At 43.0% G+C, this 123,337-nt stretch overlaps 1 protein-coding gene across 1 annotated transcript; it reads right to left on the reverse strand.

The window, feature by feature from the left end:
* Window positions 1-7,129: 7,129 nt before the first annotated feature.
* On the reverse strand, window positions 7,130-101,833 carry MOXD1 (monooxygenase DBH like 1). Its single transcript, XM_045010462.1, has 12 exons — window positions 101,573-101,833; window positions 72,351-72,497; window positions 69,626-69,793; window positions 69,426-69,509; window positions 48,994-49,173; window positions 45,608-45,710; window positions 41,214-41,380; window positions 39,200-39,391; window positions 33,962-34,021; window positions 25,688-25,830; window positions 14,494-14,662; window positions 7,130-7,549 (listed from the first exon to the last, which is right to left on the reverse strand). Exons 1-12 carry the CDS (start codon window positions 101,831-101,833, stop codon window positions 7,385-7,387), a joined length of 1,839 nt encoding a protein of 612 aa, XP_044866397.1. The 3' UTR covers window positions 7,130-7,384.
* Window positions 101,834-123,337: the final 21,504 nt, after the last annotated feature.

Genomic DNA, 123,337 nt, shown 5'->3' on the forward strand with positions numbered 1-123,337 from the left:
AGCCCTAGCACCTTACCTACCCTTCCTCCAGGGCCTCAGTCTGACAGCAGTCAGCTATAAGCTCCTTCTTCTCTGCTTACCACCCCCCAACACTACAGAAGCCCTAGCACTCCTAGGCAACCAATCCTTCTCTCTACCCTGCCCTTTGCTCTGTTGAGCAGCCCTTTATATATGGCCCCTGCTGGCCTTGATTGGCTGCTGCAACAAGTCACCTCTTGATTGGCTCTCCTCTAATTAGTGAGCCCTCCTCTAATTGAAGGGTTCTGCACAGGCTACCTCTGGCCTGCTTTAACCTTCCTCTTCCTGGTGTAGAACAACTGCCCCACTCCACTCCCCCAAAATGGACTCATTCTTCATCTACAGTGAACTTTCTTTCTTCCTTCTGCAGGGGAAATGTGACAAAAGGGAAGAGATGTCTGTTAGGAGTGAGTGAGGTGAACACACCACATAAAGAGAAGGGGAGATTGGGGCCTTGGTATTGGGAGAAAGAATTAAAACAAAACAGGAAGAGGTGTAAAATAGGCAAGAGTATAAATAAATAAAATGAAAAGTTTAGACCAGGTTTCCTAAATAATGTTAAGAGCTATAAAAGTATGGGCTGAGAAAACATTAAAAACAACAGACATGGGATCAAACACATACAAACTGAAAAGGAGAAAACAGGCAGGATTAACATAAAACAAACATTAACTATGAGGAACAACATCAAAAAGGAGCCGCGCTTACTTCTCGCCAGCTACCCCGAGGAGGAGCCGCACCTACCCCTTGCCAGCTACCCCGAGGAGGAGCCGCACCTACCCCTTGCCAGCTACCCCGAGGAGGAGCTGCGCCTACCCCTTGCCAGCTACCCCGAGCAGCAGCCAAGCCTACCCTTCGCTAGTTACCCGGAGGAACCGATGGTGCTGAAAACCGCCGAGGACGCCAGCCAAACCCAGGTACCTTACGAGGGGGAGTCTGGAAGTAGCCCGGGGGCAGCCGACCCTGGCCTGGCCGCAGCAGGGCCAGAACCAATGTCAATGTGTTGCAGTCAGGATCCCCACTGACACAGCAGCGAGTCTTCTGCCGCTGTCAGGGCCCCGGGCTGGGAGGCAGTGGAGCGGGTGGGCCTGTGTCCCCCCTGCCACCCCACTCACGGGTGGCAATCTCCCCCTCGCACCAAACACTCAGAAGCCTGAGCTCCTGACTGTGTGTTTGCTGCCCTGTCATGACCTAGGGCCTGGGCTTGTACTGAACTATTGGCTCAGCCCCTGCTCAAGAGCCCGAGCTCCTGACTGTGTGTTTACCGGCCAGCCCAGACCCAGGGCTTGGGCCCAGAGCGAACTAGTGCGAGGCAGTGGGATACCCCACAGGCCAGAGGAGGGACGAGCCTCGGCTGAGCCCTTCTATACCATCTCCTATGTGCACCATTTATAAGTGAAAATTCAACCTTAAATGCATAAATTATGCACACCAAATTGCAGGTTCCTGATCCCCAGCCCCTCCCTACCTCACCTAGCATCCTCCACACTGGCAAGCTCCCACAGCCCCTTGTTCCCCCAGTAAGCCTGCCCATCCCCCAACTCATGGCTGTCTCTAGCCTACAGGAAATGGTCTTTCCCAGGGCTCCTATTATCTTCATTAATCCCTCTTTGTGCACTATGGGAGGATATGTGAATCCAGCTGCTGCTGCTGCCGAGCTTGGTGGGGAGGGGGCAGCTCTGCTGTTCTACACTTGCCTTTTCAGACCACACAAGGACTGCTGGGAGTCAGACCCCAGTACAGCAGGAAGCTGACACAGCTACCTGCAGTAAAAGGGGCCTCAAGGAGGAAAATTTCCTGAGCTGCCTGTGTGTTATTGCAGGAGGCCCCTCACCCAGAAATGGCCCCAAATCACAATCCAGTGAGATTCGGGCATAATAGACACCCATAGCACATTAAGGCACTATTATAATAATACTGACCTCCTTTGAGATCTGCTGATGGAAAATTCCACATAAGAGCTAGGGCTTATTAATCGTCAGATAGTCCCTGGTGTTCAGGCAGTCCTCCATCTTGACAGATGAGCAAGCCAGCAGGAACCTAGCCTATTCTTCCTGAGAGCCAACTCCAGCCTCTCTACTCTCTCTCTCAGCATTTCCTGCTCCCTCTTCATTAAAGAGCAACAACAAACACACAGTCCATCTGACAGGATTAGCATCCTGTCCCTTTCAAGCAATATATTAACCAGGGCTGGCTCTAGGGTTTTTGCTGCCCCAAGCAAAAAACAAAAAAACCCAAAAGAACTGCCGAAGCAAAAAAAAAAAAGATGTCCGGAATGCCACCCCTGGAATTGTGTCGCCTCAAGCACGTGCTTGGTTTGCTGGTGCTTAGAGCCGGTCCTGATACTAACATCAAAATGCTCTCATGTGGTGAGCATGGGAAGAGGAATGGAGATTTTCATATGTTCTGTAGTTAATGTCATCAGTCTCAAAGTATGTCTAGTCACATTCTAGGTTATAGGGGAGTGTGGGAGAAAGGAGTGAGGAAATGTTAAAATAAATATTGGCCTCGGATTCTGTTATTTCATAAATCTGTTCCCTTTTAGACTTTTGGACATTTTGATTATAATAGATAATCTCTATTTAAAAAAATGGAAATGTAAAACAGCCAGTCTGGTTAATTAAAAATGGACAACTCTCCCAAGGGAAGGGGGTTTAGGCCTACCGAACCATATCAGTTGGCTTCAACTATGACCATGCAGGGTTCTCACTCAACACAGGCAATTTGCATGGATGTCACTATGATTAAATCAAAAGCGAATTGCATCTGTATCACATAACAGGCCCTTGCAATGAAGAAGTAAGAATGGGGAATGACAGACTCCTTAATAGGGGTAAAAATTGAAGTGTTATATAAACACTGAATGCCACCTTTTGACATCTTTGATTCTGACAAAGTGAAAAACAATCTTTCAAGTAAGAATTCTAGACATCTGTGGATCTGAGTATCCCAGATGTTTAAGATGAGCCACATTTTCATTACTGGTAAGCTTTATTATGATTAAAAAGCATAACAGAAATGGATAATATTTCATTTTGCGGATGCAGGTGGAGTGCAGCTGATATATATTCCACATGGATTCTGATGAAAGATTGAGTTTTTATATTCTTTTCCAAAACATAAATGTTTGCACACTGAAGTATTAGATACAGAGCTGTTTATAGATACAGAGCTGGCAGAGATTTACAATCTGCTCCAGAAAGTTTCTGAAGTTCTCCAATCGTTAATTATCACACAGGATTGTTTTGATTGCAACTTTGTTTGAGTAAGAAATAGATTTAGCCAATAAGTTTTCTGTTCATTGTCTACATTCCACTTTTGTCAATCATTCAGTATATCCTCTTCACGCACTCCCCCCCCCACACACAGAGAATGTTTTAAGTACAATATTTACTGCATTTCTCATTTAACTACAACTACTGTAAAACTTCCGAGTAGCTGTATATTGCAAACATATATGCTGCAGTAGAAGGTAATAGTGCAGCAAACCATAGAAATTAAAACTGTACCTTCCTTTTTGAAAGCTGTTTGTGTACAAGGCCAAAACATCTTAGCCGCTGTTGCATATGCTTTTCCTACCTTTACCTTCTCAATGCCATAGTGTTCACTTCCGGTACTTTTCATCCATGTTTTTGTTTTGATTTTTGGCAGTCGCCATTCAGACACCCAGCTTTTTTTCTCCGTTGCAAATTTAGTTTGTAATAGAACATATGCATATTTGCTGCCATTTCTTTTTGCCAGAAGTATGCTGAATCTGTATTGCTCACCCATGTTTTATTTACCAGTAAGACAGATTTTCCATTGCTATCCCTTCTAGACATTTAAAAGCAAAGGCAGGCTAAGCAGAAACGACCCATTGGATCTTATGGAAGCTCTTACTGCCTGGTGTATTAACAGTTACTTCTCACAAACATCCCTTCCTAGCCTGCTTCATTTGACATCATAGCATAACATACTGGTTGGCAACAACACTTGTTAAGATATCATTAGGTGAAGTGCCCATGGAAAGAAAATCCTCTCAGATATGAAACTGCATCAAATCAGACAGCAGCCATTTATTTTGCGTGAATGGAAAATAACTATATGTTTGCTTTATTTATTTTTATTCCAAGCCAAGCCTGTATAGGCTTGAAGCCAGAAGCATACATCCACTAGCAAATGCGAGAGAGCACAGTGTTTAGCAAGACGCACCCAGCGTCCAATTTCTTTTCTCATTTTGTGCTGTATTCTCTTTTCCAAAAGAAAAGGTGAATAAACTATGTTCAACTTTCATGATTTATGTGACTGCATGGAAAGGGCAGGGCATTTATGGACTTCTTCCCATTTCCAGCATTAGAAATTCCTCAGGCATTTGATGAGGATTCTTTTCTCCTTCTGAGTGCAGGCTGTATCCTTGAGAAGAAGCATTAGAGAAGTTCCCTTTGGAACTCTCCCTAGAATGTCTTATTTTAAATGAGGCTGCCTTGTACATTACACCCGACAGGTCGGTCCCTAGACACATCCTAAACCCTAAATCTGGCTTTGGGTCATCTTCTAACCCATTCTTCAGTGCGTCTCTCCATTTGGAAGTGGTGTTCACACTGGCCATCATTTTGGCTCTTTACCCAGAAGACATAGCAGCTCTGCAATGCATTCCTCCTCATTGTATTATCTTCCTTGCAGAAAAGGTGGTGCTTAGGTCTGGTCCTAGTTTTCTCCCAGAAGAGATGTTATCTTTTCACAAGAGACAGGACATCATCCTTTTCAGTATCTGTTCTCATTTTAATGCAGAAAAAGAGAAGCTACTCTAACCCCTTTTGGAGTTTATCAGCTTCTGGAATGCTGGACTGAGCCACTGCAGTAGAACAGGTGGATCTGGCCCATGTCTGCTGACTTGGAATTGCAGGGCTTTGGCTGCAGGACTATAAAATTGCAGTGTAGGGATCCGGGCTCAGCCTGGATCCTGGACTTAGGGACCCTCCCCCCCTTGTGAGATCCCAGAGCCCAGGCTTCAGCCCAAGCCAGAACATCTACACTATGGTTTTATAGCCCCACATCCCACGCCCAAGTCAGCTGACATGGGCCAGTCACAGGTGTTTTATTGCTATGTGGACATATCCTAGGGGCCCTAGCCTATGGACCACAACAAAAATGGCTCCAGAGCCTCTGGACACCATTTTCCAGCATGCTTAGAATCCAGGGCAGGGACAGAGTAGACAGAAAGCTCCTGCATAAGGCAATAGGAAGGCTTTTGAACATGGGGTGATTTATACAGTTTTCTGGGCCAATGAGGAGCCAGGACTGCTCAACCCCCCAGTGGGAGGGGACAGCCTGGTTCATAGACAAAGGAACAAGGCTTTTTAGTAACAGGTTTGGCTTTTGACTTTGGAGCAGAGTGAGAAGCAGAACAGGTCAGGGAGTCTCTGCTTAGCTCCCAGTCCCCACAAAGGGTGCGAACTGCTGTGGGATCTAGTGCATGGCTCAGGCAGTTCCAGCCCTGTGGAGATCAGTTGCCAGAGAGGCAGTGAACCAACCTGGTGCCAGCTACCTAGAACCAGCTGGGATGTCCACAGGGCTCCAGACCAGAGAGAGAACCCTGCCCATTCAAGAGTGAAAATACTGGCAGAGGGCTCCTTTTGTTCTCTAAACTGGCCATTTGCAGTGTTGCTACACTCATCTCGGGACTCATCCTATGCATTCCGTCTGCCTGGGAAGATGTCAGGGGAGAGCTGGGGGCTGTGGTACAGCTGTGATGTTGGGAGGTGTGGAATTTGTTGTATTATTAATGTTTGAGTATATATTATTTAACCATAACACGTTCCCTCCCTAGAGCCTCTGTTTCCTGTCACCAATCAAGACCCCCACTTTGTTAACTGTTATTGTGGATGTGGCATTTTATTTGCTGGGATTTGTATGACCATATTTTGTTTCTTGTGTACCGTGTCATACTCCTTGTTAACAGTACAGTATTAACCCTGGTCTACGCTTAAAATTTAGATTGACCTAAGTATGCCATTCAGGAGTGTGAAAAAAAAGCCATAGTTAAGTTGAACTAACCCCCATTGTAGATGTATTTAGATCAAAGGAAGAATTCTTCTATCAACCTAGTTACTCCCGCTTGAGGAGGAGGACTAATTCTTTCAACGGAAAAACACCTTCTGTCTGTATACCATGGCTCCATGGGAACATAGCTATAGTGCTACAGTCGTGCCATTGTAGAATCCATAGTGTTTGTGGAAAATCCTTTCTGTGATCTTTGCCAGTCTTTTAGAGTACCGAGTATAGCAGCCGGGTCACGTTGGTCCATCCCAGGTTTTGGTATTGACTGGAGAGGGCAGTTAGCTACAAAGGGAGAAGCAGCATGCTGTGTTCTGAGTTGCAAGAGTAAACCAGTGGTCTGTGGACTCTTATTTTAAAATGATATACTGGGTCTTTGTGATTCATTTCAGAAGCTCCCAATCAGTTAGGATACAAGTTTAGTGCAGCTATCCCTTAGTTGTTTCCCTGAAACAGCACCCATTGTGTCCCAGGCACAGAGAAGAATCACCTTGGGTGGAGGCACCAGGCATTGCAACAAAGAACTCAGAACCCAATCCATGCTGGCAGGGAAAAGCCCCTCTGATTAGCAAGCTCAGAGAAGAGGATTGTGCTACACCTCAGGGGAGAAACTACACTCCATTGCCCAGAAGCTGGGAAGGAGGGTTCCTGGGGCCAGAGCCCATGCAAAGACAAAGTGTCTCTGCTTGGATAGTTCTGGCCTCTACAATGATCCCTGGGGTTCTGCCCTGCACCATTTTCCATGGAGGACAAACCCTGTACCCTACCTCCCCTCAAAGGGACTATGATGGAGAGAGTCTGCAAGGGATTTCCTGCCGAAATTCCTTCCCCCAAAGCCCTCTCTTGGGAATTTTACTGCACCCGGGGGAGAGCCATCCCAACATGTGTATAGTTACTCAGGTACATCAGCGTTTGCAGGATCAAGCCCTACATCAGTAGTCTTCATCACTTACATGTCTCAAGAACCAAGACAAAATAATACAGCACACTCCATGTTGATTAAGGTGAACTACTTAAATTTTAGTTTATTAATTTTATCTGGATACAGATCTGTTTCTAGAAACACTGTGTGAAAAGCCAGGATAAGCTGTAACAAAACTGTAGGGGAAACAATTTTGATAATGTAACGTAGCTTGGTACCTACTGTTCTTTACACATACTGTACATTAAAAAAACAAAATAAACTGAGTTTTCAGAAGACGTAAACACTTTATTTTGAACTAGTAAATTTACTTTATTAATATGTAAAAAAATAAATCTACAATAGCAACAGTGCAAACATATCTGGAGTTGCATGGCATAGAGAACATACATGAAAACAATTAAATTATTATACAAAGGGCCAACTGTTCCCGAGGGTACTGACTGTGACACATGCAATGAACAACAGATTAAGGAATAGACTGCAGTGTAAATAGGAAGATGAGATACATATTACTGGCTCTGTCCTGTATGGTCTCTCAATTTCAGGAGGTATAGCTGTCATGCCTTGGATCTACAATTAAAAAAATATTGAAAATGATCAGATTTTCTATCATGTAGGTAGTTTCTATTTTATTAAGCAGTCCAGTGTTTCCATCAGAACATTATTATTTAACACTTATACTATGGCAGTGCATCTGTAGTTGTCAAACTCAATCAACACATCAATATATTCTGGATCAGATTCTCAGCTGGTATAAATCAGCATAGCTCCTTTGCAGTCAGTCCATTAAGGGCAACTCCACACACAAGGGCTGGGGGTGGGGATACTCTGATGTAGGTCTTTCTCGATCACTCCTGTTGAAGTTGTTCCACTTTAATTACATATTAATTGGTCCAGAGAAAGAATGAGAGTCTCTCTATATAGCCCAATGGTTAAAGCACTCACCTGAGAGGTGGCAGATCCCAGTTTAAATCCCTTCTTCTCATTGGGCAGAGGGGGCACTTGAACTAGGCATCTCCCACATCCTAGGTGAGCACCCTAATCACTGGGCTAAAGGTGATGAGGGAGGGGCCTTCTCTACCACTACCCCTCCTCTGCCCCTGACTGTTCTGTATTGCGCTAGATAGCCTCTGAGCATGCCTACTGGATTGGGCCCTATAGGCAGAAGGATGTTGATCTTTCACTGATTCATGGATCGCATTGAGGATCAGGTGGAAGATAGGCATCCAGGTACCTTGAGTGAGGCAGCTGTGTGCGTGCCCAGAGGCAGAAACTTAGGTATCTTGGGAACTTCCACAGCAAAAAAAATTAGGCACAAAATGAGTTTAGGCACCTACAGAGTTAGGTGGCAGCTCAGTGGGGGCTTTGTAGATAGGCAGTGGTGCTTAAAACTGGGCTTTAGATGCCTAAGTCCCCTTGTGGATCTAGCATATGGTTTCTTCAGGAGCAGCTGCTTTCATGTTGTCCTCACTTGCAGTTTTCTCTGCACACCCCCTCAAAGAGTGAAATGGAAGGAACTATTGCACACCATAATGATGACGGAATATAACCTTCAGAGAGTCTTCCTTGTGACCTTAATGTCATTGTGATGCAGCTCCCACAACCCCGCATCTGCCCCTGCTTTGACATAAGAGGGGAATGGCGTACACTGTTTGGTTGTGTGTTTCCTGCAGTGGACTCCCCATTAAGATGAGCAACAACTTGAATTAAAAACAAACATGAATATGTTTGAGATAAATAAAGGAGTTCCATGAAAAAATGAGAATCCAGTAGCTTAGGACACACACTTTTTAGCCTTTGAAAATGCAGTAGCTGGGCTTGTAGCATGATGGGCTTTTTTTTGAAGTTGCTCTCCCCTTACAGTTCTGAAAATAAACAGTCACATAGAATCATAGAATATCAGGGTTGGAAGGGACCTCAGGAGGTCATCTAGTCCAACCCCCTGCTCAAAGCAGGACCAAACCCAACTAAATCATCCCAGCCAGGGCTTTGTCAAGACTGACCTTAAAAACCTCTAAGGAAGGAGATTCCACCAACTCCCAGGATAACCCATTCCAGTGCTTCACCACCCTACTAGTGAAAAAGTTTTTCCTAATATCCAACCTAAACCTCCCCCACTGCAACTTGAGACCATTACTTCTTGTTCTGTCATCTGCTACCACTGAGAACAGTATAGATCCGTCCTCTTTGGAACCCCCTTTCATGTAGTTGAAAGCAGCTATCAAATCCCCCTTCATTCTTCCCTTCTGCAGACTAAATAATCCCAGTTCCCTCAGCCTCTCCTCATAAGTCATGTGCTCCAGCCCCCTAATCATTTTTGTTGCCCTCCGCTGGACTCCTTCCAATTTTTCCACATCCTTCTTGTAGTGTGGGGCCCAAAACTGGACACAGTACTCCAGATGGGGCCTCACCAATGTCCAATAGAGGGGAATGATCACATCCCTCGATCTGCTGGCAATTCTCCAACTTATACAGCATAAAATGCCATTAGCCTTTTTGGCAAAAGGGTGCACTATTGACTCATATCCAGCTTCTCGTCCACTGTAACCCCTAGGTCCTTTTCTGCAGAACTGCTTCCTAGCCACTTGGTCCCTAGTCTGTAGCAGTGCATGGGATTCTTCCATCCTAAGTGCAGGACTCTGCACTTGTCCTTGTTAAAGCTCATCAGATTTCTTTTGGCCCAATCCTCTAATTTGTCTAGGTCCCTTTGTATCCTATCCCTTCCCTCCAGCATATCTACCACTCCTCCCAGTTTAGTGTCATCTACAAACTTGCTGAGAGTGCAGTCCACACCATCCTCCAGATCATTAATGAAGATATTGAACAAACCCAGCCCCAGGACCAACCCTTGGGGCACTCCACTTGATACCGGCTGCCAACTAGATATGAAGCCATATCCGTTGAGCCCGATGATCTAGCCAGCTTTCTATCCACCTTATAACCTATTCATCCAGCCAATGCTTCTTTAACTTGCTGGCAAGAATATTGTGGAGACCATATCAAAAACTTTGCTTACGTCAAGGAATAACACATCCACTGCTTTCCCCTCATCCACAGAGCCACAGAGCTTCCCGCAGCTCCCATTGGCCAAGAATGGCAAACCACGGCCACTGGGAGCTGCGAGCAGCCATACCTGTGGACGCTCAGGTAAACAAAGCGTCTCATGGCCCACCAGGAACTTACCCTGAACAAGCTGTGAATCAAGTTTGAGAACCCGTGCACTAAATGTATACCCCAAATCAGAGAAGACAATAAGACGACCAAACAAATATCATCATTGCTAAACAGGAGAGTAATGGAGATTGTTAGAGGAAAAAAAGGCATCATTTAAAATTTAGGACTCAAATCCTTCTAAATAAGGATAATAGGATAGGTGCACAAACTCTGGCAAGTGAAAAATAAAAGTAAAATAAGGCAGGCCAAGAAGGAATTTGAGAAGCAACTTGCTAAAGATGCAAAAACTAACCATAAGAATTTTTGTAAGTATATCAGAAGCATGAAGCCTGCCAAACAAACAGTGGGGCCTCTGGATGACCAGGGTGTTAAAGGTGCACTCAAGGAAGACAAGACCTTTGCAGGGAAGCTAAATGAATTCTTTTCATCAGTCTCCACATCAGAGCTACCCCGTTTGGGTGAGAAATCTGAAGTACTGTCCCATAGTGATGAGTCAATAGAAGAAGTTTTAGAACAAATTGCTAAATTAAACCATAAGAAGTCACCAGGAGCAGATGACATTCACCCAAGTGTTCTGAAGGAACTCAAATATGAAATTGCAGAACTACTAACTAGTACGTAATCTATTGCTGAAATGAGCCTCTGTACCAGAGGCTACTGGAAGGTAGCTAATGTAACACCATTTTTTATAAAGGGCTCCATACACAATCCTGGCAATAAGCCTAACTTCAGTACTGGGAAAACTGGTAGAAACTATAGTAAAGAACAGAATGATCAGGCACACAGATAACATGATTTGTGGGAAAGAGTCAACACTGCTTTTGCAAAGGGAAATCATGCTTCATCAATCTATTAGAATTCTTTGAGGGAGTCAACAAGCACGTGGATATGGGTGATCCAGTTGATACAGTGTACTTGAATTTTCAAAAAGTCTTTGACAAGGTCCCTTGCCAAAGGCTCTCAATGAAACTAAGTAGTCATGGAATAACAGGAAAGGTCCTCTCATGGATCAGTATCTGGATGAAAGATAGGAAACAATGGGCAGGAATAAATGGTCAGTTTTCACAATAGAGAGAGGTAAACAGTGGGGTCCCTCAAGGATCTGCACTAGGACCTGTGCTGTTCAATGTATTCTTTAATGATCTGGAAAAGGGAGCAAACAATGAAGTGACAAAGTTTGTAGATGATACAAAATTATTCAAGACAGTTAAATCCAGAGATGACTGCGAAGAGTTACAGGGGATCTCACAATACTGGGTGACTAGGCAATAAAAAGCAGATGAAATTCAACACTGATAAGTGCAAAGTAATGCACATTGGCAAACACAATCCCAACTATACATATATAATGATGGTTCTAAATTAGCTGTTACCACTCAAGAAAGAGATCTTGGAGTCATCATGGGTAGTTCTCTGAGAACTTCAGCTCAATGAGCAGCAGTGGTCAAAAAGCTAACAGAATGTTAGAAACTATCAGGCAGAGAATAGAAAATAAGACAGAAAATATCATAATGCAATTATATAAATCCATAATACACTAACACCTTGAATACTGTGTCCAGTTCTGGTCACTCCATCTCAAAAAGAATATAGTTAGGAAAGAAGTGGACAAACTGGAGAAAGTCCAGAGGAGAGCAACAAAAATGATTAAAGGTCTAGAAAACATGACCTATGAAGGAAGATTGAAAAAACTGGGTTTGTTTAGTCTGGAGAAGAGAAGTGTGTAGGTGGGGACATAACAGTTTTCAACTACATTAAAGGTTGTTATAAGGAGGAGGTAAAAAACTGTTCTCCTTAACCTCTGAGGATAGGATAAGAAGCAATGGGTTAAATTGCAGAAAGGGAGGTTTAGGTTTGGACATTAGGAAAAAACTTTATTTAACTTCCTAACTGTCAGGGTAGTTAAGCAGTGGAACAAATTGCTATGTAGGTTGTGGAGGTTTTTAAGAACAGGTTAGAAAAACACCAGTCAGGAATGGTCTAGTTATTACTTAGCCCCGCCTTGAATTCAGGAGACTGGATTAGATGACATATTGAGGTCCCTTCCAGTCTTACACTTCATGATTCTATGATTCTTTGATCAAGGGTATAGAACAGCTCCATATGAGGAGAGACTAAAAAGATTAGGGCTCTTCATCTTAGAAAATAGATGACTAAGGGGAGATGTGATCTAAAATCATGAATGGTGTGGAAAAAGTGAATAGAGAAGTGTTATTTACCCTTTCCCACAATAAAAAACCCAGGGGGTTACCCAATGAAATTAATATGCAGCATGTTTAATATAAACAAGAGGAAGTATTTTTTCACACACTTCACAATTAACCTGTGTAACTCCCTGCCATGCAATGTTGAGATGGCCAAAAGTATAACTGGATTCAAAACAAGAACTAGAGATGTTAAATGGCTATTAACCAAGATGGGCATGGCTGCAGCTCCATGCTTGGGGAGACCATAAACCTCTGACAACCAGAAGCCGGGAGAGGAAGAAAGGGATGTATTCCTCCAGTTGCCCTGTTCTGTACAGTCCCCATGAAGTTCAGGTATGGGTTACTGTCAGAGACAAGATACTGGGATAGATGGACCATTGGTCTGACCCTGTATGGAGCTCTTATCTTAATCTTGTTGAAGGATGGCTAACTGCAATACTGGTTATAAGAAAGAAAGAAAGAATCCTGCTCTTAGCTTTAATGGACATAGCTTGGTGGAAAAAGAAACTAATGATAAAAACATAGAGCCAATCACTCTCAGCTCCTACTGAGATCATACCTGTCTTGGGTCTGTAATGCTGCAAATATTGCTACGGTATTCTGCAATATAAAGGAACAGTGCTGTCCAATAAGTGAAGAGAACAGAAAATAGAAAATCCTCCCCATATCTGATATAATTTCCATATATGATTTCCAGCCATAATGAAATTATGTTGGCTGTGCATTTTGTGTTCACTATTGTTTTAAGTAGATGAAAGCAGCCAAGCTATTTAACCATGAGCAGTGAGCATTTTGCATGTAGTGTCTGTAATTACTTTTTCATAGAATTTCAGTAGTATAGCAAACACTAGAATGAAATCAGAACTATTTTACAGACCGCTCATAAAAATCTCTCACACACTATACAATTTCAGTGAAGGTGAGTATCATACTATGCGTAGTTAGAGCTGTACTGATGGTGAACCATGAATTAGTTCAGTTCCATCCCAAAGACATGCCAATCTGGTCAATGTTAGATTCTCTTATAATGTATGAATATGACAACTCTAAGAATTCTAGGGACATTGAAGGCCAGATTCTGCATTATACTCCTGCCCCTTTGAAACTCTCAGGAGGTATAAGGGGGCTGGATTTTAGTGAGTAGAGAATTTCCCTGGAGGATGGAAACTCCCCCAATGGCATACATCTCCTGTGCCAGTTGTCCCCACTCTTATTGGTGTGGGAGATGGAGAAGGCTATTCAGGGTTGGGGCGAGAGTGCTGCTTTTCCAGACCACCACTGATAGCTATGTGCTTACAGATCATATCACCAATGACATAGAGCAGCATTTAGGCTTCTCTAGCTCATGCCCATGCTGGGTAAGCACAAATCAAGCACATAACTGGGTCCATGATGCACTCCCCTCTCGTGCTCAGCAGAGGTCAGATACAGAGGAGAATTGATGCAGGAATCTGTTTATAATGGAGTCATATATGCAATAGAGTGTCAATGCACATTATTTTTTCAATGTCTCCTCCACTGATGTTACATTGGTGTTCTAATGGTGCTTTGTTAATGCAAGTTCAATAGCCATGCCATTCATTTTTTCCCAGAGGGACTGTCAATAGACATTTAGAGCTGCTGTTAACTCAGTGGAGGATTACTATTTACTTTACATTTCAAAGTGAAATTAGTGTTCAGGGAGACTGAAATCATGCAACCGGACACAGAGAAAATATGGCAAACAAAGTGAATTTTCCTTTCCTGGCCTACTAACACCTCATCACTGAGCTAGAAGACCAACTCCTAGGGTGAGAGATGTAGACTCCATGACCTATGGCCCAGAGGTGATGAAAGACTCCTTATTCTATTACTAATTCCATGTACTGGTTAGGGTACCGATTTTTCAGTTGTTTAATATCCTGTCAGTGCTCAAGGAAGGAAAATAGCGATAATATATTCCAACTTTTCCAAACTTTTTCAACTGTTTTTCAACAGCCATGAGAAGTTGAGGGAAAGGCATATAACTAACTATTTATTCCCCATCAATTCAAGCACAGTAACTCCCGTTTGCTTCAGAGACAACCCCATTGTATTCATAGTATTGTTACGTCTTCAATAGCACTTGGACAGCTAAAGCAGGATTAGACTTACCGACCATTCTGCATTGTCAGTCTTTGAGCATCTCACATTCACTGGCAGTCTAAGAACAAGCTCATTGTAGGAGACACCTGCTGATCTGGACCATTTAAACTTGTTCATCGCATCCATGAAAGAGAGATTTTTATATTGCTTTGGACTCTTGATAATGAAAGGCCATGTCCTGAATAAAAGAAAAATTCCCCACTAAGTTATTAACATTCATAAGCAAAGGTATATACAATACTCTTCTTACAAAGGCAAATCGATTAACCTTTTATGCTATCATTATTTTTATTTAATTTTGAATGTGACTAATACTCAATTTATACTCAATGGCAGAATACTACATTAGCACAGAGTTAAGGTTGCTTGCTGGTATGTCATCCCCCTGCAGAATGTTGAGTTCAGCAAAACTTAAAACTTTTGAAAACAGAAAACTCAGTTAAGGTTGCCCACACAACCTGAACTCTGCCCTCTTTCAGCAATGCCCCAGTACACACTGTTAACACACACACCTTTTACTCTACCAACCCCACAGTTGTTGAAATCATAAAATCATAGAAATGTAGGGATGGAAGGGACATCGAGAAGTCATCAAGTCCAGCTCCCTACACTGAGGCAGGACCAAGTAAACCTAGACCATCTGTGACAGGTATTTATCCATCCTATTCTTAAAAACCTCCAGTGCTGGATTTCCACAGCCTCCATTGGAAACCTATTTGAGAGCTTAACTAACCTTACAGTCAGAAAGTTTTTTCTTAATATCTAACCTAAATCTCCCATGCTGCAGATTAGGCCCATTATTCTTCTCCTACCTTCAGTGCACATAGAGATCAATTGATCAGCATCCTTTATATAAGAGCCCTTGACCTATCTGAAGACTGTTCTCAGGTTCCCTTCCCCTACTCTTCTTTTCTCAAGTCTAAACATGCCAGTTTTTTTAACCTTGCCTCATAGATTAGGTTTTCTAACCCTTTTATCATTTTTGCGCTCTCCATTGGACTCTTTCCAATTTGTCCATGTTCCCCAAAGTGTCCCAGAATTGGACAGGATATTCCAGCTGAAGCCTCAGTGGTGCTGAGTACAGTACAGGGGAAAATTACCTCCTGTGTCTTACATACAATACTCCTGTTAATACACTCCAGAACGATATTAGCTTTTTGGGAAACTGCATCACATTGTTGACTCATATTCAATTTGTGATCCACTATAGCCCTCCGATCCTTCTCAGAAGTACTACCATGCATCCAGTTATTCCCCTATTTTGTAGTTGTGCATTTGATTTTTCCTTCCTAAGTGAAGTACTTTTGCACTTGTCTTGACTGAATTTCATCTTGCTGAATTCAGACCAAGCAATCTTAAATCTGTGATAAAGTAGGTTTTTTGCCATTGAATTTCCTAGGTTTCTGAACAGGAAAAGATATGTTGTTGGTAGGAGTTAGTAGTCATTTAGGCAGTTGTACATATCATGTCCTGTAATTTGCACACAAAGTCAGCCCCTTCCCACCCCCAATTGTGCACTGCTTCAGCACACCTTCTCAGCCATGCCTTGGCTCAGTCACTGCCTACCACAGGGGTCGGCAACCTTTCAGCAGTGGTGTGCCGAGTCTTCATGTATACACTCTAATTTAAGGCTTCGCGTGCTGGTAATACATTTTAACGTTTTTTAGAAGATCTCTCTATAAGTCTATAATATATAACCAAACTACTGTTATATGTAAAGTAAACAAGGTTTTTAAAATGTTTCAGAAGCTTTATTTAAAATTAAATTAAAATGCAGATCTTATTAGTTTAGTGTGATCCTTGCCCTTGCTATTCCTTGCTGAGTTTTCCAATGTCTGGTGGCACCTATTTGGATACTTTAAGCTGCACACAGGCTTCTGAGTGATCAGTTGATAATCGGGAGGCAGGAGGTCAGCGGCTGCAACCCCAGATCAGCAGCAGAGCTGAGTGGAGCTGGCAGCTGGTAGGGCTGAGCAAGCCCGGAAGCCTGGACCCTGTCTGGCAGGGGGCCTGCGCTGGAACTCCAACTGGAAGCAAGGTGAGTGGGGCTGCAGTGGGGAACCCAGCTGGCAAGGGGCCAGCAGCCAGAACCCCAGAGTGGTGGTGGGCTGAGTGGCTCAGCCCGCCCCACGTGCCATCAAAAATCGGCTCGTGTGCCACCTTTGGCACGCGTGCTGTAGGTTGCCAACCCTTGGTGTACCACCTCTAACCTGGCCACTCCCTACTACTGTACCTAGGACCACCCCCCCATGACAAGCAGGGAATGCATTTTCCTGAAGTCTTCAATCCCTAATATACAAACATTTCCATTGCTGTCACTTCCCTCCCACTCCTATAACCTGACTCGCATAGTGTGCCGGGAGGGAAGGACCCAGTGGCGTAGCCAGGTTTTCAGTGTAGGGGGAGCAAAAAACATAAAAAAGGCACCCCCCATGGCTCCTCCTCTGACCACGCCCCCAGACCGAACCCCCCTCCCACCTTCCCTCCTGCGCTGCCAGCTGTCCCCAGCTCCTGTCCCAGTGCTTGGCTGCACCGGCCGGCAGGTGCCCCTTCCGCGCTGGCCTGCAGCCCCGCGGCTCCCTCCGGCCGTGCAGATAGCAGCACTGGCCGGCAGGCGCCGCTTCCGCGCTGGGCTTCCGCTGCCGCCCCACGGCTCTTCTGGCTGTGTGGGTGGCAGCACCGTCTGGCAGGCACCGCTTCTGCACCAGGCTTCCGCTGCCGCCCCGCGGCTCCTCCAGCCGTGTGGGTGGCAGCGCTGGCCGGCAGGCGCCGCTTCTGCGCTGGGCTTCCGCTGCTGCCCCGCGGCTCCTCTGGCTGTGTGGGTGGCAGCACCGTCCGGCAGGCACCGCTTCCGCTCCGGGCTGCCGCTGCCGCCCTGCGGCTCCTCCGGCCATGTGGCCAGCAGGCGCTGCTTCCGAGCCTGCCGGCCTGAGGGGAAGCAGCTGCTTCTGCTGAACCCCACCAGCTATGCTACTGGGAAGCACAATGATGTTACCGAGGAGTGATATTGCCAATTGTGTTTCAGAATGCTTTGAAGATGGAGTTTGTGGCAGAGCTAGGGAGAGAAATCCCAGACAGGGTTTCTGTTCCAAATTACTGACAGTTTTATGTCTGAGAGAAAGATGCTCTGAGCCCTGATGTACCCCATCTCCGAGAAACAGAGAGGTGTCAGAACTTGAAGTGTTTCTAAGCCATACAGGACACATTTTCTGGTCAGCCATGAACTCTCCAATTTCCCAATTATTGTTCTTCCAAAACACATTCATAGCTTTCACATTGTTACTGTAACCAATATTCAGATGCTTAGCCAAATCAGAGAGAAGTATCACAGCTCCTGGGCACAAATTGATGTGGCCCAATCCTGCTTTCAGACATTGTATGAGATATTCCACCCAAGTGAATAACTACAATGTCCAGCAGATAACAACCTCTTAAATCACTGGTTAGATCAGGGGTGGGCAAACTACGGCCCACAGGCCGGATCCGGCCCCTCAGGGCTTTGGATCCGGCCTGTGGGATGGCCCCCTGTGGCCCCGCACTGGTCTCAGAAGTGACCAACACCTCATCCCTGCGGCCACTGGGCGGGGGGGCAGAGGGCTCCGTGCATTGCCCTTGCCTCCAGGCACCGCCCCCCGCAACTCCCATTGGCCAGGAACGGGGAACCGCGGACAATGGGAGCTTCAGGGGAGGTACCTGGAGCTTCAGCACTTCCTGGAGCGGTGCGGGACTGGGGACAGGGAAGGCATGCAGGGAGCCTGCCCTGGCCCTGGTACGCGCTGCTACCACCCCAGAGATGCTTTAGGTAAGCAGTGCCCGGCCGGAGCCTGAACCCCTCCTGCACCCCGCCCCACCAACTCCCTGCCCTAAGCCCCCTGCCTGCACCTCGCACCCCTCCTGCACCCCAACTCCCTGCCCTGAGCCCCCTCGCACACTCCACACCCCTCTTGAACCCCAACCCCCTGCTCCTTTCCCTGAGCCCCCTTGTACACCCCACACCCCTCCTGCACCCCAACCTCCTGGCCTGAGCCCCCTCCTGCAGTCCGCACCCCTCCTCTGCCCCAATCCCTTGCCCTGAGCCCCTTCCTGCACACTGCACCCCCTCCCACACCCCGCACTCCCTCCTGCACCCCAACCCTCTGTCCTGGCCTCGCATACCATTTCTCCACCCAGATGTGGCCCTCGGCCCAAAAAGTTTGCCCACCCCTTGGTTAGATGCTGCAGAGTAGGCAAAACATTATGCCAACACAGGCCACCTCCGTACCCCAAATCAGCCACGTCACGGTGTTCTCCTTGCTCTAGAACTAACCCTCCAGCCATTTTTCTGTATTCGGCACATGCACCAGGAACAGATTTATCGTGAAACAAACTGTGCAGTGGCACAGGGCCCCCAAAATGCAGGGCAAATCTCATCTGACAACCTGCCCCCAAGTCCTGGCCAGTGGCGCAGCAGAGCTCAGGCAAGCAGGCTGCCTGCATGCCATGGCCAGTGGCCCCACGCTGCTCCTGGAAACGGCCAGCTGCTTGCACATCTCTGTATGCCCTGGGCAGCGCACAGAGACGCATTGCCCCCCTCCCCCCAAGGGGCATGCAGGGACGCATCAGCAGCAGGGCTAAGGTGGCTCCCTGCCCACTCTGCCTCCCTCCCTCTGTGCCACTCCCGGAAGTGGCCGGCATGTTCCTGCGGCCCCTGGGGTGGAGGGGTGTCTCCACGTGCTGCCCCCGCCCAAGCACCAACTCCATAGCTCCCATTGGCTGGGAACTGTGGCCAATGGGAACGGTAGGGGCAGTGCCTGCGGGCAGCGGCATGCAGAGACACCCTGCCCTCCTGCCTAGGAGCCACTGCCAGATGGGTGTGTGTGCGCCAGTCACTTTGGGAGCCGCACCACCCCAGGTAAGCACTGCCCCCCTGACTCCCTCCCGCATCCCAACTCACTGCCCCAGCCCAGAGCCTGACCCCCACAGCCCCTCCTGCACCCCAACCCCCTGCCCCAATCAAGGTACTTCACTTTATTTTCATTTATTCCCCATTACTTATAATATAGGAGGAGGATGAAGAAAAAAAGAATGAAAAACACAGAAGAGATAAGAGAGAATGTTCTTTTCCTTGGTTAGGTCCCGAGGGGAGGGGCGGGGGGGGGCTAAAGAGAAGCTGCGCACAGGGTCCCACTAACTCTAAATCCGCCCCTGACATGCACGCTGCAAAAATGTACGTTTTCTTAAATACCATTCTCAATTTGGGTCCCCCAAAGATTTAGTGGGTGCCATGCATTACATTGGTTAAACTCGACAGATAAGACTATGTTGACCTGCGGCACATCAACAGGTTTATCTCTAGCTCTAGGCAACAAAAAACACCTAGAAACTTTTTGAAGAATGGCTGTTTTTTCAGATCTTATATCTCTGCAGTCCCCTAGCTTTGACCCCTAATTTGGGTCATTAATCCTACTCTGCATCCCCCTCAGGCACACCACATTTCAAAGGAATCTGACTAAGAATGTGGCTTTTAGAGGACTTAGAAAGGTCAACTTTTAAACAGAAGTCATGATACAACCTTAACTATAGTAGTGCTACTGCACCACTGTATTATGTTACCTGTAGACATGTGGGAACAGATCCTCAGATAATGGAAATTCTCATAGCTGCATTGACTTCAAAAGAGCTATGACAGTTTATAGCAGTTGAGGATCTGCCCCATCGGGCTTTGGTAAAGGGAAGGAATTTTTCAAAAGTAAAAAACAAAAAGAAAATCACCACCGCTTCTAGATAAAATATCTGCAAACTGAAAAAAAGGAGAAAACAAATCCAGTGCAAAACTTTCCCCTCTAATTTCTCAAAAGACAATGGGTCACATTTTCTGCTGCATGGAGCAGACACTTGGCACAGAGAAGAGGATGTGTGCTGTCAAAAAGCTAGTTACAGCTCCCTGATTCTCATCCTATTCCCAGCCTCAGAGGAAGTTGGAGCTGCATGGGGGCTGATCTAACATGTGCCAAAGGGCCCAAATGAGGACAGTCAGAGCACTGCGTGTTCTAGACACTTTTCCCTTCTTGCTCCTGATATGTTCCAAGAAGACCCCCAGCAAACACTCTGCTCCAAGGACTGTGGGAAAGGATGGCACAGAAGTTTGCTACACTGGCTCTATGCCCTCCGAGGACTCTTCCATGCCAGGGGGATCCCCAACAGGAGAGAAGGGCCTGATTCTGTCCTCTGTGCACAGTCTGAGATATGCAAAGGGGATAGAGTGGGATAGAAAATTTGGCCCAGTCAAACTGGATCTTCTGTGATTCTTCTAAGGAAGAGAGAGACAGGGTATAAGGAACTAAGAAGTAGGCATAAGGAAAACATTTTCTATAACGTTACCCTTCTTTAAAGGGATACGATCCCTGGTGCTGAGACAGAATGAGGGGGATGGAAAGTCATATATGGTGTATGGTATACTTTTAAACAGAAATCTGAATTTTGTTAGTGGAGAACTGATTGTGATTAAACTTTATTTAACACAGATTTAAATCCTATTTGTTCTTTGGATGAAGGCATGATTTCATCTGTTTAAAATATTTTAATCAGACCTGTGCCTTCTATAATAAAGCTATATCCCATTTGTTATCAATACTGTACTGCCTCCTCTGCCATACTCGCATCCCACTGCCATAGATGGAAGGGCGTGATTCTGCTCTCACGCCAGTATTACAACAGTGTAACAGCTGATTTCACTGGAACCCCTCCTGATTTACACCTCATTAGGGAGAAAGAGTTCTAATCTGAGCCATCAGAGGCTTGATTCTGATCTGAATTTCATGGGTGTAAATCAGGAGTAACTTAACTTAGACCTGGTCTACACTAGGATCGACCTAAGATATGCATCTTCAGCTGCGAGAATAGCGTAGCTGAAGTTGAAGTATTTAGGTCTATTTACTGCAGCGTGTGCATGGCGCTGAGTCAACTGCTGCCGCTCCCCCGTCGACTCCGCTTGCGCCTCTTGCGGCGGTGGAGTACCGGAATTGACGGGAGAGCGCTCAGGGAGCGATTTTATCGCTTCTACACTAGACCCGATAAATCAATCCCCGATAGATCAATCACTACCGGGTAGACGTACCCCAAGTCAGTGGAGTTATACTAGTGTAATACTGGTTTAAGTGAGATCAGCATCAGGCCACATACTCTTAGGCTGGCAATGCTTAATGCAATATGAATTGTAGATTAGGTCATGAACACTAGGAGCATTAATAATCTCTTCTTTTAATGACTGTTCCATCTCAGGCAGACAGTCTGCCTACTTACTCTATTCAAAACATCTTTCTTTCCTCAGGCCAAATGCACATTTTCTTGTTAAGACTAGTGATTATGAATGAACACTCAAGATAACACTTCATTTATTAGAATATTTTGTTCATGAGATCAGAAAGCTGGTTGTGCTAGCACTAAATTAGAAAATGTGTTTGTTGTTGTTGCTCTTCAAGGGAGATTGTGAATATTGACAGCATAAGAGCAGCAGCAGGTATTGTACTGTTAGGGCTTGGCTACACTTGAAAGTTGCAGCGCTGGGAGTTACAGCGCTGGTCGTGCAGCTGTGCAGGAACAGCGCTGGTGTGTGACCACACTCACAGCTACCAGCGCTGGTGTGTGGCCACATTTGCAGCATTTGCAGCGCTGTTGGGAGTGATGCATTATGGGCAGCTATCCCAGCGTTCAAGTGGCAGCAACGTGCTTTTCAAAAGAGGGGGGTGGAGTGGGGTCTAGTATGACAGGGAGCGGGGGGAGAGAGCGAGAGTGGATTTTTGGAGCCAACACTGTGTGTTAGCTTCCTGCCTTGAAAAATCAGAAAATGTTTCCGACCCCTTAGTCTTAACTCTTAATTGCAAACAGCCTGCATCCAACACGACTCCCCGCTGTTTCACTCATTCCCTGCCTGCCTTTCATTTGTTTACAGCCAGGTACAGATTGATCACAGCAAACAGGAGCTCTGTTTGTTTTTTAGATAAGCAGCACCTGCAACGGAGCTCCGCGCAGAGCTCCGAGTTCACAACAAAACAAAGAGAGGCTGCATAATAAAACAAAGAGAGTAATTTAGTTAAAAGCATTCTGGGATATCTCCTAATACCCTGGAGGCCAATTAAAGCGCTGGTGTGTGGCCACACTTGACGAGCAGCGCTGGATCACCAGCGTTGCACTCGTTATACCCCAACCAGACCAGGTGTTCAGCCAGCGCTGCAGCCAGGGAGTTGCAGCGCTGGATGTGCCTTGCAGGTGTGGACAGTTACTAATTGCAGCGCTGGAAAGCCTCCACCAGCGCTGCAACTTTCAAGTGTAGCCAAGCCCTTAGGTTCTTCTTATTCCTGTGCATCTGACAGAGTTTAGAACTGGGATCAGTAATTTTGTACATCAAAGCTCTCTGGAATAATAGTCTTAAAAGTCTTTGTGAGCATTTACTGGATAATTTATATAGGGTGAGATCACAAATTTTAAAATTTAAAGTTAAAAGGACACTGTTAGGTTATTAATCATATTTTAAAATCCTTACCTGTATCTTAGGTTATTGAAACTATTTTTTAATAATGGTAATTTACTTTTCACCATTTCATTATTTGTTACTTTTCTGTAGTTCACTCAACTTGGGCAGTGTAACTAGACTGGACCATTGTCACTTTTGGTTTATAATCACTTTCAATTTCTGACCGTCAATTTTGCTTTTCGGATTCACACCACCACAAGGAACATTTAAATGTTAAAAAACCTGTTTATTAATTTTTTTAAAATCTATTCATAGTAATTCTAAGAAGCTTCCTTCCCTTTTCTTTTAATTACCAAAACCTAAATGTTGTACTGTGCTGGAAAACATATTATAATTTTAATTTCTGGAAGCCCAATTCTACCTTACTCCTAGAGAACAATGCTTTATCTTGCAAGTTGTCCCATTGAAATCAAAAGCTGTAGGAGTCAGGTCCAATGGGATTTTTAAAAATAGCTATTTTTATTTCAGTTTAAAAGTAAAGTAGAAGCTTAGTCATGATGATGAATGGCTGTTTATAGAGAATTTCTTCCCCAAACTAACAATATGTTGTGAAACTTTTGCTTTCTCTGCTACAGTCACAGTGAAGCCAGTAAGGGCCCTGCCATCTTAATGGCCAAACCACAATACATCACTTATCCTTATGACTGCCACACTCACTGCAAATTCATGGGACAGGTGGTTTACCACACACCCACATTCCAGCTGAGTATTCCGTGGAATGTCAGGATGTTTGACAGAGATCCTTAGTTGCTAAAAGGGTGACACTTTTATGAGGGTGTGCTAAACATCTGTAGAGCACCAAAGTGGTTAGAAACCACAATAAAACAAGGTTACTCCTTTTGACCTGAGCAGATAGCCAATATTTAGGGCCTCGCAGGTTGTTTCTGTTAGGAGGAGAGATTGATTTCAGTTTATGTCAGGTATTTCTTTGGTTCAATCCTTGTTTATTTACAAAAAATATATGCAGAGGCCTGTTTCCCTGAACACAGTAGGAATCAAACATTAGGAAACAGTTTCTTTGCTCACTGTTACAAGCCTCTTTCAGCCAACACTTTACCCAAAAAGCTCTCTCTCTCCCTTAGGCTTTGTCTCAGGGCTATATTCCCAGTGGTTGTTCTTGCTGTTTCCTCGGCTTTCTGCTATTTCTCTAGTGTTTCTTCTGCTTTTCACCCCAAACTCCCACCACACAATTCTAATCAAATCAATTCTCCATCCCTGCATTTGTTATCAGACACCCAGGAAACTCCCTGAGCCGCATGGCTCAGCCACTGCCCAGGCTTGCGTGTGGTCTAGATCTTGGGTGATGATTTTCCATTGTTTCAAATGTCACTAAACGAAGGGGCATTTAGTTGTTCCCTTAGTTAGCCTGAATTGAAGGCAGCTACTACTTCCAGCAGCTTCAGTGTGGTGGTGTACATAACAGCATAACAGTAACAAATTGTTTCTTAGGGAAAACATTATTGGCAACTTGACAAAAAATAACCTTTTTTTTTTAATCTCTATTTTTTTCCTACAAACATTTTTGCTTTGCAACTCTAAGTGTGCATTTTTACAAATCATGGCACAGTATATGCAGCGTACACCCAAGCAAGTTTCATTTCAGAAATAGTTTAAAGAGGAACAATGCACACCAGTGACAAAGGCAAGATTCTTGGAAGCAATATTTTGTGTTATGTCACTTGATTTGTCTCCTCCTTTTGCTCCTAAACTTCCTAATACCTGAGTTGGCTCTTCTAGAGACTGCCACTTGGCTGTCTATCTCAAGAGGCACTTTCTCTACTGGGATGAAAAAAAAATGTTTCTACCTCTCCTGTTTGCTGTTTTGTTTCATTTTCTTCCTGCTGTCTCTGATCTCTTTTTCTCTACCCTTTTCATCACTACTTCCCCTGCACGTCCTCTTACTACTTGCTATTCTCCTGCCCTCCTGAGTCTCTATCTTCTCTCCACATCTCTTTCCATATCCATTTTATCCCCTGCTATGCACCACTCTCCTGTTCTATCACCCTTTCTACCTTATTACCTTTTCTATCATCATCTTTTCTTGTCATTATTTCCAAATTGTTCTTAGCTTTTGGATGCTAGCAGCAGTTCTAGGGCCTGATTCTCCTCTGTACCTCAACTGACTTCAGTTTAACTTTACTTCTGATTTAATCAGAGGACAATCAGACCCCCCAACACTAGGGCCCCTAAAAAATGTGAAAATGACCTGTGCTTTAATGTTTGTCAGTAAAAGGTGACCCTCAACCCCTTCTCAGCTAGTGTTGAAAACATTTTACCTGCTAGTGATAACTGATCTTACCATTGAATTAAGTGTAACATGGTTCCATTAGGCTTTTTGTAATGACAGTGAAAATGATTTTCTTCTGTCTACACTACCCATCAAACCTTTTTCAATACCAGTGGAGGAGGTGCCTCATGACTGACAAGCATGGTCAGCAATGTGTCATTTTTTCTACTCTAAACATACCTTAGAAGAAGTGCAACAATTATGAGACATCAGATGCTGGAAACACTTAATAGCATTTCTTGTGTTTAATTCAAGTAGTGCCCATGATGCTAGATGAGACAACATACTATGTTATTACAAGAGGTTAAAAAATCATATGATGTGTGCGTGCAATAATCCCACAGACAAAAATGAATTAATGAATGAATACAAGGTGCACACCCTGTTATATTTCCCCTACTTACCTGACTGGTCTATATATTTCCTTCACTCCAATAAACTGGAGTTGCTCCATTATGTCTGGAATACTTGCGCATCGGGTAAGATTGATTCTCGGGTAGTACAGTAGGTAAGACAGGCACATTTCATTTCTGGTGCTCAGACCCCCCTAAAGATGAAGATGTTTTAGCAATATAAGTTTATGATTTCTCAGAAAAAGACAGTGATGATAATTAATATGTTAGCTAGTGACCCGTATACGAGAAAAGAAAAAAATGGACCAATATGGCAAGGTTATTCTGCATATTCAGTTATCAAGGAACAAAAGTCAGTAGTCCTTTTGTAACAAAATACATTAAAACCCCACTCATTACTCTTATCGAGTATAAAAATAAATGTCAGCAAAAGCAGCTATCAGTATGTTACTGATAGTGAAGTCAGAATAACCTTCCTGCTATTTTACACTTTTGTAGTCTTTCATGAACTCTTGTTTTGACACTATTTTCCAAAGTGAGATGGGGTAAATTCACACTGGGGTGCTGTGAACCCTGCTGCACCAGGAAGAAGCAGTTGGCAATGGGGATCATTCAAGTGCAGCTGTGGCTATTTTATTGTAACACTCGTCCATTAGTTGCTTTTCCCATTGTAGACCACTTCTAGCTCACTGACATGTAAGTCACACTTGTTATACTCAACCATTGAATGCCAAGTCAGTGGAACTACAGTTATAGCATAGCACTTGCTTCCTTTTCCTTCCCATACTATTTCTGTAACCAGGAAATCAAGAGAAGTAATCAAGATGTTGAAATAGAGAGTGCATATTGCCTGAATACAGGAGACAAAATGGAAGGGGTTGAAATCCATGAACATCAATGAGGGTTACAAGATAGTATATCATGAAGCAGTAGCTAAGAGGAATGGAGTCGGAATAATGGTAGCAGAAATATTACAGGATAGGGTACCTAGACATTCTAAAGAAGAGTGACCCACTGATGAAAGTTAGAATAGCAGTGAGCAGAGAACAAATATTTAATGTTATATGTGGATATGTACAACAGGTTGGTTGTACAATTCAGAGAAGGAAGAATTCCAGGTAGTGCTAGATCAAGCGGTAAGTGAAGTACCATAAGCTGAGTACTTGATTATTGGAGCGGATCTGAATGAACATGTGGGAAAATGCAGTGACGGCTACAATTGTAATGAAGGATGAGGCTTTGGAACCAGAACTGAAGCTGGAGAGGATATATTAAAGGTAGCCAGATTGTTATCAACACAGGCGCTGACTTTCCAATGTGTGTCGGGGTGCCCGACTCCCGGCTCTGCCCCAGGCCCCATCCTGACTCCATCCCTTCCCCCAAATCCCCAACCCTGTTCCACCTCTTCCCGCCCACACCCCGCCTCTTCCTGCCCCATTCTGCGCCCTCCCCCGAGAGCGTCGCGTCCTTGCTCCCCCTCTCTACCCCCCAGTCTTCTGCATGCCACGAAACAGCTGATCGTGGTGGAAGGGAGGTGCAGGAACGGAGGGGAAGGTGCTGATGGGTGGGGCCCACTGGTGGGAGGGAGGGGCTGGGAGTTGGAGAGGGGAGTTGATGGGGGGGCTGCCAGTGGGTGCTCAGCACCTCCCATTTTTCCCCCATGGGTGCTCCAGCTATGGAGCAACCACGGAGTCAGCACCTATGGTTTCCAATATATACTTTGTAAAGAGGAAGGGGCACTTAATTACATACAAGCTTGGTGCCAGCAGGTCCCAGATCGACTCTGGGTTGCGGTGCGCTTTGCCGATCAGGTGTCCTGTGCCACTAACAGCCTAGTCAGCGGGTGACTGAAGGACTAGCTAGAACAACACGAATGACATGTTGTGATCGGTGCTCTCTGTGAGGGCTGATGGACCTATGGATACCATGTGACACTTTCTCAGAGTGCCCAAGACGGTGAATCATCATGTTACCCCCACTGCCTCAGCTAGAGAGAGACTTGCTGGTGCTAAACTAGGTGTCAGCTCCCTGACATCCTTAGGCCTGGTCTACACTGGGGGGGCGGTTTGAACTAAGGCACGCAACTTCAGCTACGCGAATAGCGTAGCTGAAGTCGAACTACCTTAGTTCGAACTACTTACCCGTCCTCACGGCGCGGGATCGAAGTCCGCAGCTCCCCCGTCGACTCCGCTACCGCCGTTCGCAGTGGTGGAGTTCCGGAGTCGACGGGAGCGCGTTCGGAGTTCGATATATCGCGTCTAGATGAGACGCGATATATCGAACTCTGAGAAGTAGATTGCTACCGCCGACCCGGCAGGTAGTATGGATGTACCCTTAGTCTTTTAATCACACATACAATCTCCACAGGGCTCTGCCAGTCCTTACTTTGCCTTGCAGTTTAACACTTGGTGTATTCCAGTCCCTGAGCTCCTCTGAAGTGTACCCCACTAGTGTCCAGCCCCTGTCACTGAACATTCACAGTGATTAGCAGGTCTGCCATTCTCAAGAAAACAGTACACACACAGCTTCATTGATACAACTCAGGATCATATCCTTTATACCACCACAGCATGGAGATATAGTTACAGTGAAACAATCATAAGTTTATCATCAAAGATTAAGATGTAATAGATAGTGAGTAATGATAATGGAAACAGAAATGATTAGATATAAAACAAAAGTATAACATGCGTTTTAGAGGCTAAACTTAACTTTAACATTTTAAATTCCTTGTTTAAAGCAGTTTCCTTCCAGTATTTCCAACAGGGATCCCATTTTCATGAATATAAGTGTGCTGCCCAACAAATTCCTTAGAGTGTTATCCCTGTCCCCAGATTGTAGTCCAAGTAAACCTTGGGTGCATCCCCAGATAAATCTTTTCCTCCTACTGTTCTTTTCTTCTTGTTAAATCTGCATTTAGCTCAGGTTGGTGATTGTGAATGAAACAATGCTCAATTTGCAGTTCAATAGACAGATTGATTTCCTGCCAGACCAGAGATGTTTATCAGTTTCTCACCTCTGCTGGGGAATATCAACTTGATACAAAATATAAGGACATATTCAGTATATAGACATAACTTTTAAAATATGATCAGTATGTGCATTCCACAATTATATTAATGGCCAGCATGATCCTGGCTTTCATTTAAGATCTTACATGACACTCTATGGATAGATACTATGACAGCAATAGGTGTAGTGAGTTTGTCAACCTTGATAGGAGTTGCTGACACAGAATAGGGAACCCTTTGCCAGCTGAAACCAATGGGTCTCTGTCTCATATCTTGATGCGGGAGACATGGGGAGATGCTCCATGGAGCATGTTTTTCGCTAATAACATTATATTGCACCATTAAGATAAATATGAATTAGAAAAGAATCTAGAACTATAAGAGACTGCATTAGAAGAAAATGGCTTCTGAATCAGTTGACAAAAGATAGAATACATGTGATGCTTCATTAAGAGGCACAACAAGAAGACAATAAAATTAGATGGTAAAAAAATTAAAGGCTGTGACAGATTTATGTTACCAATTTGCTTGAGGCGTTAGGTGATTAGGCTGAGGCCGCAGGATTTTTAGGGGAGGAGATGACGGAGCACACCAAATGTTTAAGTTTTAAAACTTTATTAATAAAATAATAAAACAACAGCGGAGAGTTCTGGGGGGGTTACGTTATTTAGAAGAAGGAAGAAAGAGTTAGTGCCCCAAGCCCTAACCCACTTTTATATTTATACCCGCACTACCCGAGGCTGGCCAAGCCTGGGTGTAACATAAGAAGAAGGTTGTGGGCGGGGGGTGGACGGGAGTTTTTGTTTTGTGCACAGATTGTTTAGGGTTTGCTGTTGATTATTGACTCGCTTTGGCTTTTGGGAGGGTTTTTAAGTTTTGGGGGGGTTGGGTGGTGTTTTGTTTAGGGACCTTTGCTTTTGGTGCTTTTTGTACTAGTTTAAACCGTTTTTGGTGGCCTTTTTAGTTTTTTTAAAACACACCTGCTTTAGGGATGCAAAATTTTGTTGTTTTTTTGTTGGCTTTTGCTGTTTTGCTTGTTTTTGCACTTTTTGCAGTTTTGCTTAGGTTTTTTTTTAATGGCTGGCTAGGGTTGGATAAGACGTGAATGCAGCTGCAGACTTTTTGCCGTGACCTTGGACCAGGGCCAGCGTTTTATTTTTAGACTGAGCTAGCTGAAGTGTTGAGTTAACTTGTCTTTTGCCGTTTTTTTTTGTTTGTTTGTTTTTTGGCTTTTTGCAACCTGCAAAGGAATTTTTTATTTTACATTTATATTTTTACTCCTTTTTAAAATGCCTTGCAATGCTTGCAACAGCATTGGCAATATACAATTAAATACCTTGGTTCATTATTGAGCCCATGATGGGAATGTGGATGTAGATGTTGGGAGCTGCATGAGGAACACTTGATGTAAATGGAGGGAGTTGATGGGAATTCTCTGCGATAAGAATATGACACAAACTAAAAGCAATGTGTGTAAGATCATGATTAAGCCAGCTATGGCGCATAGGTCAGAATGCTGGCCAACAAGGAAGAGAGAAGAACACCTACTTCACACTGCTGAAATGAGACTGTGCGGATGGACACTGTGTAAGATGAGAGCTGATAGGCTACTTACTGAAACAGTATGAGCCAGGATGCAGGAAGTCACCCTTATGGAAAAGAAGAGGGAGTATCGACTAAGTTGGTTGGGTCACATGAGACAATGATATGGGGATATGTTCGCCAGAGAGTATAAGAGCTATAGAAATCACGGGACAAAGACCACAAGGAAGAACTAGCAGAAAAGTGGTTGAGATGCTAAAGTAGTTCATGAAGAAGGCTGGTGTCTGCTTGGAAGAGGCTCTCAACAAGAGTGCACAGAGGCAAAGAACAAAAGCCGCTGACCCTGATTGATGGGCGAAGACGAAGAAGACTATTTCTGTAACCTTTTTCATCACAGAGTTTGGCCCAGAGACTTACATGGAAGTTGCCAGCACTTAGTTTAGGCTTACTCCAACTTGAACTTGCTCCAAACTGCAAGTGCTCCCATGTGGCACTGTCATATCCAACCACTAACTTAAAATTATAAAGGACTCAATAGTACTTCCATTCTAAAAGACATTACTACATTTGAAAAGAATGATTGGAAGTCTCTCTCTCTCTATATATATATATGGTCCCCCTTACAGTAGTATCTGAGCACCTCCCAAGTATTTGAAGATCTATCCTGTGAGGTAGGACAATAGTATTATCCCCATTTTCAGACACAGACAGAATTGAGATACAGAGAGATCAGGAATTCAAGTGTGGCCTTTATCCCCAGCTTTGGCTTGGGAGCAGGGGCGGCTCCAGGCCCCAGCACGCCAAGCGCGTGCTTGGGGCGGCATACCACGGGGGGCGCTCTGCCCGGCGTGCCTGCGGGAGGCCCACCGAAGCCGCGGGACCAGCGGACCCTCCGCAGACACGCCTGCGGGAGGTCCACCGGAGCCACGGAACCGGCGACCGGCAGAGCACCCCCCGCGGCGCGCTGCCATGCTTGGGGCAGCGAAATGTCTAGAGCCACCCCTGCTTGGGATAGTTCAGAACTGTATCACACAGGAGGACCACCAGAAGGCATTCAGTCTCAGTTGCACTGAAGTGGCAGCCGGGAGCACAATAATAATATGTTACCCCTTTAATTTTTTTTTTTTTATTTCTTTAATTTTCTTCTCAGGAGGAGTACAAAACCAAACAAGCAACGCATCTTTAATGGCTGCAAAATACTCCCCTATAGCCTGGCTGGCCAGATCTGCTGTCCAGTGTATAAGGGGGGGCAAAGCCCCGGTTCCATCTACATTCCTCCTGTACTTTTTCTGCCAAGATCTACTGCAGGGACCATCTTGATAGTAGCCTCTGTGCATCCTAAGTTCATTCACTGAAATTCTGATCAGCCCTTACCCTGTCCATTCAAGGGAGGGCAGGGTGTGCCTTATTCCCTCCCACCCCACCATGCAGCCATGTAAGGGACACCACAATCTAACTTCAAATGACTTGTTGAACGTCACACAGGAAATCCCTATCAAAGCCAGAAGAGGAATTTTCTAAATCCATGATCTCCTAATCAGCAACAAGCAAAATCTACTTGGAATAACTAAATGTCAAATGCTGCTTGCAAGCACTCCCACTGATTTCATGGAATCACAGACGCTAGAGATGGAAAAGACTATCCAGACTTCAGTGAAAGTACACCTGGGACTGAGGTAAACAAGAACTGGTCCTAAAACTGGTACATGAAGACAAACATAAAAATATGTCCTAGGTGAATAATTTAATCCTGATTGGTTGCCTACAGCTGATAAACAACAACAAGATACTGACAGATTCAATTCTGTACAAAGATTAACAATGGTTTGGTAATTTTTCCATTTGACATTTTCTGTTTTTCCTAATCTTAAAGCCTTAAGCCATGTTTTGCTAAAACAAATTCAAGTTGCGTAATTCCATACTGGCATTCCATTTCATATAGCTCCAGGTATGAATTATTACTATCTTGCTCTATGACATAATAGGGTGGAAGAACAGAATGCAAAATAAAATTGCAGTGTTCAATCTAATGATATATTTTCTCACCACAAAAGGTACGTTAGTTCCAGAGAGCACAGTTTAATTATTAAACACCTTCTGAGTTAAGAGTGCATAACCAAGGAATAGGTAACAGAGTGACTTATTACTACTGTTAAAGTTTTCTAAGCTTGGATGGTAGATATGGCTCGACTAAGATATAGGCAATGCATCAAAAATTAAAGACATCTTTATAAAAGATGCAATTCTTATTTTTTTGTTTACTTATCTTTCTCCTGAAATATATATATTTCATTTGTAACGGTAAGCTATAATTCAATAGCCTAATATCTATGTACTGTCTGGAGTGTCCTAACTAGGTTCCTAATTATCCTGCTCTACACACAGACATGCAGCTCCTCAGGTTTCAACTTTAGGAATTTCTCACTTATTTTATCCTCAGAAGGAGGGGCCAGTGCCGGAGCAGAAAAAGTCAGAGGTTGGTACCTGAGGATCTGTGGGTAGTCTCAGTCCTAAGGCTGAAGATCTTAAGCCCCTCTAGCACAATTCCAGGCCCCACACTTCCTTCATCTTGCCAATGATTTCCCTGCCACCCTGTGTTCCGGGACCCTCCTCTGATGAGACTCACAAAGCACAGGGAGACCTTCACTGGTGGAAAATCTTCTAGATTTGGAAGGCAGCATGCCCTCTGGAGTAGCTGCTCTTTGAGCTCAACCTCCATGACCCAACATGTCTCAAAAATTAATCCCCCTCCCATCTGCACAATAGTCTCATGTAGGAGTTTCCACAGGCTCTGCAGGAAAAGGTTGCCTAGGTGGTGCTCCCCACTTTTACATGCATTGGCCACATTTGGACCCCAATCCTGCAAAGACTTACTCGGGTGCTTAGGTCAATAGGATTATTTACAATGTGTAAAATTAATCATGTGAGTGAGTCTTTGCAGAATTAGATCCTTGGCCAGTATTTGCATGCTTTCACTCCCCTCCATATAGTGCAAATTTGAGCCTAGGATGATACTTTAGGTTGAGCAGTAAACACAGACTCAAAATACAACAGTCTAACTACCAAGACTATGTAGTGCCTAAACATACATACACATTTAATTGTCTAATTACTATGAGTCAGACACTGGCTTTGGAGTCCCCATTCAATCTTTTTATTAGGCAAAACATCCAGATGAAATCAATGGGTTTTTTGTCTGAGGACAGATTAAGTAAGGATTCCAGAATTTGACACACATTAATTAGGCAGTTGTGAGCGCACATATTTTTAAGCACTAAATAGACTTGGTAGTTAGGATTGCATATTTTGATATATTTGATATATATATATTTACTGCTCAACCTAGTTATGAAATATTATGCCAATCCCCCAAATTTCCCACTTTTGTATTATATGGAGGAGACAAATGGATGTAAATATCATCCAATTGTGCTGATATATGGATGTTTTGCCTGGGGATAGATTTAATAAGAGCATTAATTGTTTCTTATTTTAATGAGGAATAAAAAAGAGCCAGAACAAGCATTGTCTCATGAAAGATCAAACTTCCAAAGGGAAGACTGGTGCCTTACTTGCATGCTATACAGTTACAATTAGAGAACGTTAAATGATATATAGTAATCTCTGCATAAATCCATAAGTAGCCTTGGTGCTATCACTTAATAATGCTTTACTCTTCACAATATCAAATTATTTTTGCTTCCAAATGAGAACATATCACTTATGTATTTATTTCAAAGAAATATGCCTTCGGTGTCAACCCATGCCTTACCCATGTCATATGTATTCGATCTACAGTGCTGTAGCGACATTCCGTGATTAAATTATCCCCCTGAAACACAAAATGTAAGAAGTTCATAGTTATGAAGTTTAATAACATTTGGTTCAGGTGATGATTTACTATTGCAAAAGTTTAACAAATAATGGTCAGAACACTGGAATCCAGAGATTTGAATTTTTGAAGGAGCAGAGGATGAGTATATTAGCCCAGACTAAAACTTTGGTGGTTTAATTAATTCATAATTCATTATCCTCAACAGGTGTAAATTAGTCTAGCTCCATTGACTTAAATGAAGGTATGAGAACCTAGTCCATTATTTGTACTTCAGTAGCACCCAAAAGTTCCAGTCACGACCAAGGCCCTCACACATAGAAAGATGTGGTTCTTGTTCCAAATTCCTTACAATCTATGAGTATGGATATTTTGTTTGTGGTACTACCTGTGTGAATAAGGAAAAGATTTTCCCTATTATAAAAGCACCATATTGTTTGCCATGATTGGCAGTCTCTCCTCAAGAGAACCCTGAGCTTGGTATGGCAGGAGGTGTGGTGAGCTCTGATTGAAATGAATTGACAGATTTATTTGGAGAAGGTTGCACATTTTCTGTCTTTAGTATGTTCAATTAATTCTTCATTTTCATGACAACTAAATTGTTGTACCGTGTTTTTAAATAATAAAAAGCAGTAGCTCACAGAATAACTAATCTTCTATACCAAATCAAATGCAGTCTACATGTCCCTATGCAAAGCAATATGGATCAGAAATTATAACACCGGACTTATGAGGAGTGCAGAAGTACTGGCTGGACACATTTGTATTAGCCTTGTGGGCAATTCTTGTCTAACCTTTAATTAGAGGAGTTCAGGGCTCTCACATGCTTGTTTATTCATTGACCGAGTTGTTAAATGATTACTAAAAAGAGGGAAGCCTGCTTTTTCTGATAAATATTTTCTATCCCTTAAAGAAGATGGCATTTTAGACAGAGTGGCTGCAGCCACTGCCCCTCGCAAAGTAGTCCTAAGATCTGAAGAATTCAGTGCCACAGGGCATAGGCCTGCTACTTAAAAAAGGAGTATTTTGTTAGCCGCCAATAACCTCTCCCCCCCAAAAAGGAGGGGAAACTGAAGGAGTTAGGTAATAGAATCATGGATTTAGAAAATTCCTCTTCTGGCCTTAGTGATTTAAAAAACAAAAACAACAAAAGCCTACAACTTTCCCTGTAAGTGGAAGTAGAGAACAGGATAGAACTAGAAATATGATACTTTGGGGAATATCAAAGCACACCAGTTCTGGGGATTTTTATGTTTATTTGCATATAGATAGCTGAATTATTTAGCCCTTATCTGCTGATTTAATCTCTCTTGAAATGGTCAGGAGATTACCTACCAGAAGGTCTGAATCCACCTCTGCCTATGTAGTTCTGATAGTGTGTACACCTTTACAGCTTTGTAATAAAATTATGTAATTAGTTGTGAAATGGATAAAGTGGATTTATTGGTTCTAGGAGCAGTCATCATCTTAACTATGCTCTGACTCTTTGAAGAAGATATATATATCTTCGTAGGTCCAGAAGGAGGTGGGAGACAGACCAGTAGAGGGTCTCTGAGTAAAGGGTAAAAAATAGGGGTGATGTCATGGTAGGGATTTGCTATAGACCATCAAATCAGGAAGAGGAGGTGGATGAGGCATTTCTAGAATAAACAACAGAAATATCCAAAACACAAGACCTGGTAGTAATGGGGGACTTTAACTACCCAGATATCTGCTGGAAAAGTAATAGGGCAAAACACAATATTTCCAATAAATTCTTGGACTGTATTGGGGAGAACTTTGCATTCCAGAAAATGGAGGAAGTAACAAGGATGACAGCCATTTTAGACTTGATTCTGACCAGCAAGGAGGAATTGGTAGCAAACCTGAAGGTGGAAGGCAATTTGGGTGAAAGTGATCAGGAAATGATAGATTTCATGGTTCTAAGGAAAGGAAAGAGTGAGAGTAGCAGAACAAGGACAACTGACTTCAAAAAAGCAGACTTTAACAAACTCAAGAGAACTGGTAGGTAAGGTCTCATGGGAAGAAAATCTAAGGGAAAAAGGAGTTCAGGAAAGCTGGTAGTTTCTCAAAAAGACAATAACTGCAATCTACCCTGATGTGAAGAAAAGACAGAAAGAATAGTAAGAGGCCAATATGGCTCCATCAGGAGCTCTTTAATAACCTGAAAATCAAAAAGAAATCCTACAAAAAAGTGGAAATATGGACAAATTGCTAAGAAGGAATACAAAAGAACAGCACAAGTATGTAGGAACAAAATCAGAAAGGCTAAGGCACAAAATGAGTTGTACACCTAGCAAGGGAAGTAAAAGCCAATAAGAAGAGGTTCTTTCAATACATTAGGAGCAAGAGAAAGATGAAGGAAAGTGTAAGTCTTCTACTTAGTGGGGAAGAAGAGTTAATAATTGATGACATAAAAAAGCTGAGATGTTAAATGCCTATTTTGCTTCAATCTTCACTAAAATATTAATATGATCAGATACTTATCACAATTAATATTAACAGCAAGGGGGAAGGAATGCAAGTCTAAACAGGGAAAGAACAGGTTAAAGAATATTTAGATGAGTTAGATGTATTCAAGTTTGCAGGATCTGATTAAATTCATTTTAGGGTACTTAAGGAACTAGCTGAAGCAATCTCAGAACCATTGACAATTATCATTGAGAACTGGAGGATAAGTGAGGTCCCAGAAAACTAAAAAAAGGCAAACATAGTACCTATCTTTAAAGAGGGGAACAAAGGGGACCCAGGGAATTATAGACCAGTCAGTCTAACTCCGATACTTGGAAAGATATTGGTACAAATTATTAAACAAACAATTTATGAGCTCCTAAAGGATAATAAGGTGATAAGGAATAGCCAAAATGGATTTGTCAAGAACAAAGCATACCAAACCAACCTAATTTCCTCCTTTGGCCTAGTGGATAAGGGGGAAGCAGTGGACATGACATATCTTGATTTTAGTAAGACTTTTGATACAGTGCCACATGACAGTCCCTTAAACAAACTAGGGAAATGTGGTCTACATGAAATTACTTTATAGTGGGTACACAACTGGTTAAAAAACCCTATTCAAAGAATAATTGTCTATGGTTTGTTGTTAAACTGGGAGGGTATATCTAGTGGGGTCCTGCAAGGGTCAGTCCTCGGTCCAGTACTATTCACCATTTTCATTAATGACTTGGATAATGGAAATTGGCAAAGCTCCATTGATGTCAGAGGAACTATGCTGATTTACACTTGCTGAGTACCTGGCCCTTTGAGTACAGGTAGTTATAGACTATCCAGCAAAGCTTTCTTTGTTTGGTGATTAGCTCTTCTAGTTTCAAATGCATCATAAGCTTCTAATACTTGCAGAGAACAAATAGTATGAACTCCACAACTCCAAAGAACAGCACATGCAGAAACAGACCGAGAGACTGATAGGAATGTCTGAGGAGAATACTTTGAATTAATTGTTCTACCATACTGCCAATAAGCAATATTATTAATTGTTATTATTATTTATATGTATTGTGGTAGCAGTAATATTGGAATTATTGGGTAGCAAATTATGATAATTTAGATGCTGGTGATTCATATATAGCAGGCATAGGCCAGGGCCACTTTAGAGAAGGTTGAATTCCATCTTCCATTCTAGCCCTCTCTTTTTGAGTTGCTCATAATATACTCAAGCAAATGTGCTTTTCAGTCTCTTTTCTATATATTTCTGTTTATTCTTTAAACTAAAAGGGACTTTTCTCTATAATTTGCATACAGGCTTTTTCTATAAAGGCATCCAAACTTCTAATCCTCTCCCAGCCCCCACTTTCTCCTTCCCAAACCCCTGCACCCCTTCTCTGGAGGTGGAAGCAGTGCTTTCTCTTTTGAAGTCCCACTGAACTGTTAGCAGTCAGACTTCAAAAGGAAAATACTGCTCTCCCCTGCAAGCACAGCTGCACCTGAGAAGTGGCCAGGCTTTGAATTGAAAGCTAGATAAAGGTTCCCATTTCAGTTTCTTACTTTAGAAGGACAAGTATCAAAGGAATGGGGGAGGAGGGAGAGAGAGAGATGAAGGGGATTGTGAGGGGAAGACTGACAGTTTTAAGCAAACATTCAGTCACTCTGGTGGCCTTTTCTTGTAACTTTCAACTCACTTTCTGTTATAGGCCCCAATTCTGAAAAAATTAACAGGTGCTTAACTTTACCCATATGTGTCATCCAATTGAAGTCAATGGGACTGCTCCCACTGCATGAAGATAAGCACATGATGAACTGCTTTGCTGGATCATGACTGCAATGCTCAGAGCCCTGCAAAATTGAGCCTCAGTTTATAGCCTCTCTGCCAAGACTGCCAAAAAAGGTGCCAGTCGGAGCTAACCAGAGCTGAGTGAATAATCTGTAATGAATTTAGACTCTTTCTTCTCATAGAATGTCTGCAAATAGATGGTGATTGAATTGAATTTATTTGTTAATAAAAAGTGTGGAAGATTTCTGTATTTTTTTAAATTGTGTATTATATTATTTATTTGTTTTACAATGCTCAGGAGTGTGCTAAGTGCCTCAGAGAAAATGAGACATCATGATTTCTTGCCCCAAGGAGATTCAGTTACTCAGTGAAGGTCAATGCAGAGCATGATGGAGTAATGAAGTTTTTCCCCTTTAGCAACAAATAAAAAATTTAAAATAAATGGAAGACTTAGTTGACTGATTTCCTGTCTGTGTGTGAGGTGGAACATAAACAGCTCTTTGCAAGTACTTGATAGTCAAGATGTGTTGTGTTAATTACAATTGGTCAGAAAAGCCATATGGTATTGTTTCCTTTCCCTGACTGGATGAATGCACAAAAAAATTGTCACACTCACATATGAGAGTTTAAAATGTGCTTTCCACAAACATTTGTGACAATAAAACTCAATTGCTCAAATGTTTGTAGAAACCAAACACAAAAGAGATCAGAACATGGTCAAAGAAAATTATTTAAAAATTTAGGTAAATATTCATGGGATACTGTTTAAGTATTTTCCCAACTCTAATGTGATGGTGGTTTTGTGAAAGGCAGGAAAGTGAATAAGATAGAAAAGTAATTTCACAAGCAAAATTAATCCTAACTATGGATTAATGAACTATCCTAATCCTAAAATATTAGTCACTGTGGCTCACAAACTATGGTAAGGGGAAGAATTAAGAGATTCATACAGGCAAGATAGTTCTTTCTTCCTTTAGATACTGAAACTCCTGAAAATTGAAGTCAAACTCATCATCATAAGCAAGCAGCTTCTGTTCTTCACCCTTGCGGAAGTGACGCATCCTGATGGCTCTGCCAGCAAGATGGGCATGGAGAAGAACAGCAAACACATGAATCCCACTTGGCCTCTCAGCATCCAAGGCCTGATAAAGGGAAACCAACAAAACTGTCAGTACATCACAAGCACAAAAAGAAAACAGATGAGTGAGAATGTTAAATATATAAATGCACCGTATGTTTCCTCAGTTTATAGTACAGTAACTCCTCACTTACCGTCCTCCCGCTTAACATTGTTTCAAAGTTCCATCGCCGCTCCATTAGGGAACATGCTCGTTTAAAGTTGTGCAATGCTCCCTTATAACGTCATCGTTTGGCTGACTTTACAAGGGAGCATTGCACGAGTTCCTCTTCTCTGCCTCCTCCCCCTCCCTTCTCCCTCCCTCCCAGCACTTCTCCCACTGCCAAATAGCTGTTTGGCAGCACTTAGGACTTTCTGGGAGGGAGGGAGCAAGCGGGGAAGCTGCCCCTCACCCCCGGCAAGCAGGGCCACCCGGAATGCAGGGGATTTAGTGGCTGCAGGGCCCTGGGCTAAGGGGGCCCCGGGGCCCTGGCCTGCAGCTCTAAAGCCCCTTTCGGAATGCAGCCCTGCGACCACAGGCCGGAGGACTCAGGAGGAGCAGGGGCAGCTGCGCAACCAGCGGCTGGAGAGAAGCTGCGCTTTCCCCTTCAAAGCCGACCAAAGAGAAGCTCCCAGAATCGAAGCTCCCAGAATCACGGCTCCCAGAATCACGTCCATGGGGGCGGTGCCGCGCTGCACAGAGCCACCTGCACACCCCCGGCACCAAGCAGGAGCTGCCCCAGATAAGTGCTCTGCACCTTCTGCCTGCCCCAGCCCTGAGCCTCCTCCCGCATCCCCACCCTGAGTGCCCTCCCACACCATAACTCCCTCCTAGACCCTGCACCCCCAGCCCTGAGCCCCAGGGGTAAGCCAGGGACACCTCCCAACCACTATACAGTATATAATGCCTTTTGTCTGCCCCCAAAAAATTTCCCTGGAACCTAACTCCCCACATTTACATTAAATCTTATGGGAAAATTGGATTTGTTTATCATTGTTTCACTTAAAGTTGCAGTTTTCAACCAGTTTACAGTTTACAACCACAAACACCCCCATCTCGGTACTGTCAGTTGCACACCCAAATCCTAGCTCTAGTTTGGCCTTAAACCCAAACCATAGCTTAAATTAACTATACATTCAAACTTGTCTCAACTCTAGATAGGACAAAATATCAATGAGAGTATTATTTAGTACCTTAATCACTGGTTTTATACCGTATCTCAATAACACAAAGTGGAACAGAATCCTCTCCTCAAAACTACATTAAAGATCTTTTAATGAAACTGAGACTGTACAATTTAATACTTTGGGACACAAAGCAAAACCTCAGTACCAGTATCTTAACCAGTCTTCATTGATCAATCTAACACCGTTTTTCAGACTGTGACTTCAATACATAGAACCTTTAGCTTTTGCATAGATCTTAGTTAACCTCTTTCCACAAGTCTTCGTGGTTAGCTTTCTATACTATAATGTCTTTGCTTTGCAGAGTGAAATGTTTTATCTAGTATTATATTAAAAAGTGTATAAAATAATTTAATATTTTATATAATACTTCATTATATGTATCAATATATACAACTGGAATATTGAATGTTACAGTGTCAACTTCACAGAATAATCTCAGCACAGAGAAAATCATAATTTAAAAAAATACTAAAAACTCTATTGTTTGACGGTATTTATATCCAGAAAGATCTGAAGTTTTGGTGTCTAGTAAGAGGGAAATGCCTTTGTTCAAGTGACTTTAACTAATATTTGTTATTCTTCCCAAGAAGTTAATTTAAAAATGCCATCACAAATTAATACGGAGACCAAAACCTAATAGTATTAGACAGGACACATACTTCTTCCAGACATTCCAGAGTGCAGTGACCTTCTGACATGAATTCAGGCATGCCCGGTGGGATATTGTGGAAGAGGCTAACCCAAAGACCAGCTTCAATAACCCCAGCATCATATTTCCGTAAATCTGTAGTATAAAATAGCCTCAGTCCAGAGTTATCTATCAAACCTGCAACAAAAGAGCATTGTCAACTGTGGCTATAAATCAGGATAAAAAAAATCCAATCACAGAGTTTCTCTCAGATTTGTTCATAAATTTTTACATGAAAATCATGCAAAGGAGGTTTTAAATTAGAAATGGGTTAAATATTTTACAGGAATTAGGGAAGCAATAAATAAAGGTAACTCACAAGAAAGTGGTTAAATAAGGTATGTTGATATCTGAATCACGTTAACCTGTATGAAAAATGTTTGTCATACTCCTCTTAGTAGTTTACATGGAAATTGAAGCATACAAAGGTATATTATGGGCAATCTTTGAAAGTGAATAATACAATCTCAAAAGGCAGAACGTGTGATTTTAAAATAAAATATTTGAAAAGCAGCTCAACGCATTTTGGGTTTTTTAGGTAATAGACATCTATTTTCATCCAGTTGTAAGTTTCTTTATCCCTTCATAACACCAGTGGTATATTTCCTCTCTGTTGGCTTGACTGTAAAGAAGCCTTTTAGATTGCAGCATGTCTCTGGAGACCAAGCAAGCCTCTTTTGCAACTTCTCTGATCCCTGTCAGCTCAGGAAGCCTTTAATGATGAATGTGATTATCCACTGTATAAATCTCAGAGAGGGAAGGGAGAACTAGATAAGGATTTTTTGGTGCTACAATCAGGGACATCTCTAGATTTTCGCTACACTCTGCACACCATTGTTTGTGGTAGTGAATGTACTATGTGTGTTGAGCTTCCTGTGGAAGTGCTAGGGACATGTCGTTTTTCTAGCCTGGAACATGTCTACATTAATATGAAGTCACTGAAGGAAGCTAAACCTTATGTATAAAGACTGACAATTTCTAAGAGTCAAATTGATATTTGTCCAAGACCATTTCATACATCAAAATGTATAGTCACGTTTATGTATTTATTTACCTTGTCGCAATTCATTCCAGTCAAAAGTCAATTTAGTGCCTCTGATTATGTCTCTTTGTATTAGGTATTCTTATCAGACAGGATATAATATAAAAGAATATGACCTTCCTTATGTGTTAATTTTTTTATGATAATTTCTGTCACTTCCTTCTTTGATTTCTCCCCTCTTTTAAAATATTTGCCTTAGAAAATTAAAAATGCAAGTAAATTAACAAGAATGTCAAAGAAGGCAAGAAACTGTCCAGTGACTTGTACAGTTCTAAGAAACATAACAAACATGATGCCTGCAACCATATATTATGTCAATACAATAGTATTAGCTTGATATGTTAAGACAGATCTTTCTCAGTCTACCAATAGTTTTTCTAAAGTGCTCATTCACCAAAGTATGCAAAATCTAAACTGTGTAATTATTTGTAATTATTTTTACATGTTTGAGTTGGCAAACTGAATGTAAGATATGTCCTGATTTCTCCATTTTTATGCTATACATGACCAGTTACTATTGTTGATCTACAGTACAGTGCATGACTTACAACCTCTTCAGAGGTGACAAGGGAGCCAGCAACATATTGATTTTTAATACTTGTAGTACTTGGGACTCTAAATTGACTTTTTTTTCTGAGCTCCTTGTAGGATATGATCTCATTGGAGCACCAATGTATTCTGGGTTTGGGTGGGTTTTGTCTTCTTCTGAAGCATCAGAAATGGCTATGGCTGGAAATGGGACACTGGATAGGGTGGCCCAATGCTCTGAGGTGGGTCTGAGCGTTCTCTCTCTCAGGGGCTTAGCTGGTTGGTTCTTGATCACACACTCAGGGTCTAACTGATTGCTATATGTGGGGACGGGAAGGAATTTTCTCTCCAAGTCAGATTGGCAGTGACCTGGACGGGGGGGGGGGGGGGGAAGTTGCCTTCCTCTGCAGCATGAAGTGCAAGTCACTTGCCAGGATTATCTGGGTATATCTCAGTTAATCATTTCCCTGTCACTGCTGGGGTCTCAGGCATTGATGTACCTTGTTCCCTCCTATTCTCCGCCTGTGGCAAATAACAGTCTCATGTGGACTGTAATACTTTGGACTAATTTTGGTTGTTTAGTTTAGCATGGAGGTGCTAGGTGGTGCTGATGACTTGTGGTAGCAGGAGATCAGAATAGATGATCTGGTGATCCCTTCTAGCTTTAACTTCTATGACCTCATTGCTCTAGAATACGGTATTTTGTACAGTCAAGCCTCTTTATTGTCAACGTCAAAATGATGTAACATTTTCTGGCAATATCTGAGAGTTTCCAATGAGATTTTCAAACAAAACCTTCCTCAACACAAAAATTAAATGTAAAATTTTCACAATTGCCAGTGACTTATTAGGTTTGCCAACCCTCCAGGATTGTCCTGGAGTCTCCAGGAATTAAAGACTAATCTTTCATTAAAGATAATATCATGTGATGAAAGCTCCAGGAATTCAGCCAACCAAAGTTGGCAACCCTACTTAGGAGTCCCATTTTTAAAAGTGGTTTGGGCACTTAGGAGTGTAAGTAAGTCAATTATTCTTAGGCTCCTACATCATTTTTGAAAATGTTACCTTCAATCACTCAGTGGAGGCATTGGCTAAGAGTCTGTTCTGCAACGCCAGCAAGAACCGCACAGAAGATATAGTATAGAAAGAGAGAGGACAGATGTGACTTTATGACAACTCTGTGGCCTCAAGATACTAGTCTGGTCCAGTAGCCAGGAGTTGTTCTAATAATTGACAGCATCCTTCCCATAGCATCGTGCACTATAGGTCCTCACCCCTTTGCTCTTTGCATGCCTCAAGCAGCAGGGCATGCAGTAGTGATGGAGAGTGGGGGGTGGCAGCAAAGGGCCACCTTTGGTGGTATCCATACTGTGCCCCCACTGGGCACATTTTCCTTTGTCCCTTGCTGGCTGTTTATGGCAACATATGGGGGCCAGAGCAGGAGGCAAAATCCTTCCCATGGCTTCCAAAGTTAAATCATCATTCCAGTCTGCCCATGTCCTTCATTATTATTATTATTATTATTATTTGTTAACAAGTCATTTAGAATAAAACCATAAAATTATACAATGTGGTTAATTAAAACAAAACAATGGTTCTGTGAGGATAATTAAGTGCTCTTCTTGGAGCCTGAAATCTCTGATTTTCAGCTGATATTTCATGGAAAATCATTAAATGTCAGTGATATTAATGGGGACTCTTGTATTCAATGCAAACTGGTTTTGACAATATCTGAGAAATTTATAGAGGTTTGCAGAATGGAGAAAGTGCTCAATTAAATAAATGTATTTTAGGTGGACTTGATTATATTAATACAAAAATAGGAGAGAGATAGGGTCTCTTAAGCTATGAGCAGAGGATTTAATGTGGACATGAGTTTACTAATGATGATAGATTCATCTTAAGTAAGAATTAAAAGGGCCTGTGGTACATTTTACCCAATAAGCATTTTGCCAGATAACAGTAAATTCTCAGGTAACTCAGCACATATTTGTTTAAGATCCAAAATGAATTACTACTCTGTTTTAAGAAGTTAGCTTTGAAATGCCTTAGATTATTCTGGGATGTCTCTGGTTTCACAGCAAAAATTCCCTTTGCTTCTATTTAACTTGAGTAACTTTCTTCAACTTGTTGATAAAAATACAAAAAATAATATTACAAAAGGGAAGTAAATCTTTCAAGATATGAATCCTTTAATCTGTGATTTGTCTAGCATCCTGAGTAAACAGTTTTCAGAAACTGCCCTCAATTGTGGTAGCTTACTTATTCTTTGTTTAATCTTGTTCCCTGATTCCTCTACTGAATTTTTTCCAGAGTGGTAGCCGTATTAAGCTTATGCTCAAATAAATTTATTAGTCTCTAAGGTGCCACAAGTACTCCTCGTTCTTTTTACTAAAATTTTGTTTGTTTTTACATTATGTATGCTTCAAGGTCACTTGATGCAAGCTAATTAATGCTAGTCATCTTTCAGCAAGGCTAAAACTTATCAATTGAAGGAACAGGATACAAACAGACACAATATGAAGTATTTAGTGATAAAACAGTTATTCATTGCTCATGATGGGCCTGATCTAGAATTCTTTGTGCATCCAAAACTTCCATTAATTTCGATCGAGTCTTCTGGTGTGCAAGGAATGAAGGATTGGATCTGATATTGAATAGGGACAATATCAGAGGAAAATGGACTTCTATTTTGCTGTTAATTTGGTTCACCTGTTCTGGTGAAAGGATGAGATACATCAGCATGCAGTACTTTCTGAAATCCTGAATATTATGGTTAGGATGAATGAACATACCTTCTAGATATGATGGATTGTCATAATGGACTTCCATAAGCACATACTGAGGGTCTGTTGGTGTGCCAATGGATAAACCAACATGAGGAGGATATGTAAAGGCCTGTAATTTGAAATATGCACATCTGGTTAATAGGGTTCCTGTCCTGACCACATGTCAGTTTTGTTTTGATCAATATACCTACTGATTTTAAAACAGTGATATAACAATGTAAATAAGAATTATGTGAACTATGGACAAACAACAATTCTTTTTAAAACTTACTGAACATGGCATCGTGGAATGATATATCCCATTAAATAACAATGAATGCATAAACCAAACCACTAAACCTATATAAAATATTCAACTCTGCTGCTCGCTAACAGGATATTCATCCTACATTTGTTGACTGAGCTGCAAAAGGAAATTAAATTTAAAAAGTGTCAGTATTGCATCATCAAGCGGGTTAGTTGGAAAATATTTTTTTTATGAACATTTGAATCTAAAGTAAAGATGTTCCTAATTTTTAAAAGCAACAATTTCCAGATAATATGCTGGTTATATGAGTTTAGACTTTTCTTAGACAAACTGTTGCATTCTCAGTAAAATTATTTGAGCCTCAAAAGTGATCCTATATCTACTAGAAGAGGTCATTTATCAAACTTCAGACCTGTCGGAAACCAAGTTACACTGTTTCCCATATACAAATAGTATTTTTGCACTTTGTATTCTAGGATCCCAGCACTCTAGTGGTTTACATAAATGAATTAAACCTCACAACACTTCTATATTATCATCCTTATGTTGCATATGAGGAAACTGAGGCACTAAGGGGTTCAGTGACAAAGCCAGAATAGAACCCAGATCTTCCCTTTCCTACTCCAGTGCATTAACAACAGGATTATCCTTGCAAAGACTGGGATAAACTTTGTTAAACCAGATTTTATTTATATGGGCTTCTTACTTTACTTGAAACAAGGTAGAGGAAAGTTACAAATATGAGGCTAGAGTGTAGAGTTATGGCCAAAATGCACAAAGTACATGTCAGGAGTGATGTGCAAAAGTGGCCTAAAGTTGTCCATTGAACTGCCCTGATTCCGATGCTAGACTGTGCTTGGAAGTTCCAGCTGCAGTGTGACAGTACCATTAGGACTGCCCTAACTTTAACATTTGCAAGGGGCTGAAAACATAGCCTAGGATTGGCATGCCATCAGGATTGTGTCCTCTTTCCCATAGTCATAAGAACAAATGAAAGACCATACTGGGTCAGACTAATGGTCCATCTAGCCCAGTATCCTATCTTCCAATAGTGGCCAATTCCAGGTGCCCCAGAGGGAATGAACAGAACAGGCAATCCTCAAGTAATCCATCCCCCATCATTCACTCCCAGCTTCTGGCCAACAGAGGCTAGGGACACTCAGAGTATGGTGTTGCATCTATACACATCCTGGCTAATAGCCATTGGTGAACGTATCCTCCATTAACTTATCTAGTTCTTTTCTGAATCCTGTTATAGTTTTGGCCTTCACAACATCCCCTGGCAAGCAGTTCCACAGGTTGTGCATTGTGTGAAGAAGTACTTCCTTATGTTTGTTTTAAACCTGCTGCCTATTAATTTCATTGGGTGACCCCTCGTTCTTGGGTTAGGTAAAGGAGTAAATTACATTTCCTCAGTCACTTTCTCCACACCAGTCAAGATTTTATAGACCTCTATCATATCCCCCCCTTAATCATATCTTTTCCAAGCTGAAAAGTCACAGCCAATTTCCACAGGTATTATAGGTCACCAAGTCCAGCCCCCTGCTCTGAGGCAGAACCAGGTAAACGTAGACTATTCCTGACAGGTGTTTGTCCAAAAACCTCCAATGACGGGGATTCCATAACCTTCTTTGGAAGCCTATGCCAGTACTTAACTAACCTTATAGTAAGAAAGTTTTTCCTAATATCTAACCTAAATCTTCCTTGCTGCAGATTAAGCCAATTACTTCTTGTCCTACCTTCAGTGGACATGGAGAACACCTGATCACTATCCTCTTTAGAACAGCCCTTAACATATCTGAAGAATGGTACAGGTGTCCCTTCCTTCTTTTTTCTCAAGACTAAACATGACCAGTGTGCTTGCAGCAGGAAAGGTGTGTGGCATATAATCCCCTCTCTTGGCTTTACACTAGTGCAGGATCACCCTCTCCTTGGGGGTGATACTCCCTGGTCTGGTTATACCAGAATTACTGCCAAATTACACCTGCCATCTGGTGCAAAGTAACCAGAGTGCCATCTGGTGCAAGGATCTGTGCCAGTGTGAAATCAATCTCTGTCTTTATTTGGAGAGAACCCTCCTGTCCTTACCTAGTTTTCATCACTAACTATAGTCTGTTTGGTTTTTTCCATCTTCTTCTGAAGCACCAGGTGGTGGCCATTGCTGGAGGCAGGATTCCAGATTAGATGGGGCAGTCTGATATGGCAAAGCCGACATTCCCAAGTCATTTTTTCCACAAGCGTCGGCACTTTCTACATTATTTTCACTACTTTTAACGTGGTGCTTAATATCCCTATAAGGTTTTATACAGAAAAGGTCCATAAAATTTAACATTGTATGGTGAGACACTTAGCTATTGTGGCTATATATGCTTTAAAGAAAAGAGCTTAAGGCTTGGATCCACACAGGGACTTAGGCCTTCTGACACTGAGCATTGCAACACCTAACTTTCTGAGTACCTAAAAAATCACTGGAATGCACTGCAATCCACAAAGCCTGAGTTAGGTGCTTATGCTCCCTATCCAATGCATGGGGAGAGATAGGCGAGTAAGAATGGACTCCACAAAAGCCAGCGCTCTAGGTGAGGAGGATCCTAAGTACCTTTGTAGTTTTAGGCCTAAGTGACCAGCTAAAATAATAAGTAACTTCTTCCTGAAAAACTGTATTTACATCTTGGCTATCAAAATAAGAACCCAGGGGCTCATGTTTTGTTGTGGAGGGTGTTGTTTACAACAATCACTTAATGACAATGACAGAGCCATGTTTCCGCCTGCTCCCCATCCCCACTCTCCCAACAGCTGCTCCCAAGAGAGAGCCATGACTCCACCTAATCCCCACTCTCTACCAGTTGCTTCCTGGAGGTGGCATTTAAGGCAAAGCCCCTGCACATCCTTGAGTGCCAAGGCTGCACTGCATGTAAGGGGAGAGCACAAGTTCTCACTCCCTATGACACCACTGTGCAGGTGTGTAATGGTAGAACACAATCTCACACAGTTTTCAAATATGGTAAAAGTCCTAGTGACCAAAATTCTGTAGCATGAAATCCAATTTACTAATTGGCAGTATGGAAAAATCTTCACTGTGTCTGTGACGCACATCCCTTTAAAGCTTTATTGATAAATCATCCCAGGTAACCATTCATCCTACCTCTCCTCCAATGGCCCAAGCAAAAATGACTGTCTCACATGTGAGAAAAGAATCTGGCATGTTGGGGTGGTAGCATTCATGGCCGTAGTCCAACACACTGTCATTCAAACTGCTGCTACACTGATAAAGTAGGATATGGTGCACCAGATTCCCATGGCCCTTCTGTATCAATGGTTCGACCTGTTAACACACACACACACAAAAGATGACATAGTGGATGGAATCATTTTAAGTCATAGAAAACAACTAATATAGATATGTAGACTGCATCCAAAAATATGGAGAGTTCTTATTTTAATGGAGAAGGCTTTGTCATAAAATATAGCCTGGTTATAGTGTTTGAAGAGCTACTTCAGTGCTGTGCAACTCCAAGAGGCACTGCTGGTAGGATAAAGAACATGATTGCTCAACAGTATCCATGGGACACTAGACCCATGTTTGGTCAGTTTTGATACAGAATCTTCCATAATTTGCATACTTCTAGAGTGAGAGTCTGAAAGCTGATTACCATGAAATAAACCCAACCTCTTTCAGTGTGTAAACAGACATTTTCCAGTTACCATGGCATTTGTAAGGAAACAGAATTAATTTGACAAACTATGTTACCCAGAATGTTTTACATGAAGTCACCCATCACAGAATAGATGCTGTAGTTTGTTTGCTGGAGTGATGTGCTAGAGGGTTCTCAGGAGTGCCTGGGAGCCCCTGGTTAAAATTCTGCCACTGAACTTAAAAGAAGGCTGGAGTGATTTCACTGCTGTCTAATGGAGCTCTTCCTCTATCTGGGTGCTACTAAATCATCCCTGTCAGAGATGACATCCTTGGGGCAAACATGAATGTTTCTGAAGAGCAAATTTTTTTGCTTTTTGAATAGATCAGATTCCACTAAAAGTCAGGCTATCCAAAAATATTCAAAGGGAGAGAACCTCCCCCTCACTACCCTTTCAAGGTCTGCACCCCACTCCATCCAAGCCTTTTTTCAAATTACACAAGAGAAGCCCTGTGCTATGCTATCAATATACTGCATATATATTTCAGGGGCAAAAATATAATCACTTCTGGCATGTAGTGCTTAATATGTTTGTTTGCCTAGTAGTATTGTCTCCTTTTACTTTTCTTTTTAAATAAGAAAACAAGTGAACACATTCCCAAGTCCTGCAATTTCACCTTGCAATCTCACCTTCCCTGTTACAGCTGGCTCATAACCAGGGGCGGCTCTAGTCATTTCGCCGCCCCAAGCACGGCAGCATGCCACGGGGGGCGCTCTGCCAGTCGCCGGTCCCGTGGCTCCAGTGGACCTCCTGCAGACGTGCCTGCGGAGGGACCGCTGGTCCCGCGACTCGGGTGGACCTCCCGCAGGCGTGCCTGCGGATGCTCCACCGAAGCCACGGGACCAGCGGACCCTCCGCAGGCACGCCTGAGGGAGGTCCACCGGAGCCGCCTGCCGCCCTCCCGGCGACCGGCAGAGCGTCCCCTCCGGCATGCCGCCCCAAGCACGCGCTTGGTATGCTGGGGCCTGGAGCCGCCCCTGCTCATAACTGGTGAGAACACTTTGTCAGAGCCTCTTGTTAAAATATTGGGAGTAAATTACCAGTCTCCAGAAATTTATGTCACTGGACCTTTTTCAAACTATTGAAATGAATGCATACAAACCAGGCCACACAGAGTCTGCACACACCCCAAGTCCCCAGTTGATGTAAATTAGCATAGTTCTATTGAAGTCAATGGCACTATACTGATTTACACCAGATCTTCAGGTAGTGTATCAGAGTTTACTACTGATGGCAAATCTTAAAGTCTTCCTGGCGTGGAAGCATCTTCTGCATTATTTTCCCCATTTTCCTCCACTTTGCCACTTCCCCAAACCACTATACAAATACAAAATGTATTTATTGGAAAAGGAGCTACAGTAATGCAAGCAGTTTTCCCACAGTGATGAGATTTCCACCATTATCTTTCCAGGACTAATGATGATTCCATTATGAGAATTCCATCTCAACCTGATGTTTCCCCAACCTAGCTCCATGCAGAGTACCTGCATATCTGTCAAGAAGAGCAAAACCCAGAAGTTACGTAGGAGTAGATGCCCCCAACATTCAGAATCTCTATGTAAATTATGAATGGATTCAGTGAAAAGGTTATGGGAAATGTTTTCTCTGTATATGCCATGGAAATAAGGGTACTTGTCCAAACATGTGATACGTCCGCCTGCTGCTGCAGGACCCCAGCACCAGCTGTGCTTACGCTCACTACTTCAAAAACTATTTCTCTTCAAAGCAATAGGACATCACTAAAGTTGGAAATCCACATCCTGTCATTGACATCTTGTTATCTAAACAATAACATTATTTCAAATAAATATTTTTGGTTCAGCTTTCTTTGAGCTTTATTTCAAGTCTTTTAAAAACAATTTACAAATCCTTCAGTTGTGTTTCTGCAGCACATTTTGTGAGAGGTTTTATACTCTTCAGACAGAATTGTGAATATACTGTACATTGTTAAAAGTGTCGGTGCAATGATAATTATATGCTTTTCTTACTACAATTTAGATAAATAAATGACATCCACCTCATGCTCATCCTTATTTTTTTAAAGTCAATGATGGAGACATAGGACACAAACACTGATGACCAAAATGTTCAAATTTGGGCCCCAAATCCAGCAAAGCATTTAAGCATGTAAATAATCCCACACGTTTAAAGTTTAAGCACCTTAAGTGCTTTGCTATAGTAGGTACATAAAGTTAGGCAGCTGAAGCCATAATTAGGCACCTAAATAAGAATGGCCTTTTGAGTACCTGCAGTTCCCATGAACATCAGTGTTAACTTTGGTGCTCAGCACCTTTGAAATTGGGGCCATATTTATTTAATGACTAAAAATGGACTATACTGCCTCATTTTAGGCACCCAAACTTGAATCTTTGGGCCAATTAATTTATAAATTCTGATTTCCCAATTATTTGAACTTTTTAAAGTGTAAAGTTAAAATTTGGTTCTATGCCTTTTAATCCAAAAGCCAAAGAACCTGAAACTAAGCTACTTAGGTTCAGTTCTACCTTTACAAAACACCAGTCACAGAAACAAACCAACTATTCCAGCAAAAGTGTTATGCTCATGAGTGTCGAAGGTTACTAATTCATTATGGTGAATAGGAGAAAGGAGGAAGCCAAACTTTGGAATAATTTAGGAAAAAAGGATTTTAATTTGTCATAGTAAATTTGGGTAGGAGAGTAAAGTCCTGGGAAAACTTATGAAAAGTCAGGCATATTCTGTGTTGACTAAACAATCTTTGCAGACCTATGTCACTAATTCATTTTAGATCTGATTTTCATTTACACAAAAGTCCCTTTACACTGCTCTCACAGTGTAATTGAGCCTTAAAATTGCATTTATTTCCCACTTCCTGGTACATATGTACTGCCAGAGCCACGTGAAGGGACTGTAGCAAAATGAGACTCCGGGCGTTTATTTGTAACATTTTAGGCACAACTCTTGACTTGGCTATTTGGTTCCTTCACCTTTCCTTGCTGATTTTTACCCAATTCTTGTAGCAAGATTTGGCCATCCATTAGTCACTATTATTGAAAGAGAAAGACAAGATGGAGGGGGAATTCATTTATAGTTACCAACAATGTTACCATCCCCACTTTGCCTAATTCTTCAGTTGTTTATCTGTGATATTTTAGCGGTTGCTGAAATGCAAGTGAGAAGCAGCTGTCAGAGTTGATCTGTAAACTGTGTCATGAATAAGCCCACAGGACATATTGTACTATCAGAGCATGTCAGTCAGTTCTCTCCCCCAAGGCAGAGGAATTTTCTGCTTCACATACCCTACCAGGCTACCACCAATAGACTGGGGAATGAGAGCCCCACATCTACCCCAAATCAAAATGCCTAAAACCCTTAGGAGTGTAAAAAGTATTTAAAAAGTCCCTAATTGCTCCTACTTTTCACAAGAACTAAAAAAAAAAAAAATCAACTGCCACTTCCTTATTGCTGCCACTAGTTCTTGCTCACTTCCTTTTTACACTACTCCCTCTGTAGCATGAAAGTTTGGGAATGAGATGAAATGGAAGGAATTCCTTTCACTGGAGGGATATGTAACCCCCCCCCCACACACACACACACGAAAGAAGGAGATTTTCAAAAAATCGTTAACTTTGTACAATAGTAAGTATATATACACAATTAAGTGCTTGTTTTTACCATCTATTACAATTATTATTTAATATTGCAGTGGTTTTTCAATTATTTTGATTTTTTTCTACAATAAACCATGGAGAGTTTAAGGCTCTGGAATGGATTTATGCCAGGTACTACTGTAAATCAATACATCTTCAGAAAAATATACAGTACATGTCAGTCTATTTACATTTATTAAGCTTCAAAAAGATGTTTTAGTGGTGATCTCTTTACATGCCACAAGGTATCTTTTATGAATCTCACATTTTCAACATTTCACTAAAACTTCCTGATAACTGTTTGTAGCAAATTTTGTTTTATATGGGGTGGGGGGGTGAGGCTTTTCTCTTCCTTTGTGGGATGATCAAGGCTTAAAGATTACAGTTTTTCAAGTGAATGTCCAGGGCAAAGCAAGAACATGACTTTTTTTTTTTATTCTAAATAGTTGGATTATGATGTTTGAACTGCATGACCTGCCTTGATTGGGTAAATTAAGGTTTTTTAAGTGTTCACACAGCCATACATCTGAACTTTGTGAAAGTCCATCTTTGTTACAGGATTTAATAATTCACTTCAAACCCCTTAGAAACCTCCTCTAGTAGCAAACTTCTTTAACTTGGGAGCCATTACACTTCTTTATACCATCTTTCATCATAATGTATCCTCTTAGCAATGGCCACAAGTCTAACTCCAAAGAACTGTCAGTGTAATATCAAACTAGAATTTTGGGCCAGATTCTGCCCTCAATCAGACCTGTGTAAATCCACAGTAACTTAATTAAAGTAAATGGAGTGACTCCATGTTTACAAAGGAATAAATGAAACCAGAATCTGGCCTTTGATTTTCCACTCATCAGTGCCCAATAATTATTCAGGTAAATTCTTGTTCTCTTTTGCATATTATTCATTCACCTCTTACACAAACACAACCATACTGTTTTTCTTTATATATCTTGATTTTTTTTTAACATAGCATTATTAACAAGGGTTTTGCATTCAACTCTGTTGCAAACCAGCTTCAAGGTACTGGGATGGGATTAACATTAAACAGGATGAAATTTCAAATTAATCTAATCTAATGTGCCAAGATGTCAGGACTCCTGCTAGGAAGAAATCTCATCAGAAAGCTTACTCTTGTTTATAACTATTTTCCATCTCTTTTTGTTTGCTTTGCTTCCTTGAAGTTACAGCTGTAGCTTGTTATTAATGGCTGTTTCTCCAAATGATCCAAGCCAGCAAACTGTATCCCAGCCTCCACCTCAGAAATATCTCACTAGCAAATCTGGTCAACCAAATTTAGCAAAACAATTTTTGGATTTCTTTGTTGTGTAAAGAAATGCCAATCAGTTTTTGTTCTTGTTCCAATGGTTTTTGTTCCACTAAAATGAAAACAACATCAACAAAAAACTAAAGCTAGTCTATTCATTTGTTCAGATTCAAAAGCCTGTTTCCATTTAATTTTTATGTTTTAAATCCTTCAAATAAAATGCAGTTGTGATTATTGCATATTTCTGTAGTCACTTCTGGCCCAATTCTGTACCTGTTTATAGATCAGAAATTCCTAAAATGTAGTAGTGCAGTAGTAGTGTTGCTAAAGCACCAGGCTTGCATGGGATGTCACATTCATTAGCCAGATACAAAAGCACCTCCACACTCCCTGCAGTGAAGCAAGTGATCTTCACAATGCAGGCTGCAAAAAGGGGCTTTTCTTGCTGTAACAAGGTGCATACTGCACCCCTGGGTAATCAACCCCTGCACCTCCCTCCTCAATGAGTCAGGAACACTTCAGTCTGGTGCAACACCCATGCTTTCTATTCTCTAAAAGTTTCCCACCACCAGTTCACACCGGTAACTCCCTCCTCCTTCTATGCCTGACCTTTCTCTTTACCTTCCCCTCTTTCGCTGACTTCCTCCCAGCCTTTATAGCTCTGGCTAATAAAACTGGCAGGTGTGGCCAGTTATCCGGCAGGCACCAGGCTATTCACCCAGCCCCAATCTATTTCCCTTAATTGGGGCTGGAGTGGCAGGAGCTGATGAAGGGCTTCTCAACCAGCACCCGGGGCGGCTCCAGGCACCAGCATGCCAAGTGCGTGCCTGAGGTGGCAATCTATGGGGGGGCGCTTTGCCGGTCGCCGTGAGGGCAGCAGGCAGGTTGCCTTCGGCGGCATGCCTGCGGAGGGTCTGCTGGTCCCGCGGCTTCAGCGGACCTCCCGCAGGTGTGCTGCTGAATCCGCGGGACTGGGGACCTCCCGCAGGCAAGCCGCCGAAGGCAGCCTGCCTGCCGTGCTTGGGGCAGCAAAATACCTAGAGCCGCCCCTAACCAGCACCCTGCCACACTTGCACAGAGTAGGTGTGTACTGTATCTTATGAACCAGGCACCATAGTGCAAGTGTGTACAGCAGTGCTTCAATGCAGAAAAATGAATCCAGGTCCTTCCCTGGAGTAACTGTCCCTCCACAGCATCAAGACTGACAAGAGACCCATTACTCCACGGAGTACATGGCTGTATAAGTCAGCCATATCTCATAAAACCATGTGGTACCCAGAACCTCCTGTGAGTGCTCCACTGCTAGCAAGTCACTATAGGAGGATGTACTCTCCATGGCAAATGCCACTTAGCAAGGCTATGGCCTTACACAAAAGCTATGCAGTGGATAGGTACAGTCATTTGAATGTGGTACCATCAGCTGCCCGTAGTGCTCAGCTCAGCGGTACAGAATACTATTCTACGGTCTGAAAAAATTGATTAGGAAAAGTGACATGAGATTTTGTGTACTGATGGTTGGTGTTCAGGATGGTTTAGGATAGTTATTTTATCTAATTAGGTTCACCAAACCTATGAATGCTTTTTGAAAATGAGCTCTGGCTAATTTTCACCAGACAGTTTCAATGACAGACATACAGATGTTTTGCTCTCCTCTTGCTTTTGACATGTAGTATTACCTTCTAGTTTACTTTTACCTTCCCATATATCAGCAATATTTTTTCCATTATCTGTTGATCTGCCTGTCCAATTTAGATGATAAGCTCTTCAAGGTAAGGTCCATGTTTTCTCATTAGAGTTGATTGAAGATATTTTTGTTGAAACTTTTTTCAACCAAAAATTGGGCTTTAACTAAACAATAATTTTGATGGAAAGTATCTGCTTCACTTAAAAGTTCTAGATTTTTCTTCAGAAAATTAAAAACTGAAAATATTCATCTGTAAACTGAAATGTTTTAGGAGGGTTTTGACAAAAAGTCGACATTTTCTGCTGAAAATTTAATGAAATTTATTTTGTCATTTTGGTGTGATTTTTTCTGCACAACACCCTCGTTCTCATTTTCTGATCAGCTCCACTTCTTATACACATATGTAAAGCACCATGCAAGCCAGGGCAGGTCAACTGAGCAGAAGCCCTATGTAGCTGGACCCGCAGAGCTGGGATGGAATCCTGACTCTACTGAAGTCAATGGGAGTTTTGCCATTGATTTCAATGGGAACAGGATTTCACCCCTGAAATCTATTTTCATAGGAATCCAAGGAGGTTGGGGACCACACTCCTGTCCCCATTGTAGCCCTGCAAACACCTCCACCCTGTGGAGAGCATTTGTAAGAAGCTGTGAAATTAAACTCACAGAATAGCCAGGGCATCTGTCCATCTCCCATGTGGTATGCTGAAAACATGCTTCAAATACTGAATTTTTACATAGGTCTGAATTGTGCATAAATTTGCAACACATGCTTAATTTTACACACTGTGAGTACTTCAATGGATTAATCACTGTGTGTAAAGTTAAGCATGTGCATATGTTTTGGTGACACTGTTATGCAGTCCACATTAAATTCAATCCTTATTTCTCACTAATCAGTTTTGAACTCTGCCCTCCAGAAAGAGTTCCAGAATTTATGCTGTACCAAATATATATGCATCTTTAAAAAGTGTGTGATTTTTGGAGTTTACTGTGCTAAGCATAACAAAGTCACTGTTGTAGTTCCATTCCCTATTTATATATGACACTGAGCACCGCTATGTATCTTGATATTTTTTCGGATTAAAACAAGGTTCCTCTAAAATATTTCCTTACATTAGCCATACCCTGGATGTGGGGAAAATATCAATTATGTTTTGTTGTTACTGAAATAAATTGCTTCTTACAACAAATTAATTCAAAGATCGCTTAAATAGGAAAAGGCCCAGGCTGCAAAAGAAAGAGCCAAATTATTAGATTAGGTAAATTTCCCTTGGAGGATGGGAAACTTTCCATACCAACCACGGAAGCTCCACACAACTGCAGACATTTAAACTTGGATGATTCCTTCTTAGTGAATGCGGAGTGTATTCTGTGACAGTTTCAAATGAAGAACATAATCTTGAATTGAAATAACAGTGTTGTTTTGTTTATTTATTTTATAAACTGTGTTGTTGGAGTCTGGGTTTAACTGCTTCTGAAGGTAATTTAAACCATCTAGCAAGGTTACTGAACACAAATTCTGTCATCAGTGTGGGGAACAATGTCCTTACCATCTGAATGGAAAATGTTATTCAGAGCATTGACATTTCCTGTGTATGGTTAAAAAAGGGGACATTTGTTTGCTGATTGACCATACTGCTTAATGTAATAAGAGACTCTTATTTAAATTTCACTATTATACATCATTAAGACTTGATTACTGTACTGTAGCTTGAAACTGTAGGATTTTCACTGGAAAAAATATGCAGTTGCAGCTAAATGCTGCTCTGTTTTTTGCATTTCTAAATTCATGCTGTTTTCCCCCCATTTCCTCAAAGGTTATCATAATTAAATTAAATGATTCTAAATTCATGCAATCCCCCCCAAATCATCATAATTAAAGGACAAAATCCTAATAACTGTTATGCCGCCATATACCCAATAAACAGCCATGCAACCATAAACTAAATGACTTTAATAGGGTAAGAAGAAACAAACAAAATAGTAACAGCAAAAATTTCAAAATGAGCACAGGTGGACAACAATTACAACCATCACCCAGTCCACCCCTAAATTCCTGCTTTTATTTCCAACTAACCAATTTGAATTTATTACCTAGAAAGAGTTCCAGAACTTAAAAGTCATCTCAATCCAAAAGAAACATACATCACAATGAGCATTCACAAAGACTTGTTTCCCCCTCAGGTATGTCCTCAGCCTGTTAAGATAACAGATTACAGTAACAGAGTAAAAAATGCAACCCTGAGGAGTAAACTGATAATATGTTTGGGTCAAGAAAATACATGTTTCATTCAGTTATCTTACACTGCCGTCCTGTCATTTCTCTCTCAAGCATGAGGCATATTGGCATAGTAGCTGTGATACACACACAGCATGACCACAGAATCTCAGTTCTCAGTGCAGCTCACACACACCACACAAAATTAATCTGAAGTAATCAGGAACACTATTACTACTCTGTGAAAATAATGAAGCAATAAAGTCATATTTAACTTCTTATGTTTCAGATCCAAAAAAACCAGTACTGTACTGGTAGTTGGTAAGGGATGCTTTGCTGGAAATGAGCAAATAATTTGCCATGAAAAAAAATGTGTTCAATTCATGTACTCCCTTTTTTGCTCATGAAAGACCCATGAATAAACTACAATTTCCTTTTATTTGTTTGCTACTAAACAATATTTGACTTTTTTGTGGGGGGAAGCTTTTTTAAAAAAATAACTTTCTGGAATGACTGCTAATAGTTCTCTGTGATCAATCTGTTTAGGCACATGGTATTTTTTCTGTTCTCTAAGCCAAAACTATTTCCAAAATCAAAGTGAATTCATGAACCATTTCAGTTGTCCTGAAACTGAAAAAGTTTCACCCATCTCTACTCTTTCTGTAACACCAAACATTTACTGGATACTGTTGCAAATAAAAAATAAAGACATGGGATACAATTTTCAAAAAGCATTTAGGCCTGGTCTACATTGGGGGGATGGATCTAAGTTATGCAACTTCAGCTACGTGAATAACGTCGCTGAAGTCGACATACTTAGATCGACTTATCATGGTGTCTTCACCGTGGTGAGTCGACTGCTGCTGCTCCCCCGTTGACTCTGCCTGCACCTCTCACAGCGGTGAAGTACAGGAGTTGACAGGAGAGTGCTCAGGGATCGATTTATCGCATCTAGATTAGATGCGATAAATCGACCCCCTCTGGATTGATCGCAGCCCGCCGATCTGGTGGGTAGTGTAGACATACCCTTAGATTCTATCCTCGGTCACTCAAACACTTTTGAAAATCTTATGCATGGTCCCTGCCCTCCAAAGGCGTAAAGAGATAACATATAGAAAAGAAAAATTATGCAAACTGTATGTGGCTCAGTAGTGTGGTAAAGCATGCTAATGTTAATTAATTCCATGAAATTCACATTCTCTAATATTGGGCCAGATTCTGATATCCTTGCATTGGGTAGCTCCTTGCTCCATAAGTAGTCCCATTGACTTCAGTGGAATAAAGTACTATTCAGCATCAGTGGAAACATAAGGGTCAGCTTCAGATACTACCACTCTTTCAAAGTAATTAGTGCTATTTGAATATTCTTATTATCATTCATATCTTTTCCAGCACCCAAAAAAGTGGTAGGTACCTCATAAAACAAAGAGAAAGACACAGCCCAGGCCTAAATATCTTAAAATCTAAAATTAGTCATAGAATCATATGAATGTTAATACGAATATTCAAATAGCACTGTGCATCTCTCTATCAGTGTTATAGAGGGTGAACAATTTATGAGGGTAAAATGGATTTATTTGGGGTTTGGACCCCACTGGGAGCTGGGTATCTGAGTGCTGGGGACAGGAGCACTTCTTAAGCTATTTTCAGTTAAGCCTGCAGCTTGTGGGGGATGTGGCTCAGACTTGGATCTGTGTTTGCAGCAGACAAGTGTGTCTGGGTCAAACAAGGCAAGGTACTGGAGACCCAAGCTAGCAGGGAAAACAGGCTCAGAGGTAGTTCCAGCACATCAGGTGGGTGGCAGTCCCAAAGGGGTTTCTGTGACCCAACTTGTCACACTCCCGCCAGTTCAGTGGAGTGATTTTTGACATTGCATAATCTAATGTGCCTGTTCAGGCTTGCAACGAAGTGAGAGCCCACCAGATCAAAGGCCAGACAGCTTGCAAGCTTTGTGGCACACGATGAACACATTGCAGACAATCTAATTTTATAGGGTTGAAATTGTTCTGCACATGCAATGTACATGTAAAATACAGAACTTTTTTTGTTTCAGACTGTCTGATGCAATTTGCCAGAGTTATGACATTAAGCAAAACGTAAAAGTTCAGGCCTACGAACAACAAGAAGTTACTGTCTGGTATCATTGAACATAAAAATCAGTGCCCCCATTTAGGTACCAAAGGCTACAAGCCGCCTCTCTGACTTTTAATCAATCAGTCTCTTAAACTGGAGTCCCTTTGTGTTTTTCACACTAGAGCCTTTGGTATTACTAAAGCATTCCCATGTCCAAAAGCTGAGTCTCCTTTAGCAACAAGATTTTTGAGGGATTCTGCTTTCTAATAAGAGATTACTATGAATCTGAAAATGAAGTTTAACCAGCAGCTGCTAGCCTGCTCCAATGCAGATAAATCTTAGTTTAAAAGGCACTCCCTTCTTGTTGCAAGACCAGTATTGGAAAAATGGTTATGCACAAGTGGAAAAATATGTTATGCACAAGTGTACTTCAACATTTTTCAATGTTCGATAACTAGGCTTTTCCTGGTGAAATATATGGCCTGATTTGATTATTCTCTCACTCATCTTTTGATGATTAAAAGCAAAAATAATTGCCTACACAAAAAATTCCAAAACTCCTCAAAGCAGACTTAAAAAACATCTGTTTTTTTTTCTTTTGAAGTAGGATAAATCAATGGGACTCAAAGTGATTTACTTCCCTAATAAATTTGAGTTAAAAATACTTTATCACTACCTTCTCTGTCACCCAACGTATTAATAATGATGAAAAAAGTTTATTTGTGTCAAAATGCTATTTGTTTTATTGTACATGAGACACTCAGATATTTATATTATACACATATCAAGTATATATTTACCAATATATATGGTACTTGATATTTGACCAACCAGATGTATTTTTGACTGTGTCTTCTGTGTCCACCCATATAAACCCTAAACATTGTATATTCTCCCATTCCATCATTGGTCAACATGTTTGGTCCATTCTCACAAGTGATACTGCACAATGAATGGAGATACATGAAAGGGATGGTTTGAGTACGTATCCAAACATCATAGATACTCTCTGAACCTCTGCAGAGTCTGCAAAATTGTGCTGCAAATCTCATAAAGACAGGCTCTCTCATGGGATCTGCAGTACTTCCTGGTTCCATTTGGTCATGGAAATAGTGAAGCCTTTCTTCCAGTATTTTGGCTATTCTGCTTCTGGTCCCAGAACCTCCAAGCAGCATGAAAATTAAAAATAATGGCGTGGGGGACGGCAAAGAAACACAACGGCTGATTTCTTTGTATCTTCAGCAAGGCTGGTTCAAAGTTCTGGGTGAAGGTACCAAATTCTGGGTAAGTTTGTTCTTATTTTATACAACCTGCTTTGACTATCCTTAATACTAGAAAGACAAGGTGGGTGAGGTAATATCTTTTATTGGACCAACTTTGTAAGCTTGAAAGTTTGTCTCTTTTACCAACTAAAGTTGGTCCAATAAAAGATATTACCTCACCCACCTTGTCTCTCTAATATCCAGGTACCAACATGACTACAACACTGCAAACCATGGAAGATATCCTTAATACCAATATTCAGTCTCAAACAACATTTTTCTGCCTATTCCTACTATTCATGTAGAGATGATTATTATTAGGGATTGCAAGATTCATTCCACAGTTTGTTTTTTTTTTAAAAAGATACTTTAAAGAGGTTAAGAGAATAAGAAAGAAAAATGGATTGGGTGTTGAAACTAGTATGGTCATGTTACACTTAGTGCTGAAAAACCTTCAAGCAAAGTGATTATGGAGTTCCTGGCTTCTAAAACATACATTCTTTCATCAATAGACGTTATAAATTCTCAGAAGTGTGTACACACCACTCAAGTATGTGAAGGGAAACAGAGGTGTGCCAGGTGTGGTGGGAGAACATGCGAATAAAGCAGATAATACTGTATTTAAGTTTTTAATTGCAGTGGGAAATATAGTGCTGCATTTGGGACATCTGAGGTCAGCATTTATACCTAAGACGCACAGGGCCAAAGTAATAAATAATATAATTTTGGCTGATGCAGTTAAAGTAGTAAGTAATCCAATTAAAATAAGTCTTAGGGAGAAAGAAAGCACTGAGGCCTACGCTAAAAACAGTAAAAAAAAATGTTACCGAAGAATCATGAACAGAAAGAGATAAAAGGACTAAAACAAGCTTCAAGCTTCAAACTAAAATATAGTTTCTGTGGAAGTGTTTCTAATGAATCTGAAACTGTCATTTTCATGACATCTGTATGGCAAACATCTGTATGGTGCAAGCTCAGAAAAAATGAAGAAATAAGGTCACCAGATAGATTGAAAAATAAGACAAAACAAATTAATAGATATGTGAAGCATTAATAGTGAAAGCGATCTGGTGCCATTTTATATATTGTGACAAAGTCAGACCTGGCAGTTCTGGAAGGGTGGTTGAAGGTAGGTATATTAGTCTTAAAATGATTAAAGCACTTTTTCCTATGAACTGAAAGAGGTTACCCTCAAGTTAATTATCGCCACCTGAGTTTAATGAAGGGCAGCCAGTAACCTTTAAAAATCTCTTCCAGTGAGAGGGATAAGAGAGGATGGATGAGAAACAAGCTGCAGAAGGGTTGTTTGCAGTGAGGGGGAAAGATTTCTCGCAGGTGAAGAGCTGTTTTTCCCTATAAGTGGAAATCTTTTGTTTATTTTTGTTTGGGGGGCCTTGGTTCTCAACATAGCTGGACCCAGAGAGGGTGGCTGGCAATTGATAGTGACATAAAAAGAGGCAGTACTCCAGCTGATGTTAGGAAATGTAATTTTTTTGTTTTTGTTTAAAGATGCTTTGGGGCCAACCCTATAAATATTGTAAATAAACAGATGTGAAGTATTAAACCTCCAGTGTCAGCCTGTTTTACCCCAGGCCTCCTCAACACCACAGGGAGAAATGCTGAGACCTGACATGACAAAAGAGATATGTTGTCACATGATGTAGAAAAGCAATGGAAATCAGAGTACATGATGGTATTTAAATGGATTTCAGAAGTTTTAATGTGCCTCCAGGGGAGAACTCTTACATAAAATGAGAAATAATAAAAATATTTTTTTTAAAATGTAATCCTTGACCAAATAAAATAGCATAATCTAAACTAATCCTTTCATTACCTGCAGAAAACCTGAGTATTCAGGCTCCAGGCAGGTGGTGTACAGAGCAAGTGGGGGGTGGAGCTGCTAACTCTCTCTTACTGACATAGCTCCTATGCCAACCTAAGTGTTGGCATAGCACCAGTGGCCTCTCTATGACAATTATCCATGCACACAAAATCCATGCTCAATGTGGCTTATACAAGACCAATGCAGAGATCTTTTCATGGGGGTTAGGAGTGCATAGGCACCCCTCTGTGACTACCATGTCAGCAGACCCTCCACTCATTCCCTGTGAGACGCTTACATGGTGCAGAGGACTTCGCCTTATGCATATGGGGGGGAAGGATTGCTCATTGGCCTGCTAAACCCAGGGTTTTGAGTTCAATCCTTGAGGGGACCATTTAGCAATATGGGGCAAAAATCTGTCTGAGGATTGCTCCTCCTTTGAGCAGGGGGTTGGACTAGATAACCTCCTGAGGTCCCTTCCAATCCTGATATTCTATATGATACATTTTGTATACTCATTTCAATAAAAGCACATTTAGAAAAAGTAGTGAGACAAACTTTCATTTTCAAGACTGGCTAGTTAATAATTGTATAGAGCAGTGCAAGAATCTGAATAATCAATAGACTTAAACTTATATTTTAGGAAGTCTTGAGTAACAAATACAACACAGAGCCTGAGCCCCTACATTTGAGAAAACTCAGGGCTAACTTCTATGTATAGGAAAAATAAAAACATACTGCATGGTAGCAAGCCCCAGGCATATTCCACATCCTGGAGCTGCAAGCAGCAAGACAGGCAAATGCACATCTAGCTGTGGGAGGTTTTTGCACGCAGGAGGTGATGTACACCGCTCCAATATACAAAGCCAGTTTCATCTTGGGGTTTCAGAGCTACTGTACAGCCCTCTTGCAGGTCTAGCATGTGGATTAGATGATGCCTGACATACTCTATTCCCAACATGCCCCCTTCTTCAATTCTACCTATTGCTATTTTTAAAATTGGCCTGTCGCACACTCACACTGGTATTTGGTTCTGCAGACAGAAAGCTCATAATGGGACTGAGAGGGTGTAGATGAAGGCTGAACAAACCCTTAGAAGTGTAGTGAAACAAGAGGAGGAGATACTGTTCTACTGTTTGAAGCTGTATACAAAAACAGTTCAGTGACCGGTACTGACTCTGGTTCAAAATACGGAAGTTTCCTCTCTATGTTGTTGAAAGTATACTTTGTATTTATGACAGGTAAAGTGATAATATTATTATAATAATAAATAATAATAAATTTGTATTGCAGTAGCTCCTACAGCCCTCAAACAGGAGGGTTTAGCAGAGCCTGCACAAATATATAGGCAGACACTGTCCCTATCCCAAGGAACTTAAAGTTCTAAGAAACATGAAATAAAGGAAAATTAAAATGAGAAATCATAACCCAGATTCAGTGTCCCATTATTGTACTTATGCTCTGTTCTCTGTTAGTGGATATGGTGTAAGGCATAGTTACTTGCTCCTGTCCTCATTGTAGCTATGGGTTGAATACAGAAGTAGTCTCATCTGTTACATAATTTACCTGATGTATGCAGAGTAATTGTAGCTATGTCGATTCCCAAGAGCTTAAATTCATAAGTCTGCTAGACACTAAAAATCAAGGACTGAAACTGGATTTATGGCTTATTACAACAATCCGTAACCCACTAACTCCCTCTTTTTGTCCTATGACTGCAGAGGTGTTAACAGGTCACTCTACCTTGAATGGTCCCTTAAGATATGTGCTAGCTACTTATGCTAAATCTGTTCCACCTTGCATTTAGCTGTGACATTCAGAGTACCTTTCCCAGACCTCAAGAAATGTTCTGTGTAGCTCAAAAGCTTGTCTTTCTCACCAACAGAAGATGGTCCAATAAAAGATATTACCTCACCAACCTTGTCTCTCATGTCATTTACCTGTCACTTGGTGCATCTTGTTCTAGGATATAGAGGCAGTGGAGAAATGCTGATTTACACCAGGTGAGGATCTGGCCCATGGAAAACAAAGTGAATGTTATGGGGGTTTTTTTCCTACAAATGGCAAGGTACCAGATAATGAAAACAGTGCAGGTGGCACTTTACACTGATTATAATACATTGTGTGTGAAATCCTGAACGAATAGAAAGAACTGTTAGTTCACTGACATACGTCATTTCATTACCCTACCTTGTGGTAGCAATAATGGCCCAATCCTGCAAAACCTTACCCAGGCAAACAGTCCCACTGGCTTCAACGGATTACTTGGATGAGTAAAGGTTTGTAGGATTGGGCCCTAACTTCCTTAACACGCAAGTCTCCAAAACAGCACCTAATGCAGTCTTAAATGCCTTTGAACTAACAACCACCACCATTCAATTTGGCAGGCTCTTCACCCAGACAAGAACATATTTCCTAAAAGTGGTTGGGGTAGATTGTGTCTTTCAGGCCCACAGTGGGGTGAAGCAGAGCTGCACTGCCTGGAAGGAACTCCTGAACAGCATAGCTTCTCTCCTGGACATGCAGGGAGAATGAACACTGCATCTTTTAGAAAGGTGGAGCCTGCTCCCCACCAGCAGAGTTGGACAGCTCTGTGTGGGAACAGGGGGCTGATGTCTCCTACTGTGGGTGACTAGAACCACACCCCAGCTTTCACAGTTTTTTTTTTCCAGTAATCACTTCCATTTCTTCACTTCCTCCAGTCTACAATCAGAGAATCTTAAAATTCTTCACTGCCTAGCTTTATTTTTATCTCTATTTCCCTAAGGTCTCATCTAGAGAAAATATTGTACTTTACAATGAAAAATAATATATTTGAAAATAAATTAGTCAGAGGATAATAATAATTAACACAACGAAATGAAAGAGAGAGAGAAAAGGTGTGCTATATGAACCAAATTCTACTTAATTTGGAGTTGGACCAGCTTAAGGGCTTAAACCAGTACAGTACTTAAGCATTTGTGCATAACTAATTGTTTAGTCCTACTGAAGTTGATGAGACTGCTTATGTTTTTAAAATTATGCACATGACTTAAATGTTTTGCTGCATCAAGGCCTACACAAGAGTAGAAATGGGCCAAATTCAGTATAGCTGAATCCTTATGGATGCATTAGAATTATATCAGGGAAAAATTTTGGCCATTTTGTCTGAATCACTGCTTTTTCTCTCTCTAAAAGTGGGATGCCTTGTTTGTGTTGAATGTATACAACAGAAGAAACCATGAATCAACATCTACTTATGTATCCAAATAGCCCAATCAGTTTGTTGAAAGCAGATAATGCATTTGGCTTCTCCTTTGTCCATTTCTATCTCTGTTTGCATAGCCCATGTCCTTTTTGGAGATCCATAATCCCATTCCTTTGTGTAAGCAATAAGCATTTGGAAATGTACAATGTGTTTGCAAGAATACGTCTGTATAAATCCATAACAAGCCTGCATAAGTCAGCTATATAGCTGTGTGACATATCTGAAAATTCAAGTTCTACCCTTTAGAAAGAAATGCTAAAACAGGGTTTTCAAAATTCCTTTTCTCTTCTTCTCTCGGTAATCAGTTTAGCTGTCAGTGAGTACTACACCATTTAAATTACAACATTGCTTTCTTCCGCAAGTCAGAAAAACATTGAAAATAATTTTAAAATTTTCAGCTATTTATAATAAAATATCAAACAGGAGACTTTCAAAGTTTATAAGATTCTAATATTCATTATAAATCACAGCATAAGTAAAGAATATGAAATACCACACTTCTGTGAAAAAAAAAATCATTCAATAAGTAAATTTCAGCTTAAGTTCTCAAACTTCATCTGGCCACATATTACATTCATATGGTGCACCTATAGTAGCTGTCATATGAAGCATCTTAAGGCAAATTATACCAAGTCTTTTCAGGGAAGCATACATGTGTACAGTTGCTATTAAGATCACCATTGAAAGACAAGCATAGGTGCTTAATATTCTGAGCCTACATCTTTTGAAAACAGATATCAAGGAGTTTTCACACATTAATATTGTAGGCCAGGGGTAGGTAACCTATGGCACGGGCGCCAAAGGTGGCACGCGAGGTGATTTTCAGTGGCACTCACACTGCCTGGGTCCTGGCCACTGGTCTGGGGGCGGGGGGGCTCTGCATTTTAATTTAATTTTAAATGAAGCTTCTTAAACATTTTAAAAACCTTATTTACTTTACACACAACAATAGTTTAGTTATATATTATAGACTTAGAGAAAGAGACCTTCTAAAAGTGTTAAAATGTATTATCGGCACGTGAAACCTTAAATCAGAGTGAATAAATGAAGACTCGGCACACCACTTCTGAAAGGTTGCCAACCCCTGTTGTAGGCCAAATTCTGTTTTACATATACCTTTATATGACTGGTTACCGCTGACTCCAATGGGGTTTACATGCAAGTAACAGGGGCATCATTTGCACCTAACAATTTATCCGGTAATACAACCCTGGAAAATTGATTAAACCCATGGTACCACAGAATAACCATGTCTCAAATACACATTAGAGATAATGGGTCAAGTTCTCTTAGGGTATGTCTACACTGTAAAAAAACCCCACAGCAGCAAGTCTCTGAACCCAGGTCAACTTACTTGGGATTGTGTTACCAGGCTAAAAATAGAAGTGTAGACATTCTGCCTTGGGCTGGAGCCTACGCTCAGATCCACTCCTGTTGCTGGGTTTCAGAGCCTGGGCTCCAGCTAAAGCAGGAATGTCTACACTGTTATTTTTAGCCCTGTAGCACAAGCCCCAGAGCCTGAGTCAACTAACTTAGGCTCTGAGATTCTCTGCTGGGGGTGTTATTTGGAGTGTAGACAGACCTTTTGTTTTTAGACCCTTGCAATCTCATCGAAGTTATTGCAGATGCATGAACATAACAGAGAAGCCCAACAATAGTAGTAACATCTTCATGTTTTTACTTGAAACATCAATGGATTTTAGGAAAAATTAAAACCTTGAGCCTGATCCTGCAACCCTTATTCATAAATAATAATTGTATAGTACCATTCAAGTCAAGGACTGCTAACTGCAGGATCATGCTCCTTTTAACTAGCACCATCTAATTTTGTTTCCCCAAGACTAAAATTTATCTCAAATAATTCTTACTTTGTTCTTCTAACATCTATTCACACTGGTACAATATTTTTGATTATATATTACACACCTTAAATTAATAAGGATTGAATCTAAAAATGTTTGTTGATTCAGATAAGCACCCAAATGTATGAATATTTTTTGAACTATCTACTTCACTTTGGTCTGCTAAAGCAGGACAGAATTATTGTGAGAATGGGTGCTTTTGTAAAATCTAAGGTACATTGCATTTTTGATTTTGTGAGGAAGAATGTAAGCACCATCTTTCTCACAGTGTTTTTGTGCTGCTGGGTTCAGCCTGAACCAGAAGTTACGGAGGCTAAAAAATATATAAGGAATAATGCTAACTGGTTGCAGTTTTGTAACCATTTTGAATTTGCTCTGAGCTTTGTAAAAAAGCCTGTGGCTTTTTTTTTTTTACCCAAATCAGTTTACCCATTTTCTCTCTCTCACACAGACACCCCTATACCCTTAGGGTCATAAAATCATAGACTATCAGGGTTGGAAAGGATCTCAGGAGGTCATCTAGTCCAACCCCCTGCTCAAAGCAGGACCAATCCCCAGACAGATTTTTACCCCAGCGTCCAGATTTTGCCCCCCTCTGGGTTTAGCAGCCCAATGCTCAAACCACTGAGCTATCCCTCCTCCCCCCTCCCCTTTTCACAAAAACATTTGAAAGATCGTTTGTTTGTTTTTTGTCCCAGTGCAGAACAAAAACAAATCTGAAAACCTTGAAAGTTGCTATGAAACAGAACTGCTGTCCTCTGGACATCTCTAAACATGAGGATATAAATTGGACTCTTCAGACTGAGTCACATACCTTTATCACATGATGCTTTTCATGATGTATAGGTATCTTAAACATTTGGCACCAATATGTTGTGTCTTTGTCCGGTATAGGCACCTGTCTTAATAAAAAGGGAAAGAATACACTAATATAAAAGTCAAACTTTTTTCATGTTGCTTCAATCCCCACCTCTACCCTATCTCCAAATAAAAACAAAAGCCAAAGTAACTTACGTCTTGGTTTGTCAAGTCAAAGTATGCCAAAGAGGCAGATATAACATTCTTTTTCTCAGGGTTCAGTAAACGTAGACTCTTTGAGCCGCGATTTGATCCATGGTAATTTTGACCTGCTTCTCCCATGTCTTTGTGGTGATAGGCCCATATCACCCTTACTGTGCTCTCCTTGAAAACAAAATCTTTTCTGATTAGGTATAGGAAGAAGTCCTTCCTCACAGTTTAGTTCACAACATTCCCAAGGCAGATCCAAAGCTGTAGTGACTTGTCATTGCTCTGCTGAAGCCACCCTTTCCTTGTTTTTATAATCTACCCTCATGTTTCTACAATGACTATCCTCCAACCATGTTTTACAGAGATCTCTTTGCAGGGCTCAGCTGGTCTCAGTTGGAGGTTTATTCTGCCACTGAGAAATGTGTGTCATCAAGGTATGTGTGTCTTTCCCACGAATGTTAGTCAGTTTTATGCACAGCCATACGAAGCAGAATAGATCCCTAAACAGCAAATAAGACAAGTCTTTTTTTAGAGGGGTTACCAGTGCTTCTCCTATAACTGCACCACACTTAAAGCGGGGCAAATGTTGGTTGGGCTTGCCAAATAGGATGACCAGATGTCCTGATTTTATAGGGACAGTCCTGATTTTTGGGTCTTTTTCTTATATAGGCTCCTATTACCTCCCACCCTCGTCCCAATTTTTCACACTTGCTGTCTGGTCACTCTATTGCCGAAGAAGGGCAGCTGTGCTTTATGGCCGGGGGTGGTGAGGGGGAGTGAGGTCAGAAACTGCTGCAAAATGTGAATGGTGATCAGCTTTGCGATGCTGACTCAACCTCCAGGAATGTAAGGTATGAAGGCCATAAAGGTGCAAGCCCTGGGCGAGGGAAACCCCTTTGTTCCATGCAGCAGACCAGGCAGCACCCAGCTACCCTCCCTCCCCTAGTGGAGGCAAATATCAGGTGGGTTAGGACCTGCTGTGGGCATTTTTAAGGGGGGCTGTGAAGGAATTTTTCCCGCACCACCAGATTGGCTTCAGTGGAGTCAGGTTTTTTCGCCTTCCCCACAGCAGGCGTCAGAGATGACCTTTTCTGGTAAGAAGAAAAGGGGGTAGGCTATATGTCACAATTTTATTTTGTAAGTGTGGAGCAGATGTCCAGTGCAGGTACTCCATATGACAAGATAAATGGCCTGGTAAAGGACTTAAAGGAGGTGCTAGATAAAGGAACAGAATGGGGGAGGGTGGTTGGGGGACTCCTATGATTGGTATGGCAGGGAGCCAAACCCCTCCCCTCCTTCTCATAGCCACCTTAACCCTTCTATTAAGGGATGGTAAGGTCCAAGCCATGGGTTGGCTGTGGGACCTGGATGGAAAATGAAGGGGGGCTAGAGGAAGCAGGGGCGGCTCTAGAAAATCCGCCGCCCCAAGCAGGGTGGCGTGCGGCGCCGCTTGCGTTGCCCTTCCCCGGTCCCGCGGCCGGGGCAGAAGTGGCTGCGGATCGTCCCGTGGTCCCGCGGCTCCGGTGGAGCATCCGCAGGCATGCCTGCGGGAGCTCCGTCTGAGCCACGGGACCAGCGCACCCGCCGCAGTCATCCCTGCGGGAGCTCAAGCGGAGCCGCGGGAAGAGGGGACCCTCCGCAGTCATGCCTGCGGAAGGTCCGCCAGAGCCAAATGCCGCCCTGCCGCCAAAATGCCGCCCCACGCGCCTGCTTGGCGTGCTGGGGTCTAGAGCCGGCCCTGAGTGGAAGCCACTGGTAATGATTTTAATAAACATGGATTTGCCTGCATTGTACACTTTATCTGCCAGGTAGTCCCAGACATCTATATAATAAAGTTGAAGTCTGATTAAAATCTATATCAAGTGTCTCCTGTCCTTCTTTCGGTATACCCAGACAATGCATCTCGGTCCCTCCTGTTATCTGCTTGTGGCACACAATAGTTTAATGTCCTGAAGGCTGTAATACTTTGTTCTAATTCTGGTTTTTGGGCTCAGTGTGGGGATGATTGGGTGGTGTTTAGTAGTATATAAAGGTGGTATATAAAGGTCAGACTAGATGATCCCGTGGTCCCTTCTGGCCTTAAACTCTACAACACTGATTAAAAACATTTCCTATCATAGCAAACTTTCTAGAGTTAGAAGATTAACATACCAAAGTTAATAACTTGATGCAAGTCTTTCTGCTTGTTCAGTCATCTTTAATGCTATTGTCAGTGAGTACATATTTTAAAACTGCATAAAAAGAAATAATAGTCTATCACAGCCACTATGCAGTAAATAAAAGAACTTAACATGGACAGTAAACATATTTTGAAAAACTGCTCTGTTTAAAAAAAGAGAAAATACAGAAATTAAAATATAAAGTATGTTTTTCCTGCTATATACACAAATTTTCCAGAAACTCATCTTTTTGTACTGAGGTCAAGCATGTAAGACTCAGTATGAAAGAAATTTGAGAAAGGTCTGAGAAACAGATAGAAGGGGAGGGAAAGAAGTTGGAATTTGACTTTAACTGCCCATGCCTACTAAAATACATCCAAATATTGAAATTTTACATGACTAATCTAAACCCCAAAATAGAATTTTTGGAAAGTTTGTGCCTATAGCTGGATAAACACATTTGGTAGTTGAATTTCTGTAGTTCTTTTTTTAATAACTGGCTTCAACGTCATGGTACATTTTTATGTACTTGATCTATATGTATCTGTCTATATAAAAGCAGAACACCTTACCGTTATACTCTTATCATTTGTGTCACAAGTGTGCAGCTCTCTGCTAAAAGCCAATATTGTATGTGTACTATTTTCCATGGCATACTCAAGATGGTAATCCTGTTGAGAATCTCTCTTCAATGCTCTGTTTGCATCTGTAAAATAATCCTGTTGAAAATACAAAATAAAAACAACTTGCTGTAATTCATTATAAAATGATCTGCAGGGCTGGCCTTACCATTAGGCAAACTGAGGCACTGCCTCAGGTGCCAGACTGGTGGGGGGAAGGGGGGGCACTTGGACCCAGAAACCCAGAGTGTAGAAAATCGTGTCTGCTGCTGGTGCATATGTATTCTCTCTGCTCTAGGTGCACAGAGATGGTGGAGTGCTGGAGGGCACAAGAGACAACAGGCAGGCAGGAGAAAAGAGAGAGAGGGAATAACAGAAAGCAGCAGGAGTTGCAGGGAGAGAGAGGAGGAGGAGCCCCTTATGTACCTCTCTAGCACCCCCAGGAGCCTGGACTGATTAACACCAGCTCCTCAGGGAGCTTCCTGTTGCCTGCTGCTTCCCTGAACCCACTTGAGGAGAACAGGCAGTCAACTGAAATAGTAGGAGCCAGTTAGGCCCTTCAGATGCTGATATCTTCCCTCACTCAGGCCCTGCTACCAGCCTGCTTATTTGTCCCCTTCAATTGAGTATTGAGAGCCACTATAGCTGGCACAGAACAGCAGTCATGAGTGAAAGAAGAAAATGCCCCTCTGGGGCAGCATTCAGAAAAAGAAAGAAAGCAAAATAAGCTTTTCTATCTAAGCAAGAAGGAGCTCTCCTGAGATACATAGACACAAATGTTCACAGTGAGCCTTCCAGCCCCAGTAAGAATGTGAATGGTGAGGAGATGCCTGAGCTTCCACTTAGTCAGAGTGCAGGTGACCTGGCAGCTACTGCAGCATCCATATCTCCATCTCAAATGGATGTAACCATGCATATTCCTGAAGAAAAGTGTAGATCAGAGAAGAGTGTGGTGGAGGTGCAAGAAACAGCTGCTGCTGAGTTTAGTTCCTTAAGTCTAGATGATCCAGGACTTTGGACCCACTTGAGCAGTGGCCTGAGGGACATCCCAAATGGTAACAAAGTGGAGAGACTGGAAAAATCTGGCTAGAAGTCTGGCATGCCATGAGAAGGCAGCAAATCACCAGAGAGCATTCCATAGGTGGAAAGAGCTTGAGATGATACTAAGGTTAAAGGCCACCATAGATGATCAGCATAAGAGAAGATTGCATCAGAGTCTCTTTACTTGCAAAATGTTCTGAAAAGGCTCATTGCCATTGTGAGAATGCTTGCTACCCAAAACCTAGCACTGCATGGCACTTCAGATCAGCTGTATGTGCCAAACAATGGAAACTTCCTTAAAATTGTGGAGCTGGTGGCTGAGTTGAATGCTGTACTCCAGGAGCATCTAAGAAGAGTCACCACCCAACAAATGAACACACCACTACCTTGGAAAAACAATTCAAAATGACATCATACAGTTACTGGCAACAAAAGTCAAACAGAAGATTGTGGCAGATCTGAAGTCAGCAAGATATTAATCTGTTATTCTGGACTGCACACCTGACATCAGTCATATGGAACAAATGACTTTAATGGGGCGTTTTGTAACAACAACAGAACCTACTGAAAATGTCTCTGCAATGGTGACTGTCAGAGAATTTTCTAGAATGTATTGATATTGATGATACTACAGAAGCTAGTATGACAAATGTGCTTCTTAAAAAGCTGGAAGATACGGGAATTGTGATAGCTGACATAAGAGGTCAGGGCTACGATAATGGTGCCAACATGAGAGGAAAGAACAGAGGAGTGCAGAAATGGATCCAAGAGTTAAACCCTCGAGCTTTTTTTGTCCTAGGCAGTTCTCATTCATTGAACTTGGTGGTCAGTGATGCAGCATCAGCTTCTAGTGAGGCTGCTGAATTTTTTAATGTAATTTAAAGCATCTATGTATTTTTCTCTGCATCACTCATTGATGGCAAATTTTGAAGCAACATCTGGGAACATCCTCTCTGACACTGAAACCACTGAGTGCCATACGATGGGAAAGTCGAGTGGAAGCGATAAAGCCTATCAAACACCAAATTGGGAAGATAGATGACGACATAGTTGCCATTATGGAGGATCATGCTATGACAGGAACTGTTCATGAGAGAACAGTGGCAGAGAGAAATGTAATCACCAGAAACATACATAACTTCAAATTTCTGTATGGCTTAGTGTTGTGGCATGACATACTGTTTGAAATACATGTTGTAAGCAAGTGTTGATTTTGATATATCTAGAGCAAGGGAACAACTGGGCAAAGCAAAGTCATACCTACAGTCTTACTGGTCAGATGAGGGATTTCAAAACGTTTTGAAGAATGCACAGAAGTTGGCAGAGGAACTTCACACTGAACTATTTCCCACCCATTCAAGAATACAAGAGTTACCGAAGAAGATGACATTTTGATTACGAGGCATGGGATAATCCCATAAGAGACCCCAAACAACAATTCAAAGTTGAATTCTTTAACGAGGTGCTAGATTGTGCAATGCAGTCAGTTGAAGAACGTTTCATGCAGCTCAAGGAACACAGCAGTATATTTGGGATGTTGTATGATATTCCAAAACTCCCCACTATACCTGAAGAAGACCTATACCAGCAATGCAGGGCACTAGAGACAGTGTTGACACATGATGACATGCACGATATTGATGCGAGTGATTTAGGTGATGAACTGAAAGCCCTTTCAAGATACATTTCAGCAGGATCAACTCCAAAGGCTGTTCTGGAATATATGTGCATAAATAAGATGACCACCCTCTTTCCAAATGCTTTTGTTGCTCTGTGCATACTTCTACACTTCCTGTAACAGTTGCCAGTGGAGAATGCAGCTTCTCCAAGCTGAAGTTAATAAAAACACATCTACATTCCTCAATGACACAGGAGAGGCTGGTCGGCCTTGCAACATCTCGATAGAGCATGAGCTGGCCCAGACTGTGGACCTTCAGGAAGCAGTTCTAATCTTTGCAACCAAGAAGGCACAGAAAGTACCACTTTGATTATTCAAACAGATAAAAATGCCAGAGTTTACTACGCAGACAAGAAAAGTTACATTTGCTGTTCAGGCATTTGAAACTTAAGTGTTACTTAAAATTTTTGAACAAGGCATTTGAAGTTGTTAGTTCTCCTTTATTGGGGTAGGTAGCAGAGCAGTACCATGAGAGGAGTAGAACAGGAAGAAGGCAGAATTGAGACCTTTCAAATGTTTGGCCCAAGCGAGGGGGCATGGAGGTGTCATTTGAGCTCCCCACCTCAGGTGCCAAAATGTTTTGGGCCGGCCCTGATGATCTGGTATTAAATCCAAAACATCTTTATGTAAAATATTGAAACTACAACAATTGTTTGTTAAAGGATTTATTGTAGATCAGGTTGGATAATTCTTTGGGTAAAAAGTCATCTAAGTCTTTTTCCAGCAAGTGACCTTACTAGTAAACAGCTGAGGCTCAGGAACTTAAAGCAGATCCTTCGTTAACAATAGTATAATTTAATGCTTGTGCCTAGACACCTAGAAAAAACAAATAGGATACTTAAAAGATAATGAGCAAATTCATCTTTACTGTAACTCTATTGATTTCAGAACAGCAAGTATTAATTTCACTTAATGTTTATATCAAAAGTATTTCCTTTTCCTGTCTCCCCACATTTTAGTATTTACTATTTTTGGGGAAAAAAATCTAAAAGAAATCTACAAATCCAAACGAACCAGCCATTCTAGCTTTAACTACTGTGTTTTTTTGGAAAATTACCATTAAACGGCAAAATTCATCTTACAATGGCATAGTCTTGTTTACACATCTATCAGTTTAAAAAGCCCACTCAAATGTTTTTAGTGTATTTTTTAAAAGAAAGAAGATTAGTCTTCAGTGTAGCAGACATATCATATAATTGCAGAAACTGCTTCAATAATGTCACGTCATTAACCTCTTCACCCCTGAATTCTTTGCTGCCATATGCAGCTGCTTGCTAGCTGTGCCTCATTCCCTCAAGATGACACATCCTCTCATATTGACAGAGCCCCAACCATGTGGAGTTCATAAAAAAAGGCCTTCCATAGGCTCAGGGACAAGGGGAGCAGCATAGTCTTAGTTGCCCTGCTTTGAGTTTTAGGCCTTTTCTGTGCAGATTTTTTGTTTTTTTGCTACTCAGTGCACTGAACCTTGGAGGGGAGCAGCTGGCCTGTGGTAAGGAAAACATCAAGAGAAAACTGCTTTCCCAGCACATGCTAGTGTTCTCTTTGTTACCAAAGGATTTTGTTTGAAGCAGAATTTTTTAACTAGTAGATGTGCTTCTGGGGCTAAATGTGTTTTATGTGGTTTCTATGACTTGCATGCTCCAGTCTCCAGAGAGAATCTCTCGCCTGAATATGCAATTGAGAGAGTTTTAAAAGTGCACGTGCAAATGTTTAGAAATTATATTCAGTGCAAAATTTGAGGCTGAATTGAAATCTCTTTGAAAATCTGGCTCCTGGTCAACAGCAACTAAATCAAAATCTTAGGTGAAATCTTGGCCTCAGAAAAACTCACATTTAATTAATGAGGCCAGGATTTCACCACTCATTTCTGAAATGTCCCTTTTTCTCTCATTATCACCATAGTATCTGAGAGTGGAATTTGGCTCATTATGCATGTTATAGATTGATATGCATAAATATTTATGCATCTATATATCTTGAAAGGGGGGCACTCAAATGTTAGGACATGCCAGATTTAATGTTGCCTGTGAAAACTTAACTGGTCCCTCTTCTGTATATGCACTATGATATTAATTACAGGAGCATATTATTTTTTCCACAGGACTGCTGCCTCATCCAGTGCACAGGATGGACCATGTTATGGGGATGAATCAAGCCTGCATAGTGTTGCTTGTAGGAACCCTGCTTCATTTGCTACAGAATTTGGATGGTGTATAGCAAATGTGGCAGAGGGCAGCAGGAAGAGAAAGGATGGTCTCTTGGTTAAGGAAGTTGAATCTGCCCAGGAGAACTGGATTCTATCCTTGCACGTGCCACAGAGTTTCCATGTGATGCTTGGCAAGTCAGTTACACCAAACTATTCACACATGGACACTGTTTGGTTTTTATTTTATGGTGTCCAATTTGAGTCCCTGAGGTTGACAACTTGCAATTGCAACTGAAGTCAGCATAGCTGTGCTTTCAAATTAAAATGTTTGATAATGGAGATAATAATCTTCCCTTACCTCACAGAGGTATTGTTAATTAATTAATGTTTGGAAAGCACTCAGATACATAGTGATGAGCACCACAGATAAGCCCATGAAGAAATTCACTGTTCCGTATGCAGAGCAAGGTTTGAATAGTGTGCAGTAATAACACCTGGGGCCACACATTGAACAATGAGGAAAACACAAATTATGGAATAGCTGCTCCTTCATTGACTACTGTCCATCCTGTGCACTGAATGAGGCCAGGGTCCAAGCCACAATAAAAACAAATTTTAAAACCTCTTATGTTGTCACAAAATGAAATAATTGTTTTCCAGACAGCCCTATGCATGGCTAGGTGCAAGTGAATGAGTATACATGCAAAAACAGGTATGTGACTGTGTGTGGATGAGAAAAGTCAGAATCAGCAGGATCGTGAGCTGAGAAGAGGAGCAGAGGAAGCAGCTGAGAGATCTGGGGCCTATGTACGTGTGCTGAGAGGAAGGGAATAGATGGTTGGGTTGGGTTGTGTGGTGGGACAGAATTGCTGGATTTGTTTTACCAGGTGGAATTAATGGAGCTGCTTTGGGGGTCTGTATTGGGCAAACAAATGGGTAGGTGGGTGTTGAGTGGAGGCTTGCTTGAGGAATTGGGGTGTTGTGTTCAGTGATTAATATACTTTTTTTGAGTGGAAACTATAGACTTTTTTTCCATTGAGATAGTCACAAGGGATTAGATGGATTTGCAGTGGGGTGGAGAACCCATTTCCAAGTTTTGCTTGAGTCCCATCCAAATATTAAAATCCTGTCCTCTGCATCACTGAATTAGGCATAAAATATGCCAATAAGGATAACTGATGATGATAATATAAATGTCAACATAACTATTTCATTCATCCTATATGAATGGAGAGGGACAGTCACAGATCTGCACAATTTACAGTGAGTGACGTCTCAGTTTGATGCTATAGGGGAATGGTGTTTGGGAAATACCACCATATCGATGTGTTTTTCAGCATCTAGCAAAGGTGAGAAAAGCTGGATTCAGTCATTACCTGTACAAAGCCATTCACTCATTTACCACTTTTGGCATGTAAAAAGCCCAGTATTTACTAAACAACTGTATCCAGCCATTACCTTGGGAGCAATTTATATTTTTGGCTAAATCTTTTAGTCCCTTGGCTCTCACCTTTCCAGACTACTGTCCCCCTTTCAGGAGTCTCATTTGTCTTGTGTACCCCCAAGTTTCACTTCACTTAAAAACTACTTGCTTACAAAATCAGACATCAAAATACAAGTGTCACAGCACAATATTAATTAAAAATTGCTTTACTTTCTCATTTTACCATATAATTATAAAATAAACCAATTGGAATATAAATATTGTACATACATTTCAGTGTATAGTATATAGAGCAGTATAAACAAGTCATGGTCTATATGAAATGTTAATTTGTACTGACTTGCTAGTGCTTTTTATGTAGCCTCTTGTAAAACTAGGCAAATATCTAGGAGGTGATGTACCCCCCCCAGAAGATCTCCGTGTACCCCCAGAGGTTCATGTACCCCTGGTTGAAAACCACTATTTTAGTCAATCCTTTTGCCTTTCGAAGATCTGCCATCACAAACATGGAGGACATATGGATCAGCAGATACACCTCTTTGGGGTGGGAGAATAAGAACAAACAATATAGGGCCTGTTCCCACATTACTGATAGAACCAAACTTCCCACTGGCTTCTCAGGTTACTAGTGTGGAGGCTGCTCCCTAGCACAGGACTTGTCCACACCTACAAGTTTACTGGTACAACTATGTCAGTTAGGGGCATGATTTTTACCTACTCCAGGTGTGGACACAGTTTAGTTGTATAAGGATGTCTTATACTGGCATAGCTTATTCTATTTCCCAAGCTAGAATAAGTATACTAATATAAGCACTTTTATGCCAGTATAATTGTGTCCACAGTAGCGGGGTTTTATCACTTAAACTATACAGCTATAGTTAAAGCAGCTAAACTTTCTATTGTTGACAAGCCCATATTGGTACATGCTATTCTAAATTTTAGAGAGATGAAGCACAGATCTGTGGTCAGAATGAAGCCCTCAGTATAAGATTTCTGTATCAATCTTAACAGCATGGAAAAAATATGGTCTGGTTTGCTGATTCTGCACTTACTATTCATCCATTATAATAAGGGCTTAAGGCCCGAGTCTCTATTTCTTTGTACCTCTGGGAATACTGCCATGCAAAATAAGTGCAAAGTGCATATAAAAACACTATCAAATCAGACTGGTAGTGTTTTATACCCACTTTATACAGGTGTAAATGATTACAGAAGGAGGAAGCAAGTGGAGAATCAGGCCCTTTCTTTCTTCTGTGAAATCTAGCTCCCTTGCCCAATGGTAAACCAAGTTTTCGTTGTTTATAGAATTTCTGTTGAAAACTTGCAGTACTATAGATTAATCCTTTGGAAGTAAATATTATTAGTCTTGATACATGATAGCACAGACTTTTTCTTCTTTGGGATATTTTACACCCTTTGAAAATAATTTAAAGTATCTTAAATATAACACAATTTTTCTGCATTTTCTATAGTAATATTGCATAAATCAGTCTTAGCAAACCTTAGCACAGACTTTACATCAGTCGAATACTTAGATAGCATTATCACAATATGCTGTTTAGAAATTAAAACAGCATATAGAAAGTTAACAATCACACAGATTATACAAGTTGTTGTGTATCATTTACAACAGAGGAAGGCAATGATGTTAAATTGGTTCTCACATTCTATTGACCTGTATCACTTTCATATAAGAGCTTTGCAATGGACATGTTTCTGATTGGCACTATACAAAACAGCATAGAGAGTAATTTCTTATAGATGTAATAAAAGCTGTAAATAGGCTGTTTTATCCTTGAAGAATGTAAGCACAGCTGCACAAGGAATCTTGAGAAAAAAATATTACCAGCTGTCATCACACACTTGAACAGGTGTTTATAGAGAAAAAAAGCAACCCTCAACATCTTTACGATGTCCAAGACTGTTTTGTTTATGATATCCATTTCCTATACAGGCGAGTCTCATCTTACGCTGGGGTTACGTTCTGCTGTCAGCGTGTAAAGTGAAAATCATGTATAGTCAAAATTACATTGAGTGTAATGGCGGGCGGAATCGCCCGCACTACAGGTACAGTATTTAAATTGTTATTTCTCTCTTTTTTGTTTGTTTGTTTTTTGGTTTTGCCGCCCGCGCAAAGCTGAATTCGCGCATGTTAAATGCGCGTAAGATGAGACTCACCTGTAATAAATTTTACATAGGACCTTTCAAGCCAAAGGATCATAAAACAATTTACAGACTATGGCCCTATCCACAGATTCAACGTGTGAGCAGACTGCAAGATTTATAAAAGTTGCCATGTTCTTCCTCAGAGACCACCAAATTTCAGTGCTAATTAGATTAGTGTAGGGGGGCATGTCAGGGTCAAACAATAGGGAAGAGGCATGGACAGAGCCAGATGCACTCCAGCTATTCCCAGTTTAAAGACCATTGTTTATTAGTGGAGGTTAGACCTGCCCTGAGATTGCTTTAGCTTAGGACAGAGTTGGAGATGAGCTGGGCAGAGAAACAGGAGCTATAACCTAGCAGGAAGTAAACACAGCACAGAATCTGACTCAGAATATCTAGGAAGGATAAACTGCTCCAGAAAAAGAAAGAACTGACCAAAAGTTTTGTCTGAAATCTGCAACAAACCAACCCTTTATTTGGAATTCTAAATCATGTGGTTAACCTTTTTATTATTAATTACTATTCTTATTATTTTTCATTCAAATGGAATCCTGCAGTTCTTGGTTCCAGCAGCCACTGGATAATATCACAAGAAAAGCTGTTTTCACGTGGTATCTGACAGGAACCGTATAGAACATAATATTACAAATAATCAAAACAAACTTTTTTCAGTAAATGAGTTCCAGCTTGAATTTTGAGCAGTGACTTTACTCAGTTCTTATTTTATTAAAAATAAAGTAGTGTGACCAACAGAGAACTAACAAGAAGGAAAAGTCTGCAAGCCGCAATCACTGTGTCACAGTAAGAACATTATGAGATCATTCTGGTTGACTGACAATGATGTAACAGGTCCCAAATGAAAAAGAATATTCCATAGAAAGCCTAGACTGACAACAATCAAGCCACTGCAGGAGGTGTCCAAAGTAACTGTCCAATAGCCAGTTCATTTGCCACCTATAACCAGTTCATTCAGGATTAATTATCTATGGCTGTTTACATAAACACTAGATTAAATAAACTATGCTTCACTGCTACAAAAGCCAAATCTTATTCGTATGAGCAGTCCCAGCAGGCTACAGTCATTACTGGTATAACTCTGATTAAGTTAGTGGAAGTACACCAAGGTGAATGTGGCCCACTTACTTCAGCGGAACTGTCATTTGAGTAAGGAGAGAAGGATTTTCCCCCAATATATTTTTTTTTTAAGAAAGAGAGAGAGAGAGAGAGAGAGAGAAAGATACATGCACTTCTTCCAGTTTTTAGGGTTATTTGACATATTAGAAGGATATTTATAATATGTATGTGTGTGTACACACACAGATACAAACAGAATATAAACAAACCATTCTTATATGTCAAATAAACCTACAAACTGGAAGGTGCCAATAATTTTCATTCTGAGTCCAATTTCTTTCATCCAGGTAAGTTCTGTCAGGGATCTTTATATTCTGCAGCAAGATGGGCCTAAATTCTGCAGATCCCCTTGGTTTCTGTGGAACCCTGTGGCAGTTGATGAAATTTTGTATCAGACTAAGCCCTGGTCTACACTACGGGGTTAGTCAAATTTAGCCTCGTTAGGTTGATTTTATAATGAATGCATCTACACAACCAACCCAGTTCCGTTGACCTAAAGGGCTCTTAAAATCGACTTCTTTACTCCTCCCCAGCGAGGGGAGTAGCGCTAAAATCGACCTTGCTGGGTCGAATTTGAGGTAGTGCAGATGCAATTCGATGTTATTGGCCTCGGTAGCTATCCCAGACTGCTTCAATGTGACCGCTCTGGACACTTTCACCTCCGATGCACTAGCCAAGTACACAGGAAAAGCCCTGGGAAATTCTGAATTTCATTTCCTGTTTGGTCAGCGTGGCAAGCTCAGCAGCACAGGTGATCATGCAGTCCCCCCAGAATCGCAAACGAGCTCCAGTGTGGACTGAACATGGAGACACTGGATCTGATTGCTATATGGGGAGAAGAATCTGTGCAGGCAGAACGCTGATCAAAAAGAAGAAATGCTAATATATATGCCAAAATCACACAGGGCATGATGGACAGAGGCTACAACAGGGACACAGCAGTACCACGTGAAAGTTAAGGAACTCAGGCAAGCCTACCAAAAGACAAAGGAGGCAAACAGTCACTCCGGGTCACAGCCCCATACATGCCGCTTCTATCATCAGCTGCATGGCATTCTGGGGGTGACCCTACCACTACCCACCACTGTCCGGGGACACCTGAAAGGGGGGAGTCTCGTGCAACAGGGAGCAGGATTTTGTGGATGAGGAAGAGGAGGAGGAGAATGCGCAGCAGGCAAGCAGTGAATCCATTCTCCCTGGCAACCAGGACCTTTTCATTCAATACCCTCCCAAGGCGGGATCCCTGACCCTGAAGGCAGAGAAGGCACCTCTGGTGAGTGCATATTTGTAACTACAGTACAGGGTTTAAAAGCAATAGTTTTTAATGTTTCATTTGCCCTGAAGACTTGGGATGCATTCGCGGCCAGTACAGCTACTGGAAAAGTCTCTTAACGTGTCTGGGGATGGAGTGGGAATCCTCCAGGGACATTTCCATGAAGCTCTCCTGGAGGTACTCTGAAAGCCTTTGCAGAAGGTTTCTGAGGAGGGCTACCTTATTTCGGCCTCCACGGTAGAACACTTTATACCACGCCAAGCCAGTAGCAAGTAGTCTGGAATCATTGCAGCACAAAGCATGGCAGTGAATGATCCTGTATTTTGGTCACATTCAAGCAACATTTGGTCTATATCTTTCTGTGTTAGCCTCAGGGGAGTGATATCATTCATGCTCACCTGGTTGAAATAGGGGAATTTTTGTAAGGGAGCAGTAAAAGGACCCTGGTCATGTTGGGCTGTTTGCACTTGGCTAAAAGGGATCATTCCTGAGAATAGCCAGGTGGTGTGGGGAGGGGTGAAGGGATCATCCCAGAGAATAGCCACGCAGTGGGGTTGGGGAGGGGTGTGTTCTGCACATTCACCCGAAAACTGCAGCCCCTCCTTTTAAATGGCAAGCCCAACCAGCATTGCTTGCTATGGGAAAGGAGGGTGCTGAAGTTCGAAACCATTCCCACATATTATGAAGGCGTTAGAAACCAAACCCGCGTACCCTTTGGCTTACCATGGCTGCCTGGAAACCGAATTCTGTTGCCCAGCCGTGTGTGATGTGGCACCATACCAGCAGGCACTCAATATAAAAGGCAAAATGCAACCTTGTACCTAAAGCACATGTGCTGTCTGCTGTGAATTGCTTGATTCACTGTGAAAGAGTCTCCCTTTTGTTCTCAGAAATGTATCATCTTAAATTTTACTCTCCCTTTTTATCCCCCCGCAGGTGCAAATATTTTTATGCTCCCCCTATCATCTCCATCCCTGAGGTTATTGCAGATTAGGAGGCGAAAAAATGCATTCGCAATGACATGTTTTCCGAGCTCATGCAATCCTCCTGCCCTGATAGGGCACAGCTGAATGCATGGAGGCATTCAGTGGCAGAGTCCAGGAAAGCATTAAGTGAGTCCAATGAGAAGAGGCAGGATGCGATGCTGAGGCTAATGGGGGAGCAAACGGACATGCTCAGGCATCTGGTGAAGCTGCAGGAAAGCCAACAAGAGCACAGACCGCCGCTGCATCCATCGTATAACCGTCTACCCTCCTCCCCAAGTTCCATATCCTCCTCACCCAGACATCCAAGAACGTGGGGGATGGGGGGAGGAGGCTCCGGGCACCCAGCCACTCTACCCTAGAGGATGGCCCAAGCAACAGAAGGCTGTAATTCAAACAGTTTTGATTTGTAGTGTGGCCATAATAAGCAATGTGGTCTTGTCCTTCCCTCTTCCCCAACCCACCCCACCCCACCCGTGCTACCTTGTCAGTTCTCATTTTTTTTTAATTAATAAAGAAAGAATACATGGTTTTAAAACAATAGTGACTTTATTTCCTTTGCCAGCTGTGATTGAAGGGGAGAGGGTGGTTGGCTTACAGGGAATTAAAATCAATGAAAGGGCCGGGTTTGCATCAAGGAGAAACACACACAACTCTCACACTGAAGCCTGACCAGTCATGAAACTAGTTTTCAAAGCCTCTCTGATGTGCAGTATACCTGGCTGTGCTCTTCTAATCGCCCTGGTGTCTGGCTGTTCAAAATCGTCCGCCAGGAAATTTGCCTCAACCTCCCACCCCGCCATAAACGTCTCCCCCTTAGTCTCACAGAGATTGTGGAGCACACAGCAAGCAGCAATAACAAAGGGAATATTGGTTGCGCTGAGGTCTAACCTAGTCAGCAAACAGCACCAGCAAGCTTTTAAACATCCAAAGGCACATTCTACCACCATTCTGCACTTGCTCAACCTATAGTTGAACTGCTCCTTACTACTGTCCAGGCTGCCTGTGTATGGTTTCATGAGCCATCGGAGCAAGGGGTAGGCTGGGTCTCCAAGAATAACAAGAAGTGGGTATTCACCCACGAAAGCTCATGCTGCAAAACGTCTGTTAGTCTATAAGGTGCCACAGGATTCTTTGCTGTATTGGCATTTCAACATCCCCCACAGTAATTTTCTGGTCTGGGAAGTAAGTCCCTTCTTGCAGCTGTTCAAACAGCCCGGAGTTCCTAAAGATGCGAGTGTCATGCACCTTTCCTGGCCATCCCACGTTAATGTCTGTGAATCGTCCCTTGTGAAGTACCCCCTGTGGTTTACATACTGGTTGGCAAGGTGGTCCGGTGCCAAGATGGGAATATTCATTCCATTTATCGCCCCACCACAGTTAGGGAACCCCATTGCAGCAAAACCATCCACTATGATCTGCACATTTCCCAGAGTCACTACCCTTGATAGCAGAACGTCAGTGATTGCATTGGCTACTTAAATCACAGCAGTCCCCACATAGATTTGCCCACTCCAAATTGATTCCCAACTGACCGGTAGCAGTCAGGCATTGCAAGCTTCCACAGGGCTATTGCCACTCACTTCTCAACAGTCAGGGCAGCTCTCATCTTGGTATTCCTGCACTTCAGGATGGGGGAAAGCAACACAGAGTTCCAGGAAAGTGGCCTTATGCATGCGAAAGTTTCGCAGCCACTGGGAATCATCTCATACTTGCAACACTATGCAGTCCCACCAGTCTGTGCTTGTTTGTTGGGCCCAGAATCAGCGTTCCACTGTATCAACCTGCCCCACTGCCACCATGATGTCCCAATTGCCACATCCCGTGCTCAGGAATATGTGTCCGTGTCCTCCTCACAATCGTCCTTGTGCTGCCGTCTCTTAGCCAGGTTCTGCACATACTGCAGGATAATGCACAAGGTGTTTACAATGCTCACAACAGCAGCAGTGAGCTGAGTGGGCTCCATGCTTGCTGTGCTATGGCATCTGCACGGGTGAGCCAGGAAAAAAGGCGCAAAATGATTGTCTGCAGTTGCTTTCATGGAGGGAGGGAGCAAGGGAGGGGAGACTGATGACATGTACCCAAAACCACCCGTGACAATGTTTTTGCCCCATCAGGTATGGGGAGCTTAACCCAGAATTCAAATGGGCAGCAGAGACTGCAGGAACTGTGGGATAGCTGACCACAGTGCACCACTCCATGAGTCGATGCTAGCCACGGTACTGAGGACGCACTCCACCGACTTAATTCGCTCAGTGGAGACACACAATCGTCTGTATAAAATCTATTTCTAAATATCGACTTCTATAAAATCAACCTAATTTAGTAGTGTAGACATAGATATTTTGATTATTACCTACACAGAGGGAAGATATTGGATACTGGAGGGCTCATTGATTTAGCATACAAAGGCATAATAAGATCCAGTGTTTGGAAGTTGAAATAAGACAGTTTTTTAACATTGAGGATAATTAACCACCAGAACAGGTTCCCAAGGTATTTGGTAAATTCTCCATCACCTGGAGTCTTTACATCACAATTAGCTGTCTAAAAGATATGATCTTGTTCAACCATAAGTTATAGAGCTAGATGCAGGACTGTCATTAAAAAAACCTAGACTATACAAAGCATGTGACAATATGCTTTAGGGGAAAAAACTTCACTGCGTGGGGGTGCCCGACAACCTAGGATTCTTTAGTATGCAGATAAAGTAAATGCTAGTCAAATGGCATCTGAAGTGACTATCTTTCAGGTGGACTTAAGGTTGGAGATTTATGCATATCTCTCAGCTGTCTCTTATCATTAGGAACATCCCTCATTCTGGATCCAGATTTATAAGTTAGATGTTATTTTGTTTTTAATTACTTGAAATTATTATGGGGAAGACTTTCAAAAGCACCTAAGGTATTTTGGAGCACAGCTGTCAATGAGACTTGTGCTCCAAAATTCCTTAGGTGCTTTGGAAAATTCTCCCCCATATAGCATTGAAAATAAGGATTTTAGATAACGATCATATTATATATATATATATATGATATCATATCATAACTATATTTCTTGTGTTCTCACTTAAGTGTTTTTGTTCACATTGTGTCCTATATATGAAACTGTATGGGTTAATGAAGAACTGTAAGAAAAATCTCATCTCCTCCTTGTTTCATAAAGACAACAAAAGTACTATAAATAAGGATACGATTTGATCACGGCAGAAATGGAGGTCACTGATTCTGTGATTTTCTGGGACCTCCGGGACTTCTTCCACAGGGGCAGGACTGAAGCAGCTGTCAGCCCCAGATCAGCCTCAAGCAGCAGCCCCAAGGCTGAAGCTGTGGCTGAGATTAGGTCAGCCCCCTCTGGGATTATAGCAGTGGTGGTTAGGTTAGCCCCTGCCGCAGGAGCAGTGGCGGGTCTGGAGCGACTGCAGGCGATCAGCCCCGGGGTCATTGGAGCAGATGGCTGGGGGTTGGCCCTGGGTCCACCGGAACAGTGGTCCTTAGGGCTGCTGGAGCAGCTGGGCAGTAGGCTGACTGCTGGAGTAGTGGCCCCTGGGCCACTGGATCAGTGGCCTCAGGGCTGAAGCAGCAACTCAGGTTGAGTCAGCCCCTGCCGCGGGAGCAGCAGCAGGTGAGGAGCAGCTGCCGGAGGTTAGCCCCTGGCAGCACTGTGATTGTTAGCCCTCTTTTCCCCCTTCCTGCGCCCCCACGCCCCTGTGTTTTTACTAAAAGTCAGCAAGCTTCCATCAATTTTTGTTTATTGCCCGTGATCTGTCCCTGACTTTTACTAAAAATACCCATAACAGAATCTTACCCTTAATTATAAATAACAAAATAATCTAGGTCTGCAAGGAAGAGGGGCTACTGAACTAATCTCTGCTTTTGCACTTGGCTTTTCTCCTCCTCACCCTATCAGCTGTAGTTCTGGGAAGAAAATCTAGTAGCATCCAGTCAGTGAGATAAGAACATAAGAACCACCATACTGGGTCAGACCAATGGTCTATCCAGTTCAGTCTCATGTCTTCCAACAGTAGCCAATGCCAGGTGCTTCAGAGTGAATGAACAGAACATGGCAGTTATCAAATGATCCATCCCCTGTCATCCTCTCCCAGCTTCTGGCAGTCAGAGAATAGGAACACCAAGAGAATGGGGTTGCATCCCTGACCGTCTTGCTTAATAGCCATTGATGGATGCATCCTCCATGAATTTACCTAATTCTTTTTTTTAATCCACTTATAGTTTTGGCCTTCACAACATCCCTGCCAATGAGTTCCACAGGTTGACTGTGTGTTGTGTGAGGTAGTATTTCTTTTTCTTTGTTTTAAAGCTGCTGCCTATTAATTTCATTGGGTGACCTCTGGTTCTTGAAGGAGTAAAAAACACTTCATTATTCACTTTCTCCACTTATTCATGATTTTATAGACCTCTGTCATATCCCCCGCCCTTCAGTTGTCTCTTTTCCAAGCTGAAAAGTCCAAGTCTTTTTAATCTCTCCTTGTATGGAAGCTGTTCCATACCCCTAATCATTTTTGTTGCCCTGCTCTGTACCTTTTGCAATTCCAATGTATCTTCTTTGAGATGGGACAACCAGATCTGCATGAAGTATTCAAGATGTAGGCATGCCATGGATTTATATAGTGGCATTATGATATCTACTGTCTTATTATCTATCTTGTTCCTAACATTCTGTTAGCTTTTTTAACTGCTGCTGCACATTGAGCAGATGTTTTCTGAGAACTATTCACAATTATTCCAAGATCCCTTTCCTAAGAAGTAACAGCTAATTTAGCCCCCATAATTTTGTGTGTATAGTTGGGATTATATTTTCCAATGTTCATTACTTTGCATTTATCAACTTTGAATTTCAATTGTCATTTTCTTGCCCAGTCACCCAGTTTTATGAGATCCCTTTGTAAATCCTTGCAGTCTGCTTTGGATTTAACTATCCTGAGTAATTTTCTATTGTCTGCAAATTTTGCCACTTCACTGTTTATCCCTTTACCAGATTATTTGTGAATATGTTGAACAGCACTGGTCCCAGTACAGATCCCTAAGAAACACCTCTATTTAACTCTTGCCATTCTGAAAACTGATCATTTATTCCTACCATTTGTTTCCTGTCTTAATCAGTTACTGATCACTTAATCCATGACTTCTTACTTTACTTAAGAGCCTTTGGTATAGGACCTTGTCAAAGGCTTTCTGAAAGTCCAATACAATATATCCACTGGAGCACCTTTGCCCACATGTTTGTTGACCCGCTCAAAGAATTCTAATAGATTGGTGAGGCATGATTTCCCTTTACAAAAGCCATGTTGACTCTTTCCCAACAAATTGTGTTCATCTCTGCGTTTGATAATCCTGTTCTTTACTATAGTTTCAACCAATTTGCTTGGCCCTGAAGTTAGGTTTACAGGCCAGGATTGCCTCTGGACCCTTTTTTAAAAAATTGGTGTCACATTAGCTGCCCCGTAGTCATTTGGTACAGAAGCTGATTAAAATGATTGGTTACATACCACAGTTACTAGTGCTGCAATTTTATATTTGAGTTCCTTCAGAATGTCTGGGTGAATACTGTCTGATCCTGGTGATTTACTACTCTTTAGTTTATCAATTTGTTCCAAAACCTCCCCTATTTACAAATCAATCTGGGACAGTTCCTCAGATTTGTCACCTAAAAAGAATGGCTCAGGTGTGGGAATCTCCCTCATTCTCTGCAGTGAAGACTGATGCAAAGAATTCATGTAGCTTTTCCACCATGGCCTAATCTTTCTTGAGTGCTCCTTTAGCACCTCAATCGTCCAGTGGCCCCACTGACTGTTTGGTAGGCTTCATGTTTTTAATGTATTTAATGTATTTATTATTTAATTTATTTATTTATTTTGCTGTTGGATTTTGTATCTTTTGCTTGTTGCTCTTCAAATTATTTTTTCGCCTGGCTAATTATGCTGTAATGTCTCCTTATGTCCCAAACTCAAGCTAAGAGGGGCTTAATAGTCATCTGGAGATTTTTCCACATTGCAAGAAATATCTCCAACAAAGCACCAACTGAAATATGTCAGGGTGGTACACATTTTGCATCTCCTCTTTTGCTGACTTTCAACTTGTTTTCTAAACACTTTTTTGTTGCTGTTGGCATGAGTGCACTTAAAAGCAGCATATCGTCAAGCACAGAGAATGCTCACTGTTTTCTGTCTTTTAAAATCCATTCCAAGCATTTTCCTACAAGCAAATAAGCTAACTCTATGGGATACATTTGATAACAGATATTATTTAGTTTGGGTGAGAGTTAACAAGCAAGTCTGTAATGAATAATGAGGTACTTTTTAGTGATACACAGCCCCTATTCACTAATGATTTACACCCTGAGTAAGGACTATTTTTGTGTAAGTTCAACAGATGAATCTTACAATGCAACCCTCTTGTATAACTTGCATAAAATAGGCATTCATCAAGGAGGATTACTCAAAATGGGTCTCTAAACTGCTACGTGCTGTGGGTCAGGATGCACAATTCCAGACAGAGGTGGAGACCGAAGGAGAAGGCTTGGATTTAGCATGAAAATGCATGCTGTGTCAATTCATGAGCACAAATGAGAGAGGCGCTTTTTTAAAATATAGCTAGATGCAAAAGTTAAGGCTGCCCCAAGCACTTTCACAGCTTGTAATCCAGGTTGAAAGTGACCTTGGCAATATTACAGGGGTAACATTTTTACACGCATGAGCTGTTCAACGGTTTCTCTAATGGAATCATAAGGAGCTCCCAGACTTCCTACATCAGGCACCATTGCTTTGTTTCACTGTTTGCTGTTTTTTAAAACAAGCATGTTCATTGTAGTCCTGTGCAATCTGCAGCTATGCCACTGCAATGCTCTCTGCAACATGGCAGAATGCTTGGCTGTAGCATTCTTATTGATAACCACAGTTCCTTGCCTCTTCTCCTGCTTTATCTGTATCTCTCTCCCCTTTCTAGTTTTCCAGCCCCTCATACAAGTATACTATTAAGTATGCTAAAGTGACCATGCCATAAGACTTGTTCTCTGCCCCTCCCAAAATTGTTTACTAGGCTCCCACTCCAATAGCTGAACTCCTGAAATGCTTGGCCACTAATGTATTATCGCCCCATCATTCAAATCACTTAGCCACACTTTTTAAAATCATGTTTCCTTCTATGATATAATTACACTCTTCAGCCTGATTGATCTACAGTACTTAGAGAGAGTTAACAGAATTGTCTTTCAAGTCCTTTTAGCTCTACCCAACCAGAAATCCCTTCTGTTGCATTAAGGCTCAGGTGAAACAAACGTTGTAACATCAAAGTCCAAGCGACATTTAAAAATCTACAAAGTAAAATCTATATTGAATAGCCAGGATTTGAATTGCTATTTTAAAATATATATATATATAAGGAAAATGCTTCTTGGTGGTAGGGTGGTGACTGTGGAGTGCACATGTAGGGATGAAGAGTGTATGCCAGGCAAAAGATTTTTTTCTGCACTCTGGAAACCCTCTGCAGTCTTCTTCCACCCCAATGAACTGATCTTTCACAGGGTAATAAACAGAACCTGGTTTTACAATTATTGACTGAAGTAGTTTTGCTATGCTTATAATGTCTCTTCTCAAACAATGACCACTCTCTTCCTGTAACACTTTCTTTAAAAATAGAAGGGAGGGCAAAGAGGGTTAGGGAAAAAAAAGATAAGCGCCAAAACTGTCACAAGGGACCAGTGATTCTGAGTGCCCACTTTGAATTTGAGGAACTGTCCTAAATTGAGGTGTCAGTGGAGGAGATTTTGGAACAAATTGATAAATAAACCAGTAATAAATCACCAGGACCAGATGGTATTTACTCAAAAGTTCTGAAGGAACTCAAATATGAAATTGCAGCACTACTAACTGTGGTACATAACCCATTGCTTAAATCAGCCTCTTTCCCAGAGGACTGGAGGACAGCTAATGAAACGTCAGTTTTTAAAAAAGCTCCAGAGGTGATCCAATTACAGGCTGGTAAACCTAACTTCAGTGTCAGGCAAATTGGTTGAAACTTTTGTAAAGAACAGAATTATCAGACACAGAGATGACCCTGATATGTTGGGGAAGAGTCAACCTGGCTTTAGTAAAGGGAAATCATGCCTCATTAATCTATTAGAATTCTTTGAGGGAGTCAAAAAGCATGTGGACAAGACAGCCTTTGACAAGGTCCCTCACCAAAGGCTCTTAAGCAAAGTAAGCTGTCCTGGGATAAGAGGGAAGGTTCTCTCATGGATCAATAATTAGTTAAAAGATAAGAAAGGGTAGGAAAAAAGGTCCAGTTTTCACAGTGGAGAGAGGTGAATAGCAGGCACCCCAAAATTATCTGAACTGGTACCAGTGCTGTTCAACATATTTATAAATGATCTGGAAATGGAGGTAAACAGTGAAGTAACAAAGTCTGAAGATGATGCAAAATTACTCAAGGTAGTTAAGTTCAGTGCTGACTGTGAAGAGTCACACAAAACAGAGTGACTGGGCAAGAAAATGGTAGATGAAATTTGGTGTTGATACATGCTAAGTAATGCACATTGGAAAACATAATCCTAACTATACATACTGTGACAAAGCTCTGTCCTTGTCTCCGGGGGTCCCGCGTTTCCTGGCAGATTTCGCTAGCCTTAGAAGCTCACTGTGACCCTCCACGTAGCCCTTCTCTCTTTAGAGGCAAAGGTCACAGCCTACTGAGCCATTTTCATCATAAGCCAGCAAGGGAGATGAGGAGAAGCTACCCTCCCTTGCACAGTCTCTGTGGTCTCCCACTCTCAGTGATTAATCGGGGGCACAGGGGGGAGCACGGGCCCACCCTCTACTCCAGGCTCCATCCCAGGGACCCTAATAGTATCAGCTATGGTAGCTGACCTTTTAGAAATAGGACGCGTACAATTCCCTAGGCCACTTCCCCACAGCAGCTCCCACTTCCTCAAGATCCACTTCACCCTTACCTCAAGGCCTCCTTCCTTGTGCCTAATATGGTTTGTTCTGCTCAGTCTCTCCAACAGTGCAACTTCCTCCTACAACTCCTGACACACGTGCCCACTTGACTAACTGGGAGGCTTTTAAATAGTTTCAGCCGGCCCCTGATTGGCTTCAGGTGTCCCAATCAACCTAGCTGTCCTCTCTGCCTTCTGGAAAGATCTTAATTGGTCCTAGGTGTCTTAACTGACCTGAAGCAGCTGCCATTTGCTTATCCTGGTAACAGAGATTTGTTTATCCTGTGGCTAATATATTTGTTTCCCATTACTTTACTATAGTCATCTGGCCTTGCCCCATCACAATACAAAATGATGGGAACTAAATTAGATATTATCACTCAAAAAAGAGATCTTGGAGTCATCAGGGTAGTTCTTTGGTAACATCCGCTCAATGTGCCTGAGCAGTCAAAAAATCTAACCGGAAATGTATCGATAATAAGACAGACAATATCATCATAATACTAATATGTAAATTTATGGTATGCCCACACCATGAATTCTACATGCGGTTCTGGTTGCCTCACCTCAAAAAAAAAATTAGAATTGAAAAAAAGTACAGAAAAGGGCAACAAAAATGATTAGGGGGATGGACTAGCTTTCAAATGAGGAAAGATTTAGACTGGGGCCTGGTCTACACTAGGAGTTTATGTCGAATTTAGCAGTGTTAATTCGATTTAACCGTGCAACCGTCCACACCAGGAAGCTAATTAGTTCGACCTAGAGAGCTCTTTAGTTCGAATTCGGTACTCCACCCCGACGAGGGGAGTAGCGCTAAATTCGACATGGCTATGTTGAGTTAGCCTATGTGTGGACGGAAATCGACCTTAGTAGCTCCGGGAGCTATCCCACAGTGCACCACTGTGTTGACGCTCTGGACAGCAGTCCGAGCTCAGATGTTCTGATCAGCCATACAGGAAAAGCCCTGGGAAAATTTGAATTCCTTTTCCTGTCTGGCCAGTTTGAATCTCAGTTCCTGGTTGGACATCGGGGCGAGCTCAGCAGCACCGGCAACGATGCAGAGCTCTCCGGGAGAGGGGTCCATGCAATCTCAGAGTAGAAAGAGGGCCCCAGCATGGACTGACCGGGAAGTCTTGGATCTGATCGCTGTGTGGGGCGATGAGTCTGTGCTTTCAGAGCTGTGCTCCAAAAAACGGAATGCAAAGACCTACGAGAGGGTCTCCAAAGCCATGGCACTCAGAGGATACAGCCGGGATGCAACGCAGTGCTGCGTGAAAATCAAGGACCTGAGACAAGGCTACCAAAAAATCAAATCGGCAAACGGACGCTCCGGAGCCCAGCCCCAGACATGCCGCTTCTACGAGGCACTGCATGCCATTCTCGGTGGGTCTGCCACCACTTCCCCACCAGTGACCGTGGACTCTGAGGATGGGCTAGTGTCAACGGGCAGTTTCTCGGCGATGTTCGCGGATGGGGAAGATGAGGAAGGGTTTGTGGAGGACGAGGCAGGCGACAGCGCTTACAATACTGCTTTCCCCGACAGCCAGGATCTCTTCATCAGCCTCGCAGAGATCCCCTACCAACCCTCCCCGACCGTTAACCCAGACTCTGAATCAGGGGAAGGATCAGTCGGTAAGTGCTATAAACATGTAAACATTTATTTTTTAAAAAACAGGAATAAAAACTATATGAAAAGAAGGTCAATGCATATGGGGATAGAACAGAAATCCTCTTCGGAGAGTTCCACGAAGCTCTCGTAGAGGTACTCGAAAAGCCTCCGCAGGAGGTTCCTGGGGAGAGGTGCCTTATTGGGTGCTCCGTGGAAGCACACTCTTCCGCGCCAGGCTATCCTCATGTACAGTGGGAGCATTGCCTCGACGAGAATGGCAGCAGGGTCTGTGCAGGGTTTCACGCAGCATGCGCTCTCTGTCTCTCTTAGTGACCCGCCTCAGGGTGATCTTGCTCGGCGACTGCTGCATCTAATTAGGGGAATTAGTGTAATGTTACTATTGGGAATGCTTCACTTTTCCTTTCCATAACAATAAGCGTCGTTTAACAGCCACGTGGTGGAGGCTGCAGAGGGGAAGCATACAGGGATCTTTCCCGGGGACAGCCGTGGGGGGGTGGAACAGGGTCAGAGTTTATGCTTTCCAGATTGCCTGCAGCAGGAGGGCACTGCTATACATTAACTTTTAAGCAGCCTAAAGTTTACGGCTTACCAGGCCTGGCTGCTACACGGATTCTGCTGTCCTGCCCCGCTTGTCTGATCTCCAGTGCAAGACCCCAGGCAATGAAAGCGAATGCTGAAAATTCGAACTTGTCCTGAGAGCGCATGAGATAGGTGCCGTGTATGGTCTTGTTCACAGAAACAGACTAGACTGTGTTCAGTGTTCGCAAACATGTATCTTTGCAAGGAAATCACTTCCTTTTTCCCATCACACAGCTGCGGCTGTTTCCCGACCTGCCCCGGCATCCCCCTCACAGAGGCTGGCGCAGATTAGGCGGCGAAAGAAAAAGACTCGGGACGAGATGTTCGCTGAACTGATGGCCTGCTCCAGAACCGAGGCGGCCCAGCAGAGCCAGTGGAGGGAGACCCTCTCTCAGCAGCAGCGCTCACACAGCGAACGGGAGGACAGGTGGCGGCAGGAAGACCAGCAGGCGACTCAAACGCTACTTGGCCTAATGAGGGAGCAAACGGACACGCTCCGGCGCCTTGTGGATGTTCTGCAGGACCGCAGGCAGGAGGAGAGAACCCCCCTGCACTATATCTGCAATCGCCCTCCCCCGCCACAAAGTCCTGTCCCCCCCACACCCAAAACAACAAGAAGGAGGGGCGCTAGGGGCCGTGAAAACTGTCACTCCACCCCAGCAGAGCGCTCATGTACCAAACAGCTCTCATTCCCTAAAGTATGAGAATTGCTTCCCTTCCTGGCTCACCCAATCCCAAATCCCAGTTTCATCCCCCAACTGTGTAGTTGAGTATTAAAAATAGTTTGCTGTTAATTACTGTTTCCGTCATGTTTCTTTGCAGAAGACTTTGTGTGAAGTGGGGGGAGGGGTTTGTTAATTGCATAGGACAGCCACCATTACCAGGGTACAGACATGGGGGCAGGATCAACAGCAGGTCACACACAGAGTGCAGTCATTAGGCACCCGGGTCACTCTGGGAGGTCTCTGCTGCCCCAGGTCAGTCTGGGAGGTGTATGCTGCCCCAGGGTCCGAGCGCCTGGCATCCACAAATGACAAGGCAGGCTGCCGTTACCATGCCCTTCCACCCTAGCCATGAACCTCTCCGATGCCCTGAGCCCCAGCCAGAGCCATCATCCCCCTACACCTACTCACCCTTCTCACACACCCCTCACCCCTTCCTGCAAACCCACCCCTTCCTGCACACCCTCCTGTAACCGTCCTCCCCCCAGAGACCGCTTTAGGAGCAGGAGCCTGTCATTCCTCGAGTGTAGAAGCGGTCTGTACATCACTGCACACTGTACCCACCACAGTCTGCGTCCCTGTTTGAACCCTTTAACGCAAATTCATTAGTAAAGAAAACTTTGTTAATTAACAATGTTCCAATAACTTTATTTTTAAACGTCTGTTGGAAGGGGGGAAACCTGGTGAACAGGGTATGTAACCGCTGAAAAAAGTCAATAGTAACTGAAACAGGGGCAGGTTCAGCTTCTCTGTAAAGAGACTGGACAGTCATAGGTTACCCTGCTCTCTGAGGAACCTAGCTTTCAAAGCCTCCCGGATGCACAGCGCTTCCCGCTGGGCTCTTCTAATCGCACGGGTGTCTGGCTGAGCGTAATCAGCAGCCAGGCGATTTGCCTCAACCTCCCATCCTGCCAGAAAGGTCTCCCCCTTGCTCTCACAGAGATTGTGGAGCACACAGCAAGCTGCAATAACAATGGGGATATTGGTTTCTCTGAGATCCGAGCGAGTCAGTAAGCTCCTCCATCTCCCCTTGAGACGCCCGAAAGCACACTCCACCACCATTCTGCACTTGCTCAGACGGTAGTTGAAGAGTTCTTTGTCACTGTCCAGGGCGCCTGTATAGGGCTTCATGAGCCAGGGCATTAGCGGGTAGGCTGGGTCCCCGAGGATCACTGTAGGCATCTCCACATCCCCAACAGTTATTTTGTGGTCCGGGAAGAAACTACCTTCCTGCAGGTGTCTAAACAGACAAGAGTTCCTGAAAACACGCGCGTCATGAACCTTGCCCGGCCACCCGACGTAGATGTTGGTAAAACGTCCCTTATGGTCCACCAGTGCTTGCAGCACCATTGAAAAGTAGCCCTTTTGGTTAATATACTGGCTGGCCTGGTGGGCCGGTTCCAGGATAGGGATGTGAGTCCCATCTATAGCCCCACCGCAGTTTGGGAATCCCATCGCAGCGAAGCCATCTATGACGACCTGGACGTTTCCCAGGGTCACTACCTTTGAGAGCAGTAGGTCAACGATTGCGTGGGCTACTTGCATCCCAGCAACCCCCACGGTAGATTTGCCCACACCAAAGTGGTTCGCTACTGACTGGTAGCTGTCTGGCGTTGCAAGTTTCCAGAAGGCTATGGCCACTCGCTTCTGCACACTCAGGGCTGCTTGCATCCGGGTGTCCTGGCGCTTCAGGGCAGGGGACAGCAAGTCACACAGTTCAAGGAAAGTGCCCTTACGCATCCTGAAGTTTCGCAGCCACTGTGATTCATCCCAGACCTGCAGCACTATGCGGTCCCACCAGTCCGTGCTTGTTTCCCGGGCCCAGAATTGCCATCCCATAGCATGAACGTGACCCATTGCCACCATGATCTCCACGGCGCGGGATCCCGTGCTTTGTGAGAGGTCTGTGCCACTCTCACACTTCATGTTCTCACCGTGCTGCCGGAGCCTCCTAGCCCGATTTCTCAGCAGCTGACTGTGGAAGAGGTGGACGATAAGGTGCAAGGAGTTGACAACGGCCATAAGTGCAGCGATGATCGCAGCGGGCTCCATGCTCGCAGTGCTGTGGCGTCCGCGCTGTCACTGACCAGAAAAGTGCGCTAACAGATTTCCCGCCGGCGCTTTCAGGGAGGGAGGGCGGGAGTGACGGTTGAATGACGACAGTTACCCAAAACCACCCTCGACACATTTTTCCCCCAGCAGGCATTGGGGGCTCTACCCAGCATTCCAATGGGAAGCGGGGACTGCGGGAACTGTGGGATAGCTGTCCAGAATGCACCGCTTCCAATGTCGACGCTTGCCCCGTTAGCGGTGAACCATGGCCAGTGGGAGCCGTGATCGTCCGAACCTGATGACGCAGCAGGTAAAAAAACCGGCCCAGCCCGCCAGGGTGCTTACCCTGGCGAGCTGCGTGCCAAAGGTTGCCAATCCCTGGTCTAGATGATCCAGTGGTCCCTTCTGGCCTTAAACGCTGTGAATCTAGGACATACATTTCCAGATAACTAAACTGGTCTCTTTTGATTTTGTGTTTTATTCAGAGACAGATTTTCTGTAAATCTATCTTCAGTTTGAAAGATCAAAGAAAATCCCTTTTTACCTGAAATTACTAGTTAATATATGCCTGTACTTCATGCAGTAAAATAACAAAGTATTCCAAATGTTAAACATGTTACTAGTATTCCAAAAATTAGTTTATTTTAGAAAATCTGATTATTGATTATTTGGTTATTGAGTTGATGCAACAGAGAAATTTTAGAACTTGGTTTCTACTGCTGAAGTTTTAGAGATGCCATATGCTTAAAATAAAAGCACCTCCAATTGTATGAAGTCACTTCAATGATCAAATACTCCCAGTAAATCCTGGAGGAGAAAAGAAAGGCTACAACTATTACCGGTACTCCTGAGGGAATTCTGCACCATTGCACATGTGCAGAATTTATGTCCCCCGTAGATTTTTTGCTTCCCTGCAGAAAAATTACTTTCTGACAGGGAAGCAAAGTGAAGCCACAAGAGCGGTCATATGACCCTCCCCAGCAGTAAGTTTCAGGTGCCCAGGGCAGCCGGCAGAGAGGCAAAGCACTGTGGGGCAGGAGGCAAGACTGCAGAAGACCTGGCTGGTGGCTCTAGCCTGTGCCTGGCTCAGCTGCTACTCTGAGTTGGGGAAGATGGGATTTCCTCTTCCCCTGCACGATATCCAGTGCTGGATCAGACTCATCTCCAGATTTCTCCCCCAGCTGCAGGAAGCTCTGCAAACTTCCCCCTCCCCCACTGCTTCCTGCACCCATCGCTCCTCAGCTGCAGGGGGAGGGATCCCTGTACAGAGAGCTGCTCTCCCATCGCCCAACCCCCTTGCATCCAGACCCCATCATACTCAGACCCTCCCACTGAGCCTCACCCCCCACACCCACTCAGAACCCCCCCGAGGAGCCCCACTCCCCCTGCACCTGGACCACCCTGATGAGCCACCCGGACCTGGATCCTCACCCCACCGAGCCCCAACCAGTTGCACCTGGATCCCCACCCCACTGAGTCCCCCTCCCCCAGCATCTGGTCCCCCCCACACCCAGACCCTCCCCCTCTGAACCCCCCTGCAGAGTCCCATTACCATTGCATCCAAAAATAACCAACAATCCCCTCTTCATCCACATCCCCTCCACACCCAAATCCCCCACTGAGCTGTCCGCACCCAGATTACTTTACACAGAACCCTCTCAACCCACACCTGGATCCCCCCACACTAAGCCCCTCCACACTTGGATCCTGCCTTGCTGAGCCTGCCTGCCCACATCGGGTGCACATGGCATAGAGGGGCAGGGCCCTAGGATGTTTCTGGAGCAGGCCCAGTCCTTGCAGTGTCAGGGTTGGGTGCAGCCTCACCGCTGAGTCCGTGCCCGGGGGAGGAGGGGAACTGCACAGTATTCTCTCACCTCTGTGCAGCCAGTGGCTTGTATTTCCCCAATGTCATGCTGGAGCTTCTACGTTTATCTGACAAACAAAATGTGCAGAATTTTAAAATATTGTGCTCAGTATTATTAATTTTTTTGGCACAGGATGCCCTCAGGAGTATATTATAGGGCTTGATCCTTCCACCCTTATTTGTTTTGGCTACTACTTTACTCCATGTGTAGTCCCTTTAAAATCAATGGAGTTACTGGGAGAATAAATTACTATTCAAGGCAAGTAAGAGTGGCAGAATCTGGTTCATCATTTGTTGATACCAGGCTTGATTCTCCTCTCACACCAATTTTACATCATCTAACTTCATTGGGTTCAAACAAAATAGTTCCTTCAGATTTACACTGTTGTGAATGGATTGCTTTTCCCACGGCAGAACAGGCATCTGATCAATTTCTAATAATTTTTATACACTTCTATAACACCAATTAAGTTAGGGGGATGTGATCCCGGACTCCTGTTTCAAAGCCAGGCCTCTTAGCATTACCTAGCAAATGTTTCCACCGGGCTTATATTAAAACAAGTGGCCTGGAGAGTTTCACTGAAACCACCTTGGGAGCTTGTCTTACCAGGAGGTACATTTTGCAAGTACAAATACTGTACTCACATAACATAAAGTTGCTGCTGTTGAACCCCACTTGTGAGAACAAGGTCAAACTATTACTGTCTGCTTCCAGCACATAATGGCATGAACAGAGATGGGCAGAGACAGCTTATGCTCCCGTTGATGAGGCTGGATCTGGGGCTAAAAGTTGGGGAAGTTACATCCCGATTATAAGGAGGTCATAATGTCGGTAGGGTCCCCTAGATTGGCTAGAAAGGAGAAACTCCAAGGGCAGAAAGATTATAATACAGGAAGCCCGCGCCACCCGCGAGAAGCATAGTTAACAGTCGCTCGGTTAACTGTTCATGGGCAGCAGTGTGCCAAGGAAGGCGCATCCCGCTGGAAGAGGCTCCGCCTTTGCACTTCACTTCTCCAGGCACAGAGCTCAGCCCCGAAACGCAACGCGGAGAAAGCGGGGAAGGGGGAGAGAAAAGGGTTGTTATCTAGTCTGGATCCGGGGGGGGGGGATTCACCCTGACAGGTTCAATAGAGGAAAAGCGGGCAGAGGGACAGAAGAAGGGTCACACAGAAAGAAAAGAAAAGAAAAGTTAGTTCTAGCGAAAGGAAAGGCTGGAAAGCCTAAAGCGAGAGGAGAGCCCCGGAAAGGCTGGGAAGGGCAGGGAAAGCCCGAGCGGTAGGCGAGCTCCGCGAAGGGAAGGGGAGGCTCGCAGAGCAGGCGGGCACAGCAAGCGGGGTGCGCGGAGGGAAGAGGAGAGACGCCGAGGCGACAGAACTAGAGCGGGCACAGGCGAGGGCAGAGCGTGACTTGGTCCCCAGCGCTCCCTCTTCTCCCGCTGCTCGTAGCCGGGCAGGAGCGGGGGTCGTGGGCCAGGTGCTGGGGCGGGGGCGGCGCGGTCCTTACCTGCAGGTAGGGCTTGCCCCTGGCCACGCCTCCCACCACGATGTCCGCGGCCGCCATGGCCCCGGTGGGGGAGAGCCCGAAGCCCACGTAGCCCTGGGTGCGCACCTCCAGGCGGAAGGAGATGCTGCTGCCCTGGTGGCCCCACAGGAGCCGGTATCCGGCCGCCCCGTCCAGCACGGCGCTGTGCGGGTAGCGCCCGGCGGCCGCGGTGGCGGCGGCGGGGAGCAGCAGCCCCCACAGGAGCAGCGGCCAGCGGCGCATCCTTCCCGGGCGCCGCTCGCTCGGGCACGGAGAGGCTCGGTGCGGAGACGTCGCCGGGCTCCAGCCAGCACCTCTCAGCCGGCGCTGGGCTCTGCTGCTGCCGCCGCCGCCGCCGCACACTGCACTGGAGGGGCGGGGGGGTCCTGCTCAGCCCGCCCCCGCTGCGGGCGGCACCAGCGCGGCTGGGGCCTGGCGGCGGGGGGCGGAGGCGGGTCACTGGGGGGGGGGGAGGTGGGGCTGGTGGGGGCGGGACGCAGGGGTAAGAGGCAGGGCGGGCGGGGGGGGAAGGGGTCAGGGAAAGGGAGGGGGCGGCACTCGGGGGGGGAAGGGTCCCGGAGAACAGGAATGGTGCCGAGAGGGGTTCAGAGGAGAAGCGGCTGGGGGCCCACGTGGGGTTTTGTCCCCCCCCCTTTGGTTCGGTGAGTCAGGAGCCCCAACCCCCGCTCCATCCCCCCGTGAGCCCCTGGTACACCGGCCGGCTGCGGCTTCTCCTTTGGGAGGGACCCTCCCGCCAGTGCCGGGGCAGCCCGCAGGCACCACAGCTGCGTGAGCCACCTTGCCCGGCGAGCCACCCGCCCCGGCCTGACAGGGCAGATCCCAGCTTCCCGCAGCCCTGGCGCCTGCCCAGGCCCGCCCGGCTGGATGGGTGACGCTGTGAGTGGGTGCTCGGTCATTTACCAGGAGACACGCTCTCAGCTCGAGCCCTCCTGCTTTACACAGTCCCAGCCTCCGAGCTGCCCCTGGGCCGGCCACACACTTTCCCCTGCTCCTGCTAATAGCTTGTGTGTAACCTCATCTGACACAGAGGGCAGCCGCGGTGAACCTCCAGGCACTGCCGGGACTCCGGTAAGGAAGCACCTCGTGTAGATAGGAGCACTGCATTGCCCTTGTTGGAGATCGGGGGCGTACTCCTCACTTCTTAGGGCTGTGACAAGTGACAGAGCAGCTGCGAGGAAGGTGGACTCTAAAGGCGCACCGCGAAGCTACCGTGGCTGGTGCTCAGCGGGTGCGCTCGCCCCCACGCAACAACGCCAGCTTAAAATTTGCATCTAAATATCACCATAGTGCCCCCTCCCCTTGAGAAGCTTGTATATAGAAAGTAGAGAAGATGCAAGGTGGAGAATAAGGCTCTTATGCATTCTGTGTTTGAATGGCAAACACGTGCCCCTACCACTCTGTACACAGTTGACGCCTAATTCGTCAAGAAAACCTAAAGGACAACGTGACATTCCCTTGGAAATGTGCGCAGGTTGAATCATATCATGACCTGACGAAGTGGCAGAAGCAGAGAAATAGTTCTTTTTCACCGGGGAAGAAATGGATGGGTACTCTTACAAGGAAAGTGCCTAGGATCTAACCCCCCGGCCCCCTCACACACACACCTTATTATGCCCCTTCCCTGTATATTGCTAAAATGAGGCATGAGCAATAGGAATGCCTGAAGTAACGTTTTCGCGCTAAGATTTTTAGTTCTTCTTTTAAAAAAAGCTGCCCAAATACATATCCCCATATAGGAAACGTTCCTGTCCCAGGGCAGCGATAGTGCAAGCTCCCTTTTCTCATGGCTTCTGGTAGGTTCACCACACAGGGCATTTGTTCTCAAATGGAAGCCCCAGGAGGCTGCGAAGAGCATTGCCTCCAAGCTACCAGGCTTGCGCTCACTTTTAAAACTACATATCCTTCCCTGGCCCTGTGTGTTAATTCGTTTGGAAGGCAATTATCATGACTATGCAGAAAGGTACCCAGAGGTGGGGTGAAAAGACCTCTCAAAAGAGGAGACTGGTAATTTCAGGCCGTAGGGGAAAGATCGCATCAGAACTGGGCTGGCATGCTAGTACAGGAAGGTAATATACTTATTGATTCTCAGTGTTTTATCTTTTTCTTCCGTCTTTCCTCAGCAACATTCCAGATCCATTCACTTGAGAGGTGTTGGGAAGATATACCCTGGATAGTCAAGTCATGGGTGTTATATAAGCACCAGAGTACCCATACCAACCAGACAATAGCAAAGAAAATCAATAAAAATAAAATAAAATAAAAAATAAACCTTACCCCTGTTTACTCCAAAAAGGGAGAAGAGCCTGAGACTCCATGAGGTTCACTAGGGACTTCACTACTGCTATTGATTTTAAAGATTCTAAGAGCTCAGATACCAGGATGATGGGCAGTAGTTAAAAAAAATTAAGAAAAGATAACTATATTCTACTTTCATGCCCCCACTACTCTCCATTCGCTAGTATCTGTGAAGCTTACATGTATATTACTGGATTTATCCATACAGCACACCTGGATGCATCATTATCCCCATTTAACTGATGGGAAACTGATGAGGCACAGAGATTGTGTGACTTGCCCAAGGTAAAACTGAAAGCCTGTGGCAGAGCCAGAAACTGAACCCCAATATTTTGAGTCCCAGACCAGGACCTTATCCACAAAGCCATCCTTCCTCCCTAATAAAATCCCAATCCCAACCCTGTCAAGTGAACCTGGATGCTTTAATTACTCCACAAATTGCAATCAGAATAGAGTTACATTTCATACAGTACTGGTAGATTAACTTCCATCCCTCTATGGTTAGGAATATCTCAGAGACTGCAAAGTCTACATTTCTCTTGGAGAAGTGTTACACTCACATAAAGGCAGAATGAAACAGAAAAGAAAAAAAACAAAAAGGTCAGGTATGGCAAAGAGGTTCTCCCCTCAGCATAAGTAATCCACCTCCCTAATAGGTGGTAGTGCTGTCTACACTAAGGATTAGGTAAATTTACCTATGTAGCTCAGAGGTGTAGATTTTTCACACCCCTGAGTGATATAAGTGGTAGACTTAACTTTTTAGTGTAGACCAGCTCTTAGTCACCCAAATAGTCTCATCTGGCCTTTAATTTTCTGTTGATAGAAAATAAATTTTAAAATTGAATTATTCTATTCTGTTTGTTTGAATTAGTTTGTATCTGAGTTAGATAACTGTCTGCCAGTCAGATTAAATGGTATATTAATTTTATGAAAACCAATCAACCACGTACATTTAGCAAATTAGCAACGCCTTGTCTTTAGACTCAAATGAACTGTCCATTAATACAACCATGACCGGCCCTTATGTTTAGCAAAAACATGCCACTAGCATCAACATAGAGCTTCCAGAATAACTCCATATATTGTGAATTGCTGATGTGTGGGATACAAACCAGCAGAACAATTCTAGAAAAGAGGAAGTTAAAAAAAAGCAGTAATAATAAAATAAAAGGTAATGTGTGAAAAAATAATTGAAAGCTTATTACCTAAATATCAATCAAATCAAAATAATTTAAAACAGAAATAAAGAAGAGAGCCCTTGTGGTCTCTTCCTGCTCCCATTGACATCAATACTAATACTCCCATTGACTTCAGTGATTCAAGAACAGGTGCCTGGAGAGCAAGTCATGTAAAGAGAAAAGTGAAACGATTAATATTTAGATCCTGTTTCTAAGACATGCTGAACACCTACAACAGGCATTAACTTAAACAGAAATTGCAGGTGCTCAGAACTTCTTAGGATTAGGCTCTCACAGCCCAAGAGATCTTAAAAACAGCTAAAGAGATATCGGGTCGGGAGAGAGCAGGGAAGGGTAGGATAGACCAAAGGAGGAGATTCCACCAAATTTGGCAAAGTCATTTGTTCCTAGCTGAATCATTTGGATCCTCTTTAAGCACGTATAGCAAAGAAATATTGACAGATGCTTAAAACTACAGCTATATGAACACTCTGGGAGTCACTAACATCCTGCATCAGTTCTAGTGACACAAAGAATGACAAACATACAACTGGTAGAAGAAATAACTATCATTCAGTCTCAAAGGGCTGCCAGAGACACATTAAAGGTTCTCACAGTCCGATTTTATTAGTGTTTGGAACACAAGAATGCAAAGCAATAATTAAAAAATAAACCTGAAAAACTATATTAGACCTTAATATCTTAATCCTGTTTCCATAAAGCAAGACTGAGACTTGAAAATATCTGAAATTCTTAAAAACCCATAACAGAGGACAGGATATTACTATAGAGAGACATAAGACAGTACAGGTAATCCTACACAACACAGTGAGTATATGTAAGGTTTCCAAATCTTTTTAGACAACCAGGGAAATGTGGGAATCCCTTTTCAGATGTTTAGGGGTCAGATCTTGAAGTCAGTGTGAGTGACTTTAATGGGAACAGGACTGGGCTCTTAGAATCTCTATACAAAGCTCCATGTACAATCACATGGCGGTAGAAAACATGAAATCAGTATCTACACCTCTGTTTGACTCCCCAATCAGGCCAGAACATATGAAAACAGTCACAATACTCACCACAATGCCACTGAACCCAAGAACTGGACCCTTCTCAGATCATTTCAATACACTCAGCCAACACTGCTGCAGCAACTGAAGCCTCAGACAAAATGCCCAAACTCATAAGAACAAGAACGGCCATACTGAGTCAGACTAAAGGTCTATCTAGCCCAGTATCCTGTCTTCCAACAGTGGCCAATGCCAGGTGCCCCAGAGGGAATGAACAGAGCAGGTAATCATCAAGTAATCCATCCTCTGTCACTCATTCCCAGCTTCTGGCAAACAGAGGCTAGGGACACCATCCCTGCTTATCCTAGCTAATAGCCATTAATAGACTATCCTCCATTAATTTATCTAGTTCTTTTTTAAACCCTGTTATAGTCTTGGCCTTCACAACATCCTCTGGCAAAGAGTTCCACAGGTTGTGCATTGTGTGAAGAAATACTTTCTTTTGTTTGTTTTAAACCTACCACCTATTCATTTCATTTGGTGATCACTAATTCTTGTGTTAAGAGGAATAAATAACACTTCTGTATTTACTTTCTCCACACCAGTCATGATTTTACAGCTATCTAAACTCAAATACAAACTAATTCAAACAAACAGAATAGAATAATTAGGTTAATTAGTGTCTGCAAATTAAGTATAACATTGTTTTCCCACTACCCCATAGTATTGTGAGGCTAAATTAGTTAATGTGGTAACATTAAGGAGAGCTCTGTGTAGCTCAAAAGCTTGTCTTTCTGACCAACAGAAATTGGTCCAGTAAAAGACTTTATCTCACCCACCTTGTCTATTGTTAGTAAAGCACTTCAAGATCATTGGATAGAAGGCACTATGGGCCTGATCCAAAATCCAATGACTCTTTCAACTGACTTAAATAGGTTTTGGATCAGGCCCTATAGACGTGCCAAATATTTTTTGACAAAAACAAAATCAATAAGAGCAATTTAAAATCCCCCCCAAAGTCCTTCATATTAGCCATTCTTTGAAGTCTTTTCATATTTTGAAAGTGGAAACATTTCTCTTCACAGGGATAAATCAAATTGTAAGCCTTTTCCAATGTAAGATTGGGGGTGGGAGCCTATTTACATTTACCTGTAGGGGGAAAAAAACAAACAGACTATAAACCATCATCAGAGACTAAAAGATGAAACAGCAGAGCAAATTTAAACCAAAACAGATTAACAAATTAAATTTATGGGATCCTGTATCTCAAGTACATTGCTGTTTCTGCTTTTAGATGGAATCTTTTCTCCACAAACTTGAAGAAGCCAAATATTTCTCCTCTCAGAGAGCTAGTCAGTGCCTGTTTTCCCTTTTCAGAGCAAAGGTAGCAGCTAATGGGAATGTAATATATATAAATAAAGTTGATTGCATACAACATATACTAATGTGGCAATGTAGTTTTTCCATGTTTAGTTTTAATAAGCTCTGTTATAAATTAATGTCACACCCTTTTCCATTCCTCCAGCCAGGCAGAATTTTTTTGGTAAGTTGTTCCAAACTGCAGGAGATTTTCTTTAATATTAAATAGCTTAAACAGTTTTCTGGCAAATTTCCTACTTCCTATTCCCAAGGCAGCTGGGAGCTAGTTTGGTGATGGTGTAAATTAAAATAGTTTTAGGGCCCCTCTAATTTATGCTGGTACTAACAGCCTCGAGGAGACTTCCTGCTGGCTCAGCATTGTTGGACAGTAGAGCTATGTCCATCCACATCCCTTCCTCCTCTTGTGATATCCTTGGCAGCTCTTTTATGTTGTTGAGGGCCAGAAGTAAGTATTATAGAGTTTGCTATGGTGGCTTTACTCCACCTAGGGACTCCTCTGTGCAACATAAATATCCAGCGGGATTTTTAAGATGGTTCTTTATCCCCTTTGCATCACCAAAGTGGTGCACAAGCATCAAATCTGTCATGATATAGCTAATTGTGTTGGGGGAGATTAAATGTATAAAGTTAAAAGGGTAATGAAAGGTGTAATACAATATTTTGAAAAAAGTTTACCTTAATAATCTAGACCAGTGTTTCCCAAACTTGGGACGCCGCTTGTGTAGGGAAAGCCCCTGGAGGACCGGGCCGGTTTGTGTACCTGCCGCGTCCGCAGGTCCGACCAATCGCGGCTCCCACTGGCCGCGGTTCGCTGCTCCTGGCCAATGGGAGCTGCTGAAAGTGGCGGCCAGTACATCCCATAGCCCGCGCCACTTCCAGCAGCTCCCATTGGCCTGGAACAGTGAACTGTGGCCAGTGGGAGCCACGATTGGTCGGACCTGCAGACGCGGCAGGTACACAAACCGGCCCAGCTTGCCAGGGGCTTTCCCTACACAAGCGGCATCCCAAGTTTGGGAAACACTGATCTAGACACATCACGGCTAGAGCAATACAGTTATTGGTTAAATCAATGTGCTTCTATTTTTTATTTTCTTGAACTATTCATGCTAATAATGTGTATATTATAACTGTACCAGCTACTGCTGTGCAAGCAGTGGTATGTGCATGGAGGGCTATCAGACCAGTGGCAGCAGTTGGAGGCATTCTGCCTGAGAAGAGAGGCAAAGGAAATGCATCCAGTGTTGCTGTGGAAACATAGACAAGTGCTATAGTTATTAAAAGGGTACCTCAGAGTCCAAGATAGTGCAGAATGCAGAAAATGAGTAGGGTGATAAGGCTCTGGGCCTTTTCCCCCAGCCCCGGAAGGATTAAACACCACCCCCACATCTCTTTCAGGCTCTACCCCTAGTGCAAGGTTTATTAATTGAAACAAAAAAACTCCAAAGTTACACAAAACAAATACATTACCCTCACCAACCCAGGCTGCAGAGTACAGAGCCAGGCTGGCTGCCCAGACCTCCACCTCTGTCTGCTCCAAGGCCAGTTATAGGAGTCACAGGGTATGTCTACACTATGGGATTATTCCGATTTTACATAATCCGGTTTAGCAAAACAGATTGTATAAAATCGAGTGCGCGCGGCCACACTAAACACATTAAATCGGTGGTGTGCGTCCACGGTCTGAGGCTAGCGTCAACTTCTGGAGCGTTGCACTGTGGGTAGCTATTCCGTAGCTATCCCATAGTTCCCGCAGCCTCCCCCGCCCCTTGGAATTTCCGGGTTGAGATCCCAGTGCCTGATGGGGCAAAAATCATTGTCGCAGGTGGTTCTGGGTACAGCCTCACCCCTCCCTCCCTGAAAGCAGCAGACAACCGTTTCGCGCCTTTTTTGCTTTGTGAACTGTGCAGACGCCATAACACAGCAAGCATGGACCCTGCTCAGCTCAATACCGCAATCGTGCATGTTTTAAACACCTTGCGCACTCTCGTGCAGTATATGGTGAACCAGGACCTTCAAACTGAGGCGAGGAGGAGGCGGATATGGCAGCGCGGTGATGACAGTGATGAGGATGTAGACACAGAATTCTCTCAAACCGCGGGCCCCTGCGCTTTGGAGATCCTGATGGTAATGGGGCAGATTCTATCCATTGAACGCCGATTTTGGGCCCGGGAAACAAGCACTGACTGGTGGGACCGCATTGTGTTGCAGGTGTGGGACGATTCCCAGTGGCTGCGAAACTTTCGCATGCGTAAGGGCACTTTCATGGAACTTTGTGACTTGCTTGCCCCTGCCCTGAAACGCCATAATACCAAGATGAGAGCAGCCCTCACAGTAGAGAAGTGAGTGGCGATAGCCCTGTGGAAGCTTGCAATGCCAGACAGCTACCGGTCAGTCAGGAATCAATTTGGAGTTGGAAAATCTACTGTGGGGGCTGCTGTGATGCAAGTAGCCAAAGCAATCACTAAGCTGCTGCTACGAAAGGTTGTGACTCTGGGAAACGTGCAGGCCATAGTGGATGGCTTTGCTGCACTGGGATTCCCTAACTGTGGGGGGGCGATAGATGGAACCCATATCCCTATCTTGGCACCGGAGCACCAGGGCACCCAGTACGTAAACCGGAAGGGGTACTTTTCAATGGTGCTGCAAGCACTGGTGGATCACAAGGGACGTTTCACCAACATCCACGTGGGATGGCCAGGGAGGGTTCATGACGCTCACGTATTCAGAAGCACTACTCTGTTTAAACAGCTGCAGCAAGGGAATTACTTCCCAGACCAGAAAATAACAGTTGGAGATGTTGAAATGCCTGTCGTTATCCTGGGGGACCCAGCCTACCCCTTGATGCCATGGCTCATGAAGCCATACACAGGCAACCTGGACAGTGGTCAGGATCTGTTCAATTACAGGCTGAGCAAGTGCAGAATGGTGGTGGAATGTGCATTTGGCCATTTAAAGGCGCGCTGGCGCACATTACTGACTCCCTCAGACCTCAACCAAACCAATGTCCCCATTGTTATTGCTGCTTGCTGTATTCTCCACAATCTCTGTGAGAGTAAGGGGGAGACCTTTATGGCGGGGTGGGAGGCTGAGGCAAATCACCTGGCCGCTGATTACGCGCAGCCAGACACCAGGGAGATTAGAAGAGCACACCAGGAAGCGGTGCGCATCAGAGAAGCTTTGAAAACGAGCTTCATCAATGGCCAGGGTACAGTGTGACTGCTGTGTTTGTTGATGAACACCCACCCCCCTTGATTGACTCATTCCCTGTAAGCAACTCCCCCTCCCAGTACAGCTTACTTATGCAAATAAAGTCACTATAGTATAAAAATCATGAATTCTTTATTAATTCATTATAAAAAGAGGGAGACAAGTAAGGATGTGGTTTGGGAGGAGGATAGGAGGGATGGAGAAGGCCATTAAAAAAATTTCACAGTAATGACAGCCTTCTGGTTGGGCTGTCCACGGGGGGAGTGGGCGGGTGCACGGAGCCTCCCCCCACGCGTTCTTACACGTCTGGGTGAGGAGGATGTGGAACATGGTGAGGGTTGAGGGTGGTTATACAGGGGCTGCAGCGGCACTCTGTGATCCTGCTGCCGTTCCTGAAGCTCCACCAGACGCCGGAGCATGTCAGTTTGATCACGCAGCAGCCCCAGAGTTGCATCCCGCCACCGCTGATTTTCCTGCCGGTCTTCCTGCCGCCACCTCTCATCTCGGGTGTCCCTCCTGTCCTCACGTTCACTGGCATCTTTCCTGTAATTTGATACCACGTCCTTCCACTCATTCAGATGAGCTCTTTCCTTGCGTGTAACTTCCATAATATCCGAGAACATTTCATCTCGCGTCTTCTTTTTCCTCCGCCTTATCTGTGCTAGCCTTTGGGATGGAGGAGGGCTTGAAAAATTTGCAGCTGCATGAAGGAGAGAAATATTTAAAAAGATACATTTTACAGAACAATGGTTATACTCTTTCACAGTGAACAGCACTATTCACCTTACATAGCACATGTGATTTCCCTACAAGGTCGCATTTTTCATCTTAATACTGAGTGCCTGCAGCTCTGGAGTTACAGATCTCACAGACAGGTCCGGGCATCAGAATTCAGCTTGCATGCGGCCATGGTAAGCCACTGTCTTTCGGCTTCTGTAGTGATTTACCCCTCCCCCCAACGCATGGCTAATACCATGCTAGCTCCCTGCTAATCAACACCCTTCCCACCCCCGCACCCACTGCATGGCTGGTAGCTTGGGGAAGATCCCCGCTGACCAAACACGAAAAAGATCATCGGCATTTCACTCCTCCCCTCCTCCCGCTTGGCTACGTGCAGGAAAGGATTTTTTTTAAGCTGCTGCAGTCCACGAACCCAGTAGGAAAATGGCCATCCCCCTTACTTAAATTCCTGATTTTTAACCAGGTTACCCTGAACAATATCACTTTGCTGAGGATAATACAGCGAGATAAAGAACGGATGTTTCTTGAATGCCAGCAATCACCGGGACCATACGCAGCTATGCTTTGCCATGCAATGATACCTGATTACTTGCTACATGCATGGCGTGGTAAAGTGTCCTACCATGGTGGGCGGAACAAGGCTGCCTTGCCCAGAAACCTTCTGCAAAGGCTTCTGGAGTACCTCCAGGAGCGCTTCATTGAGATGTCCCTGGAGGATTTCCGCTCAATCCCCGGACATGTTAACAAACTTTTCTAAGTAACTATACTGTCTGCGAATGCATCCCAAGTCCTCAGGGCAAATCAATCATTAAAAAACGCTTGCTTAAAAAACAATGTTTGCTATTTGCAAAGGTACACTCACCAGAGGTCCCTTCCATGGCGTCATTGTCTGGGATAGTTGCTTGGGAGGGTAATTCCGTCAGGGTGAGAAAAAGCTCCTGGCTGCTGGGGCTCACCGAGTGCTGTGTGCTCTCTGCTAGGTCGTCCTCCTCTTCTTCATCTTCATCTTCCCCATCCGCATAATCCTCAGACATGGCAGAGATTACAACCCCCACCTCGGAATCCACGGTTAGGGGTGGGGTAGTTGTGGCGCAGCCCCCTAAAATTGCATGCAGCTCAGCATAGAAGCGGCATGTTTTTCGACCTGCCCCGGACCTTCCGTTTGCTTCTTTGGTTTTCTGGTAGGCTTGTCTGAGCTCCTTAACTTTCACTCTGCACTGCAGTGAGTCCCTGCTGTGGCCTTTATCCGTCATAGCCTTAGAAATTCTTTCAAATACTTTTTCATTTCGTCTTTTGGAACGCAGTTCTGTTAGCACTGAATCCTCTCCCCATATAGCGATCAGATCCAGTATCTCCCGTGCAGGGGCTCTTTTTCGATTCTCAGGAGACTGCATTGTTACCTGTGCAGATGAGCTGTGCGTGGTCACCTGTGCTGATGAGCTCTCCATGCTGGGGAAGCAGGAAATGAATTTCAAAAGTTCGCGGGGCTTTTCCTGTCTACCTGGCCAGTGCATCAGAGTTCAGAATGCTGTCCAGAGCGGTCACAGTGGTGCACTGTGGGATTACCGCCCGGAGGCCAATATCGTCGATTTGCGGCCACACTAACCCTATTCCGATATGTTAATCCCGATATTAGCGCTACTCCTCTCGTCGGGGAGGAGTACAGAAACCGATTTAAAGAGCCATTAAAATCGATATAAGGTGCCTCCTAGTGTGGACGGGTGTGGCGTTAAATCGGTTTTACGCTCCTAAAACCGGTTTAAACGCCTAGTGTAGACCAGGCTACACTTGCACCTGCAGTGTCTGAGGTGCAAGTTTGGTGTCTCAGTGAGTTATAGGGATCGCCTGACCTCTTCCCAGCTGCGTCTAATATTCAAACAGGACTGGTTGGCCACAGGCCCCCTGACCTTTAAAGGAACAGACTACCCTGTCACTGCCATGACCTCACTTAAGTACATCCAGCCCTCTCCTTGGGACACACTACTGCTCCAAACAGCATGATGACGCCCCTGTACCTTGTAGTCAGGATAGTCAAGCAGCAGAGTTCTAGCTGTCCTCTCTGTAGTTGAGCAAGGAGGGAAGACATCAGTTCTCTTAGTAGAAGATTTTTTACAGAACTTGAATAATTCGTGTAGCTCTTTTCTGACCTTTTTTCCAGTTTTTCACCATCTTTTTTAAAGTATGGACACAGTGCTCCAGTAACGGTCTCACTCCTAGTGCTTTATACACATTAGTAACACCACCTCCCTGCTTCTACTTTATTTTCCTGTGTTGCTACATCCAAAGATTGTGCTGGCTCGCTTTGCTGCCACCTTACCCAGGCAGCTCATGGTTAGTTGGTTATCTGTCACAATCCTTAAGTCCCTTTGAGTCACTGCTTTCCAGGATGCAGTCCCTAGCTCCCTACATTCTTTTTCCTTTTAGATGTATGACCTCACGTTTAGCTATATTAAAATGCATGCTGTTCAGTTGAGCCCAGTTTACCAGTCCTGAAGTTAGAGACGTCATTTATGTCAATCAGTGTCAACAGCTGGTCACTTTTTAAATTTAATTTTAGGCATTTTAACTTGTTTGACTGCTTTCTTCTTTTGCCTTATTTTTACCACTGTAATAGGCTTAGCATTTTAATCTTCCAAGTGCTAATGAAACCTCTCCGCAGTTCCAGCTCTCTGAGGGCAGTTACTAATATCATCCCCATTTTATAAATGGGGACACTGAAGTAGGAAGGAGAAGTGAGTTCCCCAGCTTCAAGGAAGGGCCAGTGTCAGAACCAGAATCTGTAATGGATGCAGATTACTAGACACCCACAGCCATTTACTCATTTTCTTTCTCTCTTGTTATCTGTTGTTGCTCAAACACCCTATTTTCTTTCTTGCATTGGTAGGTTTACCTGCTTTCTGCTTAAGATTCTCTTGTTCTTCAGTTTCTAACTCTTTAGAACCCAGTGTCACTTTTAGTGTTTCTCTTCTACTCTACCAAGACGACTTTCTCTTGCAGAGGTGGGTGAACAATTTGGCTTGAAACAGGAACTTGTCAGAACCACCTATGACCATGTGCCTTCTGAATATTTCAAGTTACTGCAAGTACTTAGGACAGTGAAAGTTGATTTTTTAGGGATGACCACTGCACGTGGGCCTATACCACCTTTCGGATATGTTAAAGTAAGCATGCCTTCGAACCAGCAGACAAATGTCTCATGAACATGTATGTAGTTCCTATATTATTCTCCTTTTCACCCATATTTCCTTCCTTCCATAAATGCAATCTGTCCCCCCATTGTCCTTGTATCAAGAAGGGAAAATGTACTGTATAAATACAGTTTTAGAGGAAAAACAAGTGCTTAGTGCAACAGATACTGAACGTTTAAAAAAAGTTATAGAATGTTGCCATCCTCAGAGATAAAAAGGAAGTTCCATACTTGTCTGCACTGAAAGGTTTAGCATTGATTTCATCGGTCATGATCCTGCTTCCAATGTACCTTCTTTTAAAATGTTCTGGAAACTTATGTGACAGACTAATTACATGTTAGACTTCTTAACTTGTCAGTAAGACAAGTGCTGCCAGTGTTGTCCAAGGGATGCAATAACTTATGATTCCTCTTTTCAAACAAAAGCTCTTGTGTGATAAAGCATATAATCTCCTCTGGCTTCTCCAGAAGAGCATATATCCCTAAATTCAACCTCTCTTACTGTTTGTTTAACCTTACTAATTCTAGTGTGTAAATAAGACATGAAAACTCAAATCCAGAGGAAATCTGTAGCTACCTGTCCATAAGTTTTTTTATAAATAAACACAAGAATCACTGATTGTCAATTTTTTTTTTAAAAGTAGATGTTCATAAAACCGTGTGAAGACCACATCCTGAAAGGATGTCCTCCAACATCACCTGTTTCCTGGGGGAGAAGGAACCTTTCTGAATGCTGGATTATCTGGGCTGAAGGACACTTGGCTGCAGGGCTCAGAGAGAAGACTCCATGTTCTAGAGGAGAAGGGGTAGAAGAAGGATCCTGGACTTGCTGGAGGATTCTGACCAAATCCCAAAGAACATTCAAGAGTGGTGAGGAAACAGAGGCAGGGAAATGGGTGCAGGTGTTCATTTTGCATGGATCTATACATCTCATGCCGTATAAAATAAAAAGTGATTGTTTTAGAAATCTATTTGCAAAATCTTTGACTATTTACTTCAATTATCACATGGCCTTGAAGGGATAAACTATAAACCAGAGTGCCCACATGGGTGGGGCCCTGGGAAAGGGTATGTTTAAGATTTTAGGAAGCTCAGCACTAGTCTTCAGATTGAGGGGTCCAACTTCCAAAAAGGGACACTGGGAAGAATCTGTGCCCAAGAAGTGTGTTGGAAAAGCCAACAACAGTGCCTGGAGCCTATTGAGGTGTAGGGGAGCTTTTATAAAACCAAAACAATAGTACATGGACCCTGCATGAATCCAAACACAGAAGCCTGGTGCATGTCCAACAGGGGAAGCTTGACCAGGGCTGTGATAACATTTTTCTAAAGTCAAAGGAAAAGCAGCTGTCTAATGTTGCAATAAGATCACTGAGGAGGCAGTTGCACTTCTTTAATGTTCACAAGCACAAATGTTTTCCAGTCAGGGCTTAGCTAAGGCCAGAATCTTCCCAGCAAAACTAAACAAATGATTGCTTGTAGGCACACTACCAGTCCAAAGCATGAATACATACTATTTCAATTCTCAGCAGTGACAGATTTTCTGCTTTAACTGTGGGGTAGAATCTTGCAACCCTCACACAGGTAATCCTTCCCTATGTGATTATACCTATTGAAGAGGCAAGGTGGGTAAGGCAATATCTTTTATTGGACCAACTTCAGGTCTGACCTGAATGGAGCTGTTGTGTGGCTTGAAAGCTTGTCTCTCTCACCCACAGAAGTTAGTAAAATGAGATGACCACACCCACCTTGTGTCTCCAGTATCCTGGGACTGACAACTACAACAACAGTGCATATGCCTATTGAAATCATCTGGGGATACTTATTTTTGTAGGGAGTGCTGAGTTGAGCCCATATTTAATACTTTGTGGTGGAGATGTGAATTGATTTAGGTCCATGTCCATTGTATACCCATCAGATGACTAACCACAGAGAATTGCAGGGGGAAGGAAAGAGGAAATTGACTATTTTGCTGGCTGCTGCTGTAACCAAGGCATTACATTCTTCATATATGAGTCATAACATTAAGAGATCTCATTTTGCCAAAACCCTGCAAGGTTGTGGGGAAAGAACCACCTCTTCCCAGAACAGAATTGACTTAGAAGTGCCAGGGCACACACTTATTTTATATAAGAAGCCAATTAAAAAAATGCATATCAAGAAGTTATGGCTTCAGGTCAGAGTCTGCGTGGTCCCTACCTGTCGGTAATGGGGCTGAGACAAAGGAAACAAGGAGCCTCTCCACTCCCACTCTCTTGCGCGAGGATCGAGTGTGGGGACTTGTCCTTGCTTAGGGCAGTGCAGGAACGGCCATCTCCCATTTCCCAGCACCACAAAAATGAGAGCGAGATACACATGAGGCATATGGTTCCCATCCACTTCCCTCTGTGCTCTTGCCAGTGGAGCAGGCCCTCCTTGCAGTGGAAAGAATCTGCACCCTACAAAAGTAGTGAAATGCTCCCTTTACACAGCCAGAAGCTTCCGGAGGCACTCTGAAAAATGCATATGCAGCTGCATGCACAATTACTACAACTGCATACGCAAACAGGTATTTCAATTTCAAAATATCCATTGTGCATGCAAATGTAAGCATGAAAATGCAAAAAAGAGTGAGTATGTGTAAGTGGTCCTCTATCCACTTTAAAAAAAGATCCCTAAAAACTGTATGAAATTTTCTGCAAAGGGGCTTTCCATTGTCCTTGACCAAATTGTCCACTTCTCTCTCACTCCTGCGTAGCGTTTTCACTTTTTTAGCTTACACCCAGGCTTGGCAGAGTTTGATTTTTTGATAATTTTCACAGATATTGATGAGACAATGTGAGTGAGAAAACATTTTTTAATTAAACCGGACTTCTGTAGGAGAGAGAGAGAGAAGTTTTCAGGCTTACACAGAGCTCTTCAGATGGTCCAATAAAAGAGCTCTGTGTGGCTTGAAAGTTTGTCTCTCTCACCAACAGAAGTTGGTCCAATAAAAGATATTACCTCACCCACCTTGTCTCTCGAATATCCTGGAACCAACCCAGCTACACCACCACTGCATACAGGTAATATTGATTTTTATTATTAAAGATTTTTTATTGATTGATATTAACTTTTATATATCTATATTAGTTATAGTTATGGGAAATGGGTGGGGGGAAAGAATTTAATGACTATAGATGTTGAGATTCCAAAAGTTAAAGCTTTAAACTATTAAAACATGAATTGTCAACATCACATGTCAAAATATACAAAGTAAATATCCTTAATTCAAACTCGGCCTGTCTGCAAATTTAGGTAATTGATGGAAATATTTTTTGTTGATTTGTTTGTAGGGGGTGAAAATTACATTTATCAACATTTACAGATAAAAATCTAATTCTTCCAAGCCTGTTTACAGTCCAGAGAGGCTGCATTTCATCAGCCATGTGTGAAAATATAGCTTGTGAAGTATCTTGGAGACAACAGACTCTAAGTAAAGTAGTTCACGCAGTACACTGTGGACAGAGTAGAATCTGTCATTTATCTCATGCCGTGAATGAGCTTCCCTAAGCTACAGCATTTAGAAACCAGTTGCAAGAGCGTGCAAAGACCCTACACTGGGCCAGTGCAGGAGGAGGTAACGGCTTAGAGGCAGGAGGGTAAATTCTTGGCTCCACTGAAAGAAATGGGAGTTTTGCCACAGATTTCAGTGGGACCAGGATTTCACCGAGGTACTTACATCTGCTTTATCCTACAACACCTACCAGAAGTGTCAGTCCTGGAGGAAGGTCCACCCAGCTGCAGTTAGTAATCAGGAAGGCAGAAAGGCAAGCCTTGGAGGTGGCTGCCCTATCCCGGGGAACACACATCACTAGAGAGAGTGTGTTTGATTCAAAAGGCCTGGGGGTTAGAGTCAGCAAGCAGGACAAGATGCTTTCCTGGAAAATGGAAGTGTCCATCAACAGACTGACCATTTGGTGAGTGGGACAGACTGTCCAGCTCTCCCTGAGGAAAAAGGACTAGATATGGACTAGATGGATTTCTCCCCCCGCACCACTCCAGAGCAGATACCAGTTTGGTTGCTCAAGTTGGGAACTGGTACCTTAATTGTTTCAGTAGAGGTTTTCCCCCCCATCTTGGGAGGAGTGTGTTTTTGGGCTGCAACTTTGGACAACTGGCACTCTACTGCCATGACACCTGCACACCAACCCAGACCGGTTCACATTTTTGCTTTACCCAGTTAGTTTGTGTATTTTATTCCACTGCTCACAGCATACATTCTAGCATCTATCAAGAGCAAATTAGTATTATTAGTACTTTAACAACTTGCAAGCTCTTACAGTACTGTTCAGAACAGTATGAAGTTATTCCCTAGTACAAATTCACAGAGGAGAGTTTAACTCTGTTTACCCAGAGAGACAGAGGCAGAATTGGAGGGCCAAGACTGAGATACAAGAAAGGTGATTAAGAAACAAGAGGAGTACAAAAATAAAGAGTACAAACCAATACTTCCGTGTCTTGGTCAACACACCAATGATGCTGTCAGAGCGTAACAAATAAATAAGAGGCCCATGATGTTTTTGATTTGATGTAATTTGGTTAGGTTAAATAAATGGATTTTGGGACTAATATATTTTGCCTTATTGGGTAAGCAGACTCTGAAATAAATTGGTTTCTTGGAGTTGAAGTGGTTGTCATTAGCCCAGTCCTCTTAATGCTGCCATATGCCTCTAGCACTATTTAAGTCCTTATAACATTTTAATCTTTTCAATTAGAAGGTATGTCTGTCATACAGCAAGGACATAAGCAAGAGAGAAGTCAGGAAGAGTTCAGGGAACTGAGCCCTCTTCTGGGATCATAAGATAAATGATTACACCAGAAAACTAAAGCCTTTTCGGATGCACATGAAATACAATATGCAGAAATGCTATTGTGGTTTTCCTCCCTGAACCATAAAAATACAACTTCAAGTATATTTTCTGGCTGCAGAAAAGGGTGGCCTTTCAAGACCATTCAGAAAGGGTAATTGTCAACATTTGATTCATATCTAATGGACAACATTCAGTCACTGTTCTGTGCACTAATCAACATCCCATAGTGTTATATGGGAGCTTCTGGAGCCACATGCAGTTTCTAGACACTTTATTTTAAAGAAAAGTGGAAACAAGCAAACAAAAACTACTAGAAGATTGCTTCCTCCCTCCCCCCTCCCCAAATAGTTGTCCTCTTTTATTTAGTCATGTGGTCTTTACTGAATATGTCTGGGGTTTCAGAGCCCTCCTGGTTTAGGCATATGGTTTAAAAATATTATTTAAACATTTTTATCTAACACTGGCTTTGTAAGTGGGTGAATGACAAAATTAACCTGCTAGCTTTTTTCTTCTGAAATATGTTCTGCCTGGATCTTTCAAGCTCCTTTAAATCAACTAGAGTTATTATAAAAGTTGCAAGGGGAGGGGAAGAATACGTTTTGAGATCTAGTTTACATTCAAGTATTAATACTCAGGAGTTTTATCTGGAGACAGGGGAGAACCTCCAGAGTGTTTTACAAACCAAATTGGCACAAATTCCCCAGATAGCTCTTCCCTTCAATACATAACACTCCACTTAAACTGGCCTCTTTAATCTCAGTTCAGTCTTAAAAAAAAAAATCCTTTAAACCCAAAAGTAGTATAACACAAAATCCCCAAGCTAGTCAAAACAAGTTTTGTCTTTTGCTGACACTGGAATTTTAAGAGAAGCTAAAACTCTGTATGGGAAGCAATTCCTGTCACATACAGTCATGTATACATCAAAGAAAAAGAAAAATATTGGAAAAAGATTAAGAAAAAACTCTTAATGGCCCAACCCATCTCAAGATATCCTTGGCATTGGGAGATGCAGAAGCCCTGGGAGGCAACAGATAGAGAAAATCTCAACCTCCTATGAAAGCAATTTCAATACTACTTTGCTGGCATTGCTACGGATAGAGCTACCCAGGAGCTCAAGCTAATTAGCTGTTTACTTCCCTGCACCCCAGCTCCAGCTCCTCAAGACATTCAGTCTCTCCCAGTATTCTCATTCAGGACCACTCAGTAGGCAGGAGTTGCAGTGACTTTAGGGCTGGAGTAACTACCTTCTTTTGTGGACTGAGCAACTGACCAGGCTTTGAAGTCAAAAGGGAATGTTGTCCACCTCTTCCTCTGCTCAATCATGGGCAATTCCTGATGGGGCTTCCATGTAGTTGGTTGAGGATTCTTTTTTTTTTGGGTTGGAAATGCGGATTTATCAAAAACAGAACTTTTTGCAGGGACTTATCCATGTAGACAACATTTTTATTGGGAAGGTTGCTCAAGTCCAGGATGGAAATACTGATCAAAAAGAGAATGACACCAGAATAGCCAATAGCTAAATCACAGCAATGCAATTGTTCTTGAGACACTTATAGAACACTTGTTACACTCCTTATCAAATACCATTCAACCACCACTGCTTGGATGAAATGAGGGAAAACCATGACTGTAAATCACTATGGTTTGAGTGGAGAAACGATGAGAAGTAACAAAAAAATAAAATGCCTCTGGCAATTTTCAGAATTAAATTGCCTTGTTTCTTTCCACCCGCAAAGATAAGTTAAAGCAACATGATAATTTAAAAAAAGGCTAATGTGTAATACTGTGTTGCACTAACAAGCCTTTGATGCTAGATAGATTCTCTGATTTAAAAAAAAATGTTTACTATCATTAGCAGAGATTCTGACCTCTCCCAAACAAATAGCTTTCTCTACTGAATTTTTACACATCTGCAAGTTTTATTCATACATATATAGACATATGATTGACATTCACAATCACTCTACCGTCTCTTCTGCAAAACATTGCACCTTTGCGTATGGAGATCAGAACACATCCTGCTGCATTTCCAACCCCAGTACCTTCACATTATTTTAACAGCAGTTAGAAATATTATTGCAAGATGGGAAAGCACCATGTGCATGATGCTGTACACTCTGAAATGGACACAAACAGCCAGCACCTCACTAATAGAAAAGCTTATAACCAATGATATAAGGAAGAAAATTATGACAAAATTGGGTCCTTTTAGGATGACCTATTTGAAGACGTTACACATTCCTGTCCACCTTTTAAGTCAGAATTTTGTTAGAGTTACGGACAGCTCTAGTTACAGCTTTTGTACACTTACCTTTATTCAAACATTGTATGACCTGCCCATCTTCAATGAAAAAGAAGTAAAGAAGAACACTTAAATATTTGCATTCTTACACTCTGAAAATGGTTGCAGGTTTTAGGGCACTGTTTGCTTTTGTGGTATGTCTTGGGCCTTGTTTTCAAGGAAATTGAGTGGCACAGCTATTGATAATTAAGTGATTCTGCAATAGCTCTTCCAGAAAAGCTCCCTGTGTGGGCATTCTATTCCAGAATAAAATTCACTAACTCTGGAGTAATTACCTATTCTGTAATAGCCGTACTAGTCAATTTCCCCATGTAGATAAGGTGTTACACTTTAGGTGACATATTAAGATTCAATTTCAAACTCACTGAGGAGGCATTGTGCCTGCCTTTGTTTGCACTGCACTGAGCACATTGTGGATACTATCAGAATGTAAATGTGCAAGTGAGAAATAAGGCTGGTATTGGATGGGTACATGTACCCTGTGTGCACACGTGGGTATACACACACTCCCCACCTGGTCATTAAGTTAATGCTTGCTAGCCCCCGAAGTGTTTTAATGAAAATGCTAAACAAAAGGACTTCAGAACACAGAACTTGTTCTCTAGCACACTTCAGAACAGCTCTAGAAGATTGCTATTTCCAATGCCATTAGCAGCTGGGGATATAAATCTGATTACTAAACCCCCTCACCCACTGGACTAAAAACAGTTTAAAATGCTTAAACAATTCCTTTGATGGCCAAACACTGACATTCCAATATATTTGCTGACTTTATGCACAAAGTAAGGGGGCCTGCCAGAAAAGACTGTTGGATAAGTTAGTTTGCAGATACTGTTTAATACTAAGAACAATTTCCAAGAAGGAAAAAAAAACCTTCACAGAAACCTGTGGCCATGTGATTGTCACCGTCTTTGAAAAAGCAGGAAAGAAAAGAAGCTCTCCTGGTGTGTGGTTAAGATAACTACAGAGGAACTATTCTTACAAGGGCTCATCAGTGAAACTGAAATGTGCTTTGATTGCCTTTTTTTTTTGCCTTGCTAATCTGACATGTTGATGCATAATTCAGAACAATGAACGTCTGTGTTCTAGAAGACACAGTCTCACATACATCCTATCCAGATGTTTTGTTAGGTTGTTAATAGATAATCAAAGCTTTCTTTCAGTACTTGGGGATTACATTTTATATATAGTCAAGAGCTATGTCTATATTTGGAAAAAGATTAGGAAAAAGTAGCTCCATTAGAATTTCTCTTGTTTAAAGTGATTGCTGATAGACACCTAAATCGGTGTGCCTTCCATCATCAAATTGCTTTAAAACATTCTCCTCCTCCTGTTGATAAGGTCAATTATTGCTCCTAATAAATACAAGGAAGTGGTGTTAGTGGGGTCTAAGAATTGTTCTTAGCTCCCAAACCAAATAGGGGAGCTGAAGGGTATGCTTGTGTTCATTTTTAAATAAAGTCTTGTTGAATTGAATCGAAGACCCCTGATTCTGCCCGATATCTGACTCATTTGGTTATTACTGGGAACCACAAAAATCCCAACAGCGGCCACAGGGAGCTGAGGGGCTCCATGCCTGCAGACACTCCAGATAAAC

This window comes from Mauremys mutica, chromosome 3 (genome assembly GCF_020497125.1).
Source record: "Mauremys mutica isolate MM-2020 ecotype Southern chromosome 3, ASM2049712v1, whole genome shotgun sequence".
In the NCBI taxonomy this organism is placed as follows: domain Eukaryota; kingdom Metazoa; phylum Chordata; order Testudines; family Geoemydidae; genus Mauremys; species Mauremys mutica.

Coding starts and splice junctions, on each gene's coding strand:
- MOXD1 (XM_045010462.1), bottom strand. CDS start 101,833: ATGCGCCGCTGGCCGCTGCTCCTGTGGGGGCTGCTGCTCCCCGCCGCC. Junction 14,663..25,687: donor GAAATATATAGACCAGTCAG/GTAAGTAGGGGA, acceptor TCTTTTATTCAG/GACATGGCCTTTCATTATCA. Junction 7,550..14,493: donor CTGACAATGCAGAATGGTCG/GTAAGTCTAATC, acceptor TTTTAATTGTAG/ATCCAAGGCATGACAGCTAT.